Source organism: Salmo salar, chromosome 13, assembly GCF_965601325.2.
Source record: "Salmo salar chromosome 13, fSalSal1, whole genome shotgun sequence".
Taxonomy (NCBI): domain Eukaryota; kingdom Metazoa; phylum Chordata; class Actinopteri; order Salmoniformes; family Salmonidae; genus Salmo; species Salmo salar.
The window spans coordinates 96,333,798-96,477,976 of record NC_138303.1 but is presented as its reverse complement, the minus strand read 5'-3'; the positions used below and the strand labels follow the sequence as shown (position 1 = coordinate 96,477,976).

The 144,179-nt window shown below is 43.2% G+C and overlaps 2 protein-coding genes across 2 annotated transcripts; one reads left to right on the top strand and one right to left on the bottom strand.

Moving 5' to 3' along the window:
• Positions 1 to 33,320: 33,320 nt before the first annotated feature.
• LOC106568157 (ankycorbin) lies at positions 33,321 to 111,316 on the bottom strand. The gene is made up of 18 exons (XM_082960468.1): positions 111,092 to 111,316; positions 110,460 to 110,539; positions 70,942 to 71,072; positions 65,766 to 65,854; positions 62,206 to 62,270; positions 60,936 to 60,993; positions 59,891 to 59,961; positions 42,859 to 42,965; positions 42,423 to 42,610; positions 41,995 to 42,023; positions 41,431 to 41,517; positions 40,824 to 40,913; positions 40,340 to 40,499; positions 39,904 to 40,001; positions 38,163 to 39,695; positions 37,338 to 37,499; positions 36,644 to 36,709; positions 33,321 to 36,544 (listed from the first exon to the last, which is right to left on the bottom strand). The coding sequence occupies exons 2-18, from the start codon at positions 110,493 to 110,495 to the stop codon at positions 36,458 to 36,460; spliced, it is 3,057 nt and encodes a 1,018-aa protein (XP_082816594.1). The 5' UTR covers positions 110,496 to 110,539; positions 111,092 to 111,316; the 3' UTR covers positions 33,321 to 36,457.
• Positions 111,317 to 138,253: 26,937 nt separating this feature from the next.
• On the top strand, positions 138,254 to 139,525 carry LOC106568242 (relaxin-3 receptor 1-like). Its single transcript, XM_014138415.3, has one exon. It carries the CDS (start codon positions 138,254 to 138,256, stop codon positions 139,523 to 139,525), a length of 1,272 nt encoding a protein of 423 aa, XP_013993890.3.
• The last annotated feature ends 4,654 nt before the right edge of the window (positions 139,526 to 144,179 follow it).

Genomic DNA, 144,179 nt, shown 5'->3' with positions numbered 1-144,179 from the left:
CCAGTCAGGTAAAGAGCTTCTTTTTTTCTTAAAGGGCAGTGTTGTATTTTAAGGTAGGCTTGACTAAGCTAAGTAGCCAATAGACTGAGGGTAGCATAATTTGTCTGATAATGGTATGAGAATAATGATGCATTTTATTTTGTAAAGTGGTTTCTTGCATCAAACACCACAACAACATTTTCAGTCACGTCCTTATCGGAAGGACAAGTGGATAAACAGGTTAATGTCAAGCCCTGTATGCTTTTTTCAAAAGTCTTATGGAATGTAGGCCCACATTGAACGCCACACATTGGCTGCTACTGTGCTCCTAAGCAACTTTGCAGTATTTCGTTTTTTTAATTACATTTCTTACATTTTTAGCCCAGGGATTTTTTGATGTTATTACATACAGTCGGAAAGAACTTTTGCATATCAGAGTGGCGGTAACTCACCAGGATTACGACCGGAATACGACTTTCCAGAATTGGATCCTTTGTTCCTACCCCCAGGGAAATTAAACTGATTCCAGAGGCTGATCCAAAACACTGCCGGCAGAGATGAGGTATTCAGCGTGGACTTCTAGTCCGACTTAGGAGGCGCGAACACCATCCACCACTTCCGAGTATATTACTCACTAATGTTCAATCTCTGGATAATGAAGTAGACGAGCTCAGGGCGAGAATCTCCTTCCAGCGAGACATCAGGGATTATTACATACTCTGTTTCACGGAAACATGGCTCTCTTGGGATATACTGTCTTTGTCCATATAGCCAGCTGGGTTCTCAGTATATCGCGCAGACAGGAATAAAGAACTCTCCGGGAAGAAGAAAGGCAGGGGTGTATGTTAAATGGTTAACCACTCATGGTGTGATTATGATAACATACAGAAACTAAAGTCCTTTTGTTTACCTGACCAAGAACACCATATTACCGCCCAAGAGAATTCTCTTATAGTCACAGCTGTGTATATTTCCCCTCAAGCTGATACCATGACGGCCCTCAAAGAACTTCACTGAACTTCATGCGAAAAGGAAACCACATATCCTCAGGCCGCATTTATTGTAGATGGGGATTTTAACAAAGTAAATTTGAGGAAGACGCTACCGAAGTTCTATCAACATATTGACTTTAGTACTCACATTGCTAAAACACTCGACCACTGCTACTCCAACTTCCAGAATGCCTACAAGGCCCTCCCCCGTCCTCCCTTCGGCAAATCTGATCACGACTCCATTTTGCTCCTCCCTTCCTATAGGCAGAAACTCAAACAGGAAGTACCCGTGCTAAGGACTATTCAATGCTGGTCTGACCAATCGGAATCCACGCTTCAAGATTATTTTGATCACGCGGACTGGTATATGTTCCGGGTAGCCTCTGAGAATAACATCGACAAAAACACAGATACAGTGACTGAGTTTATCAGGAAGTGTATAAATCAAATCAAAGAAAATGTTATGGGTCACATACACGTGGTTAGCAGATGTTATTGCGAGTGTAGTGAAATGCTTATACCCACTGTGACTATTAAAACCTACCCTAACCAGAAACTTTGGATAGATGACAGCATTCGCGCAAAACTCAAAGCGCGAACCACTGCATTTAACCATGGCAAGGTGATTGGGAATATGGCTGAATACAAACAGTATAGTTATTCCCTCCGGAAGGCAATCAAACAGGCAAAACGTCAGGAAAAAGAAAGTGGAGTCGCAATTCAATGGCTCAGACATGAGACGTATATGGCAGGGTCTACAGACAATCACGGACTGCAAAGGAAAAACCAGCCACGTCGCGGACACCGACGTCTTGCTTCCGGACAAGCTAAACACCTTTTTCGCCCGCTTTGAAGATAACACAGTGCCACCGACGCCACCCGCTACCAAGGACTGTGGGCTCTCCTTCTCCATGGCCGACGTGAATAAGACATTTAAGCGTGCTTACCTTCGCAAGGCTGCCGGCCCAGACAGCATCCCTAGCCACGTCCTAAGAGAGTGCGCAGACCAGCTGGCTGGAGTGTTTACGGACATATTCAATCTCTCACTATCCCAGTCTGCTGTCCCCATTGTTCCTGTACCCAAGAATGCAAAGGTAACAGAACTAAATGACTATCGCCATGTGGCGCTCACTTCTGTCATCATGAAGTGCTTTGAGAGGCTAGTTAATGACCATATCACCTCTACCTTACTTGACATCCTAGACCCACTTCAATTTGCTTACTGGCCCCAATAGATCCAACTCAATCATCAAGTTGGCAGACGACACAACAGTAGTAGGCCTGATTACCAACAATGATGAGACAGCCTACAGAGAGCAGGTGAGGGCCCTGGGAGTGTGGTGCCAGGAAAATAACCCCTCACTCAATGTCGACAAAACAAAAGAGCTAATCGTGGACTTCAGGAAACAGCAGAGGGAGCCTCTATCCACATTGACAGGACCTTAATGGAGCAGGTGTGGAAAGCTTCAAGTTCCTCGACGTACACATCACACATCACTGATGATCTGAAATGGTCCACACACGCAACAACGCCTCTTCAACTGTTAAATAGCCAGCACTAGGCGGCTTCCACCCGGTTACGTAACCCTGCACCTTAGAGGCTGCTGCCCCATATACATAGACTTGAAATCACTGGCCACTTTAATAATGTTTACGTATTTTTGCTTTCTCATATGTATATACTGTATTCTATTCTACTGTATTTTAGTCTATGCAACTCCGACATTGCTCATCCTAATATTTGTATATTCCTTAATTCTATTCTTTTACTTTTAGGTTGTGTGTATTCATAAGGGCACAAGGTGAGACCCAAATGCAGACACAGTAGGCAGATGGTTGAGCTCCGATATTTATTATAACAAAAGGGGTAGGCAAAAGGCAGGTTGGGTACAGGCGAGAGTTCATAAACCAGGTCAGAGTCCAAACAGTACAAGGCGATAGGCAGGCTCGAGGTCAGGATAGGCAGGGGTTCAGTAACCAGGTCAGAGTCCAAACGGTACAAGACAATAGGCAGGCTCGAGGTCAGGGGCAGGCAGAGTGGTCAGGCAGGCGGGCTCAGAGTCAGGACAGGCAAGGGTCAAAACCAGGAGGGCGAGAAAAGAGAGACTGGGAAAAGGAGCTGAGACACAAAATCGCTGGTTGACTTGACAAACAAGCCAACCAACCCGTGCGCCCCCCCCACAAAAAACATTATTGGGGCTGCCTCTTGTGTTTCCGTCGTTGCTCTGCTCTCGCTGCTTTAATCTCCTCCTTCGGACGACGATACTCCCCGGCCTGCCTCCAGGGTCCTTTCCCGTCCAGGATTTCCTCCCATGTCCATTTGTCCTGACCACGCTGCTTGGTCCTTTGGTGGTGGGAGATTCTGTCATGCTTGTCGTATGATGAAGGGGACCAAGGCGCAGCGTGTGTATCGTTCCACATTTTATTTTAACTGTGAAAGACATACAAATAAACGAATAAACAAAACAACAAACCGTGACGAAGAGGTGCAACATACACTAACTCAAAATAATCTCCCACAAAACCTAGTGGGAAAAACAACAACTTAAATATGATCCCCAATTAGAGACCAAGGCGCAGCGTGTGTATCGTTCCACATTTTATTTTAACTGTGCAAGACATACAAATAAACGAATAAACAAAACATCAAACCGTGACGAAGAGGTGCAACATACACTAACTCAAAATATCTCCCACAAAAGCTAGTGGGAAAAACAACAACTTAAATATGATCCCCAATTAGAGACAACGATGACCAGCTGCCTCTAATTGGAGATCATCCCCAAAAAACTACATAGAAATACAGAATCTAGAACCCCACATAGAAATACATAAACTAGACAAAACCCACAACATAAAAAAAAGAAACTAGAACCAACATAGACATAAATAAACTAGACAAAACCCCCTGTCATGCCCTGACTTACTCTACCATAGAAAAATAAAAGCTTTCTATGGTCAGGACATGACAGCACCGGTTTGTGTCAAGAAGAACTGCAATGCTGCTGGGTTTTTCACCCTCAACAGTTTGCCGTGTGTATTAAGAATGGTCCACCACCTAAAGGACATCCTGCCAAAGGACAGAACTGTGGGAAATATTGGAGTCAACATGGGCCAGCATGGAGGGGGCAACTCTATTAGGAAGTTGTTCTTAATGTTTTGTCCACTCAGTATAAAACCACCATCAAATAAATGTCTGCTTTTATGGATTCACAGAAGATATTTACAGTATATAATCTGTACAGGCCTCTGTAGCATCACATAGATGTTATACATTCAGATATATCCGCCCAGTATTATTTGTTAAAATAAAGGGGAGTGTACACTATTTTAATGCTAACTCGAAAAGAGAACTGGGTATTCGACAAGAATAGTATATGACAAAAGTAACATGCAAAATAATACTGTATGGATTGTGTAGTACAGTGTGTTTCAGGTATAGTAAAGTGCAGAGAACTGTAGTTACAGATTGTTACACCAGATAATAATTGGCTCAGATGGATTACATCTTCACTTATCAGATTGTTCAATAATCGAATGAGTCCCTGCATACAAATACCTTGCTATTTGGATTGACAATGATTTATCATTTAAAAAACATATGAATGAGCTTGTTAAGAAATTAAGATTTAAAGTGGACTTTTTTTTACACAAACAGCTCTTGTCTCTCTCTCGTCAGCAGGAAGCAGATTGCACAGTCAACCTTTCTACCTGTTCTTGATTATGGTGATACTATTTATCAAAGTGCAGCTGCCTCTACTCTTAAAACCCTGGAAGCCGTTTTTCATAGCGCACTTCATTTTATCACAGGACACAGTTTTATTACTGATCACTGTATTCTTTACTAAAAGGTTGGCTAGGCTCCTTTGAAGTCACATAGGTCACATCATTATGCTCTTTTTGTTTACAAAGTCATGCTCCACAAGCTTCTGTCTTACCTAACTTCACTGTTTAGATTTAAAATGACAAGTCATTAAACTTCTTCACAGGGTTGATTAACTCTGTAGACTCCTTTGGTGTGTACAGAGTTAGGCAAGTCAGCCTTTAGTTTTCTTGCTCTACATGTTTGGAATGATCTCCACAATACATTTTGATTAGATGCGTTAGTGTCTCTAGGGCAGTTCAGGCAGAGGACAGAGGTTTTTTGTAATGAAGAATGTGTTTGTTTTAGTTAGCTGTGTTTTATGGTTGTCTGTGCATTATGTTTTGTGCTGTATTTTATTAGTTTTATATTGTATTCTATTTTTTATGTATTTTATTAAATTGTACAGTATATGCAGGGCTCCCTCATTAAATAGACACTGGTCTCAATGGTGACTCCCTGATTATCACAACAACAAAAAACTTTTTCATTGTCCAGATAAGCAAACCAAGGCATGACATGCCAACAACAAACGCTGACACCACACATCCAAGTATCTCTGACCAAATTATGAAAGACAAGAATTGTACTTTTGAATTACGTAAACTCAGTGTGGAAGAGGTGAAAATATTGTTTATCAACAATGACCAGCCACCAGGGTCTGACAATCTGGATGGAAAATTACTGAGGATAATAGTGGACGATAGTGCCACTCCTATTTGCCACATCTTCAATTTAAGCCTACTAGAAAGTGTGTGCCCTCAGGCCTGGAGGGAAGTAAAAAGTGATTCCGCTACCCAAGAATAGTAAAGCCCCCTTTACTGGCTCAAATAGCCGACCAATCAGCCTGTTACCAACCATGGGAAAAAAATTGTGTTTCACCAGATACAATGCTATTTCACAGTAAACAAATTGACGACAGACTTTCAGCAGGCATATAGGGAAGGACACTCAACAAGCACAGCACTTAAACAAATGACTGATAATTGGCTGAGAGAAATTGATGATAAAATGATTGTGGGGGCTGTCTTGTTAAACAGTGTAGCTTTTGACATTGTCGATCATAGTCTGCTGCTGGAAAAACATATGTGTTATGGCTTTACACACCCTGCTATAATGTGGATAAAGAGTTACTTGTCTAACAGAACACAGAGGGAGTTCTTTAATGGAAGCCTCTCAAACATAATACAGGTAGAATCAGGAATTCCCCAGGGTAGCTGTTTAGGCCCCTTGCTTTTTTCAATTTTTACTAATGACATGCCACTTGCTTTGAGTAAGTCCAGTGTGTCTATGTATTTCAGCAACTGAAATGACTGCAACACTTAACAAAGAGCTGCAGTTAGTTTCGGAATGGGTAGCAAGGATTAAATTGGTCCTAAATAGTTCCAAAACTAAAAGCATTATATTTGAGACAAATCATTCACTTAACCATAAACTTCAACTACATCTCGTAATGAATAATGTAGAAATTGAGCAAGTTGAGGTGACTAAACTGCTTGGAGTAACCCTGGATTGTAATCTGTCATTGTCAAACATATTGATACAACAGTAGCTAAGATGGGGAGAAGTCTCCATAATGAAGCGCTGGTCTGCCTTCTTATTAACAACACTATCAACAAGGCAGGTCCTACAGGCCCTTGTTTTGTCGCACCTAGACTATTGTTCAGTAGTGTGGTCAGGTGCCACAAAGAGGGACTTGGGAAAATTTCAGTTGGCTCCAAACAGGACAGCACGGCTGGCCCTTAAAAGTACACGGATAGCTAACATTAATGACATGCATGTCAATCTCTCATGGCTCAAAGTGGAAGAGAGATTGACTTCATCATTGCTTGTTTTTGTAAGAGGTGTTGACAAGCTGAATATACAGAGCTGTCTTTAAAATACTAGCACACAGCTCGGACACCCATGCATACCACACAAGACATGCCACCAGAGGTCTCTTCACAGTCCCCCAGTCCAGAACAGACTATGGGAGGCGCACAGTACTACATAGAGCCATGACTACATGGAACTCTATTCCACATCAGGTAACTGTTGCAAGCAGTAGAATCAGATTTAAAAAGCAGGTAAAAATACACCTTATGGAACAATGGGGACTGTGAAGAGACACACACAAATGTACAGCCACATGCATACTCACACATTGTGATATTGTTGAATGGTGGTATTGAACATTTCGTGTTGCGGATATGTGGTGGTCTAGGGATGTTATATGATGTACTGTTTTATCTTTAGCTCATTCTGTACAAACATAGTTCACGGTTATATCTGTTGTTTTATATGTAATGTGGGTGCTTTGGTGTGTTTGGACCCCAGAAAGAGTAGTTGCTGCCTTGGCAGCAGGTAATGGAGATCCCTAATAAATACAAATACAAATAAAGGTACAAAAATGAAACATTTCACTGTCCAGTCATTTAAAAGAAATAGCCCACTATTTTTAATTTGTTCCTTTCCACAAATGGTCTGTTACGTGTTGCTTGTTATAAGCAAGTTAATACAAATGTAATAAAGAATAGGTAATGTGTCCATGATTAGTTAGTGGCCTGGCCAGTGATCTAGCTAGCTACATTTCAGTAATTAGCTATCCTCCTAAATGCGGTGGTCAGTGGATAAACTAGCTATGAGTTTAACATATTTGGCTAAAAACAAACTAGTAGTCAGTTGTTGTTGCCTAATATGGAATCAAATCTAACCTGCTGGCTCCTGAAGCCTATGTCCCCATTAACTCCCGAGTCTTGCTAACGTTGGATAGCTAGCATAGCAAATTAGCCTTTCACTAGCTAGCTGCACTGTTTTATAAGAAAACAGCTGATATGAATCAAACACTGTAGCTAGCTAATACGCCCTCCTCTGCGACAATGTTTTTTGGGCCGCGGGAATGTCAGATTCATATTTTTATTTTATGTTAACTGTCATTGAAGTTGATGGTTACTACTGGTTTCAGATCCGAGGAGAAATTGTCCTCCATGTTTTGTGTTTTAGTAAAAACTCAGTGTGACGTCACGCACTCAAGAAGGCTTAACCATTCCAGAACCCGAGCCACTGCCTGTTCACCCCGTTACCATCCAGAAGGCGAGGTCAGTACAGGTGCATCAAAGCTGGGACTGAGAGACTGAAAAACAGCTTCTATCTCAAGGCCATCAGACTGTTAAACAGCCATCACGAACACAGCCATCCAGGTAAAAATTCCCTGTCTTAGGTCAGTTAAGATCAGCACTTTATTTTAAGAATGTGAAATGTCAGAATAGTAGTGGAGAGAATGATTTATTTCAGCTTTTATTTCTTTCATCACATTCCCAGTGGGTCAGAAGTTTACATACACTCAATTAGTATTTGGTAGCATTGCCTTTAAATTGTTTAAATTGGGTCAAACGTTTTGGGTAGCCTTCCACAAGCTTCCCACAATAAGTTGGGTCAATTTTGGCCCATTCCTCCTGACAGAGCTGGTGTAACTGAGTCAGGTTCGTGAGCCTCCTTGCTCGCACATGGTTTTTCAATTCTGCCCACAGATTTTCTATAGGATTGAGGTCAGTGCTTTGTGATAGCCACTCCAATACCTTGACTTTGTTGTCCTTATGCCATTTTGCCACAACTTTGGAAGTATGCTTGGGGGTCATTATCCATTTGGAAGACCCATTTGCGACCAAGCTTTAACTTCCTGACTGATGTCTTGAGATGTTGCACCAGTCCCTCCTGCAGCAAAGCACCCCCACAACATGATGCTGCCACCCCCATGCTTCACGGTTGGGATGGTGTCCTTCAGCTTGCAAGCTTCCCCTTTTTCCTCCAAACATAACGATGGTCATTATGGCCAAACAGTTCTATTTTTGTTCCATCAGACCAGAGGACATTTCTCCAAAACGTACCATCTTTGTCCCCATGTGCAGTTGCAAACCGTAGTCGGTCTTTTTTATGGAGGTTTTGAAGCAGTGGCTTCTTCCTTGCTGAGCGGCCTTTCAGGTTATGTCGACATAGGACTCGTTTACTGTGTATATAGATACTTTGTACCTGTTTCCTCCAGCATCTTCACAAGCTCCTTTGCTGTTGTTCTGGGATTGATTTGCACTTTTCGCACCAAAGTACGTTCATCTCTTGGAGACAGAACACTTCTCCTTCCTGAGCGGTATGAAGGCTGCGTGGTCCCATGGTGTTTATACTTGCGTACTATTGTTTGTACAGATGAACGTGGTACCTTCAGGCGTTTGGAAATTGCTCCCAAGGATGAACCAGACTTGTGGAGGTCTACATTTTTTTCTCTGAGGTCTTGGCTGATTTCTTTTGATTTTCCGATGATGTCAAGCAAAAAGGCACTGAGTTTGAAGGTTGGCCTTGAAATAGATCCACAGGTACACCTCCAATTGACTCAAATTATGTCAATTAGCCTATCAGAAGCTTCTAAAGCCATGACATCATTTGCTGGAATTTTCCAAGCTGTTTAAAGGCACAGTCAAGTTAGTGTATGTAAACTTCTGACCCACTGGAATTGTGATACAGTGAATTATAAGTGAAATAATCTGTCTGTAAACAATTGTTGGAAAAATGACTTGTGTCATGCACAAAGTAGATGTCCTAACCGACTTGTCAAAACTGTAGTTTGTTAACAAGAAATTTGTGGAGTGGTTGAAAAGCGAGTTTTAATGAGTCCAACCTAAGTGTATGTAAACTTCTGACTTCAACTGTATATACTGTATTCTATTCCACTGTATTTTAGTCAATGGCTCTCCGACGTTGGTCGTCCTAATATTTATATATTTCTTAATTCCAATAATTTTACTTTTAGATTTCTGTGTACTGTTGTGAATTGTTAGATACTACTGCGCTTTTGGAGCTAGGAACACAATCATTTCGCTACACCTGCAATAACATCTGCTAAATATGTGTATGACCAATGACTTTTGATTTGATTTAATTTAGTGTCCACCTCCCTTTCAAAAAAGCCCGCCTTGGTGGAGGGACAGGGCCAGAGCACGGAGCACCGCCCACACAAGTTGTAGTGTTTCAGAGACTGGAAAAAAACATGTTACCTTGTATATTTAGTTATTAATACCACTGATAAAAGATGTCCAGTGGATCTATCAAACAAGGACAACATTATCTACCGACAAAAAAAATACATTGCGATTGTTATAATCTAGAGGCTTTGTGAAATACCACAAAGCAGGACAAAAAAAAAAATCAGATCTTGCACACCACAAGTCGTTTTGGGTGTATCGTTCAGCGCGTGAAGCCCAGTCTCGCCCTCTTCATGGCCAATTATGTGTGAAACACATCTCACTGACTCTAGAAATCCCTCAGACATGATCAAAACAAACCCAGGGGTCCCCCAGGGGGTAATTCCCATATAATGGAAATACCCAGTCTTTGAGGTGACATTCATCTTTATACTGCTCTCATTGTTTTTCTGTGTAACTACTTTCAACCGGGTCACGTCCCACTAAGGGAAGGTTGGATTTGTGTTTAAAAGTGTCCAATAGGCAGAGAAACAGTTGTCCAGAACAGAGAGTGAGTATTTCAAACCATGTGTTACCCATTCCTCAACCTGGATTCACAGCATGTATTCTCTTACCTTTGCTTTACTAAAACAGTAATGATACAGAACTCTGTGCTGAAAACACCAACTAAAATATGTACTGTGGTCCTATGATGTTATAATCTTTATTAGATTTACCTTTCTCTAACCAACATGTTTGTTTTGTAATCAAACACATTCACTCTGGTGTTCTGAGATAAAGTGATTCAGTAATGGGAGACAGTAACACAGCACTGCACATGAAGTTGCGGAATAGCAAGTTGAAGGTTTGTTTTTGTGAGAGACATGTATGTTGGCCAGATATTTGTATTTTTATTTATTTCACCTTTATTTAACCAGGTAGGCTAGTTGAGAACAAGTTCTCATTTACAACTGTGACCTGGCAGATAGACTATAACTCTTCCAAATCATTAAAAACATATGGTGCAGATGGCATGATTCATTAGGAGGGAGTTGCACTGTTGACCGTAAAAGCCTAGAACCGTCCTTCTAAGTAACTACATGTTGATGCATTGCCTCCACAGCTAAAATTAATCAAAGCAGGTAACGTGTATTACTTTACCTACATCAAATGATGATTACTAGTACAGATGTAGGATCTTAAGTTGATCAACCTGTTGCCGGAGAACTTCCCTGCAATGCAGAAATGTTTTAACTTGTAGTGTATTTGAGGTTTAAAAAGGCTTCTGAAGTTTGTAATTTCCACTTAGAAATTTCAGACTTGATTTTTCCCTTATGAAAAATGTATCAACCACTACAAAAATGTCCATTAATTACAATCCACATAATAATTCACATTTCCTGTTGCTGCAGGACTCTTTTCCTGCTGTAGCAAACTGGCTCGAATTAAGATCCTACATCTGTAGCTTGGACAGTACATGACATCATTATAGCAAGAGAGTAGAAATATGTCTCTATTTGTATCAGCATTTTTCTTTGTCATGCTAAAATAATTTCCCATGTTGATTTCTTGCCACCATTGCAGTACTGTACAAACATAACACATGTACTTAATATGTTTGTTTTTGTTTGTAATTAAGGCATATTACTTAAAGCCAAGTTCTCCAGAGGCAGACAGAGAGAGAAAAAACGTAATGTCCCATAAAACATAATTAATCACTCTTTAATTATTTTCAGATTTTCTTGAGGAAGCCATTTCAAAGGCTCAAAGCCCAACATGAATAACATTAAAGGCGAAAGCCCCTCAGCTGAGGAATTAGACTGATAATAAAACATAAATATAACGGCTGTGAGTGAGTCGCAGGGAAACAGTCAGCAGAGTAATAGGGTTCAGATGTGACAAAGCGATAATTGAGCATTTCTATTGGAATGGATCCACAGGCATTAGCCAGGAGTGTGTGGACAGTTCAAAAGTATCTCATGGTTTCATTTCAGAGATTATTAGGGACAGTATTTCACTCCTTGGCCTCCACTCACACGACAGAGCCTATGGGACAATTTTGTATCTTTGTTTGTAAACAGAATGTAAGAGTTATTTACTAAGATGGGATAGACACCCACATTTTTTACAATTCTATACATTTTCACTTCTTATTAATGATATTAAATCTTTAGAGAAATAAGATATATTGCACATATAGAGTTGAAGTCGGAAGTTTACATACACTTAGGTTGGAGTCACTAAAACACGTTTTTCAACCACTCCACAAATTTCTTGCTAACAAACTATAGTTTTGACAAGTCGGTCAGGACATCTACTTTGTGCATGACACAAGTCATTTTTCCAACAATTGTTTACACAATTCCAGTGGGTCAGAAGTTACATACACTAAGTTGACTGTGCCTTTAAACAGCTTGGTAAATTCCAGCAAATGATGTCATGGCTTTAGAAGCTTCTGATAGGCTAATTGACATAATTTGAGTCAATTGGAGGTGTACCTATGAATCTATTTCAAGGCCTACCTTCAAACTCTGTGCTTCTTTGCTTGGCAACATGGGAAAATCAAAAGAAATCAGCCAAGACCTCAGAAAAGAAATTGTAGACCTCCACAAGTCTGGTTCATCCTTGGGAGCAATTTCCAAACGCCTGAAGGTACCACGTTCATCTGTACAAACAATAGTACGCAAGTATAAACACCATCATACCTCTCAGGAAGGAGACGCGTTCTGCCTCCAAGAGATGAACGTACTTTGGTGCGAAAAGTGCAAATCAATCCCAGAACAACAGCAAAGGAAATGTGAAGATACTGGAGGACACAGCTACGAAAGTATCTATATCCACCATAAAATGAGTCCTATATCGACATAACCTGAAAGGCCGCTTAGCAAGGAAGAAGCCACTGCTTCAAAGCCGGCATAAAAAAGACAGACTACGGTTTGCAACTGCACATGGGGACAACGATGGTACTTTTGGAGAAATGTCCTATGGTCTGATGAAACAAAAATAGAACTAATTGGCCATGAAGACCATCGTTATGTTTGGAGGAAAAAGGGGGAAGCTTCCAAGCTGAAGAACACCATCCCAACCGTGAAGCACAGGGTTGGCAGCATCATGTTGTGGGGGTGCTTTGCTGCAGGAGGGACTGGTGCCCTTCACAAAATAGATGGCATCATGATGGATGAAAATGATGTGGATATATTGAAGCAACATCTCAAGACATCAGTCAGGAAGTTAAAGCTTGGTCGCAAATTGGTCTTCCAAATGGATAATGACCCCCAAGCATACTTCCAAAGTTGTGGCAAAATGGCATAAGGACAACAAAGTCAAGGTATTGGAGTGGCTATCACAAAGCACTGACCTCAATCCTATAGAAAATCTGTGGGCAGAATTGAAAAACCATGTGCGAGCAAGGAGGCTCACGAACCTGACTCAGTTACACCAGCTCTGTCAGGAGGAATGGGCCAAAATTGACCCAACTTATTGTGGGAAGCTTGTGGAAGGCTACCCGAAATGTTTGACCCAATTTAAACAATTTAAAGGCAATGCTACCAAATACTAATTGAGTGTATGTAAACTTCTGACCCACTGGGAATGTGATGAAAGAAATAAAAGCTGAAATAAATCATTCTCTTGTCACGCCCTGACCTTAGAGATGTTTATTTTCCTCTAGTTTGGTTAGGTCAGGGTGTGATGAGGGGTGGGCAATCTAGTTTTTCTATTTCTTTGTTTTGGCTGAGTGTGGTTTCCAATCAGAGGCAGCTGTCCATCGTTGTCTCTGATTGGGAACCATACTTAGGTAGCCCTTTTTCACCTCCTTGAGTTGTGGGATCTTGTTTTTGTGTAGCTGCCTTTGAGCAGCCCCAGAACGTCACGTTTCTTTCTGTTTTCACCTGTTTCTTGTTTTGTTCGGTTTCACTAATAAAGTATGTGGAATTAACGGCACGCTGCGCCTTGGCTGATCTATGACGGGGAGTTCAAAGATGGCGATCGTGACATCTCTCTACTATTATTCTGACATTTCACATTCTTAAAATAATGTGGTGATCCTAACTGACCTAAGACAGGGAATGTTTACTCGGATTAAATGTCAGGAATTGTGAAAAACTGAGTTTAAATGTAGTTGGCTTAGGTGTATGTAAACTTCCGACTTCAACTGTACATTCAGCCTCTTAAGAATTGAAGGAAAATTATGAAACACAGATATCTGACTGGGATCAGGCTCTAAATTGTTTTACTTTTTTGCTAAAGCATGCACCGTTCAAGAAACTAAGGTTAAAGGATAGAGCTAATTCCTGGTTCACACATTAACTATCAGAGAAACTTCAGGAGAGAAATTTAGCTTGGGCCGACTGATTCTACGTCTGACTGGCAGTCCTTCAGACGCTTGAGAAATAGATGTCTATACTTGGTTTGAAAAGCTAAATGTACATACTTCTTGAAATATCTGGGAATGGTGTGAATCCAGCTTGTGGAAGGCTACCTGAAACGTTTGACCCAAGTTAAACAATTTAAAGGCAATGCTACCAAATACTAGTTGAGTGTATGTAAAGTTCTTACCCACTGGGAATGTGATGAAAGAAATAAAAGCTTAAATAAATAATTCTCTCTACTATTATTCTGACATTTCACATTCTTAAAATAAAGTGGTGATCCTAACTGACCTAAAACAGGGAATGTTTACTCGGATTAAATGTCAGGAATTGTGAAAAACGGAGTTTAAATGTATTTGGCTAAGGTGTATGTAAACTTCTGACTTCAACTGTACAGTACCAGTCTATCTTCCGGATGCTGGAGTGAGTAATCGTGCTGTACTTCGCTCTGCGGGTAATATTACATTTCATTACATTACATTACAATGGAATGAATTGATTAGTGTAATGTTAGCTAGCTAGCTACATTGTTGTCTTTGCATCAAGGATAAAGGTGTAGCTAAAGGTGTAGGTGTAGCTTTGAAAAACTAACTTTGAGAAACTAAAAAGGTTAGCTAGCCAGCTGTATTCGTTCGTTCGTTCGTGCCGTTTTCCAAACGGCGTCAACACCACAACACCACAGCCACTGCTAGCTAGCCAACTTTACCAACTAGCAGTACTGTAGAAACTAAATACATTACAACGGAACGTTTTGATTACTGTAATGTTAGCTAGCTACATAGCTACATAGTTGTCTCTGTATCAAAGATAAAAGATAAAGGTTAACGCAGCCACTGCTAGCTAGCCAACTCTACCAGCTAGCAGTACTGTATCATTTTTAGTCAATAAGATTTTTGCAACGTAAGCTTAACTTTCGAGTTGTGTAGTCCACTTGTGTAGCTAGCAGGACTGACTTTGTGTTAGCTAGCCAACGTTTAATTACTTCTGCGTTATGAAAGGAACTAGACACGGACACAAATGAGCCATTGGTAGTTTGTTGTAACCAAGTATTGGTGCTAACCGTGTGTTATTGGACGCTAGCATGCTAGTTAGCTACGGCATCATAGGACACGGTGCACTGGGTGGGTTTCACGGAAGAACACTGTACCAAGTTACCTAGCTGAATAAACTAGGTTTGTGCCTATTCCTGGAAACATTGAACCACTGTAGTTTACATCAATTATAATTTCTAAAGTGGAAGTTGGAAAAGTTATATTTGAGTGTTTCAGTGAATGGTTAGTGAGGGAGGCCCTGCTCTCTCGCTTCCCCAGTTGTTTAGTTAATTTTCATTCCAATCTCCTTTGCATTAGCGTAGCCTCTCCTGTAGCCTGTCAACTATGTGTCTGTCTATCCCTGTTCTCTCCTCTCTGCACAGGCCACACAAACGCTTCACACCGCATGGCCGCTGCCACTCTAACCTGGTGGTCCCAGCTCGCACGACCCACGTGGAATTCCAGGTCTCCGGCAGCCTCTGGAACTGCCGGTCTGCGGCCAACAAGGCAGAGTTCATCTCAGCCTATGCTACCCTCCAGTCCCTCGACTTCTTGGCGCTGACGGAAACATGGATTACCACAGAAAACACTGCTACTCCTACTGCTCTCTCCTCGTCTGACCATGTGTTCTCGCATACCCCGAGAGCATCTGGTCGGCGGGGTGGTGGCACTGGAATCCTCATCTCTCCCAAGTGGATATTCTCTCTTTCTCCCCTGACCCATCTGTCGATCTCCTCCTTTGAATTTCATGCTGTCACAGTCACTAGCCCATTCAAGCTTAACATCCTTGTCATTTATCGCCCTCCAGGTTCCCTTGGAGAGTTCATCAATGAGCTTGACGCCTTGATAAGTTCCTTTCCTGAGAATGACTCACCCCTCACAATTCTGAGTGACTTTAACGTCCCTAAATCTACCTTTGACTAATTTCTCTCTGCCTCCTTTCCACTCCTCTCCTCTTTTGACCTCACCCTCTCACCGTCCCCCCCTACTCATAAGGCAGGCAATACGCTTGACCTCATCTTTGCTAGATGCTGTTCTTCTACTAATCTCACTGCAACTCCCCTCCAAGTCTCTGACCACTACCTTGTATCCTTTTCCCTCTCGCTCTCCTCCAACACTACTCACTCTGCCCCTACTCAGATGGTACTGCGCTGTCGCAACCTTCGCGCTCTCTCTCCTGCTACTCTCTCCTCTTCCATCCTATCATCTCTTCCCTCTGCTCAATCCTTCTCCAACCAATCTCCTGATTCTGCCTCCTCAACCCTCCTCTCCTCCCTTTCTGCATCCTTTGACTCTCTATGTACCCTATTCTCCCGGCCTGCTCGGTCCTCCCCTCCTGCTCCGTGGCTTGAAGACTCATTGCGAGCTCACAGAACAGGGCTCCGGGCAGCCGAGCGAAAATAGAGGAAAACTAGCCTCCCTGCGGACCTGGCATCTTTTCACTCCCTCCTCTCCACATTTTCTTCCTTTGTTTCTGCTGCTAAAGCCACTTTCTACCACTCTAAATTCCAAGCATCTGCCTCTAACCCTAGGAAGCTCTTTGCCACCATCTCCTCCCTCCTGAATCCTCCTCCCCCCCCGCCCCTCCTCCCTCTCTGCGGATGACTTCGTCAACCATTTTGAAAAGAAGGTTGACCACATCCGATCCTCGTTTGTTAAGTCAAACAACACCGCTGGTCCTGCTCACATTGCCCTACCCTATGCTTTGACCTCTTTCTCCCCTCTCTCTCCAGATGAAATCTTGCGACTTGTGACAGCCGGCCGCCCAACAACCTGCCCACTTGACCCTATCCCTTCCTCTCTTCTCCAGACCATTTCCGGAGACCTTCTCCCTTACCTCACCTCGCTCATCAACTCATCCTTGACCGCTGGCTACGTCCCTTCTGTCTTCAAGAGAGCGAGAGTTGCACCCCTTCTCAAAAAACCTACACTCGATCCCTCCGATGTCAACAACTTTGATACTGTGAACCATCAGATCCTCCTCTCCACCCTCTCCGAGTTGGGCATCTCCGGCGGGGCTCACTCTTGGATTGCGTCCTACCTGACAGGTCTCTCCTACCAGGTGGCCTGGCGAGAATCCGTCTCCGCACCACGTGCTCTCACCACTGGTGTCCCCCAGGGCTCAGTTCTAGGCCCTCTCCTATTCTCGCTATACACCAAGTCACTTGGCTCTGTCATATCCTCACATGGTCCCATCATTGCTACGCAGATGACACAAAATTAATCTTCTCCTTTCCCCCTTCTGATAACCAGGTGGCGAATCGCATCTCTGCATGTCTGGCAGACATATCAGTGTGGATGACGGATCACCACCTCAAGCTGAACCTCGGCAAGATGGACTGCCCGTTCCATGATCTCGCCATCACGGTTGACAACTCCATTGTGTCCTCCTCCCAGAGTGCTAAGAGCCTTGGCATGACCCTGGACAACACCCTGTCGTTCTCCGCTAACATCAAGGCGGTGACCCGATCCTGTAGGTTCATGCTCTACAACATTCGCAGAGTACGACCCTGCCTCACACAGGAAGTGGCGCAGGTCCTAATCCAGGCACTTGTCATCTCCTGTCTGGATTACTGCAACTCGCTGTTGGCGGGGCTCCCTGCCTGTGCCATTAAACCGCTACAACTCATCCAGAACGCCGCAGCCCGTCTGGTGTTCAACCTTCCCAAGTTCTCTCACGCCAGTTGAAGCTCGCATCTGCTACAAGACCATGGTGATTGCCTACGGAGCTGTGAGGGGAACGGCACCTCCGTACCTTCAGGCTCTGATCAGTCCCTACACCCAAAGAAGGGCACTGTGTTCATCCACCTCTGGCCTGCTCGCCTCCCTACCTCTGTGGAAGCACAGTTCCCGCTCAGCCCAGTCAAAACTGTTCACTGCTCTGGCACCCCAATGGTGGAAAAAGCTCCCTCACGACGCCAGGACAGCGGAGACAATCACCACCTTCCGGAGACACCTGAAACCCCACCTCTTTAAGGAATACCTGGGATAGGATTAAGTAATCCTTCTAACCCTCCCCCCTACCCTCCCCCCCAAAAAGATATAGATGTACTATTGTAAAGTGATTATTCCACTGGATATCATAAGGTGAATGCACCAATTTGTAAGTCGCTCTGGATAAGAGCGTCTGCTAAATGACGTAAATGTAAATGTAAATGCAGTCAAAAGTTTGGACACACCTACTCATTCAAGGGTCATTATTTATTTATTTTTTTACTTTTTTCTAAATTGTAGAATAATAGTGAAGACATCAAAACTATGAAATAACACATATGGAATCATGTAGTAAAATATATGTTATATTTGAGATTCTTCAAAGAAGCCACCCTTTGCCTTGATGACAGCTTGGAACACGCTTGGCATTCTCTCAACCCGCTTCACCTGGAATGCTTTCCCAACAGTCTTGAAGGAGTTCCAAGATATGCTGAGCACTTGTTGGCTACTTTTCCTTCACTCTGCGGTTCAACTCATCCCAAACCATCTCAATTGGGTTGAGGTCAGGTGTTTGTGGAGGCTAGGTCATCTGATGCAGCACTCCACCACTCTACTTCTTGGTCAAATAGCCCTTACACAGCCTGGAGGTGTGTTGGGTCATTGTCCTTTTCAAAACAAATGATAGTCCCCCTGCATAAACCAGATGTGATGGCGTATCACTGCAGAATGCTGTGGTAGCCATGCTGGTTAAGTGTGCCTTGAATTCTAAATAAATCACAGACAGTGTCACTAGCAAAGCACCCCCACACCATCACACCTCCTTCTCTGTGCTTCACTGTGGGAACCACACATTGAGAGATCATCCGTTCACCTACTCTGCGTCTCACAAAGACACGCGGTTAGAACTAACTAAGTGAAACTTTTATTTGGGGTGCAATCTAAGGTGACAATTTCTGAGGCTGGTAACTCTAATGATCTTATCCTCTGCAGCAGAAGTAACTCTGGGTCTTCCTTTCTTGTGGCAGTCCTCATGAGAGCCAGTTTCATCATAGCGCATTATGGTTTTTGCGACTGCGAAGTTCTTTCATTTTTCTGGATTGACTTACCTTTATGTCTTAAAGTAATGATGGACTGTCGTTTCTCTTTGCTTATTTGAGCTGTTCTTGTCATAATATGGACTTGGTCATTTACCAAATGGGGCTACCTTCTGTATACCACCCCTACCTTGTCACAACACAACTGATTGGTTCAAATGCATTAAGAAGGAAAGAAACTCCACAAATTAACTTTTATCAAGGCACACCTGCATTCCAGGTGACTACCTCATGAAGCTGGTTGAGAGAATGCCAAGATTGTGCAAAGCTGTCTTCAAGGCAAAGGGTGGCTGCTTTGAAGAATCTCAAATATAAAATATATTTGTATTTGTTTAACACTTTTTTGGTTACTACATGATTCCATACATGTTATTTCATAGTGTAGAAAATAGTAAAAAATAATGAAAAACCCTGGCATGAGTAGTTGTATCCAAACTTCTGACTGGTACTGTATATAACATATAATGGAGTTACTTTGTTACTTTACTTATTTTCGTATTCTTCTCATTGAACAAAACAAACAGTAAATCTAACATGGTAGTCCTCCTAAAGTTTCTGTTACCACTCATTTCTGTGTGTAATCCTAGTTGAGGTTCATGGAATAGCCCAGCCCAGTTCTGCTGCCTAGAAGTACACACAGAGGGAAGAGAGTACACAGAGAAACAGGCTTACAGCGCTGCTGCAGAGAGGGAAGAGAGAGGAGAGACAGAGTACACAGAAAAACAGGCTTCCTGCAACAACAGTGTGATCAAATTAAGATCCCATATCTGTTCTGTGGTCTGGCTTTCCCCTAGGCTTGTGACCAGGCCAAAGCCTGTATGAGACACAGGATCTGACCAACTCAGTCTGGAAAGGTATAAGTAAAAATTAACTGACATAATATCTTGTACTTTAATACCCACTAACTAAAACTTAATTACAGATGCAGATTATACATTCACAAACAATTCTTCAATATACTGTGGAATAAAGCAAATTATAATGCATATTGTTGGTGTACCCTTGGTTGTGGTGCTATGAAATATTGAGCTCTATAAATGGACTGACTCAGTGGCCTTGTGGTTAGAGTGTCCACCCTGAGTTTGGAAGGTTGGGAGTTCCACCCCTGGCCAAGTCATAACAAAGACTGTAGAAATGGGACATGATGTGTCTCTGCTTGTCACTCTGCATTAAGGCGATAGATTGCGGGTAAGGCCCTGCAATAGACTAGCGTCCTCCAGGGGGTGTACTTGTACATCAAGATGCGTCATGCTACAGAAACAGGAGAACGGCTCCTGCTCCTATGAGCTGTTCCAGCTTGCCCAAGGCTACTACCTTCTATAAATGGACTATGAGTGAAGATGTGTGGTCCCTTACAGTTGCGTGCATAAAAGGGCATGTCTGATGAATGGAATACTTCCAGAGCTGTTGATGGGGATGTTAAGGTGAGCTCACAATAAGGCTCTGGTTGCCCGGACTCCTCTGAGAGTGTGTGTTTAGTCTGAGTCGGGTCAACCATCTGCTTCACAGCCGCCTGCTTAATTGGAAAATGTTAATGTCTAACCATCTATACAACATTAACATCTAACCAAAGGAGTAAGGGAAATACTTTGAGAATCAAAGGATTTAGCATTGTCTTTAAGTTAAACAGCAACCATTTCAAGAAATCTCTCACTCACTAATATGCATTTTTTGCTCACTCATCTCTGGTTCACACCTATTGCACTTCCAGTGCTACTGTCTAAAAGTGTGGTTGGCCAATGTTAGGCAATTAACATCTCTCTCCCACAGGGACACGGGGTAATTCAGCATGTCTTAAACCGCCTCCTCACCAGTCTTATTCATGGTCCTTCGAGCCGGACAGGGACAATTATCCTGGTCACATGACCAGTATTGAACAGGATGCAATACCCTCAGCCCCTGGACAACATTCAACCTTAGACCAGGCTTTCAATTTGGGGGTGCTGAGCAACAATTATGTTGAGATCTAAAATTGGGCAGATGGGGAAAATTCTCCCCAATGATTGTAATACAAGGAATTATCATGTCCTTAACTGCTTTGTTAGTGCAGTAAAAGCTCTCTTCCGTTGCATTACTTCCTACACCTCAGTCTAATCAGGTTTCAGTCTGAAATGGTAGTAGATCTGTGGAGCTAATTGTAATGTATTCCAGAGTCAGACTCAAAGCCATGCGGATTCTGATTCTAACCCTCTTCCTAAAGCCCTGAATAAATTCACAGAGAACAACTAATCCCCACTTGAACGAAGTTTCAATATTGCAGAGGAAGAACCCTGGTGATGTGCCAGTCTGGAAGCGGAGCAGAGCAGGCCCTATGCCACAGAGGATAAACTCAACCTCAGCAGAAAATACAGCCATTTCATCACCTCCGCAAGCTGGCAGATGACAGGGTACGACCGTCTGGAATAAAGACTTTCAAAGCCCATTGAAGGACATAAATTGATTAGATATGTCAGTCGGACACAGAATACCTGCTGTAAGATCAATAATTGTCCTTGCCAGACCTCACCCTCAGTGAAAGCTCTCCACGTACAAGGTCACCCCGGTCTTAGTTGCCTTAACCTAATTTACCCTGTTGAACCTTAACCCCAACCTTAACCTTCCCTGTCTAACCTGTTCCAGTCCCGTTAGACTCTATCCCAGTCAGGCTTGTTCCTGTCTCCATTGCCCCTGTTAGAGTATTCCAGCAGGGCTTTAACCAGGGTTTGAGTTTTAGTGAGGTCTGGGGGTTTATCCCAGCAATTGTTTTAAAAGGTTCAGGCTAATTTCATACATTTCTATATGATTGAAATGCTATTTGGAGAACAGCAAAAACAAGCTAAAATGACCCAGCCAATATCTATCTTGGCTGCTGTACATTCATTCATCTCAGTTGATCTACAAACACCCAGCCTATTAGCTATTAGGGAGGAAATATGAGAACACGTAGCATCAGCCTGTTCAGTCAGTTGCAATGATTGAATTGCATAAAAACATCAACTCTGTACATATTTTTTTTTTCTCTCAAATTACATAGCATTCATATTCATGATCAAATAAAATAAAAATGTATTTGTCACATGTGCCGAATACAACAGGTGTAAACCTAACAGTGAAATGCTTCCTTACAAGCCCTAACCAACAACACAGTTTTAAAAAAAATGCCTACAAAAGAAATAAGATTTAGAAATGAAAGTAACAAATAATTAAAGAGCAGCAGTAAAATAACAATAGCGAGGCTATATTCAGGGGGTACCGGTACAGAGTCAGTGTGCGCGAGCACCGGTTAGTCGAGGTAATTGAGGTAATATGTACTAATAATGTTCTATTCCAAGCCATTACTAATCAAGATCTGCACAAACAGACATCAATGGAGCACACAGATGATCGTGTAATCACATTCACTTTAATTATTTGAATATTACCTACAATTCTGTATTAATATCAGGGGTGTAGTGGTAAAAAAAAAGGTGGGAGGTGGGTGGTGGGTAAACTATAAAATCCAGTGGGCGATGGAGATAAGACAAACAACTATCGATATAACAAAAAACAAATGACATTTTTAGAACTGTATTGTTTGCATTTTAATATCGTCCTATAGGGAAGATGGGCCATGTGGAGATGTTCATATTGAAATAAATCTTATTTTTTATGTTCCTAACTTGTTTGAAGAGATTAGTAGTTCCTTTTTCTCAGGGAACCCCACATGGGGACCGACCTAAAGTTTGGAAACCACTGTACTAACCACTCTCTCTGCTTGCTTCCTCTCGCTCTCTCGGTCTCCTCTGCTTCCTCCTGCATGCATTACAGCCTACCTCAGCCTTACCAGTGAGCGCCACATCACTGCCTGTCTCAGTCGCCTACTCTTTGTAAAGCAAAATTATTATGAGAACATAGTATCCTATTTTTTGGTCCTGCTGAGGTAGGCTCTGTTTAATGTTAGCTTCTACTTCATTCTTCTAGCTGGCTAAGTAATACTAGCCAGAGCCCTTCAATGTTACTGTAATAGAAGTCTTTGCCGGCAGCTAGCCACCTGACTGACTGACATACAGTACAGTACAGTATCTATAAGTGACTAATTGTAGGATTTTAATTTGATCACTCTTTTGTTGCTGAGAATTTTCCGTAACAGAAGGAAATGTAAACTTGAATTGTATTCAAGGTTTAAAAAGGCATTTAAAGTTTGCAATTTCCACCTTAAAATGTCAGATTTGCCCTAATGAAAAATGTATCAACCCTTACAATGTTTTTTCATTGATTAAAATCCACATAATAATTCACATTTCCTGTTGCTGCAGGATTATTTTCCTTCTGTAGTAAAATGGTTCAAATTAAGATCCTACATCTGTACCAGTTGTGCACTTATTCCCTGAGAATCTGTTTTTGTTTGTTTGTGGGATGTCTGTAGACACCACAGGAGTCACAGGACAGTTATAAAATGGCAGTTTGTCCAGCATCTCACAAACACACAGTCAGCAGGATATCTAGTTGCCTACTTGAGCTGACTCCGAGCTGGGGTAGTTTGTTTCACGTCTCGGGCCCTCGACCTGTGCTGCAAGAGGGCGGAGTTATCAGTTTGAGAGAGTGGTGAATGTGCTGCTAAAAACGCAAATCCTGGAGGTAAATCCGGGGGACGCAGGCAAACATAACGAGCAAACCACTTTGTGATTCCACTCGTTCGCAGAGGTAGGTGCGATTAGAATTCCGTCAGATCAAGAATATACACGTTCTGAGCTTTAATCCTTAAGAGTCTAGCTTACATATGGAATTGTTTTAAGATGGTCATACCAAGGATCATTTAGCTATTTTATTTTGATAAGGAAACTATATACTACCAGTCAAAAGTTTGATAATAAAAAAAAAAAGATTTTCTACATTGTAGAATAATAGTGAAGATATCAAAACTATGAAATTACACATATGGAATCACATAGTAATCCAAAATGTGTTATATTTTATATATTATTTTATATTTGAGATTCTTCAAAGTAGCCACCCTTTGCCTTGATGACAGCTTTGCACACGCTTGGCATTCTCTCAACCACCTTCACCTGGAATGCTTTTCCAACAGTCTTGAACGAGTTCCCACATATGCTGAGCACTTGTTGGCTGCTTTTCCTTCACTCTGCAGTCCAATAAACCATCTCGATTGGGTTGAGGTCGGGTGATTGTGGAGGCCAGGTCATCTGATGCAGCACTCCACCACTCTACTTCTTGGTCAAATAGCCCTTACACAGCCTGGAGGTGTGTTGGGTCGCTGTCCTGTTGAAAAACAAATGATAGTCCCCCTGCGCAAACCAGATGGGATGGCGTTGTTGTGAGAAACTCACCTTTCCATATATGGGTCATATTATTGTGCAGTCCAAACTGTTAGAAGGCTACAGACAGAAGTTGGGAAATCGGCTGTACCGACTTCAGACGAGTCCCATGATGCTTGTGGGGGTCGTAGAGCAAAACGGAGAACACCATAGTTTTCATGAGAATCTCATCTTTCCATAGTTCCTAGGCCTAACCGTTCAGACGCTACATACTGATTTTCGTAATGTATCATGGTCTGACAAACATCGCTCTAGCTCTGCCACCTTTCACTGTAGATGTGGAGGGGCGACATCAGTGGATGCAGTGGATTGCAAAAAAAGACATATCTCCAGCTTAAATAGCTGGATTTTGATGGGGATGTTTCTATTATGCTAATTAGATTTTCGCTGGGGGGGGGGGGGGGGGGGGGGGGGCATTGACTCTAGGGGATTAATCAATGCTGGGAGATGCTGGGAAATGTTGACCCATAATACATTTTCTTTATTATGTATAAAATATACAGAGTCCACAAAACATTAAGAACACCTTCCTTATATTGAGTTATTCTTTAATCTCTCTCCTCCCTTTCATCTACACTGATTTGAAGTGGATTTAACAAGTGACATCAATAAAGGATCATAGCTTTCACCTGGATTCACCTGGTTAGTCTATGTCATGGAAAGAGCAGGTGTCCTTAATGTTTTGTGCACTCAGTGTGTAATATATATATATATAAATTAGAAACAATTACAGAGTTCCGGACCTCGTAGTCCTCATATGTAGTTACGGCCATGGCTACCTGGACAGATGTTTGTGCCTCTCTCCACCTTCCCTCTCCAACCAGGCGGTGTATCTCCCTCCACCTCCCCTCTCCAACCAGGCGGTGTGTCTCCCTCCACCTCCCCTCTCCAACCAGGCGGTGTGTCTCCCTCCACCTCCCCCCACAACCAGGCGGTGTGTCTCCATCCACCCCCCCTCTCCAACCAGGCAGTGTGTCTCCCTCCACCTCCCCTCTCCAACCAGGCGGTGTGTCTCCCTCCACCTCCCCCCACAACCAGGCGGTGTGTCTCCCTCCACCTCCCCTCCAACCAAGTGGTGCATCTCCCTCCACCTCCCCACACCAAGCAGGCATTGTCTCCATTCACCTTCCCTCTTCAACCATGTGGTGTCTCCCTCCACCTCCCCTCTCCAACCAGGCGGTGTGTCTCCCTCCACCTCCCCTCTCCAACCAGGCAATGTGTCTCCCGCCACCTCCCCTCTCCAACCAGGCGGTGTGTCTCCCGCCACCTCCCCTCTCCAGCCAGGCAGTGTGTCTCCCTCCACCTCCCCTCTCCAACCAGGCGGTGTGTCTCCCGCCACCTCCCCTCTCCAACCAGGCGGTGTGTCTCCCTCCACCATCCCCCTCCAACCAGGCGGTGTGTCTCCCTCCACCTCCCCTCTCCAATCAGGCGGTGTGTCTCCCTCCACCACCCCTCTCCAACCAGGCAATGTGTCTCCCTCCACCTCCCCTCTCCAACCAGGCAGTGTGTCTCCCTCCACCTCCCCTCTCCAACCAGGCGGTGTGTCTCCCTCCACCTCCCCCCACAACCAGGCGGTGTGTCTCCCTCCACCTCCCCTCCAACCAAGTGGTGCATCTCCCTCCACCTCCCCACACCAACCAGGCATTGTCTCCATTCACCTTCCCTCTCCAACCATGTGGTGTCTCCCTCCACCTCCCCTCTCCAACCAGGCGGTGTGTCTCCCTCCACCTCCCCTCTCCAACCAGGCAATGTGTCTCCCGCCACCTCCCCTCTCCAACCAGGCGGTGTGTCTCCCGCCACCTCCCCTCTCCAACCAGGCAGTGTGTCTCCCTCCACCTCCCCTCTCCAACCAGGCGGTGTGTCTCCCGCCACCTCCCCTCTCCAACCAGGCGGTGTGTCTCCCTTGCTCCCTGGGTTCCCTTCACATGTTTGCTAACACTGCACCGACACCGCTGGCTTTTTTAAGAGCACAATTATTCCCCCCTCCAGACAGTACACTCACTTCTCACCTTTTTAGTAAGCCACTCATAGACACTTTGGCAAAGGTGTCAGACTCTTAGACCTTAAGTGTGGCCATAAATTATTTGTCACTTGGTTGCAAACATTTAAACCTCTTCCCCCAAGGTGTCTGTTTGCTTGTTTTTTGACTCGGTGCAAATGCAGATTCCACACCTTTTTGGTGAATCAGGTGTGACTGGATGCTAAAGAAGCCATTTCTTAGGGAGCAGGGTGTGCTAATTGCTTTATATGTGCCACCCTGGGTTCAAACAAGCCACAGTGGACTGGTGTGGTTAGGGTTAGAGTGGCACCTCGGCGGGTGGTTAAGGTCAAAGGGGACCAGGGTTTTAGTTCAAGGCGGTAGCACCTCTGTTAACAGCATGTGTCTAACAGAATGTGTGTGGGGTCAGCTTGGGATCGGGGTAAGCTCTGTGTCGAGTAGTTACTGCTGAGACAATCAGAGGCATTCTCCGGTTCTCCCTGAAACTTCCTTAGTAGAAACCGTGTGTTGAGCTATTTAAGCCCAGCCTTTGAGAAGTCCCCCCCAGCTTGAAGCTATCTTTGTCATTAATAATAAAATATAACTTGTTTTGAAATCCAGTTGTGGCATGTTTCGATTTAGGCTCATCAGAACTTGATGTGGATGCTGTGTGCGGATTTAAGGATCCAGAGGGCAATGGTAGGTTGCCTGGTTCAGCAGCACAGAGTGCTGACACTACCTGTGATGAGTGAGTCTCTGCCCTGCGTACTCTCAAAGCCTGCGTCCCAGGGAAAAGGCATGTCCGCAGAGTATTGTGGATATCCTAAATAATACATAAAGTTAGGCTATATGAGTGAACACTCACACATGAATACAGTCGTTACACACAGAAATAAGAGATAAAGAGAGAAAGCCATTTGCCCGTATATGATTAGATTTGCCATTCCCTGTGGATAGATAATTTCAAACCCACATTATAACTCACATACCTACCTGTGTGTAAATGTACCAGAGCAGGCTCTAGGATCCCAAATTCTGGATCCCAAATTCTGATTGCAAATTGGCAGTGGAACTCAATCTCCCTGACCTGGGTTCATGAGTGAGCACCACCACACTATGTGTGATCTATGGGTAAGAAGTTGGCTATCCATCTTGCAGCAATTTAGCAGCATGCGTCTTGTACAGTGAATACATTAATCAGTTCTGATTCTGGGCCAGTTTATTAGGCACAACTTTTGATGGCACGGTTGAGGCATAATGAACAGAGGCAGGAAATGTTGCGGACATCAGTACATTACTCAACAATCAATTGCGGTTGCCCAGATATCCCTGGAGGTTTGGGAAAATCATGGGCCTGTGCTGCATAGATGCCTGTTTGGCTAAAGACAACACCATTGTTTTGGAAATCAAATATTGACAGCACATCAGTAGCAACACTGACTGAATTACAACAATACAATAGGAGTTTTGTACAGTAGAAATAATTAACTTTAACCCAGCTAATTTCTCTCATGGATAGCTTTATATAACTTTTTCAGAGACATGAGATCATCTTTCTACAAGCATAGTTTTTATTTGTACACCTTAATTCTATTTAACTAGGCAAGTCAGTTAAGAACAAATTCTTATTTTAAATAATGGCCTAGGAACAGTGGATTAACTGCCTTGTTCAGGGGCAGAATGACAGATTATTACCTTGTCAGCTTGGGATTCGATCCTGCAACCATTCGGTTACTAGTCCAACGCTCTGACCACTAGACTACCTGACTTTGTTGCCAACTTCATCAACACATCGTTCATATTATGTCCTCTATGTCACTATAAAGTCCAGATGCAAAGCCTAGAGACAGGGTATTGATTAGTATGACTTACTTTTACTGCATTTGAGTTTGATGACTTCACAAAGTAATAACTCACACAAAGTTGAACTTCTGTCTATAATTTTGTGACCATAATGTTGGTAAGTCCATACTGCCACCTACCAGAGGCTGAGAGAATTGCTATGAAGATGTTTCCACATTTCCAAAGAGATGTTTAATACAGTATATGGTAAATAGTAGACTTCTTCACTGGTGAAGTAAAGATATATGGTCAATGACAACATCTCTTTGGGCTTCCTGCGGTCAATTTGCAGTCTACAAATTATTTGTAATTATGTTCCGGCTCCCCGACCATCCACTCAAGAAAAACATTGGCCCGCGGCTGAGTCTAGCTGATGGTCCCTGGCCTAGTGCCTGCATGAAACTGCCCGATTTGAGGAAATATGGCAGTAGGATTGCAAAATCACTTTCCCACATTTCCAAGGTTTTCCAGAAAACCTGTTTTGGAAGCTGGGAATTTTGGAAAAGTTACCAGAATTTTGCAATCCTACATGGGAGTGTGGTTGACTTAAATCCTTGAAGTTCTACGGGTTTTATCATTGTCTCTCCTAGCAACAATTCAGCCATTAGCCCACCAGAAAAACAAAAATGATTGAGAGGTTATAAAGATCTATTGTTATGAGTCATGAGATGTGTACTAGTCTGTTGGAGCTAGGAGAATTCAGTCAGTATATGGCAGAGGTTTATAGTGGTGGCTCTCTGTTCTAGCCCTAGGGGGATGATAGTGGGCCAGGGGAGGAAACTCTAAAAGGTCGTGCCACTGGGAAGAAGAAAATGGAGCGGATAGATTACCCACAATTCAGCTGGCAGCACATCTGAGACCACGGCACAGCAAGGAAAATCTGTTGACGTGAGTGTGTCGGGTGCATACCAAAAGGAGCTGTCAATGTCCTGAGGTCAGCACAGGCCTGTGGGGAAGTAGAGTGCCCTCCACCCTTGTCAGCCCATCTCCTAACTTCCCTGAATCTTTTAACAGAACAGCTTTCCTGTCCCGAGGTATAGCAATGATGTTAATATGAGTTTCAGGACAAATTAGAATGCTATTTGAAAACCACTTTCAGGGTAGATTACAATCATAAAGAACCGCAGACACCAGTTGTGCTAGTCTGAAGGCACAATAATATGGACATAAAATGAGTGTGTGTCAGCAGGAGCATGACTGTGCATAAGTTACAGTAGATGTCCGCAGGGTACAATAACCTTATTTCCACTTTTCTGAAGCACATTATCAATTTCAATTATCAATAGAATGTCTTCAGGATAAATCAGATTCTCATCTCAGCCTCAATATCTTCCTATGCCACATGATGACTCGCTAGCAGCTAGCTGGAGGGTGACTGATAACAGGAAACAATCGAGAATGACTTCCAAGAAGTCAAAGCAAAGACAAAAAAAAATCTTATTTGTGCTTCCTGTCTGTGCCACAGACTAAAGGACTACCGTCAGTGAGACTACAGCAGCAGTCAGTGAGGCTACAGCAGCAGTCAGTGAGGCTACAGCAGCAGTCAGTGAGGCTACAGCAGCAGTCAGTGAGGCTACAGCAGCAGTCAGTGAGGCTACAGCAGCAGTCAGTGAGGCTACAATAGCAGTCAGTGAGGCTACAGCAGCAGTCAGTGAGGCTACAGCAGCAGTCAGTGAGGCTACAGCAGCAGTCAGTGAGACTACAGCAGCAGTCAGTGAGGCTACAGCAGCAGTCAGTGAGACTACAGCAGCAGTCAGTGAGACTACAGCAGCAGTCAGTGAGGCAACAGCAGCAGTCAGTGAGGCTACAGCAGCAGTCAGTAAGTCATGAGTCCTCCAAATGCTCCTTCCTTCTCCTGGAGGGGATAAGAGGGGGGGTTCTGTAGCAATCTAAAAAGGGGGTGAAGGACAGCTCCAATTCTCACACACTGATAGACAATTTACCTCTACCTACATGTACACATTACCTTGACTAACCTGTACCCCCGCACATTGACTCGGTACTGGTACCCCCTGTATATAGCCTCGTTATTTTATTGTGTTACTTTTTATTTTATTTTTTTATCTTTAGTTTATTTAGTAAATATTTTCAAAACTATTTCTTGAACTGCATTGTTGGTTTAATGGCTTGTAAGTAAGCATATCACTGTAAGGTTGTATTCGGAGCATGTGACAAATAAAATTTGATTTGATTTTAAGGTCTCTACATTGGCTGCCTGTGAGTTTTAGAATTGATTATTCTATTGGTTAAATCAATCCACGATTGTGCACCCCAATACATGTCAGACATGCTTTTAAGTTATGTACCCAGTAGGTCCCTCAGGTCCTCTGACACTGGCCTTTTAACTATTCCAAAGCCAAGGACCAAGAGGCATGGAGAGGCAGCCTTTAGTTACTATGCCCCACGGCTCTGGAATAGCCTGCCAGAAGGTCTGAGAGGGGCTGAAAATGTGGACATACACTGCTCAAAAAAATAAAGGGAACACTTAAACAACACATCCTAGATCTGAATGAAAGAAATAATCTTATTAAATACTTTTTTCTTTACATAGTTGAATGTGCTGACAACAAAATCACACAAAAATAATCAATGGAAATCCAATTTATCAACCCATGGAAGTCTGGATTTGGAGTCACACTCAAAATTAAAGTGGAAAACCACACTACAGGCTGATCCAACTTTGATGTAATGTCCTTAAAACAAGTCAAAATGAGGCTCAGTAGTGTGTGTGGCCTCCACGTGCCTGTATGACCTCCCTACAACGCCTGGGCATGCTCTTGATGAGGTGGCGGATGGTCTCCTGAGGGATCTCCTCCCAGACCTGGACTAAAGCATCCGCCAACTCCTGGACAGTCTGTGGTGCAACGTGGCGTTGGTGGATGGAGCGAGACATGATGTCCCAGATGTGCTCAATTGGATTCAGGTCTGGGGAACGGGCGGGCCAGTCCATAGCATCAATGCCTTCCTCTTGCAGGAACTGCTGACACACTCCAGCCACATGAGGTCTAGCATTGTCTTGCATTAGGAGGAACCCAGGGCTAACCGCACCAGCATATGGTCTCACAAGCGGTCTGAGGATCTCATCTCGGTACCTAATGGCAGTCAGGCTACCTCTGGCGAGCACATGGAGGGCTGTGCGGCCCCCCAAAGAAATGCCACCCCGCACCATGACTGACCCACCGCCAAACCGGTCATGCTGGAGGATGTTGCAGGCAGCAGAATGTTCTCCACGGCGTCTCTAGACTCTGTCACGTCTGTCACATGTGCTCAGTGTGAACCTGCTTTCATCTGTGAAGAGCACAGGGCGCCAGTGGCGAATTTGCCAATCTTGGTGTTCTCTGGCAAATGCCAAACGTCCTGCACGGTGTTGGGCTGTAAGCACAACCCCCACCTGTGGACGTCGGGCCCTCATACCACCCTCATGGAGTCTGTTTCTGACCGTTTGAGCAGACACATGCACATTTGTGGCCTGCTGGAGGTAATTTTGCAGGGCTCTGGCAGTGCTCCTCCTGCTCCTCCTTGCACAAAGGCGGAGGTAGCGGTCCTGCTGCTGGGTTGTTGACCTCCTACGGCCTCCTCCACGTCTCCTGATGTACTGGCCTGTCTCCTGGTAGCGCCTCCATGATCTGGACACTACGCTGACAGACACCGCAAACCTTCTTGCCACAGCTCGCATTGATGTGCCATCCTGGATGAGCTGCACTACCTGAGCCACTTGTGTGGGTTGTAGACTCCGTCTCATGCTACCACTAGAGTGAAAGCACCGCCAGCATTCAAAAGTGACCAAAACATCAGCCAGGAAGCATAGGAACTGAGAAGTGGTCTGTGGTCTCCACCTGCAGAACCACTCCTTTATTGGGGGTGTCTTGCTTATTGCCTATAATTTCCACCTGTTGTCTATTCCATTTGCACAACAGCATGTGAAATTTATTGTCAATCAGTGTTGCTTCCTAAGTGGACAGTTTGATTTCACAGAAGTGTGATTGACTTGGAGTTACATTGTGTTGTTTAAGTGTTCCCTTTATTTTTTTGAGCAGTATATTTAAAAGATATCTTAAAACACACCTTTTTAGCTTTGCTTTTCCTTAGGGTGCTTTTTAGTTGTGCAGTTTGTATTGTTATTCTTACATTTTTTATCCTCTTATGTTTGTTGTGTAGTAAATATTTCAGATTTTATTTGCATTCCATGTCTGAAATGTGCCGTATAAATAAAGCTTGATTTTTAATAATAATAAAGAAATAGCTAAAGCAACATAATATGTAGAAAAGTATCAACTAGATAGAATACTTTGAGCTTTTCCCACTGTCAGAAGGGTTTGATCGGAACACCCATGGTGGGTTTACATACTAATAAGAGTGTTGGACACTGAGGGCTATACTCAATCCGTTGCACGAAAGATCTGTGTTATAGCGCAATTGTAAGGTAATTTCTGATTGAGCCGACATATGCAGAGTTTACTGTGAATGCAGTCTCAGCGAATGCGGGAACAATGCCTATAAATGAAAATTGCGCTATAGTGCAGATCTTCCGCGGTACTGACTGAATCTAGGCCTGAGAGGAACAGACGTGAATAATGACCTGAGATGGGGCATAGTGACGGTCCAGACTTTTATACAAAAGGAGGATGTCATCAGGGCTGTAAATGCAGTCTACTGTCAGGCTAGTAGAGATAAATCCTTATCTCATAGCCATAATCTAACACAACTATCCATGCCTGGGGTAACCTAAGCAGCTATATCAACATCCATCTAATACCCTATAACTTCTATAAATAACAAGCTAGTTTTGCAGAGAACAAATTATTTCCACCTGCTTTACATCACCAAAAGTGGTGTGTGTGTGTGCGTGTTGAAATCAGAGCCTAGCCATTTTTTATTGTTTGGCAGAAGCCCCTCTGTCATCCTAATTGATTATTGATCAAGGGCCCTTGCGCTCTCTGGCGGGGTTGAAATAAAAAGTAATCATCATCACAGCCATTCAATGCCATATTTATGGATAAGGGAACAGGCGAGGCATTCACAATTTATTTAAGTGGGTGAAAAGCAATTGGCAAACAAACACAAAAATCTGTTTGAATTACAAAAACAAGTTGGAAAACAGGAAACACAAAGGACATGTATCCTTCCTTATCCCTTTCTAAATTTAAAACATTCAGCCAACGCTTATTAACCTCTCTGTCATTGAGAGAGGAGTCTTCTTTTTACCTTATTAACAAGAGTTATTTGAGAAACTCTTAGGCTGCGTTTACATAGGCATCCCAATTCTGATATTGTTTTCACTAATTGGTCTACGGACCAATCAGATCAGCTCTGAAAATAATTTGATGTGAAAAGATCTGATGTCATTGGTCCAAAGACCAATTAGTGGAAAAAATATCAGAATTGGGCTGCCTGTCTAAACACAGCCTTAGTGACCTGCGATAAAAGGACAACTTCACTCCTGTCTTTACCGTGTACTTAGTCTGAAAGATCAAGTACTCATAGATATTGTAAAGGTAATCTTTTCGAAATGTATTCCAATGAGTAGTATGAAGATGTAGTGCATAATCCTAAACCATTTAGGCTGCGTTTACACAGGCAACTCAATACTGATATTTTGCCACTAATTGGTCTTTCTTTTTTTCTCCATTGGAGAAAAGAGCAGAATTGGGCTGCATGAGTAAACACAAGCTGTAAAAAAAAATCCTGTTGTTTTTACAGCAACTTACTGGCAGCTAGTTACCTGTACGTTATTGTAAAACTTAAAAAAAGTACAGTATGTACTGTTAAACCAAAGTTTATTTGGAATTTACGGTAACATATTGTACCTTTTTTTACAGGAACTTACAGGTAACTGGCTGCCAGGGTTTAAAAAAAAATTATATTGTTCACAGTGCAGCATCAGAGGAGCCTTAAGAGCAGAAATGTATGATACGAACATCAAGTACAGCACTTTGGTGGGTTTGGGTTATGTACAGTATGTCATCCATATCTGGAGCTATCCTGCATATCACAGCTCTGATGTAATTGTACATCAATCACAGTGATCATTCTATGGGAGTACACTATGTGTAAGATATGTCACATTCCATGTAATTGTGACAATCCTGTGTGTTCAACCCACTAACATACTCAGCTATTTATCATTGGATGCATCATTGTTCCTTGTAACATTGCAGTTGTACAACCATAAAGTTGCTTGTACTGAAAAGAGTTCAGATTTCCTAGGCTGTTGAAAAGACATGATTTGTAGAGGACAACAGTAGAAGTGAAGGGCTGAAATAGTGCAGTTGTTACACTTACCAGGCTACAATGAGATCACACAGCACTTGATTTAAACGTAATACAGTACAACAAACAGCACCATAGACACATTGGAGCCATACTTATCTAGGACACACTGAACTAAAATCTTGAGTGATTGTGTCAGATGGTTGTTTAAATTTTGGGGGGAGATGTGTTAGAAAAGGTACTAATGAGGCTAGCGAAGTCTTCGCCCCTCTATACGTAAACTCTCAGCCAGTTTCGAGCAAGTCTAGGGGTCAAATATTCCCTCCCCTTCCGAAATTTGAAAGATGTGGGCACCTGCGAAATCGTGATTTGTCCAAATGATCAGTGATAAAAAATCTGCATACCGGTACAAAGTTTCTCATTAGTCGTCAGATCCCACAGTCTGTGGATAGATGCTACTACCATTTACTGTATGTTACGAGCATCTGTCATCGAGAGATTAGAGTTTTCTTACTTATGCGTAGTGGATTGAATGAGGCTGAGCAACTTGCTCAACAGCCCAAGAGCCTCACATGCTGCCATACCAACACTGAAATGGTTGGATGTTTCATCCCCCAAAAATCAAGAAACAATATGACTACCTGCTACAGCTTACACTATAATGATATTTCAAAAGGACGGAAGAAGAACACTGCAATATAACTTTTAAACCCTTCAAGAATCAAGACAAATCTGTCAGGCTTCAACACAGAAAGAGCTGGCACAAAATAAAGGTGTAACAGGTAATCTGCAGAGGCCATATATTCTTGCAGACTATAGAGTTTGAACGGGAGGACAGCATGAGGAAAGTGCATTTGTCACATGTGTATGTGCTGTCCTCAGAGAGACTACCCAGAGCTCTGATACCACATCACCCTTCAAGTACTGGATTATTGCTCAATAAGTATAATTGTTGAAGCAACGAAAGGTGGGTTTCATTATTTTAAAAATAAATTCGGTTCATAAAGTCATATTGAGTTAAAAAGACTCCAAGGGAATATGGTGTAAATGAGGACAAAAACCCACAATTGGGTAAATTTGGCATTCACAGATTGCAGACACTAAAAAGGGCCCAGGTTATCACACACAATATTGAATTCATACAAAAACCACTAAATAGGGTTGTTAAAAAATACAACTGCCAAACTTTGTTTTAATTTATAAATGTATCTTGAAAAAGCTTGCATATATTTGAAAATATTACTTTTATAATTTGAAATGTCGCTAAAGCGTTTAGCAATGTTCTTCTTTGGTTGATTTTGGAAGTTGCATGCAAACGTAAAAAAAAAATCATTTTTATTATATCATGAAAACCGGTAGCCTGGCTGACCCGACTCACATGGTACACAGCAGAAAGAGAGCTGTGACACAATGGTCCGGAGAGGAGTCCGTTGTAAATGCAGTATTTGCTCAGAAATGGGTTGAGCTTTGATTGGTTCTCTCAAAAATGGCTTCTTTCCTGGGGGGGGTTGAGACCTCACGTTGTTTGGATTTGAAAATCCAACAGTTGTACTGGAAGGGACGGCGCTCAGGGGCTGTGAGTGGTCGTGCCGACAACATCAAAATAGCCTTTTCAGACTGTGAAATCAGGAGGACTTCGAGTTAGGTGTTAGCCAGACTAGAAAACTAAAAAACATTAAAAAACATTACAAAACGAACACTGCTAGTTCAAAGGTAGGATGGCAGTCGAATCTATTGACAACAAGTCTTCAAAGCTCCCCTCTGACATCATTTGTAGACAAATGAAGAATGTATTTTATTTTAATTTTTATCAATATCTTTGCTTTTGATGGGCACACGTGCACTGTAGTGTGATAGATCAGATAGGTTAGGAGACCAAGGATATAGTTTCCTTGCGTCTCCTCTCCAGCATGGTCAGTAAACAGATAGGCTGTTCCATTTCAGATGCTTAATTTGGCTTCTGTTGGCATCTTGCACATCATCAGAATCTGCTTCAAGGCTTTCTGAACATCCTCATCCATCTGACCCTGTAAGGAATAAAGTAATGGTGACATAACATTAAAACCACACCTGCAACGTTTAATATGAGATCATATACAGAGTACACCGTATGCATAAGGACATACCTGGACGGCGTATAGGAGATGCATCCTGTAGACGGACACTATCTCATGGTGCTGCCTCTTTGACTCCTATAGTAAAGAGATGCAGAAACAGGCTAGTTTGTTATTTTTACACATAGCAGACACTCTTATCCAGAGTGCCTTCAGGAGTGATTAGGGTTAGGTGCCTTGCTCAAGGGCACATTGGCACATTTTTCACCTAGTCGACTCGGGGATTCGAACGAGCAACCTTTCAATTTTTTTTCGACTTTTTGCAAATCCAATCAGTTTTCCATGTTGATTCAATGTCATGACATATAATGTTTATGTTGAAATGACGTGGAAACAACGTTGATTCAACCAGTTTTTGCTCAGTGGGAGTATGATCCAGTTTGGCTGCCCAGTCCACACATGCCTGTGACTCATTATGTCTTGGACCAGAGGAGGCTGCCCTGTATCAGGACATTAGATGTCTTGGCTCTAAAAAACTAAAGGTATTGGCTAATCATGACAGTACAGAGATTCACAGTAACTCACCCAACTGTTAGCTTCCAACTGTCTGACAGATGTTCCAGGAAAGTATTTAGTCTTAGGAATTTGTGTGAAATGGTATATCCTGTCTACAGGCTCTGATGCTATCTGAGTGAGGTTGAATGCAGTACACTGATTGTTGGTTGAATAAGCCATATTATATATAGTTTGAACGTGTATGGCTTACCCCTAGCTGGTACTGCAGCTGCTTGACTTGCTGCTGTAGGTTGTCCAGCTGCTGCTGCTGCAGGGTCTGCTGTCTCTTGGCTGAGCCTGCACTGTAAGACAGCTGGGATAGGCTGTTTAAGGCATCCTTTAATTTCCCCACCTCTCTCGACAGGTCATCAATCTGAGACACAAACATGGAGATCAATAAAAGTGCTTAGACAAAACTGCTTTTCTATCATGACCAAAGACAAAACAACATGTCATAAGAAAGCAAAATAGAGGGATACCTCTCTAAACTCTTTAAAGGTCCGATGCAGAGTTTTTTTTTTATCTCAATATGAAATAATTTCTGGGTAGCAATTAAGTACCTTACTGTTAAAGTACCTGATTGCTTTCAATTAAAATGCTCAAAAAGAAACACATATTAATTTATTTGCAAAGAGCAATTTCTCAAGCAAGAATGGTCTGAGTGGGGAGGGGAAAACTGAAAACGGTCTATCATTGGCATAGGGGTTTGGAACTCTCTTATTGGTCTATTAACTAATTTAACACCTGGTGATGTCACCAGGCAGGCCAAAACTCCATCCCACCAACACAGACTGAAATTTCAGGCGGTCTTTTCAAACAGCTCTTACACTAAAAGGACATTATTATCATTTTCACAATTTCACAGTATTATTCCAATCATAGTGTGGAAATATATATACAACACAGGGAATTCACGTGTTTGACTGCACTGGGCCTTTAAGTGTTTCCTTTGCCAAACCAGGGGATTTTCTAGCTATTCATTACCATTGAACATTGTATAAAGCACTCTACCAACAGAAAGCAGTAAATAACAAACCTTCTTATTCTTCTCTCTCTCTGAGCTGACATGTTCCTCCACCAGTTTCTTCAGCTGAACGATTGCATCCTGGGCTTCTCTGAGCTTGGTGCTCAGAGTGTGGTTCTCCTTCTCCCTGCTGATGGCCAGCTCCTGCAGGGCCTCCCTCTCACTCCTCCCCTCCCTCAGTTCCTGCCACGCTGCAGCCGCCTCCAGAGCCATCTCATCCTGCTTCCTCAGGGCCCCCTGGAGAAGCTGCGTCAGGTTGCCCTCCTCCTTCTCCAGGACCTCTCTCATCTGCTCGTGCTCCAGCCGTGATATAGAGTCGTCCGGTGTGTGGTCCTTCTCCATAGTCAGTCTGTTCTGTAGGGTGTCCACCTGCAGGGTCCTCTGGGACAGCTGTTGTCTTAGAGCATCTGCCTGGGCCTCCAAGTCTTTGATGGCGCTGCCCAGAGAGGACACCATCTGGGTGTGGTCAGATAACGCCACTGTCTCCTGAGCCTCAGCCTCCTGCTTCAGGAGGGCAATCTCCCCCAGAGAGGCCGAGTACTTGCTCTGTGTGTCGGCTAGCGATGCCTGCAGCTCCTCTACTCTGCTTCTCAGCATGGCCTTCTCCTTGTCTGGGGAGGCTACAGGGCTGCCAGGCTTAGAATTGACAGCCCGGATCTCCTCCAGCTGGTTCCTGGTGGAGCTCAGTTCACTCTTGGCCTCACTGTAGGACTTGGATAGTTCCAGCAGGCGGCGCTGCAGCCCATCGATCACGCTCCCCAGCTCGCCTTTCATCTCCTCAAAGTCTTTAGCTGCAGCCTCCACGGGGACCGTCCCCCTCAGAGCCTCCTGCAGCATCCTGATCTCCTCCTGCGCCTCCTTGTACCGGTCCACCAGCAGGCTCTTCTCCCGATCACCGCTGTCGTCTGCTGCCTTCAGCCTGGCCTCCTGCTCCTTGATCCGGCCTACATCTCTCTCCCTCTGCTGCTCTGACTGGGCCAGCTGGGACCTCAGCTCTTTCACTTCCTGCTCCAGAGAGCTTCTCAGTCTCTGGAGCTCCTGCTCTGTTGTTTCACTTCCTCCACCACCTCCTCTTTCAATATGTGCCATGAGGGCCAGCACCTCCTCTCTGGCCTGCTGGTGTTTCTCCTGTGTCTCCGTCAGCTTGGCCTGGAGCTCTGCTAGACTCTCCAGCAGCACCTCCCCTTCCCTCCCTGTCACGTCCCCCTGCTCAGGTTTGAGCCTGGCATGGAGCGTGCGGTTCTCCTTCCGCGTCTCCTGCAGTTTGGAGTGGACTCTCCCTAGGGTCTCCCTCAGCAGTCGGATCTCCTCCTCGCCTCCCTCCTTCCCCCGCTCCCCACCCTCTTCCTCCTCTTGTCTCAGGGAGGAGCTGCTGAGCTCCAGGGCAGACCCCTCAGACATGTCCTCCTCCTCTGTCCCCTGGGGCTGGAGTTGGGGCTCGCTGGGGGACTTGTGGGTGATGTGGTAGGAGGCATTAGAGTTCATACTGTTGGGGCAGGACGAGTCCTCTTGGCCAACCTCACCTCCCTGGGGAGACGGACGCTTCTACAAAGAGATGTAGATAGAAGGAAAGATGAGATGGGGAAAGATAAGTAAACAAGATTTAGTTGATTATTTAGGATCTTATTAAGTGGATCTTTCTTAGGTAGAAGGCCTAATTACAGTAAACACCACACTGGGATATCACCATATTTCACCATATTGGGATATCTACGTCCCTGGAATGACAAGTTATATTGAGTATCTGGCTTACCTTGAGTATTTGGGCTAACTGCTGGTTCTCCAGAGACAGAGCTGTAATCTTGGCGTGTAGGGCCACTACCAGAGCTGAGTCTGCCTTCCCACAGTCCTCTGCCTGTATCAACACAATTATACAGTTAACATACAATGGTTTGGACCACCAGGGAATATTATGTTAGGAGTTTGGGACATCTCATGAAACTTACATCACACTTCCATTAGTAATATCTGAGGTACATGTAGTAATATTAGTCAACAGTTCAGACTGTGTTATGTAAAGTAGTGCAGCGGGTGGTTAACTTGTACTGTAACTGACTAGATTACAGTGTAAATGTGCTGTGCTGTGTAAATGGATTCCAGAGAGAGAGAAATGGTACCGAAAAAGCTAGTGGACTGGGATCAAAGCAGCGCAGGCAAGTGATATTAAAGGCCTACGCTGTAGATGTAACTCGCCTTGGGCTCCGGCCCCAGCTCCGTCTCAGTCTGGCTTATAGTCACAGTCTGGTCCACAATCTGCTTCAGATTCTCAATGGTCTCCAGCAGCATGCACTTCTCCTCGTGTAGCTTCTCCACCTCCTCCCTCTGAGACACGCCGTGCAACTCCTCTTCCTGACAGAAAGAGATAGGAGAGGGAAAGAGGAAGGGAAGAGGAAGGGAGAGAGAGAGAGAGAGAGAGAGAGTCATGCAGGGAGGGAGAGAGAGAGAAAGTTATGCTAGGGAGAGAGAGAGCGCGAGCGAGAGAGGAAGAGTTATGCAGTGAGGGAGATAGAGAGCGAGAAAGAAAGTTATGCAGGGAGGGAGGGAGAGAGAGAGCAGTAAGCAAAACCAACATAAACGAAAGTTGGTGACACAGAAAATAAAACATGATGGAAAACAACCAAATGAGAGGCCTAATGACTGATAAGAAATGTTCTTGATTGTAAGTGCATGTACCTTATAATTAAATATTTTAAATCCACAACTTTTACTGGAGACTGGAGTTTCATTTGGGGTCATGTACGCGGGAGAGTTGGGACTAGACATCTAGAAAGTTTGGAAACATGAATAAAATGTCTTATTGTTTACTCCTGCGTTCTGCACCATAGACACAGTAATTACTATCTATACATATAAATACACTCCCACAGACAGAAAAACAACACTAATGCAGCACTGAATTCAAGAGTCCTTGAATAAAAGCAGCAGACAGTAGGGTGAGGCTCAAAAGAAAAAGAACACGGGAATTCAAACAGAACATGACCATGTAAACACATATTATAATGTTTAAGAACTTCATTAAGAGTAAAATGGTACCTGACACAAGCAGGGCTGAGGACCATTCAAAAGGGACCCAAAAAGGAAGACAACAGACAGAAGGGAGACGGACAGACCAAAAACAGACAGGCAGACCAACAGACAGACTGACCGACCAACATGATGATGACAGACAGACAGACAGACAGACAGACAGACAGACAGACAGACAGACAGACAGACAGACAGACAGACAGACAGACAGACAGACAGACAGACAGACAGACAGACAGAGACATGCCTTTACCTGCACAGGGCTAATGGGAGGTGGAGGTGCTTTTCTTTTTTTGGGAGTTGTGCTTCGATCGCCACCTAACCTAGCCACTTGATCATGCTGAGGTGTGAGTGAAGGAGTGGGAATAAAGAGAAGAACAAAAACAGAAGAACGATCCAGCAGTTTTTAGTTAGGTTAGTGAAAGAGAAGAATCATCAAACATTTGGAGAATTTGTGATCAAAGAGAAGGTATTTATCGAGGAGTAACAATGCCCTGAAGATGTATCTGTTTAGCTAAGGTGTTATATTTGTGCTCATACATGCTGCTTGAGGTGCATTTCAAAACGAGTCATTACGTAAAAGAAACATAAGGTTTAAACAAAACATTCAAGATAAGGTTGTCAATGACGGCACTACAGTGGAAAGAGGTTGGTTTGACTGTCGAATGTGTACTATTCCTTCTGATTAGACTAATAGGTGTAATTTATCACATTGATATCAAGTTAAATGTGTGTAGGTTCAATGATTAGGAAAAAATGGTTGCAGTTGTGAAGCTTGGAAGAAGATAGAAAGATTGCACAAGCTGACCTAACTTACCTGAGGAGTTTTGGGGGACTTTGGGGTGTCTGTGTATAGGGAGGAGAGAGGGGAAGAACAACATTTAAGACACATCCTGAAGATGGCAGTGTTGGATAAATTCTGCATGACAGGCCAACTGAAAAGTTGCATTTCAAAGCTTGACCACAAGGAGGTCAATGACGTATCTGGGTCGATTATGGAGGGAAGGAAAGAAAAGCCTGAAGTTCTTCTAGTCAAAGCATCTCTCTTTTTATAACTTTACAGTGAACAATAGAACAATGCTTCATGTTACAATCATTTACATGCATCCGAAAGCTTGAATTTCATAACTTTCAGTTACCTCAAATGGATTTGAAGGGAAATTATGCCTGAAGGAGTCTGCTAGAATGTCTGGTTAATTGCCTCATAGTAGGCTCGATCAGTACTAAAGACAGTTCCTATCTCACCGCTGTCTGAGTGTGCACTGTGCAACTCGGCAGTGAGGACGGCCCTGATCTCACTGCTGCCAGACAGCTTGGCGTAGTGCAGAACGTCATGACCCAAAGAGTCCACAGCCTGAAGAGCAGCTCCTCTCTGGACCAGAACCTCCACTACAGACATACTGCTGCTCTCACTGGCCAGCATCACTGCTGTCCTGTATCAAACAGTCAGAAATAGTATAATCATCATCATCACCACAATACTCATCGTTAACATCTTCTTCTTCATCATCATCCTCATCACCACCATCATTATCCCTATCATCATCACCATCATTACCATCAACCACAACATCACCATCAGGGTATTATAATGTCATGTGCTTGAAGACAACCCTGTAATGATTAAATGAAGTTATGAAGTAGAATGCACGCATGATCTGACAGATGACTCCTTCCCTACCTGCCGTTCTTATCACACGCGTTGACGTCAGCTCCCCAGTCCAGGAGGCTGCTACAAACATCAGCGTGGGCGTGTCTGGCGGACAGCAGCAGGGGGCTGAGGCCATCCTGCAGGACACACACACACACACATCATAGTTCACTAACAGTATATTGCATACAGTGTGTTCAGACGCCTTGATCATAGTAACACTGAGTGCCATACATCCTGTTTCCTGTTTCCGGTTACAACTTGCAGACTTGTTTACGCTGCTGTGCGTTTTGTTGCCGATCTTACTTTGCTACCTGACGGTTTTTTACTTTTTCATTACCGTATATTTTTACTTTTTCCCTCACTCAACTTTTTTCATTCAACTTTTTCACCCCGGAGGTTTTATCTGGACATGGTTCGTCAGGACTTCAAACAGCCGAAGCTAAGTAACATTAACATGATGCCTTCTAATTGCAGTCGTTGTACCTATAATATACAGGAGAACGATCGCCTTACGGCAAGGATAGCTGTGCTGCAAGCCCAGCTTCAGACGCGATCGTTAGGCAAGGGTAATTTCAGTGTAGGAAAGGATGAAACAGCGTCTGTGCCACCAGTAAGTACAGATAGTAACGTTAGTATAAACCCCCTCGCACGGTCCCCGCAGCCGGACAACTTTCTCATGGCTTCTGGAGGGAAACGCTGTAGGAATGCTCAACCGGTGTCGCTTATTCAGCCGACAGAAACTTTCAACCGGTTCTCCCCATTAAGCGAGTCGGAGTCGGAGGCCGAGACTTCTCTGGTCTCTACTCCTCCCGTTGTGGGGTCTGAGACGCCGACGGCTCCCACCATTAGCTCTGACAAATTGAAAACCCTAGTCATTGGAGACTCCATTACCCGCAGTATTAGACTTAAAACTAATCATCCAGCGATCATACACTGTTTACCAGGGGGCAGGGCTACCGACGTTAAGGCTAATCTAAAGACGGTGCTGGCTAAAGCTAAAACTGGCGAGTGTAGAGAGTATAGAGATATTGTTATCCACGTCGGCACCAACGATGTTAGGATGAAACAGTCAGAGGTCACCAAGCGCAACATAGCTTCAGCGTGTAAATCAGCTAGAAAGATGTGTCGGCATCGATTAATTGTCTCTGGCCCCCTCCCAGTTAGGGGGAGTGATGAGCTCTACAGCAGAGTCTCACAACTCAATCGCTGGTTGAAAACGGTTTTCTGCCCCTCCCAAAAGATAGAATTTGTAGATAATTGGCCCTCTTTCTGGGACTCACCCACAAACAGGACCAAGCCTGGCCTGTTGAGGAGTGACGGACTCCATCCTAGCTGGAGGGGTGCTCTCATCTTATCTACGAACATAGACAGGGCTCTAACTCCTCTAGCTCCACAATGAAATAGGGTGCAGGCCAGGCAGCAGGCTGTTAGCCAGCCTGCCAGCTTAGTGGAGTCTGCCACTAGCACAGTCAGCGTAGTCAGCTCAGCTTTCCCCATTGAGACCGTGTCTGTGCCTCGATCTAGGTTGGGCAAAATTAAAAATGGCGGTGTTCGCTTTAGCAATCTCACTAGTATAAAGACCTCCTCCATTCCTGCCATTATTGAAAGAGATTGTGATACCTCACATCTCAAAATTGGGTTACTTAATGTTAGATCCCTCACTTCCAAGGCAGTTATAGTCAATGAACTAATCACTGATAATAATCTTGATGTGATTGGCCTGACTGAAACATGGCTTAAGCCTGATGAATTTACTGTGTTAAATGAGGCCTCACCCCCTGGTTACACTAGTGACCATACCCCCCGTGCATCCGGCAAAGGCGGAGGTGTTGCTAACATTTACGATAGCAAATTTCAATTTACAAAAAAAAAACTGACGTTTTCGTCTTTTGAGCTTCTAGTCATGAAATCTATGCAGCCTACTCACTCACTTTTTATAGCTACTGTTTACAGGCCTCCTGGGCCATATGCAGTGTTCCTCACTGAGTTCCCTGAATTCTTATCGGATCTTGTAGTCATAGCAGATAATATTCTAATTTTTGGTAACTTTAACATTCACATGGAAAAGTCCATAGACCCACTCCAAAAGGCTTTCGGAGCCATCATCGACTCAGTGGGTTTCGTCCAACATGTCTCTGGACCTACTCACTGCCACAGTCATACTCTGGACCTAGTTTTGTCCCATGGAATAAATGTTGTGGATCTAAATGTTTTTCCTCATAATCCTGGACTATCGGACCACCATTTTATTACGTTTGCAATTGCAACAAATAATCTGCTCAGACCCCAACCAAGGAGCATTAAAAGTCGTGCTATAAATTCTCAGACAACCCAAAGATTCCTTGATGCCCTTCCAGACTGCCTCTGCCTACCCAAGGACGTCAGAGGACAAAAATCAGTTAACCACCTAACCGAGGAACTCAATTTAACCTTGCACAATACCCTAGATGCAGTTGCACCCCTAAAAACTAAAAACATCTGTCATAAGAAACTAGCTCCCTGGTATACAGAAAATACACGAGCTCTGAAGCAAGCTTCCAGAAAATTGGAACGGAAATGGCGCCACACCAAACTGGAAGTCTTCCGACTAGCTTGGAAAGACAGTACCGTGCAGTATCGAAGAGCCCTTACTGCTGCTCGATCATCCTATTTTTCCAACTTAATTGAGGAAAATAAGAACAATCCGAAATGTATTTTTGATACTGTCGCAAAGCTAACTAAAAAGCAGCCTTCGCAAATGGAGGATGGCTTTCACTTCAGCAGTAATACATTTATGAACTTCTTTGAGGAAAAGATCATGATCATTAGAAAGCAAATTACAGACTCCTCTTTAAATCATAAACTCATCCTTGACCGCTGGCTACGTCCCTTCCGTCTTCAAGAGAGCGAGAGTTGCACCCCTTCTGAAAAAACCTACACTCGATCCTTCCGATGTCAACAACTACAGACCAGTATCCCTTCTTTCTTTTCTCTCCAAAACTCTTGAACGTGCCGTCCTTGGCCAGCTCTCCTGCTATCTCTCTCAGAATGACCTTCTTGATCCTAATCAGTCAGGTTTCAAGACTGGGCATTCAACTGAGACTGCTCTTCTCTGTGTCACGGAGGCTCTCCGCACTGCTAAAGCTAACTCTCTCTCCTCTGCTCTCATCCTTCTAGACCTATCTGCTGCCTTTGATACTGTGAACCATCAGATCCTCCTCTCCACCCTCTCCGAGTTGGGCATCTCCGGCGCGGCCCACGCTTGGATTGCGTCCTACCTGACAGGTCGCTCCTACCAGGTGGCGTGGCGAGAATCTGTCTCCGCACCATGCGCTCTCACCACTGGTGTCCCCCAGGGCTCTGTTCTAGGCCCTCTCCTATTCTCGCTATACACCAAGTCACTTGGCTCTGTCATATCCTCACATGGTCTCTCCTATCATTGCTATGCAGACGACACACAATTAATCTTCTCCTTTCCCCCTTCTGATAACCAGGCGGCGAATCGCATCTCTGCATGTCTGTCAGACATATCAGTGTGGATGACGGATCACCAGCTCAAGCTGAACCTCGGCAAGACGGAGCTGCTCTTCCTCCCGGGGAAGGACTGCCCGTTCCATGATCTCGCCATCACGGTTGACAACTCCCTTGTGTCCTCCTCTCAGAGTGCTAAGAACCTTGGCGTGATCCTGGACAACACCCTGTCGTTCTCCACTAACATCAAGGCGGTGACCCGATCCTGTAGGTTCATGCTCTACAACATTCGCAGAGTACGACCCTGCCTCACACAGGAAGCGGCGCAGGTCCTAATCCAGGCACTTGTCATCTCCCGTCTGGATTACTGCAACTCGCTGTTGGCTGGGCTCCCTGCCTGTGCCATTAAACCCCTACAACTCATCCAGAACGCCGCAGCCCGTCTGGTGTTCAACCTTCCCAAGTTCTCTCACGTCACCCCGCTCCTCCGCTCTCTCCACTGGCTTCCAGTTGAAGCTCGCATCCGCTACAAGACCATGGTGATTGCCTACGGAGCTGTGAAGGGAACGGCACCTCCATACCTTCAGGCTCTGATCAGGCCCTACACCCAAACAAGGGCACTGCGTTCATCCACCACTGGCCTGCTGGCCCCGATACCTCTGAGGAAGCACAGTTCCCGCTCAGCCCAGTCAAAACTGTTCGCTGCTCTGGCACCCCAATGGTGGAACAAGCTCCCTCACGACGCCAGGACAGCGGAGTCAATCACCACCTTCCGGAGACACCTGAAACCCCACCTCTTTAAGGAAAACCTAGGATAGGATAAAGTAATCCTTCTAACCCCCCCCCCCCCCTTTAAAAGATTTAGATGCACTATTGTAAAGTGGTTGTTCCACTGGATATCATAAGGTGAATGCACCATTTTGTAAGTCGCTCTGGATAAGAGCGTCTGCTAAATGACTTAAATGTAAATGTAAATCTGGGTATTACTCCAAAGCTCCATTGTCCTGAGTCTACACAACTCTGCCAGGACCTAGGATCAAGGGAGATACTAAAGTGTTTTAGTACTATATCTCTTGACGCAATGATGAAAATAATCATGGCCTCCAAACCCTCAAGCTGCATACTGGACCCTATTCCAACTAAACTACTGAAAGAGCTGCTTCCTGTGCTTGGCCCTCCTATGTTGAACATAATAAACGGCTCTCTATCCACCGGATGTGTACCAAGCTCACTAAAAGTGGCAGTAATAAAGCCTCTCTTGAAAAAGCCGAATCTTGATCCAGAAATTATAAAAAACTATCGGCCTATATCGAATCTTCCATTCCTCTAAAATTTTTTAGAAAAAGCTGTTGCACAGCAACTCACTGCCTTCCTGAAGACAAACAATGTATACGAAACGCTTCAGTCTGGTTTTAGACCCCATCATAGCACTGAGACTGCACTTGTGAAGGTGGTAAATGACCTTTTGATGACGTCAGACCGAGGCTCTGCATCTGTCCTCGTGCTCCTAGATCTTAGTGCCGCTTTTGATACCATCGATCACCACATTCTTTTGGAGAGATTGGAAACCCAAATTGGTCTACATGGACAAGTTCTGGCCTGGTTTAGATCTTATCTGTCGGAAAGATATCAGTTTGTCTCTGTGAATGGTTTGTCTTCTGACAAATCAATTGTAAATTTCGGTGTTCCTCAAGGTTCCGTTTTAGGACCACTATTGTTTTCACTATATATTTTACCTCTTGGGGATGTCATTCGAAAACATAATGTTAAATTTCACTGCTATGCGGACGACACACAGCTGTACATTTCAATGAAACATGGTGAAGCCCCAAAATTGCCCTGGCTAGAAGCCTGTGTTTCAGACATAAAGAAGTGGATGGCTGCAAACTTTCTACTTTTAAACTCGGACAAAACAGAGATGCTTGTTCTAGGTCCTAAGAAACAAAGAGATCTTCTGTTGAATCTGACAATTAATCTGGATGGTTGTACAGTCGTCTCAAATAAAACTGTGAAGGACCTCGGCGTTACTCTGGACCCTGATCTCTCTTTTGAAGAACATATCAAGACTGTTTCAAGGACAGCTTTTTTCCATCTACGTAACATTGCAAAAATCAGAAATTTTCTGTCCAAAAATGACGCAGAAAAATTAATCCATGCTTTTGTTACTTCTAGGCTGGATTACTGCAATGCTCTACTTTCCGGCTACCCGGATAAAGCACTAAATAAACTTCAGTTAGTGCTAAATACGGCTGCTAGAATCCTGACTAGAACCAAAAAATTTGATCATATTACTCCAGTGCTAGCCTCCCTACACTGGCTTCCTGTTAAGGCAAGGGCTGATTTCAAGGTTTTACTGCTAACCTACAAAGCATTACATGGGCTTGCTCCTACCTATCTTTCCGATTTGGTCCTGCCGTACATACCTACACGTACGCTACGGTCACAAGACGCAGGCCTCCTAATTGTCCCTAGAATTTCTAAGCAAACGGCTGGAGGTAGGGCTTTCTCCTATAGAGCTCCATTTTTATGGAATGGTCTGCCTACCAATGTGAGAGACGCAGACTCAGTCTCAACCTTTAAGTCTTTACTGAAGACTTATCTATTCAGTAGGTCCTATGATTAAGTATAGTCTGGCCCAGGAGTGTGAAGGTGAACGGAAAGGCTGGAGCAACGAACCACCCTTGCTGTCTCTGCCTTGCCGGTTCCCCTCTTTCCACTGGGATTCTCTGCCTCTAACCCTTTTACAGGGGCTGAGTCACTGGCCTACTGGTGTTCTTCCATGCCGTCCATGGGAGGGGTGCGTCACTTGAGTGGGTTGAGTCACTGACGTTGTCTTCCTGTCTGGGTTGGCGCCCCCCCTTGGGTTGTGGCATGGCGGAGATCGTTGTGGGCTATACTCGGCATTGTCTTAGGACGGTAAGTTGGTGGTTGGATACATCCCTCTAGTGGTGTGGGGGCTGTGCTTTGGCAAAGTGGGTGGGGTTATATCCTGCCTGTTTGGCCCTGTCCGGGGGTATCATCGGATGGGGCCACAGTGTCTTCTGATCACTCCTGTCTCAGCCTCCAGTATTTATGCTGCAGTAGTTTATGTGTCGGGGGGCTAGGGTCAGTCTGTTACATCTGGAGTATTTCTCTTGTCTTATCCGGTGTCCTGTGTGTATTTAAATATGCTCTCTCTAATTCTCTCTTTCTGTCTTTCTCTCGGAGGACCTGAGCCCTAGGACCATGCCTCAGGACTACCTGGTATGATGACTCCTTGCTGTCCCCAGTCCACCTGGCCGTGCTGCTGCTCCAGTTTCAACTGTTCTGCCTGCGGCTATGGAACCCTGACCTGTTCACCGGACGTGCTTGTTGCACCCTCGACAACTACTATGATTATTATTATTTGACCATGCTGGTCATTTATGAACATTTTAACATTTTAACATCTTGACTATGTTCTGTTATAATATCCACCCTGCACAGCCAGAAGAGGACTGGCCACCCCTCATAGCCTGGTTCCTCTCTAGGTTTCTTCCTAGGTTTTTGGCCTTTCTAGGGAGTTTTTCCTAGGGAGTTTTTCCTAGCCACCGTGCTTCTTTCACATGCTTTGCTTGCTGTTTGGGGTTTTAGGCTGGGTTTCTGTACAGCACTTTGAGAATATCAGCTGATGTACGAAGGGCTATATAAAAATAAATTTGATTTGATTTGAACACGGAACAGAAGTTTGCATACTGTACTGACATACTGAAGTTCAGATAATGTACTGTAAAAGACTCCGTGACCTTGTTTCTCGGGAAGTGAAAGGAAGAAGAGGAAGAAGTGGTTGGAATGTAAGCTTTACAGTACATTCAGCTGGTGTACACTAGAAGATAGTACATTGTTTGGTCTGCTGCAATGAAAGCATACCATACTAGAAACAAGCTGTTTTGGTCATGTAGTCCATGACCACAATGCAATTCCAAAGACAACACTATGAGCGGTAACAGGCTGGGCTACATCCTTCAGCATCCTGCTAAAGTAGAAGCATGACTTTATAGCTCCAACCTCCACTGAAACACATGAAAGCAAAGCAGCCAAGTCCTTTTATTGTATCCTTTTGGCACACTGAGTTAGCCATTCTCCCCCACAGCTCAGAGAAAGGGAAAAAGAGAGAAAGAGAGAAATAAAAACTTTACACTACCCCTCTCTCTCTACCAGGCAGCCACACACACCCACATACACAAACCCCTCCTTACACCCCTCCACAAACATCCACCCCTTCTCCTCTGATGCACAGACAGTCCTCACTATCAACTAATGCACACAACACAGCCAGCCACCCATGTGTTTCTTTTTTTTAAATATTCCTTTCTGTCTATCCTTTCATTTCTACCTTTCTTTCCCAGGGTTTGGCTTGCCTTATTAACAAGGTTCAGGAAACTGACACCTCATCAAAAGCAGAGTCAGGCAATATCTACAGGCCCAGTCTTTGCTTCACGGAACATTACACACTGCACTGGGCGTTGACTCGTTACTTAACAGGATCATATGGATCTACTGTCTCACTAGTAGATGGAAAATGTTTCAAAATCACATAATATCCCTGAAAGCTCTCTGAAAACACTTACAAGGACAACCATAAAACCTGAAATACAAATGGCTGACGCTTGACTTCATACTCAACTTTAAATTAACTTCATAACTTCAAACTTCTAGCATAGATTAAAACCAGGAGCCAGTTGAAATATAATTTCACCAACGTACTTCCCCAGAGACACATCACACCCCGTAGGTTGAGTGATTTCTCTGGTGATACAGTGAGCTCCAAAAGTAGAGACAGTGACACATTTTGTTTTGTTTTGGCTCTATACTCCAGCACTTTGGATTTGAAATGATAAAAGAACTATGAAGTTAAAGTGCAGATGGTCTGCTTTCATTTGAGGGTATTTGCATCCATATCAGTTGAACCGTTTAGAAATTACAGCACTTTTGTACATAGCTTTTAGGGGACCAAAAGTATTGGGACAAATTCTCTTATATGTCTATTGAAGTAGTCAAAAGTTTAGTATTTGGTCCCATATTCCCAGCACACAATGATAACATCAAGCTTGGGACTCTACAAACTTGTTGGATGCATTTGCTGTTTGTTTTGGTTGTTTTTCAGATTATTTTGTGTCCAATAGAAATGAATGGTAAATAATGTATTGTGTCATTTTGGATTCACTTTTATTGTAAATAAGAATAGAATATGTTTCTAAACACTTCTACATGAATGTGGATGCTGCCATGACTAGGGAAAGTCCTGAATGAACTATGAATAATGATGAGTGAGAAAGATGCAGACGCACAAATACATAGATAACAACTTGTCAAGATGCTGACTACCAGCCCTGTCCACTTGGTGAGGCTTCTGACAGCCAGGTGTGAGAACACTGACAGCTCTTAAACACCAAGAATGACCTCCGATGATTCTTGGTGTATAAAATGGAACCTTCAGAGCTGCTTAAAGGAGGGCTGAACTTCCTGATTTAGCATCGGTTTCAATTCTCCTCATTAGGAAATGCGACTGAGAACGAGATTTCGGTTTTGGAGGCGTGCTTTGATGTGGGTATCTCGTGTGTTTGTTTGAAAGTGAGAAGCGTTTGTACTTTCACTCCGCCAAAACAGTACAGTTACAGTCACTCACCCTTCTAGATAACTTGAAACAGTCTAACCAGGTCTTGTCTGGAAGTAGCCTAGACTAGCTAGCAAGCTAGCCAAATTCTTTCGCCAATTAGGTTCAGCCGGCCGGTGTGCGACCGTGGCAAAAATTGGTTTGACTTTGGATAGCCTGTCTGTAGGGTCAGTTAGAGAATGTCAATAAATTATACAATATAAATTGGACAATTATTTCATATTGCACACCTTTTTGTTGTCTTATTTGTATATGAATTCCTACAATTTATAGTTGTTATGTCATTGAAATTTGGAGCTATTGATAGTTTAAAATGTTGTCCCATGTACATTGTGTAATTTACTGATGGTCCCTAACTATCCCCATAGGGATATCGGCATTGTGATCGGGTTGCGTGCAGCTGTGCTCCAAATTGATGATTAGTTGGGTGTTGCAATCTGTGGGAATTTGGGCAGAATTTAAATAAAACCAACCCAAGGAAAACTGTTACGGTACCATTCATTCTGACATACATTTTTTTTTAAACTAATTCTCTCGCAAATCGATACTGAATTTATGACCAAAATTATCTTACGTACACTTTGTAGTCAATTTCAACACTAGAATAACATTTTCTGACTCATATCGACGCCACATAAGTCGTCATCAAAAGGAGAAGTTGCTTACTACGTTCAGACCACACAGTTTCCACCTCATACCTTATTCTTATTCACTGGAATGACCTTTGGTAAATAACATGGGAATCTTTTCAGACCACACTGTACAGTTTTAATAAGTGTTTGTATGTCTATAGGTGAGAGAGGACAAAATCAACCTTGGTAGGAAAGAGGAAAACATTAGTAGCCATTGTGTGCAGGTGTGACAAATATGACATTTGACACTCTTGGGGAATCTAAATGGGGATAGGAGATATGTCAGAGTCCACTGGAAATGTGTCAGACTTGCTTAATGGTACACTACTAACATATACCACAAAGGGCACAGCTATTATGCAGGTTTCAAAGGATTTATACGACAAAAAAACAAAGCTCTGGCAGCCGCAGAGCGTGAATGTTTTCATACTCTCGCAGCCTGGGGGGATGAAAAATACGTGGTCTGATCCTCATGCCTAAATAAAGCCACAGGATGGCATCTGTGATTGAGGCCAACAGAGCAGAGGCTGTCTGCCAGGGCCCAGGAAGCTTATGTAACAATCTGACATTTAAGCCATGTGTAATCTCAGCACTCAGCACAGTGCACCACAGAGAGCTGTGGCAAAGGCTGTCTGGCCTGGCACAGAGAGCTGTGGCTAAGGCTGTCTGGCCTGACACAGAGAGCTGTGGCTAAGGCTGTCTGGCCTGACACAGAGAGCTGTGGCTAGGCTGTCTGGCCTGACACAGAGAGCTATGGCTAAGGCTGTCTGGCCTGACTCAGAGAGATGTAGCTAAGGCTGTCTGGCCTGACACAGAGAGCTGTGGCTAAGGCTGTCTGGCCTGACACAGAGAGATGTAGCTAAGGCTGTCTGGCCTGACACAGAGAGCTGTGGCTAAGGCTGTCTGGCCTGACTCAGAGAGATGTGGCAAAGGCTGTCTGGCCTGACACAGAGAGCTGTGGCTAAGGCTGTCTGGCCTGACACAGAGAGATGTGGCTAAGGCTGTCTGGCCTGACTCAGAGAGATGTGGCTAAGGCTGTCTGGCCTGACACAGAGAGATGTAGCTAAGGCTGTCTGGCCTGACACAGAGAGCTGTGACTAAGGCTGTCTGGCCTGACACAGAGAGATGGAGAGGGTTAATAATGAAGGAGTGGATACAGGGTCCTAGCAAAGCCACAATGTTACATCAATTACAGTGCCTTTGGAAAGTATTCAGACCCATTTACTTTTTCCACATTTTGTTACGTTACAGCCTTATTCTTAAATGGATTAAAAAAAGATATAATCCTCAGCAATTTACACACAATACCCCCCCCCCCCCCCCCCATAATGACAAAGCAAAAACTGTTTTGAGGCACAGATCTAGGGAAGGGTACCAAAACATTTCTGCAGAATTAAAGGTCCCCAAGAATACACTGGCCTCCATCATTCTTAAATGGAAGAAGTCTGGAACCACCAAGACTCTTCCTAGAGCTGGCCACCAAACTGAGCAGTTGGGAGAGAAAGGCTTTGGTCTGGGAGGTGTGCAAGAACCCGAAGGTCACCCTGACAAAGCTCCAGAGTTCCTCTGTGGAGATGGGAAAACCTTCCAGAAGGACAACCATTTCTGCAGCACACCTATCAGGCCTTTATGGTAGAGTGGTCAGACGGAAGCAACTCCTCAATAAAAGGCATGTGACAGCCCGCTTGGAGTTTGCCAAAAGGCACCTAAAGACACTCAGACCATGAGAAACAAGATTCTCTGGTCTGATGAAAAAAAGATTGAACTATTTGGCCTGAATGCCAAGCGCCAGATCTGGAGGAAACCTGGCACCATCCCTACGGTAAAGAATGTTGGTGGCAGCATCATGCTGTGAGGATGTTTTTCAGCGGCAGGGACTGGGAGACTAGTCAGGATCGAGTGAAAGATTAATGGAGCACAGTACAGAGAGATCCTTGATGAAAACCTGCTCCAGAGCACTCAGGACCTCAGACTGTGGAGAAGGTTCACTTTTCAACAGGACAACGACCCTTAGCACACAGCCAAGACAACACAGGAGTGGCTTCGGGACAAGTCTCTGAATGTCTGTGAGTGGCCCAGCCAGAGCCCGGACATTAACCCGATTTAACATCTCTGAAGAGACCTGAAAATAGATGTGCAGCAACACTCCCCATCCAACCTGACAGAGCTTGAGAGGATCTGCAGAGAAGAATGGGAGAAACTCCCCAAATACAGGTGTGCTAAGCTTGTAGCGTCATACTGAAGAAGACTCAAGGCTGTAGGTGCTCAAGGTTCAAGGTGCTCAAGGTGCTTCAACAAAGTACTGAGTAAAGGGTCTGAATACTTATGTAAATGTGATATTTCCGTTTTTCTATTATAATAACTGATCAAACATTTCTAAAAACCTGTGTTTGTTATGGGGTATTGTGTGTAGATTGAGGGGGGAAAAAACTATTTAATCAATTTTAGAATAAGGCTGTAACGTAACAAAATGTGGAAAAAGTCAAGGGGTCTGAATACTTTCCGAATGCACTGTATGTGTCCCACTGTCTATAGATCCCCTTTATTGTACTCTGTTCATTCTTGCAAGTGAAAGGCAAGGTATGAGTGACTACACCTCATCACCATCCTGTATAATACTGAGATACTTCTGTCTCTGTGTGTTGTATCGGTACGTTGACATGAACATGGTTTACAGACAACCACACTATAAACATCCACTCCTCCATGACCGTGAATGTTTAAAAACTCTATGTGTGTAACAAGGACATTTTGTGGGGACATTTTGCAGGTTCCCACATGGAAAAAGACTATTTTAGGCTCAGAGTTTAGAGTTTGGGTTATAATTAAGGTTAGAACTATGGTTAGGAGTTATGGTTAGGTTTAGGGGTTAATGTTCAGGTTAAAGAGATAATTAGTTCAATTAAGCCCTTTATCTACTTACCCAGTGGATACCATTTGTATGTCTCTGCGTGCAGTTTGAAGGAAGTTTCTAACTAGCATTAGCACAATGACTGGAAGTCTATGGTAACTTCTAGCATGCTAGTAGATACCATAAACTGCCAGTCATTGCACTAACGCTAGTTTGCTTTGGCTCGCGAAACTACCTCTAACTTCCTTCATACTGGACGCAGAGACTTATAAATGGTATCCAATAGTTCATCAGACTATGGGGAAGTAGATAAAGGGCTTAATTGTCAAAATCCCAAAGTAACCCGTTATTAAGGTTAGGGTTTAGGGAAAATAGGATTTTGAATGGGAATCAATTGTTTGGTCCCCACAAGGATAGTAAAACAAATGTATGTGTGTGTGTGTGTGTGTGTGTGTGTGTGTGTGTGTGTGTGTGTGTGTGTGTGTGTGTGTGTGTGTGTGTGGTGTGTGTGTGTGTGTGTGTGTGTGTGTGTGCATGTCCACAGTACATAAGCTACAGCTCATCCCACTGAATGTGAAATGCAGCCAAATTACATTCTTTGACCTGACCTTGCTGACGACCGTCTCCATCACCTTCTAGTGTGGTCATACTCTGTAAAGTTACAAAACTTCTCAACAAGGATACCTACTGCTCCCTATCTCCCGCCCGACTGTTTCTCTGTCTGAACAGCAGGCTCTGCCCACACAGATAAAGTACCTCTGTTCAGATGGCATCAAAGCCCAATTATATCTGATGGATAGATCACACTGTGGAGCACTTCACCATTACACTTGATTGTTTCTGAGAGAGACAATTTTGATTGCAGCAATAGCTCTCTGACAGAGACACAACACAGTCTGTTTGTGTGTTTACCATCTAGAGGATTCAGACATGATAACAAGCTCACAGTAATGAAGACATGCCAGGCTTTGAGTGGGGCAAGGAAACAATGGACTTAAATGCTCTGACTGGTGTGTGACTCCCTTTAAGGACCCTCCACAGAGCCCAGTTAGTTCATTGGAGAATAAGTGTTCATTGCTATTTTAGGACCAGGGAGGATCGATAAGAACCCACAGATTGATTGGAGAGGGTTTTTTCATCTACACTACAGCACACAAGTGCTTATTCTTTTACTTCTGCAACAAAAGCTAACATCTTCGATTGCGCCAAATGGATTCATTTGTTAACAAAATAGTTTTCTGATTCCTATCTTGTTGTGTGTATAATTTTCTCTCAGGCGTTATAAACTTGGTAATGCAGGATTTGAGAAACGTTTAAAACAATCAAGTATGGAGGATTTTATGAAACACGAACCCTCACTAAAGGAAGAGTATGATTCTCTATTGCAGAGTTGAATCAGAGGTTCTGACTGTGCTGTACAGTGAGGGAAAAAAGTATTTGATCCCCTGCTGATTTTGTACGTTTGCCCACTGACAAAGAAATGATCAGTCTATAATTTTAATGGTAGGTTTATTTGAACAGTGAGAGACAGAATAACAACAAAAAAATCCAGAAAAACGCATGTCATAAATGTCATAAAATGATTTGCATTTTAATGAGGGAAATAAGTATTTGACCCCTCTGCAAAACATGGGTTAGTACTTGGTGGCAAAACCCTTGTTGGCAATCACAGAGGTCAGACGTTTCTTGTAGTTGGCCACCAGGTTTGCACACATCTCAGGAGGGATTTTGTCCCACTCCTCTTTGCAGATCTTCTCCAAGTCATTAAGGTTTCGAGGCTGACGTTTGGCAACTCGAACCTTCAGCTCCCTCCACAGATTTTCTATGGGATTAAGGTCTGGAGACTGGCTAGGCCACTCCAGGACCTTAAAGTGCTTCTTCTTGAGCCACTCCTTTGTTGCCTTAGCCGTGTGTTTTGGGTCATTGTCATGCTGGAATACCCATCCACGACCCATTTTCAATGCCCTGGCTGAGGGAAGGAGGTTCTCACCCAAGATATGACTGTACATGGCCCCGTCCATCGTCCCTTTGATGCGGTGAAGTTGTCCTGTCCCCTTAGCAGAAAAACACCCCCAAAGCATAATGTTTCCACCTCCATGTTTGACGGTGGGGATGCTGTTCTTGGGGTCATAGGCAGCATTCCTCCTCCTCCAAACACGGCGAGTTGAGTTGATGCCAAAGAGTTCCATTTTGGTCTCATCTGACCACAACACTTTCACCCAGTTGTCCTCTGAATCATTCAGATGTTCATTGGCAAACTTCAGATGGGCATGTATATGTGCTTTCTTGAGCAGGGGGACCTTGCGGGCGCTGCAGGATTTCAGTCCTTCACGGCGTAGTGTGTGAAGGAAAGGAAAGGCGTAAGTACTCCATAATCATAATTTTCCGCAAAACCGCTCCTGGTTCCCATTTCACTTGTTGGGTGTCCCACATGTGTTGTTTCTACCGCTCTAGTGGATTCCGGTGCCGCAGGGAACTTCATCGACCAGGCCCTCGTCTCCTTCATGAAACTCTCCTTGTACCCGCTCTCCTCTCCTCTTCCGGTCCTCGCTCTGGATAATCAACCAGTGGGATCCGGCATTATCACCCACGTCACAGCACCACTCACCTTCACCATTGGATCTATGCACCTGGAGAGCCTTCCCTTCCTCATCATCACCGCACCAATGCACAAAGTCCTGTTCGGCCTCACCTGGCTCCTTCGTCATGATCCCACCATCTCCTGGTTGAGGATGGAAATGGTGACCAACTGGTCACCCGGATGCCAGAAGACCCGCTTTCCCTTGTCCTGCGGTTCAACGTCGGTTGAGAGTCATGTGGTTGCCCTCCAGCCCGACATCCCAGGGGTTTACCAGGATCTTCAGGAGGTGTTCTCCAAGACTCAAGCCACCTGTCTCCCTCCTCATTGCCCCTGGGACTGTGCCATTAACTTTCTAAAAGGCTCTGCGACGCTGCGCAGCCGCGTCTACCCTCTGTCGGTGGCTGAGACAGAGGCCATGGAGGAGTACATGCAGAAGGCTCTCCAGCAGGGTTTGGCACACATAATTCTCATGCAAGGCTTGCTCCTATAGCCTCCTTTTTCTTGATTTCCAGTAGTTTCCACAACTAAGTCAAATGTCTTCCACAGATCTGACTTCCACTTTCCCTCCTGAGCAACCAGTAAACATTTGCCCATTTCAAGTTTCTTTTTCACATGCTCCGCATCCATTTTGCTGTCACGTGTTACTGTGTTTGATGGTTTGTAATAATCAATTTACTGATGTCAGGCCCTATTGGTCACATGCACACGATGGTTTACATGTTTCACGTAAAGAGAGCAAGGGTTGAGGGAATAGGGAATGTTTTTCCTAAACAAATTAGGGATTTCGGAAACAGAACTTTTCAGTCAGAAACAAATAAGAAACTAAATGGCTGAAATGATGTTGCAGCTTCAGCATGGACAGCGCAATACACTTGCTGTGCTGTGATGCCTTTTCGCTGCAGTAGGGAGGAGAGCGAGACAACGTGCGCCAGTCACACAGTCATTCGCTGTCATTTTTTTAACACAGTGTGACCATTGGGCTCTTTCTTGAGTCATTTGTTTGTCTTAATTATTTAATCAAACAGTGTGCTTAAAGCATCATACAAGCATATGTAGGCAATTCTATTCAAACACATAGGGTGTGTCTGTCTATATATGGACAAATAAGTTTAAACATTTCACCCAATCGATTGGTCGAGAGACAGGATCTTGATCAACCAGTCAAAACTGTTCGCTGCTCTGGCACCCCAATGGTGGAACAAGCTCCCTCACGACGCCAGGACAGCGGAGTCAATCACCACCTTCCGGAGACACCTGAAACCCCACCTCTTTAAGGAATACCTGGGATAGGATAAAGTATTGTAAAGTGGAACAACCACTTTACAATAGTACATCTATATCTTTTTTTGGGGGGGGGGGTTAGAAGGATTACTTTATCCTATCCCAGGTATTCCTTAAAGAGGTGGGGTTTCAGGTGTCTCCGGAAGGTGATGATTGACTAGATGCACTATTGTAAAGTGGTTGTTCCACTGGATATCATAAGGTGAATGCACCAATTTGTAAGTCGCTCTGGATAAGAGCGTCTGCTAAATGACGTAAATGTAAACAAGATTTTTTTTAGTCGGGGACGCAGCCCAGCTACCACAACACAAATACGCAATGCATGCCTCTCACACACAGCAAACCCACATCACACACAGTTAACACCACAATAACATGACATCAACCCAAGAAACACACACTCACATGCACACCCCCACACAGTCAGTCAGTCAGAGGATGCTAGTTTGGTTGTCACGTTTAAGGCACAGCAGAACCAGTACAATAGGACTGCTGCATGCTGCATTTATGTCAAAGTATTTTCCCTATTTCTTTAGTTTGAGTTGAAGACCTTCAAAGAAGCCCTATACAAACAATAACTTGAACTGAATGAGGGAACTGGACTGTATCTGATTGAAAGGCATACATACCATGTCTCTGACGTTCACCGGACACTTGCGCTCACATAAGGTTTGGACAATCACAATGTTTCCACTGGCAGCTGAGGGAGAAAATAAGAGAATCATTTGAACACCTAAAATGCCTTGTCTACCATGGAGTTATATATGGCACTAATACAAAACGACATGACAAAGATCTCCCACAGGAGCCAGGCATGACTACTTTTATAGCCGTTCATTGCCTGAATAGAACTCCACTGTGTCCAACATGGTAGAATTATCCTACAGTCGTTCATAGCTGGAAGTTGGAACGCTGGAGATAATTAGGCAGAACCTGGCAGTAGAGAGTCTCCTGTGTAATTGATATGGTCCTTTATACAGTTCTCTTTGATCCAGGTCTTTCATCCAAAGATAAAAGCATCCCCTGCCGGCTGAAAGCTGTCTAAAATGGTAGGAAACTCTCCAGTACGCCTCCAATTTCACAAACACTAACAACTGGAACAGCACTCCTGTATCTAAACTCTGTCTAACTAAGTGGCCTATTCATTGACTAGTGTCACACTGAGTGTACAGCGAAAGATGCTCTTCTTTGAGCCATTCAAGAGTACAGTACATGTATGGTTCACTCCAGGCTTAGAAACATTCCTGTCATCTACTGTACAGAGACACATAATGGGTAGTCTGGTGTTAGAGCTGTAGCTAATCTTCTGTAATCATCAGCAGGCCTTTTAGCTGAGGTACAGCAGGGTGCAATGGATGGATGGTGAGATAGATTGGTACTGTCATAGTTGCAGCTGGAGGACCGCGACTGAAAGAGGGGAATGGGGATCAGGTGCTTAGTAGATATGCTATCTGCTGCTTTGCGCCTAAGAAGAAGAATCATTGAGACGTGTTATCCTCCTAGTTTGATGGGTGTCAACTTAAGTAATACAAATTAATCTAATTTCAGGTTGAATCTTTAATTAATGGCTACATTACAATTTCCCAGCCATAACTTTCATACTTTTATGTAGGCATTATAGAGCCCTTAATTATAGGTAAAACACTCATTAAGTTATTTCTAACCAAGTCTTACCTGCGTAGTGAAGGGCTGTCTTCCCTGAGCAGTCCAGAGCATCCAACACACATTTACTCTGGTGGGAATACACAGGTTTAGGTCAACATCTATATGACCATATTATTTTTTTATCACTGTGATGGTTGATCTGAAAAATGTGACTGAGCCTTAATGAACTGTGTTTGCTAAGAGTATGTCAGATGTTTTTGAGATGCATTTTAATTTGGAGTTAATGAGAGTGCCCTTTCATCAGATTTCCGACTGTGTGTCAAGTCAATCTGTATGGGCAATGGCTTAGCTGGCCATTAATTTGACAGGTATTACCAGAGAGGGAAGGATATGTATTACATCTGACTTCAGCTTCCCAACTGTTCAGAAAATGGTCTCAATCTCAGCATAGATAGACATAAAATTAACCCACTGAAAATAGGCTACATATCAATCACAAAAATAGCTTTAGTACATAATTGCTACGCCAAAGTTGAATTTCATGTACCACAGAGCCGCTCAAAAAGTTCGATCCATTCTCTAAACAAGGTATAAGGATGACTGATATTAGCATTGAGCAGATGAAACCATTCACTCAGATCATATTAAGAGACAGCCATTCTGATTGATGGCTAAGTATAATCTTGTATGCACAGTGAGTGTGGTGCAGCCTTGAGTCTGACAGCTTCATAAATCATTTTATCCACACAGTTATGACATGCTGAATAATACTAACTAACAACAGTTCATGCACAGATAATGTATTCTTAATATCTGAACTACACAAAAATGACTGAACTACAATAGGACTTGAACCAGCTGTCCACTGTACTGTACTGTACTGTACTGTACTGTACTGTACTGTACTGTTTTCCACAAGCTATCAATATTGCTCCTGCAGAAGCCTTTTATAGTGTGATCTTATGTATGGCTAAACTGAGGTCATATCAGGGTTGTGTGGAGGATAGAGAGGAGGTCATGTGTTAGATCAGCAGATACACCAGGACAGACAGGAGGATCACCAGACAGAACGCAGACAGATATCACATGCCTCCCATCACAAGACTGTGTTACAGTCAGTCAGTGAACCCATCTTCACAATGGTAAGTGTGCATTTTTAAATTGTGATTCAACAACAAGCACAACTGTTTTAGCTCTCCGGCATAGAAATGATCCATTAATAAGGGTGATAATGAACTACCCAAGAACAAATCAATGACTTCATCCGATACAGCCAGTGAGTGAGTTATCGGTCACCATTTATGTTTGCAGTTTCATTCATTCAGTAGCTCCATCTTACCTGTATAAGCTTTTTGGCACACTCCTGATGGTTGTTTTTGGTAGCTAGGTGTAAAGCACTAAAACCTGAGGAGAAAAAGACATCCAGGTAAGACATATTTTCGTTGAATTCAACTCCCAAGTACAAATCAAATCAAACTGTATTTGCCACATGCACCGAATACAACAAGTGTAGACTTTACCGTGAAATGCCAACAGTGTAGTTCAAGAGGAAGAAAAAATGTACTAAGTAGGCTAAAATAAAAAGCAATGACAAAAAGTAACACAATAAGAATAACAATAACGAGGGGCACCGGCACCGGTACCGAGTCAGTGTGCAGGGGTACAGGCTAGTTGAGGTAATCTGTACATATAGATGGGGCAAAGTGCCCATGCATAGGTAACAAACAAACAGCGAGTAGCAGAAGTGTACAAGGGGGGTCAATGTAAATTGTGTAAATGGCTTGGGGGTAGAAGCTGTTGCGGATCCTTTTGGTCCTAGACTTGGTGCTCCAGTTCTGCTAGCCATGCGGTAGCAGAAAAAACAGTCTATAACTTGGGTGACTGGAGTCTCTGACAATTTTATGGGCTTTCCTCTAACACTTCCTATTATATAGGTCCTAGATGGCAGGAAGCTTGGCCCCAGTGATGTACTGGGCCGTTCGCACTATTTTCTGTAGCGCCTTACGGCCAGATGCCGAGCAGTTGCAATACCAGGCAGTGATGCAACTGGTCAGGATGCTCTCGATGGTGCAGCTGTAGAAACTTTTGAGGATCTGGGGGCCCATGCAAAATCTTTTCAGTCTCCTGAGGGGGAAAATCTTTTGTCGTGCCCTCTTCACGACTGTCTTGGTATGTTTGGACCATGATAGTTCGTTGGTGATGTGGACACCAAGGACCAAGGAAACTCTCAACCCGCTCCACTACAGCCCCGTCAATGTTAATGGGGGCCTGTTCGGCTAGCCTTTTCCTGTAGTCCACGATCAGCTCCTTTGTCTTGCTCACATTGAGGGAGAGGTTTTTGTCCTGGCACCACACTGACAGTTCTCTGACCTCCTCCCTATAGGCCGTCTCATCGTTGTCGGAGATCAGGCCTACCATTGCTGTGTCGTCAGCAAACTTAATGATGGTGTTGGAGTTGTGTTCGGCCACGCAGGCGTGGGTGAACAGGGAATACAGGAGGGGACTAAGTACACACCCCTGAGGGGCCCCAGTGTTGAGGATCAGAGTGGCAGGCGTGTTGTTGCCTACTCTTACCACCTGGGGGTGGCCTGTCAGGAAGTCCAGGATCCAGTTGCAGAGGGAGTCTGGGGGTGGCCTGTCAGGAAGTCCAGGATCCTGTTGCAGAGGGAGTCCTTAGCTTAGTGATGAGCTTCGTGGGCACCATGGTGTTGAACGCTGAGCTGTAGTCAATGAACAGCATTCTCACATAGGTGTTCCTTTTGTCCAGGTGAGAAAGGGCAGTGTGGAGCGCCATAGAGATTGCATTATCTGTAGATCTGTTAGGGCGGTATGCAAATTGGGGTGGGTCTAGGGTTTCTGGGATAACGGTGTTGATGTGAGCCCTGACAATCCTTTCAAAGCAATTCATGGCTACAGATGTGAGTGCTATGGGTCGGTAGTCATTGAGGCAGGTTATATCCAGGTGAGAAAGGGCAGTGTGGAGTGCGATTACATATCTGTAACCACTATCAGTCATGTCTGTAACCACTATCAGTCATATCTGCAACCACTAGCAGTCATGTCTATAACCACTAGCAGTCATGTCTGTAACCACTAGCAGTCATGTCTATAACCACTAGCAGTCATGTCTATAACCACTAGCAGTCATGTCTGTAACCACTAGCAGTCATGTCTGTAACCACTATCAGTCATATCTATAACCCCTAGCAGTCATATCTATAACCACTATCAGTCATATCTGTAACCACTAGCAGTCATATCTGTAACCACTAGCAGTCATATCTGTAACCACTAGCAGTCATATCTATAACCACTATCAGTCATATCTATAACCACTAGCAGTCATATCTGTAACAACTAGCAGTCATATCTATAACCACTAGCAGTCATGTCTGTAACAACTAGCAGTCATATCTGTAACCACTAGCAGTCATATCTATAACCACTAGCAGTCATGTCTGTAACAACTAGCAGTCATATCTATAACCACTAGAAGTCATATCTGTAACCACTAGCAGTCATATCTATAACCACTATCAGTCATATCTATAACCACTAGCAGTCATGTCTGTAACCACTAGCAGTCATATCTATAACCACTAGCAGTCATATCTATAACCACTATCAGTCATATCTATAACCACTATCAGTCATATCTATAACCACTAGCAATCATATCTATAACCACTAGCAGTCATATCTATAACCACTATCAGTCATATCTATAACCACTATCAGTCATATCTGTAACCACTAGCAGTCATATCTATAACCACTAGCAGTCATGTCTGTAACCACTAGCAGTCATATCTGTAACCACTATCAGTCATATCTATAACCACTAGCAGTCATATCTATAACCACTAGCAGTCATATCTATAACCCCTGGGCAGTCATGTCTGTAACCACTAGCAGTCATGTCTGTAGCCACTAGCAGTCATATCTATAACCACTAGAAGTCATATCTGTAACCACTAGCAGTCATATCTGTAACCACTATCAGTCATATCTATAACCCATAGCAGTCATATCTGTAACCACTAGCCTCTAACCACTAGCAGTCATATCTATAACCACTAGCAGTCATATATGTAACAACTAGCAGTCATATCTATAACCCCTAGCAGTCATATCTGTAACCACTAGCCTCTAACCACTAGCAGTCATATCTGTAACCACTAGCAGTAATATATGTAACAACTAGCAGTCATATCTGTAACCACTAGCAGTAATATATGTAACAACTAGCAGTCATATCTGTAACCACTAGCAGTAATATATGTAACAACTAGCAGTCATATCTGTAACCACTAGCAGTAATATATGTAACAACTAGCAGTCATATCTGTAACCACTAGCAGTAATATATGTAACAACTAGTAGTAAAATCATACTTGAGAACATTTTTTGAGCAGATTAGTTCTACAGGGAATGTTCACCTACAGTATGCTCAGGATATATTCACGTTATGTAAGTAGCTCTGCCTTCAAATATTCATCTGGATCTCAAATCAAATCAAACTTTATTTGTTACATGCGCCGAATAAAACAGGTGTCGACCTTACCATGAAATGCTTACTTACAAGCCCTTAACCAACAATGCAGTTCAAGAAAGAGCTAAGAAAATATTTACAAAAAAACTAAAGTAAAAAATTATAAAAAGTAACACAATAAAATAACAATAACGAGGCTATATACAGAGTACAAAGTAAATGTGCGGGCGTACAGGTTAGTCGAGGTAATTTGTACATGCAGTTAGGGGTAAAGTGACTATGCATAGATAATAAACAGCGAATAGCAGCAGTTTAAAATCAAATGGGGGGGTGTAAACGCAAATAGTCCGGGTGGCCATTTGATTCATTGTTGGGCAGGCACAGTACAAGGTTTGTAGTCCACTAACCTGAGGCGTCTATGACAGATGTGTCCGCTCCATGGGCCAGCATGACTGCCAGACATTCAGTTTGACCACGGGTGGCAGCCACATGGAGACTATATGGGGAGAGAGACAGCACAGAGCAACAACATGATCAGTCTAACACAGGGGAGATTCAACAGGTCATTGGATGAATAAACAGAAAGTACAGTAATCAATTCTGTAAAAAGAAATCCCTACAATTCCTTCTACAAAAAGTAAATAAAGGTCATTGACATCAGTCAATATAATTTTCACTGGCTAGATCTGCATCTTTAAAGTGGAAACATCAAGAAAAGGTTAAGTAGTGTGGGGACTATTGAATTCTGTGCTAGAGAATGAGTTTATTCAGCATCCGCCAATGTATTGATTATGTTCTGAGCTTTGCCTTTCGTATGTGTTGTTAGAACAGGGTTAGTGCACTGCTGTCGATCAATGAGCATTGCTCTCTAGGCCATCACGTAGATTCACAGAGCTAACACACACACAGAGCTAACACAGGCAGCCGGGTGATCCATAGGACCACTCCACTGAAGAACACGAAAACAGAGCAATTACCACTGCTATAGAGGATGTCTTCACTACACTGAACAGACATTGAAACAGGAAACAACATAGCAGATTTGGAAGAGAAAACAAAACTATTTCTTCCAAATAGTTGTTGTCACTTATTTAATGAACAGGGATTATCTAATATAGGAATACTGAGATAAGCAAGTGTTTAGACTATTTCATTGACCTTTCTCATGAAATGTATTCCCCTCAGAATGGAAAGCAATTTAAAACACACTTGCCTGACGAACATGTTTGATATGCCTGGCACAGACCGATAACTTTCAGGGGTAATTCAGTATTCTACAACAGATTCCTCAGATAGCCCACATTTCAACACCAATTACACTTCCTCAAGTACATCAATTGCAAGGTCCATGCAGGGAAATTGTAATCTGCTTTACCAAATTTCTATCAGCATGTTAAATGTGCAACCAGAGGGAAAAAAACTCTAGACCACCTTTACTCCACGCACAGAGATGCGTACAAAGCTCTCCCTCGCCCTCCATTTGGCAAATCTGACCATAATTATATCCTCCTGATTCCTGCATACAAGCAAAATGTAAGTAGGAAGCACCAGTGACTCGGTCAATAAAAAAGTGGTCAGATGAAGCAGATGCTAAGCTACAGGACTGTTTTGCTAGCACAGACTGGAATATGTTCTGGGATTCTTCCTATGGCATTGAGGAGCACACCACATCAGTCATTGGTTTCATCAATAAGTGCATCGTCGACGTCCTCCCCACAGTGACCGTACGTATATACCCCAACCAGAAGCAATGTATTACAGGCAACATCCGCACTGAGCTAAAGGCTAGAGCTGCCACTTTCAAGGAGCGGGACTTTAACCTGGAAGCTTATAAGAAATCCTGCAATGCCCTCTGACGAACCATCAAACAGGCAAAGTGTCAATACAGGACTAAGATCGAATCGTACTACACCGGCTCCGAAGCTCATCGGATGTGGCAGGGCTTGCAAACCATTACAGACTACAAAGGGAAGCACACCCGAGAGCTGCCCAGTGACACGAGTCTACTAGATGAGCAAAACTACTTATATGCTCGCTTCGAGGGAAATAACACTGAAACATGCATGAGAGCACCAGCTGTTCTGGATGACTGTGTGATCACGCCCTCCACAGCCGATGTGAGTAAGACCTTTAAACAGGTCAACATTCACAAGACTGATTACCAGAACGTGTACTGCGAGCATGCGCAACTAAATGGCAAATGTCTTCACTGACATTGTCTTCATTTTGTCTTCATTTTCAAACTCTCCCTGTCCAAGTGTGTAATACCAAAATGTTTTAAGCACACCACCATAGTCCCTGTGCCCAAGAACACTAAGGTAACCTGCCTAAATGACTACCGACCCATAGCACTTACGTCTGTAGCCATGAATTGCTTTGAAAGGATGGTCATGGCTCACATCAACACCATTATCCCGGAAACCCTAGACCCAGCCCAATTTGCATACCGCCCTAACAGATCCACAGATGATGCCATCTCTATTGCACTCCACACTGCCCTTTCCCACCTGGGCAAAAGGAACACCTATGTGATAATGCTGCTCATTGACTACAGCTCAGCATTCAACACCATAGTGCCCTCAAAGCTCCCTGTTCACTCATGACTGCACAGTCAGGCACGACTCCAACACCATCATTAAGTTTGCTGACGACACAACAGTGGTAGGCCTGATCATCGACAATGATGAGACAGCCTACAGGGAAGAGGGCAGACCCCTTGCCGTGTGGTGCCAGGACAACAACCTCTCCCTCAACGTGATCAAGACAAAGGAGATGATTGTGGACGACAGGAAAAAGAGGACCGAGCACGCCCCCATTCTCATCGACAGGGCGGCAGTGGAGTAGGTTGAGAGCTTCAAGTTCATTGGTGTACACATCACCAACAAACTAACATGGTCCAAGCACACCAAGACAGTCGTGAAGAGGGCACGACAAAACCTATTCCCCCTCAGGAGACTGAAAAGTTTGGCATGGGTCCTCAGATCCTCAAAAGGTTCTACAGCTGCACCATCGTATGGAAACTGCTCGGCCTCCGACCGCAAGGCACTATAGAGGGTAGTGCGTACGGCCTAGTACATCACTGGGGCCAAGCTTCCTGCCATCCAGGACCTCTATACCAGGTGGTGTCAGAGGAAGGCCCTAAAAATTGTCAAAGACTCCAGCCACCCTAGTCATAGACTGTTCTCTCTGCTACCACACGGCAAGCGGTACCGGAGTGCCAAGTCTAGGTCCAAGAGGCTTCTAAACAGCTTCTAGCCCCAAGCCATAAGACTCCTGAACATCTAATCAAATGACTACACAGACTATTTGCATTGCCCCCCCGCCCCCCTATGCCGCTGCTACTCTCTGTTATTATCTATGCATAGTCACTTTAATAACTCTACCTACATGTATATATTACCTCAATTACCTCGACTAACCGGTGCCCGCGCTAATTGACTCTGTACCGGTACGGCCTGTATATAGCCTCGCTATTGTTATTTTACTGCTGCTCTTTAACTACTTGTTACTTTTATTTCTTATTCGTATTTTTTTAAACCACATTGTTGGTTAGGGGCTTGTAAGTAAGCTTTTCACAGTAAGGTCTACACCTGTTGTATTCGGCGCATGTGACTAATACAATTTGATTTGAAACTATGATTAATTTATAATAACAAGCACTAGTGGAAAGACGCAATTTAACTCCTAGAAGACAATAAATCAGTATTAATTTAAGATGATGTCTTTGTTCTTGCAATAACACATCATGCAATGAATGGAATTAGGCACATTTTCCTAATGATTCAGACTACATTGGTGACGTGCATGATTACTGTGTTTTTGTCTAATTGTCTGTGTGTGTGCATGTGTGTTTTGTAATAATAATCATGAAATGTATTGTGCTTTTAGAAACCAGCAGTTTCCATACATTCCAATCATTATCCACCAATTCTCCATGGTGACACTGGCTGTTTGCGAAGCAGATTGGCATTTATTGGGATGACTCATGCATTGGAGGCAGCTCTGCAGGGTAGTCACTAGCTGGCACAGCCTCTGAGTCGTACAATCTGAGTTTAACCTTAACCACACTGCTAACTTAATTCCTAATTTTTGTTTTCATGATTTTTAAGAATATATAGCCAATTTTGACCCATCTAGAGGAAGTCGCTCAGTGCTGCCTCTCGGACAAGAATCATCCCAATAAAAGGCAACCTGCATTTGGGAATGCCATTTGATTTTACCTTTATTTAACTAGGCAAGTCAGTTAAGAACAAATTCTTATTTTCAATGACAGCCTAGGAACAACTGCCTTGTTCAGGGGCAGAATGACAGATTTGTACCTTGTCAGCTCAGGGATTTGAACTTGCAACCTTGCAGTTACTAGCCCAATGCTCTAACCACTAGGCTACCCTGCCATGCCAGTCAGTGTGTGTCCTTCTGGGAAACCTGGGAAGGTCAGGGATGTAAACAATGGTCTCTTCATACGGGTGACTTAAAAGACACATTGTGTGGCTGGCCATTGTGAGCGATTCCCCCTCAAAGTAAATCACTAAATATATCTAGGTCAGTGGTGTTGACTTTCACTAGTCTCTGGCAGTGCTGCTCTATCTGTAGCAGTCAGAAAGAGGTCAAACATGAACATTATCAGGTCCAGTTAGGAAGCATGGCGGTCACATCCATTCAGAGCCTATAGAAATCAGGAAAATATCATGACACAATCACGCTGTGTGATAATTGGGAGCTTCTTAAACACACAAAGGAGACCATGTACATTATGGGACTTGTATATATTTTTTATAGGCTATCAATGAAAGGCCATTGACCATCACAGGTCTGTGCACATGGAGTAAGACACTAAAATAGAACAGGAATTCCTGTTGACAATCAAAAGTGTTACAATATAATGCAATTTAGCTTTTAGCACATATTCATTATGGAATAAGAGGAAGGGCAAAGCAAAAACCCACATCATCAGATTAAAGATGGACAAATGGAGAAGGAATAAAGGAGATGACTGATGACGTGACTCAAGTAGTTAAATAGCATATCATTATATTTATATTGTGCTATACTTAGCAACTCATTGTCGGTCAAGGTGCAGTTAATAAGAACCAGTGATTTGCCTAACTTTAAAAATATATATATGTTTACTTTCTCTAACCATGATAAAATCTCAAACTAATCTAACTCCACATGACTGATTCCTCCTTCAACAGAAGTAATTTCAAGGTACTGTATCTAGGGCAGTTCAGTTCAGTACAGTAGCATCTCCAATAGTGACAGGGACTATGGCTTATCGATCTGAACAGTTGCCTGGGGGCAATTCTCACTATCAACTATTGTAGATGTGTCATCATAGAACTTTGAGGGAATATCTAAGTACTGTAACTTCACTGCTGCACTGAAATGGTATCAATATTGGAATTTTAGATGTTTCAGGGAAGATGAGCAGAAATGTGATTGATTTTAACAATAAACATTACTATACTGATATTCCACATTGTCCCTTAATTCAGTTTGCACAACACACATCCTAAGTGGTCCCAATTCCCTGTTTCTAATCTGTGTCTGACCAAACCCTGTCCCTCAACCCTTGATACTCACGCTGACTTGCCCTCACTGTCCAGTTTGAACGCGCTGGCTCCTTTCTTGGTGAGGAGGGAGGCCACCTTCTCTACCTCCCCATGTTCCACAGCTGCCATGAGTCGCTCATCATTTTTGCTCCATTCATGGGCCTGAGAAGAGAGAGATATAAAACATTACAGAGGTTAATGCTTCTCATTCACAGTTTAATATATCTATTACTGAATCATTACTGTTCAAATCCTGTGTGGCGAAAACCACAGCCCCTTACCCGTTGTAGACAATTAGCATAAAAGATGAAAGACGTCATAGCTGTTTGTTGGTTTTACTCCACCGTGAACCTAACGCAATTCAGCCTGTGAACGCGGCCAGCCATGCCTCTCTGGTAACCTCTAGTCTAGAGGGTGATAATCCCATTTAGGCTTAATCCTTAAGTAGGGAGCTTCCCATTACATAACCTGAGGAACACACGTTTCACTATGGCATATAGGCATTAGGCATGCTGCACCAGGGCTCTGTTTCAACACCATCAACAGAAGATTGTTTCACTTTCAACATATTTTCAACCTTGAAGACCATGGCCAGTCATGACATGACAGTCATTCAGTTCGAAACGCTTATGCCTGTCCTTTGCTTTCTCACCTGAAACCATTGGATCATATTTCTGTGATAACACAATGCCTAAGGAAGCCAGCATCCCCCTGCACCTAAACCATGAAATCAATTCCTCAAATGAAAGCTTCTCTGCAGAGATTTACATGGGCATGAATTTCACCAGAGCCCATGAATGGTTGAAATGCACCGAAAATGACTAATGTCCTAAACTCAGTTGCAGTCCATTTTCACAACGAATTTCCCTAATTTCCCTCATTCCCTCATTGTAATCAAGACATATAGGGCTCCAGCCTGACCTCATAGTGGGGGCTGTGAGTTCCTTCTGGAGGTTACTGGCTGGCCTCACTGACTCTGTCCTACCCTGCCTGGCATGCTCATACACACAGGCTTGATTATAGCAGCCATGCACCCATTCACTTCCATCTATTCGTAGGATGATGGGAGGCTCAGTCTGAAAGAGAAGAGTTATGAACCGGGGGCAAAGAGTATCTATTCTCTCCGTGTGCGCCCACGCGCACGCACACACACACACACACACACACAACACAGAGAGTGAGAAAGGAGGAGGGAAAGTAAGGTGCATGTACTGAGCTTTACAGCTCTGACATCTTCATTTGATCACTCTTTTGTCTAGAGGTCGACCGATTATGATTTTTCAACACCGATACCAATTATTGGAGGCCAGGGGGTGAAAGCCGATGCCGATTAATCGGCCAATTTTTTTTTATTTATTTGGAATAATGACAATTACAACAATACTGAATGAACACTTATTTTAACTTAATATAATACATCAATAAAATCAATTTAGCCTCAAATAAATAATGAAACATGTTCAATTTGGTTTAAATAATGCAAAAATAAAGTGTTGGAGAAGAAAGTAAAAGTGCAATATGTGCCATGTAAGAAAGCTAACGTTTAAGTTCCTTGCTCAGAACATGAGAACACATGAAAGCTGGTGGTTCCTTTTAACATGAGTCTTCAATATTCCCAGGTAAGAAGTTTTAGGTTGTAGTTATTATAGGTCTATTTCTCTCTATACGATTTGTATTTCATATACCTTTGACTATTGGATGTTCTTATAGACACTTTAGTATTGCCAGTGTAACAGTATAGCTTCCGTCCCTCTCCTCGCTCCTACCTGGGCTCGAACCAGGAACACATCGACAACAGCCACCCTCGAAGCAGCGATACCCATGCAGAGCAAGTGACGTTTGAAACGCTATTAGCGCACACCCCGCTAACTAGCTAGCCATTTCACATGGGTTACACCAGCCTAATCTCGGGAGTTGATAGGCTTGAAGTCATAAACAGTGCAATGCTTAAAGCATTGCAAAGAGCTGCTGGCAAAACGCACAAAAGTGCTGTTTGAATGAATGCTTACGAGCCTGCTGGTGCCTACCATCGCTCAGTCAGACTGCTCTATCAAATCATAGACTTAATTATAACATAATAACACACAGAAATACGAGCCTTAGGTCATTAATATGGTAGAATCCGGAAACTATCACGTTTATTCTTTCAGTGAAATACGGAACCGTTCCGTATTTTATCTAACGGGTGGCATCCATAAGTCTAAAAATTCCTGTTACATTGCACAACCTTCAATGTTATGTCATAATTACGTAACATTCTGGCAAATTAGTTCGCAACGAGCCAGGCGGCCCAAACTGTTGCATATACCCTGACTCTGCGTGCAATGAACGCAAGAGAAGTGACACAATTTCACCTGGTTAATATTGCCTGCTAACCTGGATTTCTTTTAGCTAAATATGCAGGTTTAAAAATATATACTTCTGTGTATTGATTTTAAGAAAGGCATTGATGTTTATGGTTAGGTACATTCGTGCAACGATTGTGCTTTGTTCGCATATGCGCTTTTGTTAAATCATCCCCCGTTTGGCAAAGTCGGCTGTCTTTTTTAGGAAGAAATAGTCTTCACAGTTCTCAATGAGCCAGGCGGCCCAAACTGCTGCATATACCCTGACTCTGTTGCAAGAGAAGTGACACATTTTCCCTAGTTAAAAGAAATTAATGTTAGCAAGCAATATTAACTAAATATGCAGGTTTAAAAATATATACTTGTGTATTGATTTTAAGAAAGGCATTGATGTTTATGGTTAGGTACACATTGGAGCAACGTGTACCTAAGCGATTATATGCAACGCAGGACAGGCTAGATAAACTAGTAATATCATCAACCATGTGTAGTTAACTAGTGATTATGATTGATTGATTGTTTTTTATAAGATCAGTTTAATGCTAGCTAGTAACTTACCTTGGCTTCTTACTGCATTCGCGTAACAGGCAGGCTCCTCGTGGAGTGCAATGTAAAGCAGGTGGTTAGAGCGTTGGACTAGTTAACCGTAAGGTTGAAGATTGAATCCCCGAGCTGATAAGGTAAAAATCTGTCGTTCTGCCCCTGAACAAGGCAGTTAACCCACCGTTCCTAGGCTGTCATTGAAAATAAGAATGTGTTCTTAACTGACTTGCCTAGTTAAATAAAGGTGTACATTTTAATATATATATTTTTTAAATTCAAAAATACCGATTTCCGATTGTTATGAAAACTTGAAATCGGCCCCAATTAATCGGCCATTCTGATTAATCGGTCGACCTCTACTTTTGTCACATAGAATTTTCCTGCACAGTAGGAAATGCAAATTCTAAAGTTTGTAATTTCCACTTAAAAATTTGCCCTAATGACTTGATTTGCCCCAACCCCTACAAAAATGTAATAATCCACATAATAATTTACATTTCCTGTTGCTGCAGGATTCTTTTCCTGCTGTGAGAAGCAGGGTCAAATTAAGATAGCGCACCTGTATGTGCTGCTTTGAAATAAACTGTCTGGCCTGGTAGCTCGCATCAATTCAGTTTTTTTAGGGCCATGATCCTTCAATAGAAGTGTCATCATAAGTCAAGATTTCTATAAGAGACAGACATTTCACAAGGCCAAGAGGTTTTGAAGTATATGAATGGTAGGAGGTGCTATTCCATGGTGTCCTTTCCTAAGCTATTTCAAAGTTAAGCTATGTTGTTAGTTCTTATGGGTTCTACCATCTCTACACTGCCACGTGAGCAGAGGAAGGGGCCTATAAACTCAGGTATGCATAGATGAGCTGCAGAAAGAGCAGAGGGGTCGGGCTGTGATGGGTATTGAATAACCGTGTAACTGACGGTTACGGATAAAGACCGCCATGAAAATAAAATAACAGTCAAAACCGTTTAAATAGGCCTACATAAAAAAATAAAATGTATTAACATGTAGATAAACTTGACCTAATAGCGGGAGTGTTTACTAATGATTATAAGCAATTGATTTGCTAACTTAATCTGTCTACATCTCCTCCTCTTTCCAACATGTGTTTGATGCACCAGCAGCTAATCCATTAGTATACTGTCTGGTATACAGTCTGTTATAAACTGGGTGGTTCGACCCCTCAATGCTGATTGGCTGACAGAAATGGTATATCAGACGTATACCATGGGTATGAAAAAAACATAGATTTTTACTGCTCTAATTACGTTGGTAACCAGTTAATAATAGCAATAAGCCACCTCGGGGGTTTGTGGTATATGGCCAATATATCACAGCTAAGGGCTGTGTCCAGGAACTCTGCGTTACGTCGTGCATAAGAACAGCCTTTACCCGTGGTATATTGGCCATATACCACACCTCCTTGGGCCTTATTGCTTAAATATACCACAGCTGTCAGACAATCAGCATTCAGGACTCAAACCACCTAGTTTATAATAGGCTATATATTATAGGCCTGCTAAATTGAATCTAGGCCTAGACCACCTGTGCTATAGGCAACTCTAAAAGACAGAATAAAATAAATATCAGCTGGAGTTTACCCTTATCAATAAGTGGTTGCACAGATTTAGATAAAGTACTCACTCAAAATGTAGTGTCAACATAACCAGCCATTGCTTTATTAAAACTGATCCAGTTGATCAATGGACAGGTTGATCATTAGGCTATGGACAGGTTGATAATTAGGCTATGAAAAGGTTGGTCATTAGGCTATGGACAGGCTGATCATTAGACTATGGACAGGCTGATCATTAGGCTATTGACAGGTTGATCATTAGACTATGAAAAGGTTGGTCATTAGGCTATGGACAGGCTAATCATTAGGCTATTGACAGGTTGATCATTAGACTATGGACAGGCTGATCATTAGGCTATTGACAGGTTGATCATTAGACTATGAAAAGGTTGGTCATTAGGCTATGGACAGGCTGATCATTAGACTATGGACAGGTTGATCATTAGACTATGGACAGGTTGATCATTAGGTTATTGACAGGTTGATCATTAGGCTATGGACAGGTTGATCATTAGGCTATGGACAGGCTGGTCATTAGGCTATGGACAGGTTGGTCATTAGGCTATGGACAGGCTGATCATTAGGCTATTGACAGGCTGGTCATTAGGCTATGGACAGGTTGATCATTAGACTATGGACAGGCTGATCATTAGGCTATGGACAGGCTGATCATTAGGCTATGGACAGGCTGATCATTAGGCTATAGACAGGCTGGTCATTAGGCTATGGACAGGTTGGTCATTGGGCTATGGACAGGCTGATCATTAGGCTATTGACAGGCTGATCATTAGGCTATGGACAGGTTGATCATTAGGCTATGGACAGGTTGATCATTAGGCTATGGACAGGCTGATCATTAGGCTATTGACAGGTTGATCATTAGGCTATTGACAGGCTGATCATTAGGCTATTGACAGGTTGATCATTAGCGAAGGGGCTAGGCTTGGACAGGCTGATCATTAGGCTTGACGGTGTCGACAGGCGGTTGATCATTAGCGGCGGTATCATGGAGCAGGTTGATCATTAGGCTATGGACAGGTTGATCATTAGGCTATGGACAGGGAAGGCTTGAAGGTGGCATTAGGCTATGGACAGGCTGATCATTAGGCTATTGACAGGTTGATCATTAGACTATGGACAGGTTGATCATTAGACTATGGACAGGTTGATCATTAGGTTATTGACAGGTTGATCATTAGGCTATGGACAGGTTGATCATTAGGCTATAGACAGGCTGGTCATTAGGCTATGGACAGGTTGATCATTAGACTATGGACAGGCTGATCATTAGGCTATTGACAGGTTGATCATTAGGCTATGGACAGGTTGATCATTAGGCTATAGACAGGCTGGTCATTAGGCTATGGACAGGTTGATCATTAGACTATGGACAGGCTGATCATTAGGCTATAGACAGGCTGGTCATTAGGCTATTGACAGGTTGATCATTAGACTATGGACAGGTTGATCATTAGACTATGGACAGGTTTATCATTAGGTTATTGACAGGTTGATCATTAGGCTATGGACAGGTTGATAATTAGGCTATGAAAAGGTTGGTCATTAGGCTATGGACAGGCTGATCATTAGGCTATTGACAGGTTGATCATTAGACTATGGACAGGTTGATCATTAGACTATGGACAGGTTGATCATTAGGTTATTGACAGGTTGATCATTAGGCTATGGACAGGTTGATCATTAGGCTATAGACAGGCTGGTCATTAGGCTATGGACAGGTTGATCATTAGACTATGGACAGGCTGATCATTAGGCTATTGACAGGTTGATCATTAGGCTATGGACAGGTTGATCATTAGGCTATAGACAGGCTGGTCATTAGGCTATGGACAGGTTGCTCATTAGGCTATGGACAGGCGGATCATTAGGCTATGGACAGGCTGATCATTAGGCTATGGACTGTCTGAACATTAGGCTATGGACAAGCTGATCATTAAGCTATGGACAGGCTGATCATTAAGCTATGGACAGGCTGATCATTAAGCTATGGACAGGTTGATCATTAGGCTATGGACAGGCGGATCATTAGGCTATGGACTGTCTGAACATTAGGCTATGGACAAGCTGATCATTAAGCTATGGATAGGCTGATCATTAACCTATGGACAGGCTGATCATTAAGCTATGGACAGGCTGATCATCAGGTTGCATCCATGCGTTTCTATTTTGGAATGGTTGTCAATTTCATCTTCATGCCTATCACAGTTGCCTCTATACACTTAGTGTACAAAACATTAGGAACACCTGCTCTTTCCATGGCATAGACTGACCAGGTGAATTCAGGTGAAAGCTATGATCCCTTATTGACGTCAACTGTTTAATCCACTTCACTCAGTGTAGATAATGGGGAAGAGACAGGTTAAAGAAGGATTTTTAAGCTCTGAGACAACTGAGACGTGGATTGTGTGCACAGGCTGTGGCAAGCCAATGGGCAAGACAAAATATTGAAGTGCCTTTGAATGGGGGATGGTGCGTCAAGAATGGTCCACCACTTTAAGGACATCCTGCCAACTTGACACAACTGTGGGAAGCATTGGAGTCGACATGGGCCAGCATCCATGCGGAACGCTTTCAACACCTTGTAGAGTCCATGCCCCGATGAATTGAGGCTGTTCTGAGGGCAAAAGGGGGTGCAACTCAATATTAGGAAGGTGTTCCTAATCTTTTGTACACTCGGTGAATATCACCCTAAAAACTTTTCTCTGCAATTTATATGATAGGCTACATTGATGTAGCATCATCCTATAATGTAGAGAATGTTTTTCCTATCCTACAGAAAGGATTTGAAGCTAAGTTTTTAATACATTTTTCGGAAAGGACACATTTTATTTGCTTACGTGTCTGAGTGAGATGTGCTGCAGGTGGCTTTGATTGATGGGTAATTTTAGGTGGGTGGGTGAGCATGTATGAGTTCACTAATTCTCTATATCCATTCAGAAAGTTTCCCTGAAATAGGCCTAGACTGTCTGGACTTCTCTTTAATCAGATAGAAAAAAAGCTGTGTCTTGTCAGCATATGTGCTAGGAATGATGACAGGAGCCAGTTTTGCATTTCTTCTCTTATTAAATGGGGTGCAACAGACTGAAACGTAGCCAAACTCCTTTCATGATTCATCCTATAGGATGCATAGCCCATATTCTAGTCTTTTCAGCAGCATATTATTTTTCCAGCAGTATATGATTTTTCTCTCATTACTGCATCCATCCTCTCTAGCCACTTTGAACAACGAATTGCCACAGAGAATGACCGTAGAAATGTTGGTGACCTTATGCAAATTGTTCAGAAAAGGGGAGGGAAAAACGCATAGAACTTGGTGTGAACGGTTTAGTGCGTCAATATCGGGATCTGTATTTTTTCGGAATTCCTCTCCTATCTGACATTCCTTAATTTGTATACTAGACTAATATTTAGAGGTAATAACTTGAATAATAATAATAATAATAATAATAATAATGAAACGCTACTGATAATAACGAAGTGTAATGTTAATAGCGAAGTTGCAGAGAAAAACCAAGTGTTTCTTTTGAGTCTGATATGTGCCGATCCCCCCCAACGGTTCAGTTGGTGACCATGTACATTGGCCTGGCCAATTAACATAACCTAAAATTCCAAGACGATCATGATCTCACACCCCTTTGAAGTCTATCACCCCTTTTACCTTTAAACACTTGCCCCCCAATACCCCATTCCCTGATACATGTATAAATATTTTACTATAAATTGTGCCTTCCTGCACTATACTCTGCAAAAATGATTATCCTATTCCACTGAGCAATTTACTTTAAATTCGTATTCTAATCTTTTATTATTTCTTATTGTTGTTGCATTGTCGAAGAAAGAAGCTGCAAGTATGCATTTCGTTGGATGGTGTATACCGTGTGTATCCTGTACATATGACTAATAAAAATATAAAATTATGTTACAACATTCAATTTTGGGAATGTTGTAACAGAAGCCAACTCACAGACAGTCCGGGAATAACAAACCTTACCCAACTCCACACCGGCAAAAGGCACTATTTGACCTGGTAAACACAGCAGGGTATCTAAAAACTAACATACCTAAGTGGACAAATATGTAAAGAAATCTGAAACCTCTCTACAGCTGACTGGTTTCCAACTTCCCATACATGGCAATAGAAGGGCATCTGGATTTAGAAAACAGGTTTTCTTTGATAAACTCAGACAAGTCTCTGTTACAGCATTAGATGAGACAAGTCTAGAGGTACCAATTTGTGAACGCATGTTTCTGCCCTGTAGAACTCCTGCTCTTAGTAGTGCTTAAGTGGTGAAGGAGATATACTGTCAGGATGATCTGACTTTGTTGTTATATGTAGAGATGAATCCTCTTATAAACATCAAGCTCAAGTAATGTAACAGCAGACTAGTCATCTCACCTGAAAGCTGTGATCTGTAGATAACCTGATATGTATATAGTCTGGAGAAAGGCCCTTTTAAAGCGCCTATAGATGTACAATATGACATATTGTGCACTGCAGGAACATAAAAAGTGAATTGTTAAATCAAATATCAATACAACATTTCTAGCATGTACAGTGCCTTCAGGAAGGATTCAAACCCATTGACTTATTCCACATATACACTGCTCAAAAAAATAAAGGGAACACTTAAACAACACAATGTAACTCCAAGTCAATCACACTTCTGTGAAATCAAACTGTCCACTTAGGAAGCAACACTGATTGACAATACATTTCACATGCTGTTGTGCAAATGGAATAGACAACAGGTGGAAATTATAGGCAATTAGCAAGACACCCCCAATAAAGGAGTGGTTCTGCAGGTGGGGACCACAGACCACTTCTCAGTTCCTATGCTTCCTGGCTGATGTTTTGGTCACTTTTGACTGCTGGCGGTGCTTTCACTCTAGTGGTAGCATGAGACGGAGTCTACAACCCACACAAGTGGCTCAGGTAGTGCAGCTTATCCAGGATGGCACATCAATACGAGCTGTAGCAAGAAGGTTTGCTGTGTCTGTCAGTGTAGTGTCCAGAGCATGGAGGCGCTACCAGGAGACAGGCCAGTACATCAGGAGACGTGGAGGAGGCCGTAGGAGGGCAACAACCCAGCAGCAGGACCGCTACCTCCGCCTTTGTGCAAGGAGGAGCAGGAGAAGCACTGCCAGAGCCCTGCAAAATGACCTCCAGCAGGCCACAAATGTGCATGTGTCTGCTCAAACGGTCAGAAACAGACTCCATGAGGGTGGTATGAGGGCCCGACGTCCACAGGTGGGGGTTGTGCTTACAGCCCAACACCGTGCAGGACGTTTGGCATTTGCCAGAGAACACCAAGATTGGCAAATTCGCCACTGGCGCCCTGTGCTCTTCACAGACCGGTTTGGCGGTGGGTCAGTCATGGTGTGGGGTGGCATTTCTTTGGGGGGCCGCACAGCCCTCCATGTGCTCACCAGAGGTAGCCTGACTGCCATTAGGTACCGAGATGAGATCCTCAGACCCCTTGTGAGACCATATGCTGGTGCGGTTGGCCCTGGGTTCCTCCTAATGCAAGACAATGCTAGACCTCATGTGGCTGGAGTGTGTCAGCAGTTCCTGCAAGAGGAAGGCATTGATGCTATGGACTGGCCCGCCCGTTCCCCAGACCTGAATCCAATTGAGCACATCTGGGACATCATGTCTCGCTCCATCCACCAACGCCACGTTGCACCACAGACTGTCCAGGAGTTGGCGGATGCTTTAGTCCATGTCTGGGAGGAGATCCCTCAGGAGACCATCCGCCACCTCATCAGGAGCATGCCCAGGCGTTGTAGGGAGGTCATACAGGCACGTGGAGGCCACACACACTACTGAGCCTCATTTTGACTTGTTTTAAGGACATTACATCAAAGTTGGATCAGCCTGTAGTGTGGTTTTCCACTTTAATTTTGAGTGTGACTCCAAATCCAGACCTCCATGGGTTGATCAATTGGATTTCCATTGATTATTTTTGTGTGATTTTGTTGTCAGCACATTCAACTATGTAAAGAAAAAAGTATTTAATAAGATTATTTCTTTCATTCAGATCTAGGATGTGTTGTTTAAGTGTTCCCTTTATTTTTTTGAGCAGTATATATATATATATATATATATATATATATATATATATATATATATATATATATATATATATATATATTTATTATCACCCATCTACACACAATACCTCATAATGATAAAGTGAAAACTCTAAGAGCTTTGCACACCTGGATTGTACAATATTTGCACATTATTATTTTTCAAATTCTTTGAGCTCTGTCAAGTTGACTACCATTTTCAAGTCTTGCCACAGATTTTTAAGCAGATTTAAGTAAAAACTGTAACCAGGCCACTCAGGAACATTCAATGTCATCTTGGTAAGCAACTCCAGTATTTGGCCTTTTGTTTTAGTAATTGATCTGCTGTAAGGTGAATTCTGTACAGGCTTCCTTCTTTTCACTCTGTCATTTAGGTTAGTATTGTGGAGTACCAACAATATTATTGATCCATCCTCAGTTTTCTCCTATCACAGCCATTACACTCTAACTGTTTTAAAGTCACCATTGGCATCATGGTGAAATCCCTGAGCAGTTTCCTTCCACTCTGGAAACTGAGTTAGGAAGGACACCTGTTTTTAGTGTTGCTACCATGCTGTGTTGTTATGTGTTGCTGCCATGCTCTGTTGCTGTCTTATGTCTCTCTTTATGTAGTGTTGTGGTGTCTCTCTTGTCGTGATGTGTGTTTTGTCCTATATTTTTATTTTTAATCTGAGCCCCCGTCCCCGCAAGAGGCCTTTTGCCTTTTGGTAGGCCGTCATTGTCAATAAGAATTTGTTCTTAACTGGCTTGCCTAGTTAAATAAAGGTTCAAATAAATAAATCAAATAAATAGCGAATGGGTATATTAATACACCATCCAAAGTGTAATTAACTTCACCATGCTCAAAGGAATATTCAATAGGTGCCCTTTGCGAGGCATTGGAAAACACACAGGATCTATTAAGATGGCGCCGAAGAGGATGGCTGACGTTTTAAATGCCCATAACCAATTGTGCTATTTTTTAAATATATTTTTTTGCGTGGTTTGTAACTTATTTGTTTTACTTATTTTGTACATAATGTCTCTTATGACCGAAAATAACTTTGAACATCAGAAGTGGGATTATTCAAAATGAACTGGAAGAAGATTTTTCCTTTAACGAGTCCAATGAGAAAAATATACTGTTCTCCCGGGAACAGGCCCAGATCCCCGTCATTTGCGTGAAGAAAAGACGGAGGCCAAGAGGACGCAGATCGGTTGCCTTTTGAGAATCCGTAGGCGAGCGAGTAAACTCCCACTTCCATCAATTCTACTTGATAACATGCAATCATTGGAAAATAAGATTGATGACGTACGATTACGATTATCCTACTGTTGGAATCGGCTAAACTTTGAACATTGAGATATTAAATAAATTATAGAGAAGAATCCTTGAATAGAAAGAGTGGAAGAGACTGGGTTTTATGTCAGAAGTTAAGGGTTCTCTGTAGAAAGCCAGAAGGCTTTGGAATGTGTTTGATGGAGGAGAGGAGAGCGATGTATTGATATAGGGAAGACAGATGGATATCTGTGGATTAGGTGAAGGAGGGGTTGAGGTCAGGAGGTGAGGTGTGAGGTCAGTTCCCCTTAAGGGAGTAATCAGGGTTAGTATCTGGTTACCTTCTTTCTCTTGGGCATAAACTAAGGATTGGAGAGAGGGAGTGTCTTAAGTAGGATGTATATAACCAATGGAGAGAAATGTTTTGCTGTCTGATTACAGCTGTACAGAACCTTTGGAAAGAATTAAACTTGGTTAAAGCTTCTCTAGTGTCCGTGGGTATTTACTCTGAAAAATAAGAACCTACCACTACCAACAGGACATTAAGAACTGTAATATCTTATGTTTCACCGAGTCGTGGCTGAACGACGACAAAGACAATATAGAGCTGGAGGGATTTTCAATGCACCGGCAGAACAGAGAAGCTATGTCTGGTGGGGATGTCTTTTTGTCAATAACAGCTGGTGCGCGACGTCTAATATTAAAGAAGTCTTGAGGTATTGCTCGCCTGAGGTAGAGTACCTTATGATAAGCTGTAGACCACACTATCTAATAAAGGAGTTCTCATCTATATTATTCGTAGCCGTCTATTTACCACCACAGACCAATGCTGGCACTAAGACCGCACTCAACCAACTCTATAAGGCCATAAGCAAACAAGTAAATGCTCACCCAGAAACGGCACTCCTAGTGGCCAGGTTTTCAGGTTTACCAGGTTTTCAGGTTTACCAGGTTTTCACATGTGCAACCAGAGGGCCACCTTTACTCCACACACAGATATGCATACAAAGCTCTCCCTCGTCCTCCATTTGGCAAATATGACAATTTTTTTATCCTCCTGATTCCCGCTTACAAGCAAAAACTAAAGCTGGAAGTACCAGTGACTCGCTCAATACGTAAGCGGTCAGATGACGCGGATGCTACGCTAAAAGACTGTTTTGCTAGCACAGACTGGAATATGTTCTGGGATTCATCCAATGGCATTGAGGAGTATACCACCTCAGTCATCGGTTTGATCAAGAAGTGCATTGACGACGTCGTCCCCACAGTGACCGTACGTACATATCCCAACCAGAAGCCATGGACTACAGGCAACATCTGCATCGAGCTAAAGGCTAGAGCTGCCGCTTTCAAGGAGCGGGACACTAATCCAGACACCTAAAAGGAATCCCGCTATACCCTCTGACGGTCCATCAAACAAGCACAGCATCAATACAGGATTAAGATTTAATCCTACTACACCGGCTCCGACGCTCTTCGGATGTGGCAAGGCTTGAAAACTATTACGGATTACAAAGGGAAACCCAGACGCGAGCTGCTCAGTGACGCGAGCTAAATGGCTTTTATGTAACACTGAAGCATGCACAAGAGCACAAGCTGTTCTGGATGACTGTGTGATAACGCTCTCGGTAGCCGATGTGAGCAAGACCTTTAAACAGGTCAACATTCACAAACCCGCGGGGCCAGCCTAAAACCTGCCTAAATGATTACCACCCCGTAGCACTCACGTCAGTAGCCATGAAGTGCCTTGAAAGGCTGGTCATGGCTCACATCAACAGCATCCTCCCGGATACCCTAGATCCACTCCAATTTGCATACCGCCCTAACAGATCTACAGATGACGCAATTGTAATCGCACTCCACACTGCCCTTTCCCACCCGGACAAAAGGAACACCTATGTGAGAATGCTGTTCATTGACTACAGCTCAGCATTCAACACCATAGTGCCCATGATGCTCATCACTAAGCTAAGGACCCTAGGACTAAACACCTCCCTCTGCAACTGGATCCTGGACTTCCTGCCGGGCCGCCCCAGGTGGTAAGAGTAGGCAACAACACGTCTGCCACGCTGATCCTCAACACTGGGGCCCCTCAGGGGTGTGTAATTAGTCCCCTCCTGTACTCCCTGTTCACCCATGACTGTGTGGCCAAACACGACTCCAACATCATCATTAAGTTTGCTGAGGACACAACAGTGGTAGGCCTGATTACCGACAACGATGAGACAGCCTATAGGAGGAGGTTAGAAAACTTGCAGTGTGGTGCCAGGACAACAACCTCTCCCTCAATGTGAGCAAGACAATCATGGACTACAGGAAAAGGCAGGATGAACAGGCCCCCATTAACATCAATGGGGCTGTAGTGGAGTGGGTCGAGAGTTTCCTTGGTCCTTGGTGTCCACATCACCAATGATCTATCATGGTCCAAACACACCAAGACAGTCGTGAAGAGGGCATGACAAAACACATGGGTCCCCAGATCCTCAAAAGGTTCTACAGCTGCACCATCGAGAGCAACCTGACCGGTTGCATCACCGACTCGTATTACAACTGCTCGGCATCTGAAGGTGCTACAGAGGGTAGTGCATATGGCCCAGTACATCACTGGGGCCAAGCTTCCTGCAATCCAGGACCTATATAATAGGCAGTGTCAGAGGACTGTTTTCTCTGCTACCGCACAGCAAGCAGTACCGGAGCGCCAAGTCTAGGAACAAAAGGCTCCTTAACAGATTCTACCCCCAAGCCATAAGACTGCTGAACAATTAATCAAATGGCCACCGGACTATTACATTGACGTGCCCCGCCCCCCTCCATTTGTTTTATACACTGCTGATACTCTCTGTTTATTATCTATGCATAGTCACTTCACCCCTACCTACATGTACAAATTACCTCTAACCTGTACCCCCGCACACTGACTCGGTACCGGTACCCCAGTATATAGCCTTGTTATTGTAATGTTATTGTGTTACTTTTTATTATTTTTTACTTTAGTTTATTTGGTAAATATTTTCTTAACTCTTCTTGAACGGCACTGTTGCTTAAGGGCTTGTATGTATGCATTTCACGGTAAGGTATACACTTGTTGTATTCGGCGCATGTTACAAATAAAGTTTGATTCGATTTTTTGAAACCATCCCTGGTCTTTGTGGTTGAATCTGTGTTTGAAATTCACTGCTCGACTGAGGGACCTTAGAGATAATTGTATGTGTGCGGTACAGAGGCGAGGTAGTCATTCAAAACGAATCTTGCCATAACAAAGAGGTTATAAATACTTATTGACTCAAGACATTTACGCTTTTCATTTTTGATTAATTTGTAAAAATGTCAAACTAACAAAATTACACTTTGACATTATGGGGTATTGTGTGTAGGCTCCATTTTAAATGCAGGCTGTAAAAAAAACATTTAGAAAAAGTCAAGGGGTGTGAATACTTTCTGAAGACACTGTATGTACTCACAAAAATGCTTTTATACCGCATGGATTTGTCCATGTGGTGTGATTGAACAGTGGTGTTCACTGCTTACTGCTGACAGTGCTTGGTTTATAAATTAATGTATCCCTTGCTGTTGTAGCACTATCTGAGCCGTGCTGGTGAAGGACCTTGTGACCTGCAGTTTGTACACAGCAGGGTCACAGCAGGGGCCAGGGGCAAGTAGAGCAGCGAGGTCAGCTCTTGATAGATACTGTAGAGGGGCTGGGTGTCTGCTGGCTGTTATAGTCTCTGTCACTATTTTTGGTATGCAGCGTAATGAGACACAGCTCTGCAAGAGCTTTGGAAATAGCCAGCGATATTCGAGTCGGCTAGGCTAACTACAGCCAGCTAGTTGAGGGTAGGGGAAAGTCAAGCCGTAAAATCCAGCAGCTCATCACACGCAATTTCCTGGTAATTAAATCTCTGATACGGTGAGTGTTACAGGATAGACAGAGAGGGTAGAGTAAGACAGACAGACAGACATTCAGTAGGGCTGTGAAGATTATTGTTTTGGGGTAACGATTAATTGTCATGCAAATTACCACGGTTATTGTCATAGCTAATTGTCATTTTTGTTGAAAACATCTTTGAGCTTGTAATGAATCATAATGCATCTTTGAAAAGTATCTACGACATACATAATGAATACTTTGGTGACATCTCAAAAATAAAATGGTTTTGACAACTTGGAACTTTTGGAAATTAAGATTCTCCTGACCACGCTGTTCTGTTCATAAAATTATAACTCATTTTACATTAATAAAAAAACTGCTATTCTAAACTATATCTACTTGAAAATAAAGTTGAATCCCACCCCTCCTAAAATGTATTAAGTAAGTAGCCTTGCACGAGCGTTGGCTTGTGTGAGCTGGGACGGCTCATAGGGCAGGAACCTATCTCCTGTTTCTCTAGCGTGTGGCAGCTTGATGTACAAGTACACCCACTGGCCAGGACGCTAGTCTAACGCAGGTCCTTACCCCCAATCTATGTATACATTTTTTGTTCGCGATTATTGCACATAATTTTCTATTATACGATTATTGTGCCAGTCCTAACAGTCAGTTCAGTGAGGGAGTGAGCCAGATCAAGACACAGACCAAGGCTCTGGCGTCAGACCAAGGCTCTGGCGTCAGACCAAGGCTCTGCGTCTGTCCTCGTGCCTAGTGCCACTTTTGACCCCATCGTTCACCACATTATTTTGAAGAGATTGAAAACCCTAATTGATCTACGCGGACAAGTTCCTGCCTGGTTTAGATCTTGTCTATCAAGAATACACCAGTCTCAAAGTCAACAGTGAAGTGGTGACTCCGGGATGCTGGCCTTCTAGGCAGAGTTGCAAAGAAAAAGCCATATCTCAGACTGGCCAATAAAAAGAAAAGATTAAGATGGGCAAAAGAACACAGACACTGGACAGAGGAACTCTGCCTAGAAGGCCAGCATCCCGAAGTTGCCTCTTCACTGTTGACATTGAGACTGGTGTTTTACGGATACCATTTAATGAAGCTGCCAGTTGAGGACTTGTGGGGCGTCTGTTTCTCAAACTAGACACTCTAATGTACTTGTCCTCTTGCTCAGTTGTGCACCGGGGCCTCCAACTCCTTTTCTATTCTGGTTAGAGACAGTTTGCTCTGTTCTGTGAAGGGAGTAATACACAGCGTTGTACCAGATCTTCAGTTTCTTGGCAATTCCTCGCATGGAATAGCCTTAATTTCTCAGAACAAGAATAGACTGACGAATTTCAGAAGAAAGTCCATTGTTTCTGGCCATTTTTAGCCTGTTATCAAATGCTGATGTTCCAGATACTTAACTAGTCTAAAGGCCTGTTTTATTGCTTCTTAAATGAGCACAACAGTTTTCAGCTGTGCTAACATAATTGCAAAACAGTTTTCTAATGATCAGTTAGCCTTTTAAAATGATTAACAGAAGTGACGGTTGCTAATAATGGGCCTCTGTGTGCATATGTAGATATTTTATACAAAATCTGCCGTTTCCAGCTACAATAGTCATTTACAACATTAACAATGTCTACACTGTATTTCTGATCAATTTGATGTTATTTTAATGGACAAAAAAGTTGCTTTTCTTTCAAAAACAAGGACATTTCTAAGTGACCCCAAACTTTTGAACGGTAGTGTATATATATTTTAAATCCATAGCTGCTTTTTTTTCCATCTTCGTAACATTGCAACAATCCAAAACTTTTTGTCAAAATATTATGCAGAAAATGTCACGACTTCCGCCGGAGTCGGTTCCTCTCCTTGTTCGAGCGGCGTTCGGCGGCCCAGAACTCACTCCGCCACTCCTCTACCAACCTCTCCCCCTTCCAGTGCGTACTGGGGTACCAACTTGTTCTGGCGCCGTGGCATCAGAGCCAGATCGAGGCTCCTGTGGTGGACGACTGGTTTAGGCGCTCGGAGGAGACATGGGACGCCGCTCATGTGCACCTTCAGCGGGCCGTGAGGCGTCGGAAAGCCAGCGCAGACCGCCACCGCAGTGAGGCCCCGGTGTTTGCACCGGGGGACCGGGTCTGGCTCTCGACCTGAAACCTGCCCCTCCGCCTGCCCTGCCGGAAGCTGGGCCCGCGGTTTGTGGGGCCAATCAAAGTCCTGAGGCGAGTGAACGAGGTTTGTTACAGTTTACAGCTTCCCCCAGATGACCGTATTAACTCCTCGTTCCATGTGTCTCTCCTCAGGCCGGTGGTGGCTGGTCCACTCCAGGAGTCTGAAGTGCGGGAGGTTCCTCTGCCCCCTCTGGACATCGAGGGGGCCCCGGCGTATGCAGTCCGATCCATACTGGAATCGAGACATCGGGCGAGGGGCCTTCAGTACCTCGTGGAGTGGGAGGGGTACGGTCCGGAGGAGAGATGCTGGGTGCCAGTGGAGGACGTATTGGACCCTGCGATGCTGCGGGAGTTCCACCGTCTCCATCCGGATCGCCCTGCGCCTCGCCATCCGGGTCATCCCCGAGGCCGGTGTCAGCGCACTGCGAAACTGCGCGTCAGGGGGGGGTACTGTCACGACTTCCACCGGAGTCGGTCCCTCTCCTTGTTCGAGCGGCGTTCGGCGTCACCGGCCTTCTAGCCATCGTCGATCCACTTTTCATTTTCCATTTGTTTTGTCTTTGTTTTCTACACACCTGGTTTCAATTACCCCATTAGATGTTCATTATTTAACCCTCTGGTTTCCCCCATGTTTGTGTGCGTGTTTGTTCTATTGTTCAGGCTGTTACTGATGGCTGGTTATTTGTTGCCGGGTTTTGTTATTTACGCCTGTTTATTTCGTGGTACCGGTATTTTTCCTGCACCATAGTATTGTGTTTATACTGGTGTTATCTTGTATTAAATACCTTGTCCACGCATCTCAGCTCTCCTGTGCCTGACTCCTTTCACCAGTTACCCACAGCCTTGACAGAAAAGCTAATCCATGCTTTTGTCACTTCAAGACTATAGACTATTTAAATGCTCTACTCTCCGGCTACCTGGATAAGGAACTAAATCAACTTCAGCTAGTGCTAAAGTTCAGCTGCTATCTTGACTAGAACCCCCCAAAAATGCCATATTACTCCAAAGCTAGCCCTGTTATGACTAGGGCTGATTTCAAGATTGTACTGCTAACCTACAAAGCATTACATGGACTTTCTCCTACATATCTCTTCAATTTGGTCCTGCCATACATACCTACACGTATGCTACAGTCACAGGATGCAGGCCTCGTTATTGTTCCTAGAATTTCTAAGCAAACAGCTGGAGGCAGGGCTTTCTCCAATAGAGCTCAATTTTTATAGAATGGTCTGCGTATCCATGATGAACCACCCTTGCTGTCTCTGCCTGGCCAGCTCCCCTCTCTCCAAAGTCTAACTCTATTGTTCTCTGCAACCTGGGGTGAGCTAAGGACTCCCTCTACTGGAATCAGAGTTTTCAGAAGCAATTTTTTTTAAATAAGTGGCCTGCTTAGGCAAAGTGTTTATTAAAAGCACCACAAAATGTCCATCTTATCTGTTATTGGACCAGAGGCCGTCAAAACCTGCTGGGGCAATGAGGGGGTGGAGTATTGTTTCAATGATTTGACTATCTTCCAGAAGGCAGCTGGATTCACACCATTCTCAGATATTTCAAGAAGTATTTTCATTCAGCTTTTCTAATCAGGGATAGACATCTATTTCTCAAGCGTCTGAAGGACTGCCAGTCAGACGTAGAATCAGTCACCCCAAGCTGAATTTCTCTCCTGAAGTTTCTCTGATAGTTAATGTGTGAACCAGGAATTAGCTCTATCCTTTAACCTTAGTTTCTTGAACGGTACATGCTTGTCTGCAATACAGTTTAGCAAAGAAGTAAAACAATTTAGAGCCTGATCCGAGTCAGACATCTGTGTTTCATCATTTTCCTTAAATTCGCAAGAATTGTAAGTTGGAAGTGTACATACACCTTAGCCATTTAAAAAAATTTAAACTCAGTTTATCACAATTATTGACATTTAATCCTAGTAAAAATTCCCTGTCTTAGGTCAGTTCAGATCACCACTTTATTTTAAGAATGTGAAATGTCAGAATAATAGTAGAGAGAATGATTTATTTAAGCTTTTCTTCCTTTCATCACATTCCCAGTGGGTCAGAAGTTTACATAGTCAATTAGTATTTGGTAGCATTGCCTTTAGATTGTTTAACTTGGGTCAAACATTTTGGGTAGCCTTCCACAAGTTTCCCACAATAAGTTGGGTGAATTGTGGCCCATTCCTCCTGACAGAGCTGGTGTAAATGAGTCAGGTTTGTAGGCCTCCTTGCTCGCACACTTTTTCAGTTCTGCCCACAATTTTTCTATAGGATTGAGGTCAGGGCTTTGTGATGGCCACTCCAATACCTTGACTTTGTTGTCCTTGAGCCATTTTGCCACAACTTTGGAAATATGCTTGGGTCATTGTCCATTTGGAAAACCCATTTGTGACCAAGCTTTAACTTCCTGACTGATGTCTTGAGATGTTGCTTCAATATATCCACATAATTTTCATCCCTCATGATGCCATCTATTTGGTGAAGTGCACCAGTCCCTCCTGCAGCAAAGCAACCCCACAACATGATGCTGCCACCCCTGTGCTTCATGGTTGGGATGGTGTTCTTCGGCTTGCAAGCCTCTCCCTTTTTCTTCTAAACAAAACGATGGTCATTATGGCCAAACAGTTCTATTTCTGTTTCATCAGACCAGAGGACATTTCTCCAAAAAGTATGATCTTTGTCCCCATGTGCAGTTGCAAACCGTAGTCTGGCTTTTTTATGGCGGTTTTGGAGCAGTGGCTTCTTCCTTGCTGAGCGGCCTTTCAGGTTATGTCGATATAGGACTCGTTTTACTGTGGATATAGATACTTTTGTAGCTGTTTCCTCCAGAATCTTCACAAGGTCCTTTGCTGTTGTTCTGGGATTGACTTGCACTTTTCGCACCAAAGTACGTTCATCTCTAGGAGACAGAACGCGTCTCCTTCCTGAGCGGTATGATGGCTGCGTGGTCCCATGGTGTTTATACTTGCGTACTATTGTTTGTACAGACAAACGTGGTACCTTCAGGCATTTGGAAATTGCTCCCAAGGATGAACCAGACTTGTGGAGGTCTACAATGTTTTTTGATTTTACCATTTATTTTGTTTTTCCCATGATGTCAAGCAAAGAGGCACTAAGTTTGAAGGTAGGCCTTGAAATACATTCACAGGTATACCTCCAATTGACTCAAATTATGTCAATTAGCATATCAGAAGCTTCTAAAGCCATGACATAATTTTCTGGAATTTTCCAAGCTGTTTAAAGGCACAGTTAAATTAGTGTATGTAAACTTCTGACTAACTGGAATTGTGATACAGTGAATTATGAGTGAAATAATCTGTCTGTAAACAATTGTTGTAAACATTACTTGTGTCATGCACAAAGTAGATGTCCTAACCGACTTGCCAAAACTGTAGTTTGTTAGCAAGAAATTTGTGGAGTGGTTGAAAAACAAGTTTTAATGACTCCAATCTAAGTGTATGTAAACTTCCGACTTCAACTGTATCTCACCAGAGAAAGCATCCAAGTGAGCGTGTAGGCAGGCCATCTATCCAATTCTGTCTGGTCAAAAAGGGTATGACATTCTTGCCGCGTTCACTTGGCTACGCATGCCTCTCTCTAATATCAATATGCCTCGTCCATTACTGTCCTGGTTAGTGATTACTGTCTTATTTCACCGTAGAGCCTCTAGCCCTGCTCAATATGCCTTAACCAACCATGTTGTTCCACCTCCTACATATGCGATGACAACACCTGGTTTAAACGTCTCTAGAGACTATATCTCTCTCATCATTACTCAATGCCTAGGTTTACCTCCAATGTACTCACATCCTACCTTACCTTTGTCTGTACACTATGCCTTGAATCTATGCTATCGTGCCCAGAAACCTGCTCCTTTTACTCTCTGTCCCAAACGTGCTAGACGGCCAGTTCATATAGCCTTTAGCCGTACCCTTATCCTACTTCTCCTCTGTTCCTCTGGTGATGTGGAGGTTAATCCAGGTCCTGCAGTGCCTAGCTCCACTCCCACTCCCCAGGTGCTCTCATTTGTTGACTTCTATAACCGTAAAAGCCTTGGTTTCATGTATGTTAACATTAGAAGACAACTCCCTAAGTTTGTTTTACTCACTGCTTTAGCACACTCTGCCAACCCGGATGTCTTAGCCGTGTCTGAATCCTGGCTTAGGAAAACCACCGAAAACCTTGAAATCTCCATCGCTAACTATAACATTTTCCGCCAAGATAGAACTGCCAAAGGGGGCGGTGTTGCAATCTACTGCAGATAGTCTGCAGAGTTCTGTATTACTATCCAAGTGTGTACCCAAACAATTTGAGCTTCTACTTCTAAAAATTCACCTTTCCAGAAACAAGTCTCTCACTGTTGCCGCTTGCTATAGACCTCCCTCTGCCCCCAGCTGTGCCCTCGATACCATATGTGAATTGATTGGCCCCCATCTATCTTCTGAGCTCGTGCTACTAGGTGACCTAAACTGGGACATGCTTAACACCCCGGACATCCTACAATCTAAGCTTGATGCCCTCAATCTTACACAAATTATCAATGAACCTACCAGGTACAACCCCAAATCCGTAAACACGGGCACCCTCATAGATGTCATCCTAACTAACTCGCCCTCCAAATACACCTCTGCTGTTTTCAACTAAGATCTCAGCGATCACTGCCTCATTGCCTGCATCCGTAATGGGTCTGCGACCAAACGACCACCCCTCATCACTGTCAAACGCTCCCTAAAACACTTCTGCGAGCAGGCCTTTCTAATCGACCTGGCCGGGGTATCCTGGAATGACATTGACCTCAGCCTGTCAGTTGATGATGCCTGGCTATTCTTTAAAGGTGCCTTCCTCACCATCTTAAATAAGCATGCCCCACACAAAAAAATGTAGAACTAGGAATAGATATAGTCCTTGGTTCACTCCAGACCTGTCTGCCCTTGACCAGCACAAAAACATCCTGTGGTGTTCTGCATTAGCATCGAATAGCCCCCGTGATATGCAACTTTTCAGGGAAGTTAGGAACAAATATACACAGGTAGTTAGAAAAGCTAAGGCTAGCTTTTTCAAACAGAAATTTGCATCCTGTAGTACTAACTCAAAAAAGTTCTGGGACACTGAAAAGTCCATGGAGAATAAGAGCACCTCCTCCCAGCTGCCCACTGCTCTGAGGCTAGGAAACACTGTTACCACCGATAAATCCACTATAATTGAGAATTTCAATAAGCATTTCTCTACGGCTGGCCATGCTTTCCACCTGGCTACCCCTACCCCGGTCAACTGCCCGGCACCCTCCACAGCAACCCGCCAAAGCCCCCACCATTTCTCCTTCACCCAAATCCAGATAGCTGATGTTCTGAAAGAGCTGCAAAATCTGGACCCACACAAATCAGCCGGGCTAGACAATCTGGACCCTCTCTTTCTAAAATTATTAAACTGTTGCAACCCCTATTACTAGCCTGTTCAACCTCTCTTTCGTATCGTCTGAGATTCCCAAAGATTGGAAGGCTGCCGCGGTCATCCCCCTCTTCAAAGGGGGAGACACTCTAGACCCAAACTGTTACAGACCTATATCTATCCTACCCTGTCTTTCTAAGGTCTTCAAAAGCCAAGTTAACAAACAGATTACCGACCATTTCAAATCCCACCGTACCTTCTCCGCCATGCAATCTGGTTTCAGAGCTGGTCATGGGTGCACCTCAGCCATGCTCAAGGTCCTAAATGACATCATAACCGCCATCGATAAGAGACATTACTGTGCAGCCGTATTCATCGACTTGGCCAAGGCTTTCGACTCTGTCAATCACCACATTCTTATTGGCAAACTCGACAGCCTTGGTTTCTCAAATGATTGCCTCGCCTGGTTTACCAACTACTTCTCTGATAGAGTTCAGTGTGACAAACCGGAGGGCCTGTTGTCCGGACCTCTGGAAGTCTCTATGGGTGTGCCACAGGGTTCAATTCTCGGGCCACTCTCTTCTCTGTATACATCAATGATGTTGCTCTTGCTGCTGGTGATTCTCTGATCCACCTCTACGCAGACAACACCATTCTGTATACTTCTGGCCCCTCTTTGGACACTGTATTAACTAACCTCCAGACGAGCTTCAATGCCATACAACTCTCCTTCCGTGGCCTCTAACTGCTCTTAAACGCAAGTAAAACTAAATGCATGCTATTCAATCGATCACTGCCCAAACCTGTTCGCCCGTCCAGCATCACTACTCTGGACGGCTCTGACTTAGAATACGTGGACAACTACAAATACATTAAGCATCTCCAATCCAAAATAAAATCTAGAATCGGCTTCCTATATCACAACAAAGCATCCTTCACTCATGCTGCCAAACACACCCTCGTAAAACTGACCATCCTACCGATCCTCGACTTCGGTGATGTCATCTATAAAATAGCCTCCAACACTCTACTCAACAAACTGGATGCAGTCTATCACAGTGCCATCCGTTTTGTCACCAAAGCCCCATACACTACCCACCATTGTGACCTGTACGCTCTCGTTGGTTGGCCCTCGCTTCATACTCGTCGCCAAACCCACTGGCTACAGGTTATCTACAAGTCTCTGCTAGGTAAGGTCCTGCCTTATCTCAGCTCACTGGTCACCATAGCAGCACCCACTCGTAGCATGCGCTCCAGCAGGTATATCTCACTGGTCACCCCCAAAGCCAATTCCTCATTTGGCCGCCTTTCCTTACAGTTCTCTCCTGCCAATGACTGGAACGAACTGCAAAAATTTCTGAAGCTGGAGACTCATATCTTCCTCACTAGCTTTAAGCACCAGCTGTCAGAGCAGCTCACAGATCACTGCACCTGTACATAGCCCATCTGTCTACCTACCTCATCCCCATACTGTATTTATTTATCTTGCTCCTTTGCACCCCAGTATCTCTACTTGCACATTCATCTTCTGCACATCTACCATTCCAGTGTTTAATTGCTATATTGTAATTACTTCGCCACCATGGCCTGTTTATTGCCTTAACCTGTCTGGGCTAGGGGGCAGTACTTTCACGGTCGGATGAAAAACGTACCCAATTTAAACAGCGTTTGACATCGTTCCAAGTACGGAAATGGAATATTTTAAATTTTTTGGTCACGAAATGCGCCCTTCGGATTGTGACCTGAACACACGAACAAAACGGAGCTATTTGAATATAACTATGGATTATTTGGAACCAAAACAACATTTGTTGTTGAAGTAGAAGTCCTGGGAGTGCATTCTGACGAAGAACAGCAAAGGTAATCCAATTTTTGTAATAGTAATTCTGAGTTTAGTGAGCCCCAAACTTGGTGGGTGTCAAAATAGCTAGCCGTGATGGCCGAGCTATGTACTCAGAATATTGCAAAATGTGCTTTCGCCGAAAAGCTATTTTAAAATGTGACACCGCGATTGCATAAAGGAGTTCTGTATCTATAATTCTTAAAATAATTGTTATGTTTTTTGTCAACGTTTATCATGAGTAATTTAGTAAATTCACCGGAAGTTTTCGGTGGGTATGCTAGTTCTGAACATCACATGCTAATGTAAAAAGCTGGTTTTTGATATAAATATGAACTTGATTGAACAAAACATGCATGTATTGTATAACATAATGTCCTATGAGTGTCATCTGATGAAGATCATCAAAGGTTAGTGCTGCATTTAGCTGTGGTTTTGGTTTTTGTGACATATATGCTTGCTTTGAAAATGGCTGTGTGATTATTTTTGGCAGGGTACTCTCCTGACATAATCTAATGTTTTGCTTTCGCTGTAAAGCCTTTTTGAAATCTGACAATGTGGTTAGATTAACGAGAGTCTTGTCTTTAAAATGGTGTAAAATAGTCATATGTTTGAGAAATTAAAGTTGTAGCATTTTTTAGGTATTTGTATTTCGTGCCACGCGATTCCACTGGCTGTTGACTAGGGTGGGACGCAAATGTCCCACCTAGCCCATAGAAGTTAAACAGGTTACTACTCTGGCCCAGAAACTAGAATATGCATATTATTAGTAGATTTGGATAGAAAACACTCTGAAGTTTCTAAAACTGTTTGAATGGTGTCTGTGAGTAAAACAGAACTCATATGGCAGGCAAAAACCTGAGAGAATTCCAAGCAGGAAGTGGAAAGTCTGAGAATTGTAGTTCTTCTTTTGATTCTCTATCGAAACTACAGTGTCTGTGGGGTGACGTTACACTTCCTAAGGCTTCCATTGGCTGTCAACAGCCTTCAGAAAGTGGTTTGAGCATTCTCCTGTCACTGGGCAGATAATAGGAGCTCAGTTACTGAGTGGCCTGCCTGGCAACAAAGAGATATGCGCGGTCATGCGAGCGCGCCGTTCCTTCTGTTTCTTCTTGAATGAATATGCTATTGTCCGGTTGGAATATTATTGCAATTTTACGTAAAAAATACCATAAAGATTGATTTTAAACAGTGTTTGACATGCTTCTAAGTACGGAAATGGAACATTTTTACTTTTCATCTCTGGTTCCGCGCTCGTGCGTTATGCCTTTGGATAAGTGATCTGTACGCACAAACAAAACGGAGGTATTTGGAAATAAATATGGAGTATTTCGAACAAAAACAAAATTTGTTGTGGAAGTAGCAGTCCTGGGAGTGCATTCTGACGAAGATCAGCAAAGGTAAGACAATATTTCAAATACTAATTCTGAGTTTAGGTTGCCCGAACTTGGCGGGTGTCTGAATAGCTCGCTGTGATGGCTGAGCTATGTACTCAGAATATTGAAAAATGTGCTTTCTCCGTAAACCTATTTTAAAATCTGACACAGCGGTTGCATCCAGGAGTAATCTATCTATAATTCTTTAAATAATTGTTATATATTTTGTCAACGTTTATGATGAGTATTTTTGTAAATTGATGTGGACATTCACCGGAGGTTTTGGTGGGAATACATTTTCTGAACATCACGCGCCAATGGAAAATGCTGTTTTTGGATATAAATATGAACTTTATCGAACAAAACATACATGTATTGTGTAACATAATGTCCTAGGACTGTCATCTGATGAAGATCGTCAAAGGTTAGTGCTTCATTTAGCTGTGTTTTGGGTTTTATTGACACATGTCCTTGCTTGGAAAATGGCTGTGTGATTATTTTTGTCTATGTACTCTCCTAACATAATCTAATGTTTTGCTTTCGCTGTAAAGCCCTTTTGAAATCGGACAATGTGGTTACATCAAGGAGAAGTGTATCTTTAAAATGGTGTAAAATAGTTGTATGTTTGAGAAAGTTTAATTATGACATTTTGTTGTTTTTGAATTTGCCGCCCTGATATTTCACTGGCTGTGTCCCGCAGGTGGGACGCTAGCGTCCCACGTAGCCCATAGAAGTTAACTTACCTCATTTGCACTCACTGTATATACAATTTTTGTTTTCTTTTGTTCTACTGTATGTTTTGTTTATTCCATGTGTAACTCTGTGTTGTTGTATGTGTCGAATTGCTACGCTTTATCTTGGCCAGGTCGCAGTTGCAAATGAGAACTTGTTCTCAACTAGCCTACCTGGTTAAATAAAGGTGAATTTGTTTTTATTTTTTAAATAAAAATAAAACTTACTTGCTGCGCTGTTTCGTTGTTCATTTGTTCAGTCGTTTCATTCTCAACCAGGATTTCTATGGAACGCCGATTGGGTCTTTGCTATGGAACCCTGTTTGGGTTTTTGCTATGGAAGGTCATTTGGGTCTTTGCTATGGAACACCGTTTGGGTCTTTGCTATGGAACACCGTTTGGGTCTTTGCTATGGAACACCGTTTGGGTCTTTGCTATGGAACACCGTTTGGGTCTTTGCTATGGAACACCGTTTGGGTCTTTGCTATGGAACACCATTTGGGTCTTTGCGTGTCAAAAAATAAAACAATGACCAGTAGATAACACTATTTCACATGTCAAAAAAGCTTGTTGACCAATCAGGACCTGAATATGACTGCTCTGTCACATAATAATTTAACACGTTCATACATTTTTATGGAGTTATTACACATTGATTACACTATCACTTGTATTTCATGTCACAACGATTCATCAATACGTATGCTATGACGCTAGTAAAGTTGCCTCGCGCACCTACAGTACTGGTGTCACGTCCTGGCCAGTATATAAAGTTAATTGTTTTGTAGTTTGGTCAGGGCGTGGCAGAGGGTATTTGTTTTATGTGGTTCGGGGTGGTGTGTTTGTTAAAAGGGTGTTTGGTTTAGTATTTCCGGGTTTTGGTTTATGTCTAGGTAGTTCTATGTGGAGTCTAGTGAGTGTATGTCTATGTTTGGTTAATTGGGGTTGGGACTCTCAGTTGAAGGCAGGTGTTGTCTATCTGCCTTTGATTGAGAGTCCCATATATTAGGGTGTGTTTGTGTTTGTGATTTGTGGGTGATTGTTCTGTGTTGAGCCTATGCTAGCCAGACTGTTTGTAGTTGTTCGTTCGTTCCTTTTGTTTTGTGATTTTGTACGTTCATTTTTTGAAGTTAATAAATTCTCAAGATGAGCATACACGTACCTGCTGCGTATTGGTCCTCCTTCACCGACGACAACCGTGACAGAATCACCCACCACCAAAGGACCAAGCAGCAGAGGAAGGAGCAGACGGAGTTCGAGTTGGACTGGCGGGAGAAGTGGACTTGGGAGGAAGTTCTGGACGGGGCCGGACCCTGGCATCAGGCTGGGGATTATCGCCGCCCGCAGTGGGAAATTGAGGCAGCCAAGGCAGAGAGGCGGTGGTACGAGGCCAGAGTGGACGCGCTGATGGAGAAGCACGAGAGGCACCCCCAAGAAAATTTTGGGGGGGGGCACACGGGTAGTTTGGCTAGGCGTAAGAAGAGCCGGAAGCCAGCTACCCGTGGTTATATGGAGGAGCGTATGGGGTGGAGAGCGCTATGTTTTGCTGAGAAGCGCACTATCTCACCCATACGCATGCACAGTCCGGTGCGAGTTATTCCAGCCCCTCGCAGGTGCCGTGCTAGGGCGGGCATCCAGCCTGGTAGGAGGATGCCTGCGCAGCGCATCTGGTCGCCGGTACGCCTCCGAGGATCAGGCTACCCAACTCCCGCTCTACGCATGGCTACCATCAGGCCCCTGCACAGCCCAGTCTGCCCTGTACGAGCACCCCGCTCGTACAGGGCTACTAGTTCCATCCAGCCAAGGCGGGTTGTGCAGGAGGTAAGATCTAGACCGGCTGTGCGCCTCCATAGCCCTGGGTTTCCAGCTCCTGTCTCTCGTGCGGACCCGGAAGTGCGTCCACCCAGTCCGACTCGTCTTGTTCCCGCTCCCCGCACTAAACTGCAAGTGCGTAAACCCAGCCTCGCCAGTCAACAGTCATCATCAGAGCTGCCCGCCAGTCAACAGTCATCATCAGAGCTGCCCGCCAGTCAACAGTCGTCGGAGCTGCCCGCCAGTCAACAGTCGTCGGAGCTGCCCGCCAGTCAACAGTCGTCGGAGCTGCCCGCCAGTCAACAGTCGTCGGCGCTGCCCGCCAGTCAACAGTCGTCGGAGCTGCCCGCCAGTCAACAGTCGTCGGAGCTGCCCGTCAGTCAACAGTCGTCGGAGCTGCCCGTCAGTCAACAGTCGTCGGAGCTGCCCGTCAGTCAACAGTCGTCGGAGCTGCCCGTCAGTCAACAGTCGTCGGAGCTGCCCGTCAGTCAACAGTCGTCGGAGCTGCTGTCAGTCAACAGTCGTCGGAGCTGCCCGTCAGTCAACAGTCGCCGGAGTGGTCAGACTGCGCTGAACTGCCGGAGTGGCCAGACTGCGCTGAACTGCCGGAGTGGCCAGACTGCGCTGAACTGCCGGAGTGGCAAGACTGCGCTGAACTGCCGGAGTGGCCAGACTGCGCTGAACTGCCGGAGTGGCCAGACTGCCCTGAACTGCCGGAGTGGCCAGACTGCCCTGAACTGCCGGAGTGGCCAGACTGCCCTGAACTGCCGGAGTGGCCAGACTGCCCTGAACTGCCGGAGTGGCCAGACTGCCCTGAACTGCCGGAGTGGCCAGACTGCCCAGACGGTCCCGAGTTGCCAGACTGTCCCGAGTTGCCAGACTGCCCAGACTGTCCCGAGCTGCCAGACTGCCCAGACTGTCCCGAGCTGCCAGACTGCCCAGACTGTCCCGAGCTGCCAGACTGCCCAGACTGTCCCGAGCTGCCAGACTGCCCAGACTGTCCCGAGTTGCCAGACTGCCCAGACTGTCCCGAGCTGCCAGACTGCCCAGACTGTCCCGAGCTGCCAGACTGCCCAGACTGTCCCGAGCTGCCAGACTGTCCCGAGCTGCCAGACTGCCCAGACTGTCCCGAGCTGCCAGACTGCCCAGACAGCCTGGAACGGCCTGAGCCGGAGCCACCTCCAAAAAATAGGTGGGTTGGGGAGGGGGGGTGTAGCACAGTGCCGTCGTTGACGGCAGCCACCCTCCCTTCCCTCCCTTTAGTAAGGGGGAATTTTTCTTTGGGGTATTGTTTGGGGTTATTTTTTTGTGTTAAGGTGCTTCCGGGGTAGCACCTTTAAGGGGGGGGGGGTACTGTCACGTCCAGGCCAGTATATAAAGTTAATTGTTTTGTAGTTTGGTCAGGGCGTGGCAGAGGGTATTTGTTTTATGTGGTTCGGGGTGGTGTGTTTGTTAAAAGGGTGTTTGGTTTAGTATTTCCGGGTTTTGGTTTATGTCTAGGTAGTTCTATGTGGAGTCTAGTGAGTGTATGTCTATGTTTGGTTAATTGGGGTTGGGACTCTCAGTTGAAGGCAGGTGTTGTCTATCTGCCTTTGATTGAGAGTCCCATATATTAGGGTGTGTTTGTGTTTGTGATTTGTGGGTGATTGTTCTGTGTTGAGCCTATGCTAGCCAGACTGTTTGTAGTTGTTCGTTCGTTCCTTTTGTTTTGTGATTTTGTACGTTCATTTTTTGAAGTTAATAAATTCTCAAGATGAGCATACACGTACCTGCTGCGTATTGGTCCTCCTTCACCGACGACAACCGTGACAACTGGTCATAAAAAAGCTAGCTAGCTCATGGATGCAAACAATGTTCTTCCCTAAAAACATAGCAAAATGACATAATCTGTTTCAGTAGCTAACTAGTTAGCTAGCTAACTATATAGCTAGGTGTCATCATCTAAATTTTATAAGACAGTTTTTATTTGATTAATGGTGGTCGGACCCATCTATGTGAAGCTAGCCACAATAAGGATTATCCACAATAGTGGACTTTGCAGTTAGCCTTCAAAATAAAAGTATGGCATAATTCTACTATTTGTATTCATTTGCATCACTATCAATTACATACTTTTATTTGGAAGGCAAACCACAAATTCCACTATTGTGCCAAGTCCAGTCGAGCCTCACTTGCCAGATGAAGCTAGCTGGCTTCTTATAATGTTAGCTTTGGGCAACAGGCTAGCTGGCTAGCTATTTATTTTCATGAACTGAAGTTCAATTTCAACAGGCGAACAGCAAGTGGTAACCTAGCTAATACTTACACACAAGGATTCCTAAATCATTGCCAAGAATAATGAAAATTACTGCAGTTTCCACTGGTCATTGTTTTCAGGCTGGTTGTATTGGTGCTAGCTAGGTACCAAGCTAAAGCTAGCTACCCCAGAAGTTGCGGTCGAACAAATGATGCTTTAATACCAACACGGTATTGTAAACACATCCTTCGTGGCTGGTGTGGCAATGAATTCCATTATCTTGGCTTTAATGGATTTTTAATGGCAATGAATTCCATTATCTTGGCTTTAATGGATTTCGCTTTTTGAGTTGTCTCGCTGAAATGTTCTTACTCTTTAAAATGACTGCTCGACTTGTTGACTGCTCGATCCACACAGCAGACATTGTGGGCTAGGTTATGAATGCTGTGTTGCACGTATAGCGCAACATTTTATGTGGCGTCATTACGGCATGTACCTAAGTTATATAGGTATGCACGTCCGCTTTGACATCGGTTTAGCACATCGGCGTTATACTAGACATTGGCCAATACAGATGTTGGCATTTTAGTTAATATCGTCCGATTCCGATATGTTCACCGATATATCATGCATCCCTACTAAATTTGCCATAAATTAGCCTGACAGTATTTTTGAAATTGTATTATTGTAATGTATCCGAGCATGTTTTCCACGAACAGCTCTATCCCTAGTGAGTCCGGTTACAGTATGGTGTCCAGAGGGACTACTTTATGTGAGAACTGTAAACCTCACTGGACGTGTCTGTCAAAACCCCAACAGGTTATCAATTTAGTCTCTGGGAGACATTTAGGTGACAGATTGTATCACTTTAAATGCTTATCCTCATAGCAAATATCAAAATAAGTTTTGAATGCAACACATATATACAAATGCATCACAAATCATCATAAGCATTTTGCTAAGAAGCCTGGAGAATTAAAAGAAAATAGACATTAATTAGGGGAACGTAAATGTTCACATCAAATGTTATTCCAAATCTGTCCTAGAGTCCATTTCCTGTCTCCAAAAGAAAAAACAAACCCGGTCCGCAAAGTTGTAATTCCTTCAGCTACACTCAACGTATTTGTTTAGTTTTACCCACTTAATAAATTAGGAAGAGGGAGATCAAAAAGGAAATGTCTACATCAGAAGACTTCCACATCCTCTCAAGCAGTAACCTGAGTATGAGGCTAAAACAAAAAAAACGTACCAATGTTGCTAATTACATAATAACAATAACGCATCAAAAGACTGAGTGCCGTCTGTCTAAAAAAACTATAATGCAGAAGTTATTTAGGCACAGGTCATGCAAGCACCTGGGTCTGCTAGCTGTACCAAGTACGTAATAAACATAACGTACCACTTACATTACAGTACAGCAGACAACTGGGCCAACATCATAAACACACTGTAAATGATGCTCACTGGGTCACACCAGTTAAGCAGCACAGCTTTCCCTGGATAGCAGAGATTAACTATGAGAAATGCAGATGCAGCATTTCTGGAAACTGCTTCAATTGCACTGTTGTTGTTTTCCACTCAACAAAGATGAGGACATCTTGCAAAGCTCTATCCCGGATGCAATTTCCTGAGGGCAAATGTACACTAAAGCCATAATCTGCAGCCCAATAGATTTTCTTCTGCTCTACATATTGATGAAATCCATAACAGAGGGAGAAGGCAGTGACCTGGGAGAGAGGGATCATGGAGCTTGTGTGGGGGACAAACTCAACATCAAGCAGTCCATGGAAAGTGTGTTCCTTCAACATCAGTATTCCTGTAAATACTGTGAAACAAGGCATATACTTTCTACACAATACTAAAGTATATGGGGTGTTCTGTTCTGGATTGCCATTCCACCCAACTTTTCCAATATGTAGACTTGTTCTCAATCCAATGCTCACGGTTGTGTAACTGAGCCGGCTTCTGGTATTCTCACTATACTGGACCGTGCCAATTCTTCAATGATAACTTCTCCACACAATAAGAGCAACATACTGTAAGACATAGCTGCTGCTTCTGGTACCCTCACTATACTACAGTAGCATCCAGGTCTGGGGTCTGGTCTGAACGACTTCAACTACGGCCTGCTGGTGAAATCATCAGCCTAGATTTATACTGATACCAGTAAGTGCAGACAGAGAGCAACTGTAAAAGTCACTCTCTCTTTCTCTGCTCTGGACCCCCAAAGACAACCGAAACCCCAGAGCCATGATCTAGTGTATGCCTTATTGTATGTAGACTAGTATGCGTTTCATAATTGAAATGTGAGTAAAGTTTTATACTGGAGCAACAACTTGCTACAGGCAATATTGTATGTCTCTCAGTCTCAGCAAAGAAAACTGTACAAAACAATGATCAGAGGAACAGCTGATGACCCGAGTTCTGACACCAATTCCAATGTGTCCCTATGGGTATTGTCTGTCTACCACCACAACGATGCATGTTTGTGTAGAAAGTGTGGCAAGTATAGTATCTACAGCCTTACGATAAAGAATGAAATGTTCATTTCAAGCACTTCCTAATACAAAGCATATTCACAATGTCCCCAAACAATGCCTCCGTTCTACTAAATAACAGCTGAAACTGCTTAAGCAGTCTCAAATAGACTTGAGCCGTTTACATGACTGAAACTCTAACCAACATAAGGGACTGGAAACCACAGAGAAATCATGGCTAAACAAAGACCATATGGTAAGTTTCAGACAGACTTCCACTCTCAGATACTACAGCACAACAGTGTTCTTTTTTCATACAAAATTATACATTTTCCCATGTATCACCTCGTGGTATTAAACATCTAAAATGTGTTTGAATGCACACCCACATATTTAGTCAAACTAACTTTAGAGCCTATTTAGACTAGCAATTGCAGCATATAAACATGTGGAGTATTAAAATCATGCAAACACACTCTACTGTATACAGTATTGCTATGGCATCAACAGCTGCTATATAAACAACTGCTATATATTATAATTTCAACATTTTCTTTTGCCTCAAGTCCCCCAGTTGTTCCCTCCCATCACCACAGAGCTGACTCTGAGCTTGGCTAGATGGCCTTCACTTATTGTGAAGGTGCTGAGTAGGCCAAGGCAGAGTACAGACAAGGGACTGTTGTTGGACGGAGCACTGAGTCAGAGAGAGAGCAGAGAGCCAAACAACACAAAGTCAGAGACATAACGTGGAATATGTATCTATGTATATGCTATGGGTTGAAGAGTAAGAACAACATCATGTTTTCCCTCATATGTGATCTTGGTGAAGATGTTGGTTTTCTGAACCATTGCAGTTGGTGGAGTGAGGTTCATTCTGCAGGAGTTTCCTTACATTTACGTCCCAGAGCAGAGGCCTAATTGTCACTTTTGAAGCATATATAAAAAATAGCCAGAGTACTACACTTCCTTTAACAAAAATAGCCTGTTCTATAAATAAACATTTCTGAAAAGGTCCCGTGTGGCTCAGTTGGTAGAGCATGGTGTTTGCAACGCCAGGGTTGTGGGTTCGATTCCCATGGGGGACCAGTACGGGGGGGAAGAAACATTTTTAAATGTATGAAATGTATGCATTCACTACTGTAAGTCGCTCTGGACAAGAGCGTCTGCTAAATGACTAAAATGTAAATGAAAAGACTGAATGCCTGTTCAGAAATTAGGGTTGTGGAAAAAACACCTCTCCCTCACAGACACACATTCATACATGTAACATGGTTATTGTAAGGCATGTGAATATCTTCTTCTTACCCTGAATCTATGCAGTAGGAGGAGCAACTGAGAAAATACCAGCTAAATCAGATGACTGAGGAATGTTATGAGAACAACAAATGAACACAAGGTTGGCCAATCTTTACAGATAGCAGTATGACCTTGTCATTGATCTCATGCCAAGCTTTTCACCTGAACTCTTTCAGTTCACTTGCCATGGATCCAGTAACACAATATGCTCCAAGTTAACGTTAAAGTGAGGCCTTCCTTGACTTCTCTGCTCCCCACTGCTTACACGTCTCTCTTCCTCTGCTCTAGTACCTGTGATAATTGGCATGTACCATTACCTCGTTCCTGCCGATAAAGTAACCGACACCAGCCTGAGCCCAGGGAGGCAAGGAACATTTGATTTATTACCACATTTTTTTCATTATTGTGTTCAGAGACATAATTAGTGCCACCCTAAACATCTCCAACATCCACATTATATACCATGCTCAAGGTCAGAGTCAGCTCAACCTACAATTACTGAGTCAAGCCATCTGTTGTTGACCAGAAGTTCCCCTACTGTCTCTCTGCTTCTGTAAACAACAGATAAAGAAATCGCATGGTCCTATTTTTAATAGACTCAATGGCAGTGTTTGGTCTGTCTCTGGGACCCCCCTAAAACAACCCTCCAGGATCCATCCCCCCACACCCCTCCAGGCAGCCCAGATTAATGCCCTACTACACTGGTTTACTGTCATTGTCCCCCATTAAGAGGCCTTTCAGTGAGATGACAGCGATAAGAGACAGTCTGCTCTGAGATCATTCTAAGCCATTCAGACAGCTGTGTTTGGTGAGTCGAGGATGCATAATCCACCACACACATGAATTAGGCACAGTCTGGAGGCTGGAGAGGGTTGGAGGGGGCGGTGTGTTGGGACAAGCCTTACTTAATCCCTCTGAGCAGCCAATGCAGGGCAGCTGGGAGCAGTGTAACGTATAAACTGTACTGTAGGAGTATGGTAGTAAGCTAAAGAGTCTGTCTGGGAAGGAGAAGGGTAATGTAAGAACACTCTATGGGACATTTCCACTGAGGATTTACCAAAGTGTTTTTAAGTGACATTTCTGTTTCCATCTACGTGGACCAGCACCCGTGTCTCACTGGCCAAGATGACGACCTGCTCTGACTTGGAGCCAAGGCAAGGCCCTGGGTACTTTTCAGCTGTCATTTACATAACAATGGCTAACTATGAACTTTAACACCTCCTCACAAAGCAACAGTCTTGAATGATGCAGAGGTTGTTGATACTGCTCACCACAAGTCTTTAGGAAACACAATAACACTAGAGCTCAGATTAACATAAAACACTGGCGACCCTGGTGTGGGGGTAAGTCTAGATGGAAAAGCACGATACTCATATTAATTAATGGAACGACCTTGACTACACTCCCAAGATTTATATTTCACTAATATTTCAAATAAGGAATATTGTGAAATGTGTAGGTGTGTGGTGCATGATAACTTAGCCAGACCAGAAGGGAGCTAGCTGCTGTAAATCAAAGAGACCTCGGGAATAGGGCTCTACAAGGACTCTAATATCATAGTACTTCAAAAGGCTTGAACTCCTCCCTGTCCCATTGATGCACCCAGCCAGTCTCATTCCTTTTGCTGAACCACTAACAGATTCTATGACTGGTCACCTGCAGTTTGGCCAGGTCTCAAGTTCTCTCCTGATTGGCTCTGTGGTCAAGATGCAGCTGTGGATTTCTGATTGGTGCCTAGGATGGAGCAGACTGGATATAACCTGGTTTCTGGGAATGTGCTTGGCCATTAACCACAGACGGACTTACTGAGACAGAAAAACAGGGCTCTCACTTTTGTTGCTATCGCCAAATAGGCTTAGACTAAAATGCTAACAATGTATTCACAGACACACAAAAAATGCAGGAGCTTTTCTCCTTTAGTATGACCTTGTATAGCTAGAAACTGTAAGACACCTGCTTCTGTTTTTTGTTGTTTTTTCTTTACCAGTGAAACTTCTTTTTAGACATGGCTTGCTTCCTGATATAACAGTTTCCTTCATGCAACATTAAATGTGTTTAATACTAAACTGGGAGAGTACATTTACACCACCTGGCCCTGTCAATACATGTCTACAATAAATGATCCAGTTCCAATTTGGGTTTTGAAGGCGCTTGCATTTCGTAACAGCCTCAGGTCAATGCAACACTGTCTAACCTGTATGAAACAGTTGCAACACATTCTAGCCTAACCAGTAAGATAAAGTTGCAGGAGCATAGGCTAACCTGTAACAGACTGGAGGTGTCAGGTGAGGACATGCCTTTAGGGGATTACTGTCTGGTCTGTCTCCTATTTCAAAACATAAAAAGATGCACTTGGGCCGTGAGAAACAGGGGGGCGGGGAGGAGGTGCAGAGGGAAGGGTAGCTGGCACCAGGATGTACTGAATGAACTATAAAGACACAGCTGGAAGCGCTGAGCAAGACTTTTTAATTACTGTAGACACAACTCCACTTAATTCCTGATCATTCTTGATCAAGTATGTTTGTTTACTCCATGTGTAACTCTGTGTTGTTTTGTGTCGCACTGCTTTGCTTTATCATGGCCAGGTCACAGTTGTAAATGAGAACATGTTCTCAACTAGCCTACCTGGTTAAATAAAGGTGAAATAAAAATATATATATATTAAATTAAAATTCTCAGCTGAGTTGCTCATTAACTTGAATCCCTATTGCAGGTACATCGTTGTAGATTAAAGGGATCCTGAAAGACATTTAGCATTGATTTGACACTAACATTGTGGTAGTCCTTGGATAAAATAACTATTATATTATAAGGGCTATTTGGCAAATGGCTGACTTCATAAAACTATTTATACTGGCATTCCAGATCTCCTTGTTTTGTGAAAAGAATGAATGTCTGGCTCTGGAATGAATTCCACTGCAAGGTCAGGCTGACACATAGCCCTAAAATAGAATCAGGATATTTTCTTTCTATTGCTCTTGATGAGCTCTTTATAAAAAGCACAGTATGTGGTATTGCTGAAAGCAAAATGAACGTGGTCTGTGGCGCTAGGTGATCCACAGTAATCCCACTAATACAGTATATGAGGAGGGTTTTCTCAGTCAATAGACATAATGACACATGGGTATGGTATTGACTAAGGCTGTCCATCTATAGGCCACATAGAATATGTATGGGCTAATAGCTCAACTTGAAAACCTCTCATGAGCCACTTTTCAAAACTAGTAAATTCATATGATGGGGTGAATTCTATGCAAAACCAGAATTCAACCAAAACATAATAAATCCGTATTAAAAAGGCAGGTCTTCAACTGGTTCAGATGGGTTTTTTTCATGAGTGAACATTTTGGAAAATGTGTTTTAATGTATCCAGTCCTAGACTCTTCCACAACCGGCAATAACATATTTCGCCCGGGGAGAATGAGAGTAGACTATCGGATCACAGTTTAGGTCATTTTCTATCTACTAACACTAAGGCCACCAGTGGAAACAGTAAACCGTAGCCAATCTTGTGGACAGAATATGTTTTTTTTCTTAATAGCAAAGCAAGTGTGAGAAGTGGTTATGTGGGTGTGAACTATCAAAGTAGATGGTTACAGACATACGGACGGACTGTTCCTAAGCAACCTAAATGTGAAAAACACCCACAGGTTGCAACTCCCACTGTTAAAATACATTAGTCAGCCATAAGCAATGGTTATGTTTTACAACAACAGCATCAGATACAATACCCTGTTATTTGTGGAAATAATATTTGCATATAGTCTCTCACTTTTATAATTTCAAGCTAATAAAGGTTTCTAATCTATGTATGTCTTATCTTCCGTATGTCATATGGGCACATTAATAGTACTAAACAGAGTACTTTTCCTATAGACAATCACACCCCGAAACTGCCTTGGGCCTCTTGAAAACTCTAAGTATTCCAGTGACTCAGAAGGAATCTTCAACTCCTACATATTTCAGTGAAGGTATTCTGCCTCAAAAATCTGTCTGTCAATAACATTGTAACAGTTCTGAAATGTACATTGATTTATGAAATGTAATGTGTTCAAAGAAAACAAACTCTAGTTGCCTGACTTTTGGTTTATCCCCAGCTTCCACATTAGGTACATAATCATCCAAGATGACAGATGTACCCAATTTAAAGTGTTTAAATCGCCCCCTTCATAGCCACACTTCCTCTCTGGCACTGATGCCGTCTGATTATGGTCACTGTTTTAATTTTTTATTTAAACTTTATTTAAGTAGGCAACTATTTAACTGTGACTACTGATGAGTCACACTCAGTGGAAGTTAGTCACTCCCTGTAGGATATTTAGGAAACGCAGCCTGGAAAAGTCACTCCCAAATGATTCAGTCACAACTATGGAGAAACTACCCATGGAGGCTATTACTGAAATAACTTTATGGCAGAGGGCTTCATTGCTATGACAGTCACAGAGCCATATGGATCGATGAATGAATTAATGCATTCTGTCAGGCAAGAACATACCACCACCACCGCAAAACCCCATTGAAAAGTAATGCATGTTCTTACATCGCTCTTCCTAAACTTTGCTTTAAAGCTCTTCATCTTAGGCCTGGTCCATACAGTTTCCCACTTGTCCAGGTGAGCCTCTGAAACAAAAAAAATGAGTTACACATCTTATACTTTTAATAAGTCTAACTGATGAAAATTAAGTTAGTCTCTAAAGTGCAACAGGGAGAGGTAACATGTGCAAATGTAACACTTTTCTCTGATTTCATGGTAACTTATTTGAGAGTTGGCCCTTATTATTATGCATGTGTAACTGTGTAATATTAACCATTTGCAATATAAACGTGTCTTGCACTCATCCGCGCAATAGCCTACCCAGCACTAATGAATAAAAACAAACTATGGGACAGAACGTATAGGCTGATACAAAGTATCCATCGCGAGTCCCATGGCAAGGTTTGAAGTTATTTTGAGGTGGTTACAGTAACGTTAGCCTGTAGCAATAGATTTCTGTATATAATTGCTACAACTAGTGCACAACGTCCAACGCCAACATATTTTATTTTTACTCCGATACATTTGTATCATTCAACCACGCTTGCTCGTTAGCGAAAGATAGGAACAGCTAGCAAGCTAACAATTCAGTCTAGCATCAACTTTGTAAATAATGTATGAACACACTGCACACTTACCCTTTAAAAGTTGGGACTCAGTAATATTCTGTTCGACAGCCTACAGAGTTGACTAAATTGTCAGTCGGTAGAAATATATTAAAATAGAATCGACAAACAGAAAAGGAATAGCTAGTGTGAACAAATAGCCCGCCTAGATAGGCTATGCTGGCTAGGTTCAGGCTGAATACATTAAAAGTTGGACTATTCAAGTGCCTATCGCTTTGCTCGGAAGCTAGCTCACTCTGAGTGTTACTCGAGTTGAAATGGTGACGTCATTCCTCCCCCGTGACCAAATATTTCTGCATATTCCCAATCATGAATAAACATTTTGTAGGCTAAATGTGCAATTGAATTATAGTCTTGTGTTTATTGTAATATTTGACAACAATTACAACAGGTAAACACTGTTTACAACACCAACGTGACTGATCACACTTCTCTAATAGGTAGACAGCAATAGCATATACGCAAAAGCACACTACACTTCTGCGAATTCAATTTCTCCTAAAGGCTGCACCCCATAGGTATGCGCAAAAATAGCAACACTACTGCATAAGCTACAAATAGACCGTGTACTGCCCTTCTGTCTATTTTTCATATTTTCTTCAATGCAAATCTATTCTATCGCTGTTAACATTAATTGTTTTACTTCTGAGATGGTTTCTGTCTGCTTTAATGCTCTGTCTATCCCACGTGAACATCTGTGATATCATCAGGCTCTTGCTCTCTCAGCTCAGCAGAATGGTTTACTATACTATACAAACATTTAGAAACCATACATCAGTGCAATCTAGCCTCACCAGATATATAGGCTATTTCATGGTTGACGTACAGCATTTGAATCATGCATGAAGCCATGTTACAAAGACATTTGGCTGGATTAATGAAACAACAAAAGCTGCCTCTGACAGTGGTAGCCTACATCTGTCTTCTAATCCACATTGCCATAAAGGCTTTCACCAGCCTGGTTCGATTTTTGTCCTACAGTCAAGGCCCCCAGACATAAGCGACTTAAGCGGTCACTTATTCGAGCCCCTGGCCACTAGGAGGCCCCAGACCAATTTGAAAATAAATATATTTAATAATATATATATACATATTTAGGAACTCAGTTGGCTCTCAACTTACTGTTGATAGTTAGAATAGTGCAAGGTTGGAATTTGGTTGTTCATCATCAGTTTTTCTCTTGTTATGTCAGTCACTGACAGTCACTCAATAAGCTACAGTATGTCAGCTAACAATTTTAGATTGGTAAATTAGTCAAACCAGCTATCTAAACTTGTAGTAATAATGGATAAATACCAACTGGGCACGGAAGGCACGTGCACAGGGGACTTCCAGTTGGCTCCGATTGATTTTTGTCACTCTCACTCAGATATCATCAATATGGCATAAGTCCTGGCAAAATGTGTAGAATTGCAAGAAATTAGCTGTAAAATTGACATTTTTTTCTCACTTCCCCATGGCAAAATGAGTAGAATTGCATGAAATGTGTTATAAAATTGCAAAATAATCTCTCTGCCCCGTGGCAAATTGTGTAGAACTGCAGAAAGCTTGTTTTAAAACTGCAACACTTTCTCTACGTCCCATGGCAAAAGGTGTAAAATTGTAAAATTGAAGGACATTTTCTTTAAAACATTTTTTTTCTCTCTGTCATCAACAGGAGGGACACTAAAATGTTTTGCCTGCAAGGTAGATCCCGCTCAGGGCCCGAAAAGGCTAGGGCCGGGCCGGGCCTGCCTACAATACTGGGCTGGAACAAAAACATGCACACCCTATAGGTCTCAACGCAACGACCAGTACTGAAGAACAGCCTCTCCCAGTCTGACCTCAACTTTGCCTCAGCATGTTGCATATTGAGCTAACTCTACCCTGGAGATTAAAGGAGCATCATAGCTCCAGTCTCATTCATGATGTAATAGCAGTGAAATATCATCCACTGAGGGTTTTATGGCAAGACTTTAGCAATTGATGAAGGGCATGAGCAAAAAGGGATTGAATAGTATCGGTCTACTCCTTTTTTTCCAATTCTGTTTAACTGTTAACAGAGATGGGCAATTACTGCACCAAAACCCTCCTTCGATGTGGGCTTTGTTGTCAGGACTGCATAATACCTAGAGTGAGATTGCATCAATGTTGCACGCTCTGCAGGGATTACACTGTTGGTGCTGTTACACTATGGGAAGTGCTTTCTATAAATCTGTCCAGTAGATGGTGGTAATGCTCTGTAATTTCCTCTCTACTCATTCATCCTCACTATGGTGCTGAGATCGTGTAGGGGCGTGTGGGCTGTAAAGTGCAAGATGCTCTGCTCTAGAGATATATACACTCAGTGGACAGTTTATTAGGAGCACCCATCTACTACCGGGTCAGACCCCCTTTTGCCTCCAGAACAGCTACAGATACGCTGTGGCGTTCAAATGTTGCTCAATTGGTATCAAGGGACCTAACGTGTGCCAGGAAAACATTCCCCACACCATTACACCACCGCCACCAGCCTGTACCGTTGATACCAGGCAGAATGGGGCCATGGACTCATGCTGCTTATGCCAAATCCTGATGCAACAGGAACTGGGATTTGTTGGACCAGGCATTGTTTTTCCACTTCTCAATTGTCCAGTGTTGGTGATCGCGTGCCCACTGGAGCCACTTCTTGTTTTAAGCTGATAGGACTGGAACCCAGTGTGGTCGTCTGCTGCAATAACCCATCCATGACAAAGACCAACGAGTTGTGTGTTCCGAGATGCCAGTCTGCACACCACTGTTGTACTGCGCTGTTATTTGGCTGTTTGTGTCTCACCTGTTAGCTTACACGATACTTGCCATTCTCCTTTGACTTCTCTCATCAACAGGACAGCCTCTGACTGGATGTTTTTTGGTTTGTCGCACTATTCTCGGTAAACCCTAGACACCCTTGTGTGTGAAAAGCCTAGGAGGCCGTCCATTTCTGAGATACTGAAACCGGCGCGCCTGGCACTGACGATCATATCACGCTCAAAGTCACTTCGGTCACCCGTTTTGCTCATTTTAACGTCCCATCATACAGCAACTGAATGCCTCGATGCCTGTCTATCTGGCTATTAGATGGCCACTCTATGGCCTCTCTTGGCCTAGAGATGAGATTGCTAAACCTAACCTTAACCCTAAACCTAACCCTAATCCTAACTTTAATTTAATTTGAACCAATTCGGTAATAAAATGTTGGTTTGCAGGTCAGGAGTGTCCGTATAGCCTTTTCTGTCATAGTGCCTGAACCCACCTTTAGGCTTCTACTCTTGGATTTAATAAACTGTCAGCTCTTTCATGTGATTCTTGCTCTTACATTGATTGAAGCCTTTTCGGGGAGCATTACTTTGACATGACACATCCACAGAAAAGGATCTCATGACATCACAGCAGTCATATTTCAACATTTTGTATGTTTATCTTGATATTTTCCCCCAATTTCCACAGGTCTTTTGGGAATAAGATTGGTACTGAAAGTCCTGCTGCAGTCCTCCAGCAACGAGAATTCTGCTCCCATGAGTCTCTCCTCTCATTAATATTTTAGTCCTTTTCATCCATCCTTAGTCTGATGTTGGTGTTGTAATATTTGGAAAATCAAGAATACCATTATATTCGTTTTATAAATAATGGTAGACCGAGAATAGTGTTATTGTTGGAGAAAATAAATTCTTCAAACTAGCTGCTTTTCTTGTTTTATGGATTTTGTAAATTATTAAGTGACAGGATCGGTTTTACTGCATAATGAAATATATTTTGCATACCAAACAAAAGTTAAAAGTTATTATTGTGCTTGTCCTTGCTGTGGTCTTTGCTGTGCTGTGGTCTTTGCAGTTCATTCTTGCCCTGTGAATCTTCACATCTTTGCATAATGTCAATATGTGCTATGGGCATCCAAAATCTGTGTGAACGAAGGCAGCGACTAGCATGTACTGCCCAGCCCAATGCTTAATGTTTACCTCACCTCATCCATGTAGCCTACCTAATGTAGCCTGCCTAATTTTCAAGTCAGCTTGAGAATGCATTGAAAAGCCCACTGAAAAGCCTCTCTATTTTTCATTGAAACTGCATCCTCTAGAAAGAAAAAGAAAACTGTCAGGAAAAAGTTGGCACCATTGTAGTTGCACATTTGACCTTTCATGCAAAGTAGCTAGACCTCATGGCATCTGACTGGTTCAAAAGGTAATTAACCATGGAAAAATGCCCACACAGTATGTTGCAACAAAGTGGTAATCAATAGAGTTAGATCTATCAGTTCCCCCACACACCATACCTGGCCTTTGTTGTCTTGACTCTGTTGTGCCAGACTTTGAAAACTCTTTCACTTTCACTGTCTTGCTGTTTGTCTTGACTTAAGTCTTCAGCTTTAAGAACAAAAATACCCCCCTACTGTTTAGCATCAGGTAATTATCTTGTGATGATGACATCCAGACTTTTTCAAGGTAATATACTATATCACATCCTATGTCTGAAATGGATATTGGTGTATCTTGCGCTACATGATGCAAGTGTCCTCATGGCATCTTCAATAAACAAATACATCCAGACATCCACCTGAATAGAACTATTGACGCCGCATGTTCTACTAATGAGGCCCTAATGTGTCTGCAGTTGCTGTGATTAATTCAGCTTGATCAACATGATGTTTTCTGCCTATGTTTTGTCACTGTAGGTGCCCGGCATATAGTACTCCTCTATGTCCACCCACTGTGTGTCTTTGCTGCTCGTCAGAGAGTGAGCTTCATGGAGGGCTGATTTCTTAGACTCCTCAAAGAAACTGCAATTCAAGACATAGTTTTTCTTGTTCACATTATGCAGTATACTTTCCTCTGAACTGGCCATTTCTAAATACTACACTGCTCAAAAAAATAAAGGGAACACTTAAACAACACAATGTAACTCCAAGTCAATCACACTTCTGTGAAATCGAACTGTCCACTTAGGAAGCAACACTGATTGACAATAAATTTCACATGCTGTTGTGCAAATGGAATAGACAATAGGTGGAAATTATAGGCAATTAGCAAGACACCCCCAATAAAGGAGTGGTTCTGCAGGTGGGGACCACAGACCACTTCTCAGTTCCTATGCTTCCTGGCTGATGTTTTGGTCACTTTTGACTGCTGGCGGTGCTTTCACTCTAGTGGTAGCATGAGACGGAGTCTACAACCCACACAAGTGGCTCAGGCAGTGCAGCTCATCCAGGATAGCACATCAATGCGAGCTGTGGCAAGAAGGTTTGCTGTGTCTGTCAGCGTAGTGTCCAGAGCATTGAGGCGCTACCAGGAGACAGGCCAGTACATCAGGAGACGTGGAGGAGGCCGTAGGAGGGCAACAACCCAGCAGCAGGCCCGCTACCTCCGCCTTTGTGCAAGGAGGAGCAGGAGAAGCACTGCCAGAGCCCTGCAAAATGACCTCCAGCAGGCCACAAATGTGCATGTGTCTGCTCAAACGGTCAGAATCAGACTCCATGAGGGTGGTATGAGGGCCCGATGTCCACATGTGGGGGTTGTGCTTACAGCCCAACACCGTGCAGGGCATTTGGCATTTGCCAGAGAACACCAAGATTGGCAAATTCGCCACTGGCGCCCTGTGCTCTTCACAGATGAAAGCAGGTTCACACTGAGCACGTGACAGACGTGACAGAGTCTGGAGATGCCGTGGAGAACGTTCTGCTGCCTGCAACATCCTCCAGCATGACCGGTTTGGCGGTGGGTCAGTCATGGTGTGGGGTGGCATTTCTTTGGGGGGCCGCACAGCCCTCCATGTGCTCGCCAGAAGTAGCCTGACTGCCATTAGGTAGCGAGATGAGATCCTCAGACCCCTTGTGAGACCATATGCTGGTGCAGTTGGCCCTGGGTTCCTCCTAATGCAAGACAATGCTAGACCTCATGTGGCTGGAGTGTGTCAGCAGTTCCTGCAAGAGGAAGGCATTGATGCTATGGACTGGCCCGCCCGTTCCCCAGACCTGAATCCAATTGAGCACATCTGGGACATCATGTCTCGCTCCATCCACCAACGCCACGTTGCACCACAGACTGTCCAGGAGTTGGCGGATGCTTTAGTCCAGGTCTGGGAGGAGATCCCTCAGGAAACCATCCGCCACCTCATCAGGAGCATGCCCAGGAGTTGTAGGGAGGTCATACAGGCACGTGGAGGCCACACACACTACTGAGCCTCATTCTGACTTGTTTTAAGGACATTACATCAACGTTGGATCAGCCTGTAGTGTGGTTTTCCACTTTAATTTTGAGTGTGACTCCAAATCCAGACCTCCATGGGTTGATAAATTGGATTTCCATTGATTATTTATGTGTGATTTTGTTGTCAGCACATTCAACTATGTAAAGAAAAAAGTATTTAATAAGATTATTTCTTTCATTCAGATCTAGGATGTGTTGTTTAAGTGTTCCCTTTATTTTTTTGAGCAGTATATAATCACACACAATATAAATGAAAGCAAAAAAACTATTATTTTTACAGTACGGTGTATGTATGGTGTCCTTGCCTGAACTCTGTAAATACGATACTGTATTACCATGGTGTTAATACAGGCTATCAGTCAATTAACCTACCCCTTACAGTATCACCGCCTGGTACGGCAACTAGAACGTCCGCAACTGCAGGGCTCTCCAGAGGGTGGTGCGGTCTGCACAACGCATCACCGGGGGCACACTGCCTGCCTTTCCAGGACACCTACAGCACCCGATGTCACAGGAAGGCCAAAAATATCATCAAGGACATCAACCTTCCGAGCCACAGCCTGTTCACCCCGCTACCAGCCAGAAGGCGAGGTCAGTACAGGTGCATCAAAGCTGGGACCGAAAGACTGAAAAACAGCTTCTATCTCAAGGCCATCAGACTATTATATAGCCATCACTAGCCGGCTACCACCCGTTTACTCAACCCTGCACCTTAGAGGCTGCTGCCCTACATACATAGACATGGAATCACTGGTCACTTTAATAATGGAACACTAGCCACTTCAATAATGTTTATTCTACTGTATTTTTCTACTGTATTTTACTGTATTTTTGTCAATGCCACTCCGACATAGCTCATCCTCATATTTATAAATTAATTAATTCCATTCTTTTACTTTTAGATTTGTGTGTATTGTTGTGAATTGTTAGATACTACTGCTATGTTGAAGCTAGGAACACAATCATTTCGCTACACCCGCAATAACATCTGCTAAATATGTCTATGTGACTGTCGTGTCTTTGGCTATGCCGGATTAAGTGATATGACATGCTATTCTATAAAATCCTTTCTCTGTAATTAATATTACCTGATTAAGCTAATCATGTAAATGTAATTAACTAGAAAGTCGGGGCACCACGAAAGAGTGTTTATAGAGCTGTTATCTTCCGAATAAACTCTTAAAGACCTAGTAATATTTTACATCAGTAGCAGTCAATATTAATCATCACCTTATTTCAGTCTCATCTGAAAGTTGTAAATTCTTGGTTATCTTCACGAACCCTGGCTAAAAAGTTGAATCAGCAATACAAAATTGGGTTTAATTATTTATTTACTAAATACCTAACTAATCACACAGAAATATATATACACAGAATGCAAAAGATGTCATACAGAAAACGGCCCTGGGGGACAGAACCTGTATGACGGCTGGTTACACAAAGAGAGGGGGTTGGGCTTGAATGAAAGAGCGTGAAGACTGAGGAACAAAGGGAGAAGCTAAGCTTTCGTAAATGCAGTATAGTATTGAAGTTTGTAAGAAGTTTAGAAGTATAGAAGTATAGAAGAAGTTTGGAACCACCTAAACTCTTCCTAGAGGTGGCCGCCCGGCCAAACTGAGCAATCTGTGGAGAAGGGCCTTGGTCAAGGAGGTGACCAAGAACCCAATGATCACTCTGACAGAGCTTCAGAGTTCTTCTGTGGAGATGGGAGAATCTTCCAGAAGTACAACCAGCTCTGTAGCACTTCACCAATCAGGCCTTTATGGTAGAGTGGCCAGATGGAAGCCACTCCTCAATAAAAGGCACCTGACAGCCCGCTTGGAGTTTGCCAAAAGGCACCTAAAGACTCTGAGACCATGAGAAACACGATTCTCTGGACTGATGAAACCAAAATTGAACTCTTTGGCCTGAATGCCCTGCGTCACATCTGGAGGAAGCCTGGCACCATCCCTACGGTGAAGCATGGTGGTGGCAGCATCATGCTGTGGGGATTTTTTTCAGTGTCAGGGACTGGGAGACTAGATCGAGGGAAAGATGAGCGGAACAAAGTACAGAGAGATGCTCGCTGAAAACCTGCTCCAGAGCACTCAGGACCTCAGACTGGGGTGAAGGTTCACCTTCCAACACGACAACGACCATAAGCACACAGCCAAGACAACGCAGGAGTGGCTTCGGGACAAGTCTCTGAATGTCCTTGAGTGGCCCCGGACTGGAGATACCTGAAAATAGCTGTACAGTGACGCTCCCCATCCAACTTGACAGAGCTTGAGAGGATCTGCAAGAAGAATGGGAGAAACTCCCCAAATACTGGTGTGCCAATTTTGTAGCTTCATACCCCAGAAGACTCGAGGCTGTAATTGCTGCCATAGGTGCTTCAACAAAGTAAAAGGTCTGAATACTTATGTAAATGTGATATTTCAGTTTTTATTTTTAATACATTTGTAAAACATTCTAAAACCCCGTTTTTGCTTTGTCATTATGGGGTATTGTGTGTATAAAACCATTTAATTAATTTTAGAATAAGGCTGTAACGTAACAAAATGTGAGGAAAGTCAAGGGGTCTGAATACTTTCCGAATGCACTGTCTCATTCAGACCAGACTCAAATTGAAATAGTGTACATGATAAGTTGATAAAAGTTTGATTTAAGGTGGATCTTCTGAAACAACACTTGTCTAAGGCTGTTACTTAAGGTTTAACACTGTTGTTTTAATAAATGTAACTACATGTCATCTAAAATGTAATCTACGCAGTGCTGTAAAGTACTTAAGTAAAAATACTTAAGTCGTTTTTTTGGGTATCTGTACTTAACTTTACCATTATATTTTTTGACAACTTTTAGTTTTACTCCACTACATTCCTAAAGAAAATGATGTACGTTTTACTCCTTAGAATTTCCCTGACAGCCCGCAATTGGCTCAGCTTTGTCAGAGTTAGGGGAGGGTTGAGTTGGGTCAGTCAGGAGTTGATGGACAGTCAGAAGAGAAAATGAAATGGTAGGAGGGACATCCCAGCATCAAGTGGTTTCAGATTTCACATCCTACATCAGACATGTGCAAAAAATGGGAACCAGGGCTTTCGCTCAATGCAAGCCATTTCGATCTAAGGTGTCCACAGTTTATAAGCTTATCAGTTTATTGGTTAAAAAGCAAAAATGCCAGTCTGAACCGGTACCAGAATCACGCAGGTCGCCTAAACAGGGGACTTTACATCTAAGAGGTGTTAAAAGCATTTTGAGAAAAGGGCTTTCTCCCCGGTGCACAAAGGAATAAACCCCACCCTTTTCCACAATTTATGTTCTTAAAATATTATTTTAAACCTAACTCTAACCTTAACCACACTGCTAACCTTATGCCTAACCCTAAACTTATATTAAGACCAAAAAGCACATGTTGACTTTTTGGCTGTGCAATCTGACTTTTTGGCTATGGAAGCTAGTGGACTCAACCCAGTGCTTGCTTCTCAGTCAGACACAGCAGAGCAGAGATACTTCCTGTCAACACTGTTCACTCACAATGTTTATTTTTATTTTTATAAACAGACAGTAATGTACTATTTTCAAGGCAATGCAGTATGAGTTTGAAGATTTGATTCTGTCTCAGTGGTTTTTCTAAATCTCAAATGTGTCATGTTAAATATATTGTCTTCCTTAATTAATCCACTGTCATTGTTGAAATGTTAGCGCTGTGTCAAGATATCAAACATTTAAAGACACAACTCTTACACTGTAAAATGTGGCACTTTTAAAAGTTTTTGACACTGACAATCAAACTTAGACCTAGGGCTGAGTTGTTACCTTTCTATCAGTTCAGAGACAAGGGTCTTGTGCAACAGTAGATCACCTTTCATCATATTTCCGAATTCTTTGAAGAAGAGTAGCCCGAAGGTAGTATACAAATCTCTTATCAGCTGCACTGCCTCAGATAAAAGTGTCTTGCTTAATCCATTGTTAATTAACTTTGTCTCTGTTTTAGGCCTACCTCATACCTGCAGATTATACACATATTCATCTTTATACTTTCTGTGGTGATCTTTTAAACTTCAAGACACTTGTATTTTTGTTTCCCATTAGTTCTATCATAGACAAGCAAACAGACAATTAATGGCCAGATTGTTCTTTATGCTGTGTCAGAGATGTACAGCACACCATCCAATCCGGTTCCTTGGGCACTCAAAGTTGACATCTAAGACATTGTCAACTCAACTGTCCTTGAAAATGTTTCCAGTTGTAGACACAGATATGGACTGTTTTGTTTTTGTGCAATTAGAAATATAATGTCTGTCCTATGTAGCCACGGACACACGGACACACGGACACACAGACACACACACACACACACACACACACACACACACACACACACACACACACACACACACACACACACACACACACACACACACACACACACACACACACACACACACACACACACACACACACACACACACTTCATTGACGAGGAAATGACTAAGCAACTACAGTTCAGTATGTCTTTGTTCTACTTTAACTATAGATGCTCCGGGTGTATGAACAATGGTTGGCGAAGAAACATCACTAGAGGAAGTGTACTGCAGACAACCTTTATAAAAGATGAAGAAAGTCAATTGCAACTTCTATAACTGTTGCAACTGCTTATGAACGATTGAAGGGGACAAATGTTAATTGCTGTTAGACACAAAAACATGTCAGATGACCTGGTACTCAGAAAGATAATAATAACTGGGGTGGTGCTTATATTTGTCCTGTTACACACAAGAGTGTAATGAAAACATTTTCTTTGCATATTTAAACTCCCAGGGGCTCCATTGTACAGCACCTCTGGAGCAATTAGGGTTAAGTGCCTTGCTCAAGGGCACAGCAACACATTTTTCAAATTGTCAGCTCCAGCATTTCAACCAGCGACCTTTCAGTTACTGGCCCAACGATCTAACCTCGAGGCTACCTGCCACCAGTATAGAGTGTGAGGTTAACTGTTCAAACAAGGTATAGGGACTATGTGGGGTGTATGAGAAACTTGTGGTCATCAACCCTCTTCCCAACTTCTGAGTTGAAGATGACAGACACATAGAAACTAAGAGTGTACAAAACATTCACAGTATCTTTCTCTCACTGTTTTATCTGATGACAATAACAGTACAACTAAAATCTCACGGGGAGGCTAGCTGGCATTATACCTCATAAGAAACTGATAGCAATACACAAATAGGCAGGTAGCCTGGTGGTTAGAGCATTGGGTCAGTAAGTGAAAGGTTGCTAGATTGAATCCCTGAGCTGACAAGGTTGTGCTGTTGTGCTGCCCCTGAACAAGGCAGTTAACCCACTGTTCCTAGGCTGTCATTGTAAATAAGAATTTGTTCTTAACTGACTTGCCAGGTTAAATAAAAAAATAAAAAATAGTGTGGGGCGGTAGTATATGCATTTATTCCTAAGGAGAGAACAGGAAGGATAACAGTCCAACGTTTGGAAGAAGAAGATAAGAGACACATTTGAATACCCATGGGACACAGCTCCTTCTCTGACCGACCCTATTACCATGGCCATCCGTTAGCCTTTAAGTAAAAAAATATATAGAATAGTCTGAATGAATTGTCCAGGCTGTCGGGGGGATGGGGTATTCTTTTTTCTTTTTTTTGTTGAGAATACCAATTATTTTAATTGGTCCAGTATAAAAACTACTAAGCAGAATACAAATTGGCAGCTGAAGATGTTTCAGCTGAATATCTGTTTTCAAAGCAAGCTGCTGTTTTCAAAGCAAGCTGGAACAATTGAAGCAAGGTGACATATTTTAAGTTGCAATGCCTCAAGAGTATGTGACATAGGTGTGTGTGTGTGTGTGTGTGTGTGTGTGTGTGTGTGTGTGTGTGTGTGTGTGTGTGTGTGTGTGTGTGTGTGTGTGTGTGTGTGTGTGTGTGTGTGTGTGTGTGTGTGTGTGTGTGTGTGTGTGTGTGTGTGTGGGGTGAATAATAATAATAATAATAAAAAAGCAATTATTGTAACCTGTGTTGTATCACCTGAAATTCATTTAGACTTTCTCTTCACTACTGCCAAATGTGTTAGTCTTCCCTGTGGCTCAGTTGGTAGAGCATGGTGTGTGCAACGCCAGGGTTGTGGGTTTGATTCCCATGGGGGGCCAGTACAAATAAAAATGAAATGTATGCATTCACTTCTGTAAGTTGCTCTGGATAAGAGTGTCTGCTAAATGACTAAAATGTGTAAATGTTACTTAATTGCTAACGAAATATTACAAATTGAGAAAAGTGAACAAAAATAATATGAAAAGATCAAGCTAACTACCTCTAGGGTACAATTTTGCCATGGAAATATTATAGTTAAGATGTGAAATAGTAAATCAAACCTCACACACTGTATTTGCCTCTAGGTAATTCATATCATGTAAATTATTAATGTAGTTTTCTGTACTCACCTGAATAAAAACAGCAGAGAAAGCATTCTATTCAAATGAAAAAGTTATATTGCTTTTTCTCTTCTTCCAACTCTCTCACTGAAAGTATTTTCAAAACATGGTGGTGTCCAAATGTCATCTTCCCAGGGCTCATATCCAGACCCATTGTCACGTCCTGACCCTTGTAAGATGTCATTTTCTATAGTAGAGTGGTCAGGGCGTGACGGGGTGTTTTTGGGTGGTTTTCTTGTTTTCTGTTTCTATGTTGTTTTTCTAGGTTTCTATTTCTATGTTGGGGTTGTTGGGATGATCTCCAATTAGAGGCAGCCGGTTCTCGTTGTCTCTAATTGGAGATCATATTTATGAAAGGGGTTTTGCCATTTGGTTTTGTGGGTTGTTATTTTGAGTAGTGTGTTTTCTCTCTGCGTCACGGTTTGTTTTGTTATTTCAAGTATTTGGTGTATTGCATTACGTTTCACGGATTAATAAAGATGTGGAACTACAAACACGCTGCGCCTTGGTCCGATCCTTTAAACAGCCATGACACCCATTAACTTGTGGTTGATTTTGCATAGCGAGTAGAGCAAAAGCACACTGACAAATCTTCAATTTTACATGTCAGCTGGGTGTCTCTCCACAACATGCTCTTAGACGTCCCTGTGTTCAGTGCTGTAGCAGAATTCACTGACTATTCTCACGCTGTCATGACATACTCTTGAATAAATAATGCAGTCTGAAGGAGAAAAAAAAACTTGTTTGACATTTTTACTGCATTAGGCGCTAGTAACAAGCATTTCGCTGCACCTGCTATAACATCTGCTAAACTATGAACGCGACCAATAAACATTGATTTGATTTAAAAACGAAGGTATGATGTCACCTGAAAATGTAAGTGTTAAAGAGAGTGCAGCACAGAGGAACATGAGGTGATATAACAGAGACTAGGATCAAATTGTTATAAATGTAATGCATAGTGTAATGTTCTAAATCATATTCATGATAACCTTTGGTTGGCATTAGGACAGAACTCAATTTAAGTGTAAATGAACTTTATAATCTTTCACCTAAGAGGCATTTTTGTAAATGTTTGGGGTTGGGGAGTAACAGATTACATGTAATCTGTTACATTTAAGGGATGTCACGCCCTGACCTTAGAGATCCCTTTTATTCTCTATTTGGTTAGGTCAGGGTGTGACTAGGGTGGGCAATCTATGTTTTCTATTTCTTTGTTGGCCGGGTATGGTTCTCAATCAGAGGCAGCTGTCTATCGTTGTCTCTGATTGGGGATCATACTTAGGCAGCCTTATTCCACCTTTAGTTTGTGGGATCTTGTTTTTGTACTGTTGCTTTCCAGCCCTACAGAACTGTTGTGTTTTTTGTATTTGTTGTTTTTTCGGTGTCATCAATAAAAGTAAGATATACGCCTATCACGCTGCACCTTGGTCCGATCCTTCCATCGACGAACGTAACAGAAGATCCCACCACAAACGGAACAAGCAGCGTGGCCAGGAGGAGCAGACATCCTGGACATGAGAGGATATCTTGGACGGAAAGGGATCCTGGACGTGGGAAGAGATCCGGGCAGGAATGGATCGCCTTCCATGGGAGCAGACGGAGGCAGCGAGGGAGGATCAACAGCGACTCCGAAGTTCATGACCACGACGAAAGCCCGAGACGCAGCCACAATTTTTTTGTGGGGGGAGGGGCACACGGGGTAGTTGGTGGAGCCAGGATTCAGACCAGAGCCAAATCCCCGCTTTAAGGAGCGTGTGACCGTTCAGGCACCATGTTATGCGGTGATACGCACTGTCTCCAGTGCGCATTCACAGCACGGTGCGCTCGGTGCCAGCTCCTCGCACTTGCAGTGTGAAAATGAGCATCCAGCCAGGACGGGTTGTGCCGGCTCAGCGCTCCTGGTCTCAAGTACGCCTCCTCGGTCCAGGATATCCTGCGCCGGCCCTACGCACTCTGTCGCCAGTGAGCCTTCACAGCCCAGTGCGTCCTGTGCCAGCGCCCCGCACTTGCCGGGCTAAAGTGAGCATCCAGCCAGGACGGGTTGTGCCAGCTCTACGCTCCAGACCTCCAGTGCGCCTCCACGGCCCAGGATATCCTGCGCCGGCTCTACGCACTGTGTCGCCAGTGCGCCTTCACAGCCCACTGCGTCCTGTGCCAGCGCCCCGCACTTGCCGGGCTAAAGTGAGCATCCAGCCAGGACGGGTTGTGCCAGCTCTACACTCCAGACCTCCAGTGCGCCTTCACGGCCCAGTATATCCTGTGCCGGCTCCACGCACGAAGCCTCCAGGGATGATCCATGGCCCGAAGCCTCCAGTGATCATCCATGGCCCGAAGCCTCCAGTGATGATCCATGGCACAAAGCCTCCAGTGATGATCCGTGGCCCGGCGCCTCCATTGAAGATCCATGGCCCGGAGCCTCCAGCGACGGTCTGCGTCCAGAGCCTCCAGCGACGGTCTGCGGTCCAGAGCCTCCAGTGACGGTCTGCGGTCCAGAGCCTCCAGCGACGGTCTGCGGTCCAGAGCCTCCAGCGGCGGTCGGCGGTCCAGAGCCTCCAGCGACGGTCGGCGGTCCAGAGCCTCCAGCGACGGTCGGTGGTCCAGAGCCTCCAGCGACGGTCGGCGGTCCAGAGCCTCCAGCGATGGTCGGCGGTCCAGAGCCTCCAGCGGTGGTCCAGCGCCTCCAGCGGCGGTCCAGCGCCTCCAGCGGCGGTCCAGAGCCTCCAGCGGTGGTCCAGAGCCTCCAGCGGGGGTTCCCAGTCCGGAACCTTCTGCGACGATCTAAGGTCCGGAGTCTCCAGCGGCGGTCCAGAGCCTACAGCGACGGTCAGTGGTCCAGAGCCTCCAGCGGTGGTCCAAAGCCTCCAGCGTTGGTCCAGAGCATCCAGCGTTGGTCCAGAGCCTCCAGTGGCGGTCCAGAGCCTCCAGCAGCAGTCGGCGGTCCAGAGCCTCCAGCGGGGGTTCCCAGTCCGGAACCTTCTGCGACGATCTATGGTCTGGAGTCTCCGGCGACGATCCACGGTCTGGTTCCTCCGGCGATGATCCACGGTCCGGAGCTTCCGGCGACGATCCCCGCACCAGAGTCGCCACGAAGATGGCGGATCCGCGAGCGGAGCAGGGTCTACGTCCCGCACCGGAGCTGCCACCGAGGCTAGATGCCCCCCCGGACCCTCCCCTATAGAGTCAGGTTTTGCGGCCGGAGTCCGCACCTTCGGGGGCGGGTACTGTCACGCCCTGACCTTAGATCCCTTTTATTCTCTATTTGGTTAGGTCAGGGTGTGACTAGGGTGGGCAATCTACGCCTACCACGCTGCACCTTGGTCCGATCCTTCCATCGACGAACGTAACAAGGGATTACAAAAAACCGGTAACTGTAATCCATTACATTACCAGCAAAAATATTGTAATCAGATTACAGATAGTTTTGAAAAACTAGATTACTTTTAAATTGAGAAAGGATGTCTGCGGAAAAAAATCTTTGACACTTCTCTGATTTCTCAATGACATTCAAATCAGCATTGAAAAAAAGGGCAATTTTAAGTTTGTTCCACCTGAGCGAGTCTGACCACAAGTCAAAGACCACTACGATGACACACAAAATGTGTTTGATGGATCGCGGGAAAAGAACAGGAAAAGGCTTTTGTAGGCTACAGTCCAAGCTATGTCTTCCAATGGTACGACTGCTGTCAGCATCCAAAGATTATCCAACTTGAGTAAATGCTTGGAGATATGAATGAAAGCAGTGGTTTAGTCTACGGCAATACGGATATCACTTATTATTGATATCCAGTGGCGGATTTAGGTATAGGCGACATGGGCAGCCACCCGGGGTGGCATCTTGCCGGGGGCGGCACGTGGTGCCCGCACAAAAAAAATTGGAATGGTGACATTTGCCCAATCGGTTTCTATCGCTCATTTGCATGTCACGTCAATGATATCATGTCACCATGTGGGACTGTGGGTCAATTAACCCTGTCGGAGCAGGCGCCCTGATTCTAGTTTGTGAGCTAGGCAGGCTACTGACTGGGAAGGTCTCCCACTCCGAAGTACGAGATGGGGAGGGGGGTGGGGGTAGGTTGACCTCAGGTCTCCCCACTGGAAGCCCGAGGTAGGGTAGGCGGGGGAATCTATCAAATAGCGCACCTCTAACTTTGTACAGTACTAATGCAATTAGTCAAATCAGTCACAGTACGAAATTATACCAAATAAACCACAATTCATTCATAATACCGTGAATATATAGTTTCACAGACATATTGCTGCATTTTTTTTCTGGTTTGTGCGAAATCGTGAAGAATAATATAAAACCAGTCTGCACACCACCAAGGTGAATTACTTTAGTCTTGACTCTTGGTTGACAGTGTTGGGGGATGGGTAATGTATTGATGCTCGAGTGCCTAATCAACACATATTTGTTCCTATTTGTCTTTGTTACTTCTTTTTGATATTTTTTAGTGTATATATATTTTTTGATATTTGTATAGTTTTAAATTATTTGTGTTGTTCCAAATGTCTGAATAAAAATGACAGTTAGTACAGAATGGTGTTTTTTGGGGGGGGGGGGGTTCGCCCAGGGAGCCATACAAGCTAGAACCGCCGCTGACTACATACAGTAGTGCACTGATGTGAATCACACTGCTGCTCTCTCATTTAACTATTTGCACATTACTGATTGTGGTTGTTGTGGATGGCTGTTCACAAATCAAAATGTGTTTTTGAACACAATAATTGTTGAATTAAAGAAGTTTAAGCTGCCTGTCAATCATTGTTTTTGACACCAGTGGACAGCCAGTGAAAAAACGCGCTCTTGCAACAGCTGCATAGTGCGGTTCCAAGCCTATGGAATAAAAATGGGGCTTTTCATGCTCTATCTAATTCATGCTGATCGAAATAATAATGGACTCATGCTCAAACTTGCACACTTTTGATAGACTTAAAAGAGCAATCCATAATTGCTACATACATTTTTAGACTTATATATATTATATATATATATATATATATATATATATATATATATACTGCTCAAAAAAATAAAGGGAACACTTAAACAACACATCCTAGATCTGAATGAAAGAAATAATCTTATTAAATACTTTTTTCTTTACATAGTTGAATGTGCTGACAACAAAATCACACAAAAATAATCAATGGAAATCCAATTTATCAACCCATGGAGGTCTGGATTTGGAGTCACACTCAAAATTAAAGTGGAAAACCACACTACAAGCTGATCCAACTTTGATGTAATGTCCTTAAAACAAGTCAAAATGAGGCTCAGTAGTGTGTGTGGCCTCCACGTGCCTGTATGACCTCCCTACAATGCCTTGGCATGCTCCTGATGAGGTGGCGGATGGTCTCCTGAGGGATCTCCTCCCAGACCTGGACTAAAGCATCCGCCAACTCCTGGACAGTCTGTGGTACAATGTGGCGTTGGTGGATGGAGCGAGACATGATGTCCCAGATGTGCTCAATTGGATTCAGGTCTGGGGAACGGGCAGGCCAGTCCATAGCATCAATGCCTTCCTCTTGCAGGAACTGCTGACACACTCCAGCCACATGAGGTCTAGCATTGTCTTGCATTAGGAGGAACCCAGGGCCAACCGCACCAGCATATGGTCTCACAAGGGGTCTGAGGATCTAATCTCGGTACCTAATGGCAGTCAGGCTACCTCTGGCGAGCACATGGAGGGCTGTGCGGCCCCCCAAAGAAATGCCACCCCACACCATGACTGACTCACCTCCAAACCGGTCATGCTGGAGGATGTTGCAGCCAGCAGAACGTTCTCCACGGCGTCTCCAGACTCTGTCACGTCTGTCACGTGCTCAGTGTGAACCTGCTTTCATCTGTGAAGAGCACAGGGCGCCAGTGGCGAATTTGCCAATCTTGCTGTTCTCTGGCAAATGCCAAACGTTCTGCACGGTGTTGGGCTGTAAGCACAACCCCCACCTGTGGATGTCGGGCCCTCATACCACCCTCATGGAGTCTGTTTCTGACCGTTTGAGCAGACACATGGACATTTGTGGCCTGCTGGAGGTCATTTTGCAGGGCTCTGGCAGTGCTCCTCCTGCTCCTCCTTGCACAAAGGCGGAGGTAGCGGTCCTGCTGCTGGGTTGTTGCCCTCCTACGGCCTCCTCCACGTCTCCTAATGTACTGGCCTGTCTCCTGGTAGCGCCTCCATGCTCTGGACACTACGCTGACAGACACAGCAAACCTTCTTGCCACAGCTCGCATTGATGTGCCATCCTGGATGAGCTGCACTACCTGAGCCACTTGTGTGGGTTGTAGACTCCGTCTCATGCTACCACTAGAGTGAAAGCACCGCCAGCATTCAAAAGTGACCAAAACATCAGCCAGGAAGCATAGGAACTGAGAAGGGGTCTGTGGTCACCACCTGCAGAACCACTCCTTTATTGGGGGTGTCTTGCTTATTGCCTATAATTTCCACCTGTTGTCTATTCCATTTGCACAACAGCATGTGAAATTTATTGTCAATCAGTGTTGCTTCCTAAGTGGACAGTTTGATTTCACAGAAGTGTGATTGACTTGGAGTTACATTGTGTTGTTTAAGTGTTCCCTTTATTTTTTTGAGCAGTGTATATATATGTATGTATATATATGTATGTATATATATATATGTATATATATGTATGTATATGTATGTATGTATATATGTACATATATATATATACTTATATATATATATACATATATACATACATATACACATATATATACATATATATAATATATAAGTCTAAAAAAAAAAAAATTATATATATATATATATATATATATACATTTATTCTTGAAGAATATAACTTACAAATCCCTCTTGAGCTTAGATCAACTGTCACACTCCATGAGGACCCAAAATATAAGCTTGTTTTATTCCAATGTTTGTAAACATTATAAATGTAAACAAGCACTGTATAGCCTCATAACATGGTTAAAACAATACTTTTTATATCATGGATGGTCAGTCCTATTAATCTGAAAGTGGTTACTTTTCTCCAGGCCCATCTCTCAGCTTTTTACCAAAACAGAGGCGGTACAATCGTTTTGTTATTGTTTCATTTGTGGATTTGCCCTCTAAACAGCTGCATATTATCAAGATATCAAAGTGTCACCAACAAAAAGGTAAACAATAGGCCTCTAGCAAATGCAGCATTTGGCATTCTTTTTTCACATGTAAATAGCACTTTTCAGTAGTGCTCAAAGCATGCCATTCCATGAGCGCAGCATTTATTTTTCAACTTGAATCAATGAGCCCAATCAGTCCTCCATAACAACAAAATCACAAACAACAGAGTAGGGCTGGCTAATAAGTCCTTAATTTTGGGGTCATGCTCATGTAAAACAACTTGGCTAATCTATACTTACATATTTCCAAGTCCTATTCTTGAAGATCAAGGGGTATAACATTTATTGGAAGGACTGGAATACTGATAGACTTTGTATTTTAATGTAAAGATTAATCGTATTATTTAATCGTATTATTATATGTAGTAGAAAGCGATGGGTTAGAAGAAGCCTACTGTACATAACCAACCCATAAAGTAAAATGTGACATCCATATATGGCCAGCTATGTAAACTTTAACATTGATGTATCCTGCAATAGATGACATTCAATTGGTAACATACATTTTTGTCTTCTTCTAATGCCTCTTAAGGGGAAAGTAATGTAATTACGTTACTGAGTTTGGGTAATCCAAAAGTTACGTTACTGATTACAATTTTGGACAGGTAACTGTAACAGATTACATCTACAAAGTAACCTACCCAACCCTGTGTACACTTACAGTTTGTGTCACAGTAAAGGCCTTATGTCTCCACAGGTGACAAGGGGCTTTATGCAAGTAAGAGCGCCAAAGCCCTTATTCTGGGTCTAATGATGTGAGACCCTCAATAAGTATTGTGGTAAAAATAAGAAAATAAAAATGATTTCCTACTAAGCAGAATACAAATTGATTCGACTGAGTATGTGTATTCAAAGCAAGCTAGTACAATTGAAGGAAAGTGACTTATTTTAAGTTGCAATGCCTCAAGAGTATGTGACAGAGGTTGGCAGGTGACAGTGACAGAAAAGAGGATTGCTGGATGTGAACTATTGTTAGAGCCCATTCTGAAGAGGAGATGGTAAACGATAACAAACATGCCTTCAAGTGAGACACTCACACCTACACAATACACAAAGTGTTTGTGTGTGTGTGTGTGTGTGTGTGTGTGTGTGTGTGTGTGTGTGTGTGTGTGTGTGTGTGTGTGTGTGTGTGTGTGTGTGTGTGTGTGTGTGTGTGTGTGAGAAAGCAAAAGAGATGTGGGGGTCTTGATATGGACTTTGGACATGTGGACATACCATCGAGGAGCAGGTCTCATGCATGTTTTTGTCCCCGGGGCTAAATCAAAGCTTTTTATTCAGAGGTGAATATAACCACACTGTGCCGCTCAAAGGTTTTACCAGCAAAGCACAGTTCTCTGTTAACCCATAAGTTAACCTTTCGCTTTCTTTTATTTGAAAAACAACTGCTTTCTTCTTCTTCAACTCTTACTTTTCATCACTGCTCAAAGTACAACAGAAAGGACAAACCACCCATAGCCATGGGAAGTAGGGGTGCTGAGGGTGCTGCAGCACCCCTGAAAAATCGTGATATAAAATATATATACAGTGCATTCGGAGCGTGTTCTACAGTTTGTTAGATCACAGTCTTATTAGAAAATGTATTAAATTAATAATGAGGGTAAATGAGCAAGACAAAATACTTATGTGCTTTTGAACGGGGTATGAATCAACTGTTTCCAGTGAGTATCAAGAATGGTCCACCACCCAAAGGACATCTAGCCAACTTGACACAACTGTGGAAAGTATTGGAGTCAACATGGGCCAGCATCCCTGTAGAACTCTTTGACACCTTGTCAATATTAGGAAGGTGTTCCTAATGGTTTGTATAGACAATATGGACAGATATGAATAGATAAGGTGTGTACAGCTGTAGTTATATAGGATGAGCCATGACAGACGACAGTATATTCATAAACAGTGGGTAAAACAGTATGTAAACATTATTAAAGTGACCAGTGTTCAATGACTCTATTTACAGTGCATTCAGGAAGTATTCAGACCCATTACATTTTTGCACATTTTGCTACATTATAGCCTTATTCTAAAATGTATTAAATCTTTTTTTTGTATTAATTTAAAAAAAATGTCTAAGCAGTCTACACACAATACCCCATGACAAAGTGAAAACAGTTTTTTTGAAAATGTACAAATGTATAAAAAACTAAAACAGAAATACCTTATTTACATAAGTATTCAGACCCTTTGCTATGAGACTCGAAATTGATCTCAGGTGCATCCTGTTTCTATTGATCAAATCAAATCAAATGTATTTATATAGCCCTTCCTACATCAGCTGATATCTCAAAGTGCTGTACAGAAGCCCAGCCTAAAACCCCAAACAGCAAGTAATGCAGGTGTAGAAGCACGGTGGCTAGGAAAAACTCCCTAGAAAGGCCAAAACCTAGGAAGAAACCTAGAGAGGAACCAGGCTATGAGGGGTGGCCAGTCCTCTTATAGCTGTGCCGGGTGGACATTATAACAGAACATGGCCAAGATGTTCAAATGTTCATAAATGACCAGCATGGTCAAATAATAATAATCACAGTAGTTGTCGAGGGTGCAACAAGTCAGCACCTCAAGAGTAAATGTCAGTTGGCTTTTCATAGCCGATCTTTGAGAGTATCTCTACCGCTCCTGCTGTCTCTAGAGAGTTGAAAACAGCAGGTCTGGGACAGTAGCAAGTCCGGTGAACAGGTCAGGGTTCCATAGCCGCAGTCAGAACAGTTGAAACTGGACCAGCAGCACGGCCAGGTGGACTGGGGACAGCAAGGAGTCATCATGCCAGGTAGTCCTGAGGCATGGTCCTAGGGCTCAGGTCCTCCGAGAGAGAGAAAGAAAGAAAGAGAGAATTAGAGAGAGCATACTTAAATTCACACAGGACACCGGATAAGACAGGAGAAATACTCCAGATATAACAGACTGACCCTAGCCCCCGACACAAACTACTGCAGCATAAATACTGGAAGCTGAGACAGGAGGGGTCAGGAGACACTGTGGCCCCATCCGATGATACCCTCGGACAGGGCCAAACAGGCAGGATATAACCCCACCCACTTTGCCAAAGCACAGCCCCCACACCACTAGAGGGATATCTTCAACCACCAACTTACCATCCTGAGACAAGGCCGAGTATAGCCCACAAAGATCTCGGCCACGGCACAACCAAAGGGGTGGCGCCAACCCAGACAGGAAGACCACGTCAGTTACTCAACCCACTCAAGTGACGCACCCCTCCTAGGGACGGCATGGAAGAACACCAGTAAGCCAGTGACTCAGCCCCTGTAATAGGGTTAGAGACAGAGAATTTAGCAGACGCTCTTATCCAGAGCGACTTACAGTAGTGAATGCATACATTTCATACATTTTTTTCCCCGTACTGGTCCCCCGTGGGAATTGAACCCACAACCCTGGCATTGCAAACACACATGCTCTACCAACTGAGCCCCACAAAAACCAAGCCATGAGGTTGAAGGAATTGTCCGTAGAGCTCAGAGACTGGGGTTGTGTCGAAGCAAAGATCTGGGGAAGGGTACCAACAAATTTCTGCAGCATTGAAGGTACCCAAGAACACAGTGCTCTCTATCATTCTTAAATGGAAGAAGTTTGGAACCACCAAGACTCTTCCTAGAGCTGGCTGCCCAGCCAAACTGAGAAATCAGTGGAGAAGGGCCTTGGTCAAGGAGGTGACCAAGAACCCGAAGGTTCCAGAGTTCCTCTGTGGAGATGGGAGAACATTCCAGAAGGACAACCATCTCTGCAGCACTCCACCAATCAGGCCTTTATGGTAGTGGCCAGACGGAAGCCACTCCTCAGTAAAAGGCACACGACAGCCCGCTTGGAGTTTGCCAAACGATACCTAAAGGACTCTTAGACCAGGTGGTGGTGGTGGCAGTATCATGCTGTGGGTGTGTTTTATCAGCAGCAGAGACTGCGAGACTGGTCAGGATCGAGGGAAAGATGAATGGAGCAAAGTACAGAGAGATCCTTGATGAAAACCTGCTCCAGAGCACTCAGGACCTCAGACTGGGGCGAAGGTTCATCTTCCAGCAGGACAATGACCCTAAGCACACAGCCAAGACAATGTAGGAGTGGCTTCGGGACAAGTCTCTGAATGTCGTTGAGTTGCCCAGCCAGAGCCTGGACTTTAACCCGATCGGACATCTCTGGAGAGACCTGAAAATAGCTGTGCAGTGACATTTCCCATCCAACCTGACAGAGCTTGAGAGGATCTGCAGAGAAGAATGGGAGAAACTCCCCAAATACAGTTGTGCCAAGCTTGTAACGTCATACCCAAGAAGACTCAAGGCTGTATTCGCTGCCAAAGATACTTCAACAAAGTACTGAGTAAAGAGTCTGAATACTTATGTAAATGTGATATTTCATACATTTGCAAAAATGTCTAAAAACCTGTTTTTGCTTTGTCTTTATGGGGTATTGTGTTTAGATTGAGGATTTTAACTTGTTTTTTTTGCCCATTTTAGAATAAAGCTGTAACGTGACAAAATGTGAAAAAGTCAAGTGGTCTGAATACTTTCCGAATGCAGTGTATATATATAATTATTTTTTTTATAAATATTTTTTCACAAAAGTAGTGCACTGGGCCTTTACTTGTATTAATGGCTATACCTTTGTAGCAGGCCCCCCAAAAATGTGCAGCATCTCTACTTTGGCAAAAACGGTAGTTGTGTAATTAAGAATAATATCTTGCAGGATGCAATAGTTTGAATTGCAAGAGTTATTGTCTTGTCACTTTCTCTGCGATTGTCATTCTAATGGAATCCATAATGAACAAAACTCTCTCCTCAAACATTTACAACAAAAGGTGCAAAGTTATGGGCAAAGACACAAAACATCCACATCAAATTAAATATTTTTCTTGATCAAATAACATTGAAAACAACCACCTTTTCTGCAGTATTAATTTACCATCATTACAAACCACTTAATGTAAATGTATATTACTGTATTGTACATTGGCTGGTCATCTAGGTTTGGTACCTGTAGACTTTCCATCACCATAAAGAAAAACATGCACAATACAGTAATTGAGTAGGCCTACAATGAGACATCAAGTGGTTTGTGATGATGTGATGTGATGATGTGGCTCAGTTGGTAGAGCATGGTGCTTGCAACGCTAAGGTTGTGGGTATAATTCCCACAGGGGGCCAGTACAAAAAAAGATGAAAATATATGCATTCACTACTGTAAGTAGTATTTAGTAAAAGGAATGAATAGACCACTTCATTTTTCAATAAGCTGCATTTGCATAGTATTTCAAGAAACTGGAAAACCTATATCAAGCAAATATTTTTATATTCCACAAATATTATCAGATTAACTGTTTTGTACAGATAATTATCAGACTCAAGTTACAAATGCTGGTAAACACTCAAATAGATGTCTTATTTTTTTAAATCACAAAAGTAGTGCACTGGGCCTTTACTAGTCTATATTGGTGGACCAATAGACTTCTTCAGCGTGGGCAAATATTTGTTTTCTGCATCGCAGCACCCCCAACTCTAAACTACTTCCTGCTGCTATGAAACCACCAATATAAAAATAATGGATACATTTTTATAAAGCGTTGAATCATTTAACATGGAATATCTTAAAGAAGATTAAAACGTCCTTTGATGGTATTTTATAGTTGTCAGCGTTTGATATCTTCCCTTTTCAAGGCTGTACGACTACTATCAAATTTCTAAATCCTTTCAAAACCTTGCCATCCAGTTTTCTTAAAATCTACTGATCACTTTATCTCATTATATGCAGACGATATTTTACTCTATCTAGGCAATGTATATTAACCGCTCCCAAACGCTTTAAAGAGCATAGATAAATGCTGCTTCATCTCAAGAAAAGTTATAAAAGGAATCTTAACAAGTAAGCCCTACTGCTTCTCAAGACGCAGATGGACGGGATTTCCTTAGATAAAACCGCCAGAAACATTAACAGAACAGTCAAATCAATTCAATCGGACCTCAGTAGATGGAATAATATCACAGTTGCTTTAACCGGCACAATATCTATTGTCAAAATGAATACGCCACCGCAAAATGTCTGAAATTCAATACATGCCATAGATAATTTAGCCTTCAGGTATCAACAGTTTTTAAAACAAATTATTAAATTAAATATTGAATTTCGCCTGAATACCACATTCATAAATGGCTAAAAAGACAGTCAAAAAATAAATAAATAGGTTTTGAAGTGTCTGTCCAATATCTAGGAAATGTTTGGGTTTTCTTGGACACATATTTAACCCTTTATTTTGTTGGCACAAAACTACCTCCATATTTCCATTCGTTTGTATGGATTACCTTCAGAAGGATTGTACCATCGTGTTCGTGAGAATCTCCCCTTTCCATAGTGGGGTCATATTAGTTTGTAGCTCAAACGGTTCATACGCTACAGACAGAAGTTGCCATATCAGCTTTACCGACTTCAGACGAGTCCCGAGACACGTGTTGGAGACGTAGAGGAGGGCGACGTGCCTGGTAAAACATGAGGAGGATAAAGATAATTATTGTTTTATTATCTCACTTCATCAAATCAATCAACTACATTATATGTAGTAATCCCTTTTGCATCAACATTTGTCAAAAAGTGGTTTACAGTTGATGATTGAGATAACATTTTTATTTATAATCAAAATAAATGTATGTAATGTACTGGAAAGCCTAACTGGAAGGCATGGCTCTCACACAACTGCAGATCACGTGGCAGTGGAATTGAAGCCACAAACTTAAGTTTACCTCAAACGTTTTGCAGGTGATATGGAGCTCTCCAGGATTAACGACAGAGTAATACAATTATGGGTCTATGATATAATGCATGAACTCAAATGGTTTATGACTCCATTTTCGTTCCATTAAAGATGTACTGCAGCGGGGAGAAGAGATTTGGATAGATCCATTTGATTTGGATAGATCCATTGTCGCTCATGTAAGCAAACTACCTAAAACCAGCACTGCGGACAGCGCCATAAGTGCACATGCGTAAAAAGGCAGATTGTCCAATCCCTGCGGAGATGTTTAAATAAGACACGTCCAAGGTAGATCCTTTCAAGTCATACCCCACTTAACACACAGAGGAAGGGTCCCTTCATTTCCTCATGATGATATAACCGTTCACACAATATTAATGCTTTTACGCATTATGTTTCATTGATAAAACATGAATAATTTAGTTTTTTTATTCAAAACTTGATAATGGATACACGTATGAAAACATTTTTACTTTTGTTAGTTGCCATCTGGGATCGCGATTCGACCATTTCAAAGCGGATTTGGCATCTCGTAGGTTGTTGTGTGTGTTTCAGCAAGACGCAACAAGAACACTACCCATAACATTGTGAGAGAGACCAAGCTGCAGCAGGTGCGTCTCTACACTTGGGATACCCATAACATCCGAAGCAACTGTCAGGACATGAGATGGATTTTCTGAGCGGCAGCAGTGCGGGGCTGAGGTCGGAGATGCATGGGGAACAAACCGAGGAAGGTTCAGGATTATATCCTGTTTCTGACTTGAACTTCTCTTTCATGCTTAACGAAACGAACCAGTCCTTTGGAGAGTACGCTCACTTGTCTGATTTGGAGAAAAGTGATTTATTCGGGGATGGATCCGCCGTCCTGAGAATAATCATCTCTGTGATTTACTCTGTGGTTTGTACCTTGGGGTTGATAGGAAACATCCTTGTCTTATACCTCATGAAGTCTAAACAAGTATGGAAGAAATCGTCCATTGACCTTTTCGTGACGAGTTTAGCGTTGACTGATTTCCAGTTTGTATTAACTCTTCCTTTTTGGGCAGTGGAGAACGCTTTGGACTTCACCTGGCTTTTTGGAAAAGCCATGTGCAAGATAGTGTCTTACGTGACAGCGATGAATATGTACGCAAGTGTGTTTTTCCTGACTTCTATGAGTGTGGCACGGTACTGGTCGGTTGCATCGGCTCTCAAGAGCAGGCGGCGCCGTCACCGCTGCTGCTCCGCGCGCTTTATGAGCATTGTCATATGGGTTGCTGCTATTTCCGCAGCTTTGCCCCATGCGGTGTTCTCCACAACGGCGACTGTGTCCAACGAGGAACTGTGCCTTGTTAAATTTCCAGACACTGTTGACGCACAATTCTGGCTTGGACTTTACCATAGCCAAAAAGTACTGATCGGGTTTCTAATCCCGCTGGGGATCATCTCCGTCTGCTACCTGCTGCTTTTGCGCTTCATCACATCCAGGAATGTGAACACCTCCAGCGCAAAGAGACGCTCCAAAGTGACAAGATCTGTGACTATAGTGGTTCTGTCATTCTTCCTCTGTTGGTTGCCGAACCAGGCACTAACGGCGTGGGGGATTCTCATAAAACTCAACGTTGTGCATTTCAGTTGGGCATATTACACCACGCAGGCATATGTATTCCCAGTGTCTGTCTGTTTGGCGCACTCTAACAGCTGTCTAAACCCCATATTGTATTGTCTAATGAGAAGAGAGTTCAGAAAGGCTTTGAAAAAACTTTTTTGGCAAATAACTTATCCATCCGTGACCAACATGAGACCATTTACGGCGACGACCAAGCCAGAGCAAGACGAGCATGGACACGCGTTGGTACCGTTGGTACCGTTAAGTCCGGCAGAGCCAGCTTTGGTTTTCTATCCACCTGGTGTTGTCATTTACAATGGGAGAAACAATATGCTCCCGAACAGTACGTAGCCTGTCTTAATACATGTAGCCTACCAAGCTGTCAACGGTGCCAAGTCGACGTGTTTGCATGTATTAATGTGTTGATCGATTTATTAATTAATTAAATATGTAAACATGTATTTATTTATTTCTATCAACACTATTTTTGTCAATTTTACGCATCAGTGAGAAGTGACATGCCCTGGACTGATTGAAGCCAAAACTTGCCTAGACAGATTCAGAAATGTGTTGTAGAGACCTTTTCCAATGCCACTCAATCGTGTTACAACTGAATAATGGGCATTTCCCTCTTCGAAATGTATTTCATAGATGCACATCATTCATGTGTAAAACCAATCAGTCGGTTAATTTTATGTAAATTGTGGGCTTTAATGTATATGTGTGGCACATCAAAATAAAGACCTGGATCATCTTGACATACACAGCTTGATAGATTACAACTGTGATGTGGTAAATAAATCTTACACATGCTCCTTGGTTTTACATTACTTGCACTGCCTTTTTACAATTACTGTGATATATCTAACCGGTAGGGAATGTATTCAGTTGTGCAGAATCTATTTAAGTTGTGCAAAGATGTTATAAGTCAGTAATTGAAGTGGAAACAAACAGTGGGCTATCTTAGCCTTTTCTCTCCCCCCACATTTATTTGAATGTCCTGTCCTTCAATGTCTTTCAGAGTTCAATTTAGAGGTGCAGTGTGTGAGATAGTTATTTCACATCACTTGTAATCAGCACTATTATAAGAGCATACACCAGCAGTTAGTCCTTTATTCTGAGCTAATTGCTTCTAGGAAAATTGGCATGCCAGAGGTGTGCAGTGACCTGTAAAATTGCTTATCCTCTCTAGGCTAGGCGGGACGAATTCGTCCCACCTACGTAACAGCCACTGCTATCCTGTGGCGCGATTTTCAAAACCTTAAAAATCCTATTACTTCAATTTCTCAAACATATGACTATTTTACAGCCATTTAAAGACAAGACTCTCGTTAATCTAACCACACTGTCCGATTTCAAAAAGGCTTTACAACGAAAGCAAAACATTAGATTATGTCAGCAGAGTACCAAGCCAGAAATAATCAGACACCCATTTTTCAAGCCAGCATATAATGTCACCAAAACCCAGAAGACAGCTAAATGCAGCACTCACCTTTGATGATCTTCATCAGATGACAACCCTAGGACATTATGTTATACAATACATGCATGTTTTGTTCAATCAAGTTCATATTTATATCAAAAACCAGCTTTTTACATTAGCATGTGACGTTCAGAACTAGCATACCCCCCGCAAACTTCCGGGGAATTCGCTAACATTTTACTAAATTACTCACGATAAACGTTCACAAAAAGAATAACAATTATTTTAAGAATTATAGATACAGACCTCCTCTATGCACTCGATATGTCCGATTTTAAAATAGCTTTTTGGTGAAAGCACATTTTGCAATATTCTAAGTACATAGCCCAGGCATCACGGGCTCGCTATTTAGACACCCGGCAAGTTTAGCACTCACCATAATCATATTTACTATTATAAAAGTTTCATTACCTTTTGTTGTCTTCTTCAGAATACACACCCAGGACTGCTACTTCAATAACAAATGTTGGTTTGGTCCAAAATAATCCATCGTTATATCCGAATAGCGGCGTTTTGTTCGTGCGTTCCAGACACTATCCGAAATAGTAAAGAAGTGTCACGCGCATGGCGCAATTCGTGACAATAAAATTCTAAGTATTCCATTACCGTACTTCGAAGCATGTCAACCGCTGTGTAAAATAAATTTTTACGACATTTTTCTCGTAGAAAAGCGATAATATTCCGACAGGGAATCTCCTTTTCGGCAAACAGAGGAAAAAATCCCAAAGGCGGGGGCGGTCGGGGTCACGCGCATAAGCCAGTGTCCCTTGATCGGCCACTTGAGAAAGGCGATAATGTGTTTCAGCCTGGGGCTGGAATGACGACATTCTGTTTTTTCCCGGGCTCTGAGCGCCTATGGACGACGTGGGAAGTGTCACGTTAGAGCAGAGATCCTTAGTAAATGATAGAGATGGAAAAGAAGTTCAACAAATGGTCAGACAGGCCACTTCCTGTAAAGGAATCTCTCAGGTTTTGACCTGCCATTTGAGTTCTGTTATACTCACAGACACCATTCAAACAGTTTTAGAAAATTTAGGGTGTTTTCTATCCATATGTAATAAGTATATGCATATTCTAGTTACTGGGTAGGAGTGGTAACCAGATTAAATCGGGTATGTTTTTTATCCAGCCGTGTCAATGCTGCCCCCTAGCCCTAAAAGGTGGGGGGTTGACAGACACCTACTCACTCTGCACCAACTATAAAGAGCACTGCAAGGGGCACATCATTGACAATAACCCTCAGGGCAGACCGCATGACATACTGCATCTCTGTGCATGCATACCATGCAATAAACTGCACAATACATGCTTCTGTGTAAATCTCTTTCAGAGGTGTTAAACTTCTTAATTTTTATTAATTACATTTCGATTTATGTGCTTGGCAGAATTCATCTGGAGCCACTTGGTTCACGGATTAGTCTTTAATAGATGGATTGATGTTGGAGAGTAGTCAGGTTAAAAGCCTCGCCTGAGGGCACAACATTAGAATGTCTCATATGTTTTCATCAAGACCTTTTTGAGAACATCGACACCGGAAGAGAGGGAGGTGGAATGGAAATCATTGATCTGCACACAGCTAGTTCTGCCTTGCTCAGTAACATATACAGTTGAAGTCGGATGTCTGCATACACTTAGGATGGTGTCATTCAGGGGCGGAAATCCCGGGGGGGACGGGGGGGACACGACCCCCCCATCCTGGGAAAAATATGATTTGTCCCCCCCAATATATCACTGAAACATAACTATGTAATTTAAATAATATTAATAATACGCAATGAAAGCAATTGTGCTGATTATAGACACTTAATAGCGCGTTTTTAAGTTTCAAAAGATTGCGACCCCCCCACTCTTTGCCTCACAATGGTTTGATCCACTGCTAGTTCCTTAGCTTGCTAGGTAGCAGAGAGGTCGTATCTACTGTCTGAAAGGTACTCAATGCACATAACTGACATGAGGTTAATCCAGTCAATCGCGCACACACACTAGCTGAATATGCAGAGCTAGCGCGCAAATATTAACTATTAAGCTAGCTAGTACCTATTCCATTTATGTAGCGTCGTCAAAGATGGAATCTTTGCTATCGTCAATTTATTCCAAGATCAGCATGCAGATGATGTAAGTTAGTGCTTCAAAGTCCCTGTGATAAGGTTAGCGATAAACTGAAATCCAAACTGAACAGAACTACACTCTCTTCTACCATTGTCTTAAATATATTTAATGGTCTCGTTGCAAAAGCTAAATTGTCGCAAGGGAACTTTTATTTATTTATTTTATTTCACCTTTATATAACCCGGGTAGCAAAGATTATAGCAAACACCACTGAAACTGAATTGGTGCTCGCTAGCTTTGCAAATTCAGCTATTGTTGGAAGCCAGCCAATATGAAACAAACTATTAAAATTACAAAAGGTTGCAGCATATGTTGTGTAAATGGTGAACTCATACAGCTGTCAACTCTTGTCATTTTAATCCGTTTCACATTTGCTAGCTACCTTTTAGATCGAAGCCCAAATAGAATGATAAAAGATAAGATGATAGAAGCCCATCTCCTACTGTAAATAACCTACACACTGTGTGTGTGTGTAGCCAGCCAGCCAGGTAGAAAAATGGCAGAAAAAATAAAAGACGGACATCAGAGTATTTTTCAGTACACCAAAACGCAAAGTAAGAACCCTAGTAGCCTAATATGTCAAAGACTAGTTGATAAAATGTTCATAAGAACGAAATGAAATTCTAATGGAAATGTTTCACAATGATGTCATTAGGCAGAGCAGGCAACAGATGGCACACAGACAGCAGAGTTGGGGACAGATATGCAGGGACAGACTGGCAGAGACAGGGAGTCTCAGGTAAGTTTGTTGAGTCTTTGTTTGGCAACATTATGAAAGGTTCTCAATTTTTTTAACTTGTAAAACAGGAACATAATTGGAAAATGCCATGGATACCCCCACTCTCAACTTAAACTGGTGACTGAACTAAGATTTGTTAAAGGCAATGGTATTGCTGTTGTGATTAGTTGGGTAGTTTTGGGTACCGGTAGTTAGGAGTACGGCAAACACCTTATTTCTTTGGTTCCTCAATATACATTTACCATATTACAATGTAGGCTATGTGTTACAGCACTACTTTTGGTGTCCCCCTCAGGAATTGCTCTTGAGAAAATTTCATGTAATTGTCCCCTCCAAAGTTGATATCAGATTTTCGCCCCTGGTGTCATTAAAACTCGTTTTTCAACCACTCCACAAATGTCTTGTTAACAAACTATAGTTATGACAAGTCGGTTAGGACATCTACTTTGTTCACGACACAAGTAATTTTTTCAACATTTGTTTACAGACAGATTATTTCACTTATATTTCACTGTATCACAATTCCAGTGGGTCAGAAGTTTACATACACTAAGTTGACTGTGCCTTTAGACAGCTTGGAAAATTGCAGAAAATTATGTCATGGCTTTAGAAGCTTCTGATAGGCTAATTGACATAATTTGAGTCAATTGGAGGTGTATCTGTGAATGTATTTC

What these genes read in the sequence shown, in the direction of transcription:
- LOC106568157 (XM_082960468.1), bottom strand. Translation starts at nt 110,495, where the DNA reads ATGAAGAGCTTTAAAGCAAAGTTTAGGAAGAGCGAT. An exon ending in GTGCCAAAAAGCTTATACAG is followed by an intron (nt 60,994 to 62,205) that starts GTAAGATGGAGC and finishes TATTCCCACCAG; the next exon opens with AGTAAATGTGTGTTGGATGC. An exon ending in GCGTGTGATAAGAACGGCAG is followed by an intron (nt 42,611 to 42,858) that starts GTAGGGAAGGAG and finishes TGTTTGATACAG; the next exon opens with GACAGCAGTGATGCTGGCCA.
- LOC106568242 (XM_014138415.3), top strand. Translation starts at nt 138,254, where the DNA reads ATGGATTTTCTGAGCGGCAGCAGTGCGGGGCTGAGGTCGGAGATGCAT.